This window comes from Bombyx mandarina, chromosome 02 (assembly GCF_030267445.1).
Source record: "Bombyx mandarina strain Sakado chromosome 02, ASM3026744v2".
In the NCBI taxonomy this organism is placed as follows: Eukaryota; Metazoa; Arthropoda; class Insecta; order Lepidoptera; family Bombycidae; genus Bombyx; species Bombyx mandarina.
In genome coordinates, this window is record NC_143209.1 from 923279 (window position 1) to 1044976 (window position 121698).

The 121698-nt window shown below is 38.9% G+C and overlaps 4 protein-coding genes across 17 annotated transcripts; 2 read left to right on the top strand and 2 right to left on the bottom strand.

Moving 5' to 3' along the window:
* Positions 1-1943: 1943 nt before the first annotated feature.
* Positions 1944-20854, top strand: Hmgcr (HMG coenzyme A reductase). Of its 2 annotated transcripts, none has more exons than XM_028186992.2 (2): positions 1944-2121; positions 16360-20854. In XM_028186992.2, the coding sequence occupies exon 2, from the start codon at positions 16377-16379 to the stop codon at positions 18894-18896; it is 2520 nt and encodes an 839-aa protein (XP_028042793.2). In that variant the 5' UTR covers positions 1944-2121; positions 16360-16376; the 3' UTR covers positions 18897-20854. The 2 variants fall into 2 exon arrangements, with proteins under 2 accessions (XP_028042793.2, XP_089588955.1); XM_089732829.1 differs by lacking the exon at positions 1944-2121 and adding an exon at positions 14211-14314.
* Positions 20855-22037: 1183 nt separating this feature from the next.
* sel (canopy family protein seele) lies at positions 22038-36651 on the bottom strand. Its single transcript, XM_089732889.1, has 7 exons — positions 36436-36651; positions 36274-36341; positions 32015-32114; positions 29855-30009; positions 28032-28124; positions 27177-27272; positions 22038-25976 (listed from the first exon to the last, which is right to left on the bottom strand). The coding sequence occupies exons 1-7, from the start codon at positions 36521-36523 to the stop codon at positions 25848-25850; spliced, it is 729 nt and encodes a 242-aa protein (XP_089589015.1). The 5' UTR covers positions 36524-36651; the 3' UTR covers positions 22038-25847.
* Positions 36652-37411: 760 nt separating this feature from the next.
* Positions 37412-79726, top strand: Sin3A (SIN3 transcription regulator family member A). 13 transcript variants are annotated; one of them, XM_089732705.1, is made up of 30 exons: positions 37412-37596; positions 48766-48878; positions 54049-54112; positions 54461-54600; positions 55285-55517; positions 56671-56794; positions 57198-57301; positions 57632-57714; positions 58236-58321; positions 59739-59867; positions 60166-60273; positions 60624-60722; positions 62515-62608; positions 63340-63514; positions 64794-64951; positions 65427-65543; positions 66020-66117; positions 68099-68215; positions 68357-68533; positions 69299-69403; positions 69848-70046; positions 71349-71516; positions 71948-72069; positions 72473-72572; positions 72810-72931; positions 73563-73728; positions 74484-74665; positions 75328-75468; positions 76734-76838; positions 77578-79726. In XM_089732705.1, exons 2-30 carry the CDS (start codon positions 48804-48806, stop codon positions 78013-78015), a joined length of 4029 nt encoding a protein of 1342 aa, XP_089588831.1. In that variant the 5' UTR covers positions 37412-37596; positions 48766-48803; the 3' UTR covers positions 78016-79726. The 13 variants fall into 13 exon arrangements, with proteins under 13 accessions (XP_089588831.1, XP_089588862.1, XP_089588869.1 ...); XM_089732736.1 differs by having other exon boundaries at positions 71975-72069; XM_089732743.1 differs by having other exon boundaries at positions 71978-72069.
* Positions 79727-81589: 1863 nt separating this feature from the next.
* LOC114252607 (RAS oncogene family member RabX1) lies at positions 81590-107329 on the bottom strand. Its single transcript, XM_028187159.2, has 6 exons — positions 107145-107329; positions 96250-96377; positions 91264-91406; positions 90512-90656; positions 89993-90104; positions 81590-88821 (listed from the first exon to the last, which is right to left on the bottom strand). The coding sequence occupies exons 1-6, from the start codon at positions 107185-107187 to the stop codon at positions 88715-88717; spliced, it is 678 nt and encodes a 225-aa protein (XP_028042960.1). The 5' UTR covers positions 107188-107329; the 3' UTR covers positions 81590-88714.
* Positions 107330-121698: the final 14369 nt, after the last annotated feature.

Here is a 121698-nt window from a genome sequence, read left to right on the forward strand (position 1 = left end):
AACATGATATAAGGCTAAATTCGATGAAATTTTATTTTATTATGGATCTATTATAAAGGTCTATCATTATAACATGAAATTAGATGCGTATATTAGATACTTTGAAAATAGTTCAGCTGAAATACGGTTTGAATATCAACTCTGTCCACTGTGTAAACATTTTAAGCCTTTACAGGAGGAATACAGGACAGAAGGATTAGGTATTTAATAGTTAATCGTGCCTCGAGCTGTTGTGTAAACTTCAACGCCCGAAATAACAAAGTTTTAGGCTACTGTGGAAGTATTACGTCAATAAAAGAGCATGGAAAAATCAATGCCCCTTTTAATGTGTTTCATTAGCACTATTAAAAAGAAACATGAAAACAGAACATGAACTAAAAGTTTTTCGACTTTAAAGTAAAACAGAAAATGCATTATCTTTAAATTAATTAAAAAAAGACAACTTTGATTAATCACATCAAATGTCACTGCTTATTCTTAATTTCAATGTCAATAGAACCAACAGCTCATTTTCAAAACTTATTTCGTTAATATTGTAGATATTTTATAACGACACACAGTCACAATGGCTCCGAAAAAGAAAAAGAAGAAGCGAGAAGAACGGATACGATGTGACGAAATTGAAATAGAGCGTTTTCACACGCAAGCCGATGATGTCTTCCGATATAACTGGTGGGAAGTGTTTTGCTTCCCATATATATTGTGTGCACGGTTTTGGGAATGCTGTGTATCGCTCTGTGCTGGAACAAACCAGTGCCTCGTGTATTGGATGATGATACAATGGCTCGTTTGTAAAATCACGAAGATCACCACACCGAATCCGATCATATTTCCTTACTATTTCTACCTATTCTGTCAAGTTATATTGCTGACGCTTGTATTCGTCATGTTATGGGTTTGGTTCGGTAAAACTATAGTTATACCATTTTTTGTGACTTTTTGGGAAGTTCTTACCGACACTGAACCGCAGGAGACTCGTAAAAACATTACAAGGTTGTCTTTCAGAAGGTATTGTTTTAGAAAAGGTGAAATATTCGATACTACACTAGACTCTGGGTCCATTCGTCATGGCTCAACTGTAGTAAATGTTTTTGTGTTATTTTTAAATATATTTATTAAATAAAATAACTTCGGTTTAATTTGTAAAAATGCGAATTTCTAATAGTTAGTATTACTTTACAATTAGCCAACGGACACTCACCACACATCGTATTGTAATGAAGTACACCTTAAGCATAACACAAGAAACCAAATTTATCGCAAATAAACACAAATGGGATGACTTTTTTTTTTTTTCCTACCTAAGCTGATAGCCTTGAGAGGCTATTTCAGCGTACCCTAGCTTGTGTAGGTGAGCTCGCGGGGCTCAAACCGGAGAATTGCTAACACCGCCCTAGCAAGAGCAGTGCTTCGCAGAATCTACCACCGGATCGGAAGCGCGACCCTCTGAGAAGATCCGGCGAGAAACTCAGTGGGCTGTGTCTGTGGGTTAATTCGCTCGTCGAGCCCTTCGTCGCAAGCGACGGGTTCGACGAGGACGGTGACCGGTGCTTGTATTGCCTAAAAGCACCGTTAATGGATCAGGAGGATCCGTGATGACGTGCTTTGGGCGACGTCGACGGTTTACCAATCGGTCTACAGGATCGGGTATGTAATTTCCAGCGGCTACGATGAGAGGGTTCTCATGTCGTGCCGCCTTCTCAAAGTGGCGCAGCGATGCCGACTGTAGATACTGACGGGGTCGAGCTCCAGGTCATCGTGGAGGTCCACGTTCCTCTGGAACCATGGTGCTCCGACGGCTATCCTGCAGAATCGGGATTGTATGGGATGACAATGCAGACGAAATGCTATGAAATAATAGCTACTAAAAACAAAAAAATTAGTAGGTTTTCATCACGGAAGAATCGATAAAAACCGGCAACATTTAAATATTTGAAATAGTTAGTTTCTTGTAGTTTTGCTCAGTCCACCCTGGCTGAAAATGTCGGGCGGTATGCTAGGTTGTCCGTAGTGTAAAGTTTTTCACGTACTACATTTTTTATTTGTCTTTTATTTATTAACCATCACTTCAACACATCCTGAAGATAATCGGTGTACAATTTTACTGCAATTATTTACCAGGTGAGCGATTTTTTTTAATATTTATAAATAATAAAAAAGTGAAATCACTCACGTAACAGATGATTTTTGAAGGTAAAAAGACACAGTTCACGAAAATGATCTTGGGCCTACTTTAAAAGTAATAAAGTTAAAAAAAGAAATTTCAGTATTAGCTAATTAAGTTACGATAAATCAAGATGGAATAGCAAAATCATTTCTATTATATTTATTCTGCAGTAATTTCAAAGGTAAAAACGTTTTTCTCTAAAAAAAATATTGAGTAAATTGCCGGATATACCATTTTACGGTCATTAAGTATATTGCTAAAGGTATTGTGTACTAGAATTAACAGTTGAAAAGTTCTTGATGTATATAAACAAAGCCAATAACTTCTTTTTGAATGACCCCGTTTATTGACACACTTTTCGATTGATAACATCGAATCTTTATGCTTTAAGAAACTAGTACCTATTAAGATTTTGTGAATCCAAGATCTTGTGCATTCCAAGTGTAGTAGTTGAAGTGTGATTATGGTATTTTCTTCGCTTTTCCGGAGTCTTAGATATAGGTATTTAAGTATAACTATTTTTACAGTTAGTATTTTTACAGTTAGTATTTTTACAGTTCTCACGTTTTTTACTGTCGTCATATTAATATGATTTCAGATTTTTCGATTAATTTAGTGTTTTCGTGGTTACAGAAGATTGATGTAATGACAGTAAAAATGCGAGATTAAACTGTGAAAAATAATCTAAATTGTATGAATTTTAATTATTATGGACCAAATTAGTTAAAAAAAACATGACAATGAGTTATGTAATAGGATGTAAGGTTTGTTATCATTGTTGTAATTACAAAAATTACAATTTAAAATGCCCTTCAATTATTGTTATTGAGGTGGAATAAAAACTAATTTTCATGATATTACAATCATTATCAATATCATTATAATTATCAATATTTTAATATTGGAGGAAAATAATGATATTTTATAATAATGAAATTAGCATCATACTGCTTTACATAGATTGAGAGTTGGTTTAAACTAGTGAAATCTACACTCTTTTTAAGCATCTATTGAAAACAGTCGTCAATGTCTTATTGAAACTTATATCCAAACTACAAACATATATTACTAGATATACATTGGTCGTAAGGTCTGGGTACTGCTCCAAGTAACTCTCCAAGCAATGTGGAGGTCCTGACACAAAGTCAATCTGTTGAAAGCTTACATGTAAATGTATTACAATGTCCGAAAAAAAGTGCCCTTTTTAATGATGGTTTTGAAATTGAATTTACTGATGGTGGGACCTTTTGTGAGTCCACACGGGTAGGTACCACCACCCTGCCTATTTCTGCCGTGAAGCAGTAATGTGTTTCGGTTTAAAGGGTGGGGCAGCCGTTGTAACTATATTTGAGACCTTAGAACTTATATCTCAAGGTGGGTGGCGCATTTACGTTGTAGATGTCTATGGGTTCCAGTAGCCAAGTGGACTGTTAGCTCGTCCACCCATCTAAGCAATAAAAAAAATACATGATCAATTTAACAGAATATAAACTCCCTGTTGAAGTTAATTATGACCTCTGAGAGCAATGAACATCAAGTTTTTGAATAACGTCTTCAAAAGCATCGGTGGCTACTACAATATGTGTTTATGGTAGGAAGCAACTTGGTTGTGCCCAAGGCATTGCTGTCGTCAATGAGCCACAGAAACCATTCATCACCAGATGAACCATATATTCCACTGTCTACAAAGCAAAAAAAAGGTTAACCTCATAAGCCAATGTGGTTATTATGAGAATAAGCCTTATCACCAAAATCGCCCAGCACAAATATCATTGATAAGCCAATCATTAAAATTTCTAAATAAATTAACATATCACGGAGTATTCATAGATATAAATAATTACAAGATATAACACAGAGGTAAATGTACTGTTTAATATTTTAGTTATAATTACCATCATACAGTAAGTAATAGTCATCATTATTATGAGCTATTTATAGTTCCTGTTGAGATAGCATAAATCATAAATGGTTATTTAAGTGTTGCTAATTAATCTGTCATACAAATTGTGTACAATGATTTCGCCTTTTCAATCATAATAACATTCATGTTTATTTTTTACTGTGTTGACTGAAGCCCGGAAATATTTATAGAATATCGACCAAACTGGCATCTTCCTTAATGAAATTTTGGTCTACATGTTGTTCAGACTATGTATTGTAAAGTTGTTAGAAAATTTGTTGGATGGTTAAATTTGAGGAAATTGGGTTCTGTAGGTGAGGGGCTATTTAAAAACACTTGCTTCATGGTTAATATAATTATATTGCAAATACTTTGTACACTATTACACCATTATAATATTTTATTTTTTATAAAACCCTAAGATGTTGCGCTGTTCTTGTCTAGATGAGAAATCATTGTTTTCACTGAAGAGAAGACGATCATCTGTTTTAAACATTGAAATAAGCATTCCAATATTCGAAAACTGTTACTTCACATGTGACAAGTGTTGCCTGCCATTACTTTCATATTCAAACTCCAACAATATTTCATTTGCTGGGTCACGTTGGATGCAGGTGGCAACCGACCGGCCGCACTGGACATCAGTTGGAGAGGCCTATGTTCAGCAGTGGACAGTAGACAGGCTGAGATGATAATGATGATGATGTATATACAATTTGTTTGGCAAATATCTTCAATAGTATGATTACTATCACTACAGATATCGTACTGTGAATGTCATTTCACACATTGAGAAAGATCGTCAAACTATATATATGGCTGGGCCACCCTTCAGACGGAAACCCGTGACGGTTCCAAGGCAGGCTCGTACATCATGCTTATAAGGGCTCACAATACCTCTCACTAGTAAGCTATCTTAAATGTAAGCAGTAGCTCATGTTCTGGTTTTACGAGCAGTTGTCTGTATGGTATCAATCTTCCTTGTGAAGGTAGGCTAGGATAGGAATCAGTTGAAGGGTTTTTACCTAATGGTAGGGTGTCTCGTGATTCCACACTGGTAGGTACCACCACGCTGTCTAAGTATACCATGAAGCAGTAATGCGTTTGGGTTTTAAGGGTGGGGCAGTCATACTGTAAAACTGAGACTTAGAACTGGTGTCTCAAAGTGTGTGGTGGCATTTAAGTTGTTGATGTCGATGGGATCCAGCAACTACTTAATAGCCGGGTGAGCCGTGAACTTCTTCACCCATGTAAGCAATATAAACTATATCCTCCTACTTCTATTACGGGTGGAAAATAGGAGTTTGGAAAATATAGTCATATACTCATATTAGTCTTTAAAAAGTAATCAGGTAACTAGAGATCCTCGACAGCTATCTTCGGTTTAAATTTAAGAAAGAAAAAAAAATATTTTAAATTTAAATTCCAATAAATTAGATTTCGGAGAAAATCTCAAATTAATGACATGTTTATAAAACGTATACATTAAATCGAAACCAGTGATGTTGTTATATTATCCAAAGAATACATATAATATTCAAACCATCAAAATTGTCGTCTATAGAAGGAATACGTCTGTACGTACCCTGATGTAATAATATCGAGCATTGCGACTACTGGTGTTCAGATCCCGTAGACAGATACAGCAGTTTTAAAGGAATAGAGAACCATTCAGCAATTTATGATAATTACCGGTGGTAGGTGCATAGGCGAATTGTAAGCCCGTACGCGTAGGCCTAACCTACCTAATCGCCTACCTAAATCTATAGCAAAGCAGTCATAATGCAGCCCGGTTTGATGGGTGGAAGAACCAATACACAACGTACTTACAGTAAAGTCAATTTATGGGTTAAAGCGGAGGGAATAGGCACGGCTCCTCACTGACTTAGCAATAGCCGAGCTCATGTATGATCAGCAATTGGGATTTTGAAAAAAAAATATTATAATTTTTTTTATTGTATTTTAAAACTCTTATTAATAATCTGGATATTTATCGCAAAAAACCAAAAAAAAAATTTTTTTCAATTAATTATAAAGAATTAAAAATTTATAGAATTTAAAAAAGATCACGTGACTTGTAAACGCGCCATAATGGCGGTTTATATATATGATACTATGGTGACCGATTGGTCACCATAGTTGTGACGTCATAATGTTATAGCTATTTATTATCAGTACAGCGTTTACGGCTAATACACATGACTAGACAATAATATTAAAAATTATTAATATATAATTATTATTGTTAAAAAACGAGTTGTTATGACGATTAGCTATGTGCGATAAAGGATTTATTAAGGCAAAGTCTGATATTATTAATCAAAATCAACACCAATATTTTCAACAGTATTGGCTGATACGGCATCAATGTTTAGTTCTTGAGAATTATCAATTTCCATATTTTCTGACGATTCACTTAAAATTTCTTGGATAATTTGTCGTCTCCGTCGTTTTTCTGCAGCTGATCTAAGAACCGTTGTAGTGCCTTGTCTTTTACGGTTAGGTTGACAGTCAAACTTGTGTGGTACCACATCAATTTTAATATTTGCTTTACCTTCCATCGTTGTAAATATAATTTTCCATATCATTTTTCAGCTGGAATAATAAAACAGAAATCATAAAAATTATTTAAATGTTATTTATTACGACAACAGAAAAACTACTATGACATAAAATTTAAAGAAAAAAATCTAGTCAAATACATAACCTTGAACGTTATAAAATTATAAATATATCAAATTAAATTCAATCCCAATCATTAGATAAAGATACATGAATTTTTAAGCACTTTAAATTATCTTTCATAACTTTTTTTTATTTTATTTTTATTCTATAGTTTTATGGTTTGGAGTCCAGTTAAAAAATATATTCACTGAACTCTACTTGAGTATAATAATAATTATTTGATTTGTATACTTTTTTTTGGTCAGGAGGAAATCGCCGGACTTCCGCCCTCCACTGGGGATGGAGGGCGGGTCATGTCAGATTCGAACTGACTAAAACCTTTTGTTGCTCAACAACCAACGTCCAAACCTCGCATGAGACAGAACTCATGAAGAGGCAGAGGGGGGTAAGTGAAGCGTTTAGTGCGGAGCACATCTCTCCCATCACCCTCCCCCTCGGGACGCCGGACCGGCGGTCGTCGGCGCCACGACCACCAGCCCTCTCGGCAAGCTATCCGAAGCTCGCCTAGATGGCGCCGGTTAGAGTGAGCTATCCTACGGGAATACCCCGCTGGACCAGAACCAGCGTGGGTCGAGGATAGCCGGCCTTCCATCACCCGGATGCTCTTGCGTATTTGTATACTTAGATAAATAATAATTAATAACAATGATGTTAAGAAATACTAACGTCGAAATGATCTTCACAACAAAAAAAAACGATTTTGTTTTAGGATTATCACAGTGCACTGCTTCCATTTATTTCGACTTTTGTTATCTTGGGAAACATTTAAAAACATTTTTTCAGGAGTTGCTTTTGTAGTATTCATGCATAATGGTACAAAACAAGAACGATAACTTTTGAAATTCGACATCTATCTTCTATCTATATATAAAAAAATGAATTCTGTTCGTTAGTGTCGCTAAAACTCGAGAACGGCTGGACCGATTTGGCTAATTTTGGTCTTGAATTATTTGTGGAAATCCAAAGAATGTTTAAATAATTTTGAATTATAGCGAAAAGAAATTTAAAAAAATTGTTTTGTTATAAAACTAATAGGTATATGATATGATCATTCCATTTATCACAAAATTGTTTTTTTTTTTCAAAAACCCATTTATTAGTGGCAGGTCTGGCAGGTTATAAAGGGTGGGCAAATTTGAGGAAGTAAATTGGCTGTTAAACGATGAAATGTCAAGAATTGAGCTGTCATTCTTTAACATTTGTATAGTTAAAAGTTGGAAAATTTTAACCATGGAACGCTACACTCTTGAACAAAAATTTTTTATTGTGAAATTTTACTATCAAAATGGTGAAAATTTTACTGTGTCACTTCGTAAAATTCGAGTAGCTTTTCCGCGTAATCAGGCTCCTTTTGAGACAGCTGTGCGTAATTTAATTGCTAAATTCGAGGCTCGCGGTACTATTGATGACAATAGACCAAAACAATACGCTCGTAGTGGCCTTAGTATTGCAAGCATAGCCGCTGTACAGCCAAGTGTTGATAATGAGCCTGGAACATCAACTCGTCGACGTTCGCAACAATTGGCCATCACCAGAGGCACTTTGTGCAACATTTTGCATCAAGATCTTCAACCTCACGCTTATAAAGTTCAACTCGTTCAAGAATTAAAGCCGGCCAACCATTGCTTGCGTCGAACGTTTGTGAATTGGCTGTTTGAAAAACTGAACGATAACAACGCATTTTTTTACAAAATCATGTTTAGTGATGAAGCTCATTTTCAATTAGGCGGTTATGTAAACAAACAAAATTGTCGCATATGAGGCTCACAAAATCCACAAACACTCCTCGAAAAACCATTACATCCAAAGAAAGTGACCGTATGGTGCGGTTTGTGGTAAGGCGGAATCATCAGCCCGTATTTTTTCGAAAATGAGCAACGAAACGCCGTCACCGTGAATTCTCTGCGCTACCAAACCATGATAACCGATTTTTTGTGGCCACAATTGGCTAATGTTGACATCAGTGACCCTTGGTTCCAACAGGACGGCGCCACAAGCCACACAGTCGGCCAAACAAATCAGTTATTGCATGAGAAATTTCCCGGTCGCGTAATTTCTCGATTTGGCGATGTCAATTGGCCACCTCGTTCATGTGATTTTTCGCCGCTGGATTATTTTCTCTGGGACCATTTGAAAGAGTGGGCTTACGTGAATAAACCATAAAAAACTGACGCACTGAAAGATGAAATTCGGCGCTCCATTGACGAGATAAGAGAAGCTTTGTTGCAAAATGTGGCTCAAAAATTTGTGAAAAGAACGGACGTGTGCCGAAGTTCTAGATGTGGACATTTGCCAGAAATCATATTCCATCATTAATTCCCATAATTCTAGTTTACATTGCTATCAATAAAACTGAATTTGTCAAAAAAAAGTGTGTTTTTAAGTCAATTTACTTCCTAACCTTAAATATGCCCACCCTGTACTTGACTTCTGCGTAGGCATAGATCTGAGTGCATCCGTCTCATGTTCTTCAACTGGTTTAGGGTAAATGTATCGAAAACGGGGTCAGAGAAAACTTGGAATAGTTTGATCAGATTTGGTTGCATCTTTGCTTTCGAGTTTCAGTTGTGAATGATGACAATCGGAGTACACGCTATGCACATAATCCAAACAGTGAGAACAGTTTTAACAGCGCCATGAAATTGTAATTCTCAGGCCTTATCAACAAGGTTGGATCGCTGTGGTGATCAGACAATACGCGCATATGACACCGACCATCCGTAGCGACTGCAATAACTCATTTGTAGTACCAGCATGCTCTCTGCAAATATCTCTTCCATTGAGAATTGTCTCCCCTCATTCCTCGGAGTACGAATTGTTTTATGTCAACATACCACCATTTCTGCCATGAAGCATTAGCGCGTGCCGGTTTGTGGGGTAGGTCTAGAAGCGTAGTCCAAATCTGCGTCATCATCTAAGTCGCCAAACTAAGTGAAAGTGTCAATAGTATTGTAAATTGTGAGCTGGACATTCACATTATGGTCTCTACGGATTGCAGAGACCACTTGTTGGGTCGCAAACTATTTTCGGTTGCCAATTTAGAGTAGTAAAGATGTCCCAAAAAGGACGTGGGCCGCGTATCCTCACTCATCAAGTCCAGACCTTGCAGACAATACCGACCAAACACTCAAGCTCGCTCGCTTTCAAATAATGATGTTAAGCGGAATCCACAGCTTTCACAACTTGAATACCGCCAAGCACTAAGACGTGATATCGATGTCTTGACTACGTTCGAATAATGGTTCTCCTACTACAAATAGGAGTGCAGAACTTGCGTTGCTAAAACTAAACAACTTGAAGCCATTAGCAGACAACATACAAGCGTGCGTACCGAAGCGTGCGAAAGTGTTTTTCGTAACATTGCATTCCTCTGTATTGGTGGTGCATTTTTATTATTATCATTTTTATAGTTTAGATGGGTTGACGAACTCAAGGCCGACCTGGTATTAAGTGGTAACTGGAGCCCATAGACATCTCTAACGTAAATTCCGCCACTCACCTTGAGATATCCGTACCAATATCTCAGTTTTTAGAGTACAATGGCTGCCCCTCCTATTGAACCGAAACGCATTACTGCTTCGCGGCTGAAATAGGCAGGGCAGTGTTACTTACTGCTTGGCCGTGGTTTATGGGTTTAATTCTCGATAGCATCTTGTATAATCAGCTCCCACAGAACAGGGGATTCTAGTTTGGGGCTATGTGACCACGTCTTACTTGCCCCAGATTGTGATTATTATTGTTCCATACACATTCATTATTGCTATCCCGAATCAGATCACAGATACCGTCATTACGACACCGAACAAAGAGGTGTACCGTTTATTTTTAAACCGCTCCATAGCGACGAATCTCCCGTAGTTTAATGTGACCACACGTTTTCCTGTAGGTATGCTTCATTATAAATATAGACAACAATCTTTATGCACGCGCGTACGTGGCTTCCTTCCCGTTTTGAATAACAATGCATGTTGTGTTGGGCTGCGTATTATTTACGTCATGTTATTAAGTGTGGATGTCGGTCGCGACACTCTCCGATACTAAAACGAATTGAATATTTTTACCGAAACACGTACACAAATGCGTCTTATTTCTTAATAGATCAGTTCGACCAATGAATGGCCTAAATGCAATAGGCTGCCAACTATGAATGAACGCGATCCGTAGGCACAAGATGTGAAAATGAAATCGTCACATCACAGATCTCTCGACCGCTTACAAACGCGTAAACGGAATTCCCTCCTTTTTTTTTTCTCCAACGTATGCTGATAGCCTTAAGAGGCTATTTCAGCTTCGCCTTGACATGTAGGTGAGCTCTCAGGGCTCAAACCGGGAGCGTTGCTAAGACTGGCCCTAGCAAGAGCAGTGCTTCGCAGAATCTACCACCGGATCGGAAAGGCGACCCACTGAGAAGATCTGGCGAGAAACTCAGTGGGCTGTGTCTGTGGGTTAATTTACTCGTCGAGCCCTTCGTCGCAAGCGTGGGTTCGGCGAAGACGGTAACCGATGCTTGTAGTACCTAAAAGCACCGTTAATGGATCGCGAGGATACGTAATGACGTGTGGCCCTACATATTAATTGACGGGCGCTACAAATGAATATAAGTAGCTTAATTAAACAAGTTCTTGATGTTGAGCAAAGACCTCTCCCAAGCTTGTTCAGCGTTCCCGATTTAAAATATGGTATATACATCATCATCATCATCTCAGCCTGTCTACTGTCTACTGCTGAACATAGGCCTCTCCAACTGATGTCCAGTGCGGCCGGTCGGTTGCCACCTGCATCCAACGTGACCCAGCAATTTTCACCAGGTCGTCTGTCCATCTGGTAGGTGGCCGTCCCACACTGCGTTTGCTAATACGTGGTCTCCACTCGAGGATCTTTCTGCCCCATCGGCCGTCCGATCTTCGCGCTATGTGACCTGCCCACACTTCAGCTTGCTAATCTTACGGGCTATGTGAGCGACATGTACATGGTATATACATATAATGTATTATTTTATTTACATCAAAATAAAGTTTAGCCAAGTAAAACTATGGTTACCCGGTCTTTGATGACTGGGTGAATCGTGGCGAAGGACGTCTCACCTTTCGTCTGGTGCAGGTGCTGACCGGGCACGGATGCTTCGGGAAGTACCTGCGCCGGATAGGGGCTGAGCCGACGACGAGGTGTCACCATTGTGGACACGACCTGGACACGGCGGAGCATACGCTCGCTGTCTGCCCCGCTTGGGAGGTGCAGCGCCGTGTCCTGGTCGCAAAGATAGGACCTGACTTGTCGCTGCCTGGCGTCGTGGCGTCGATGCTTGGCAGCGATGAGTCATGGAAGGCTATGCTCGACTTCTGCGAGTGCACCATCTCGCAGAAGGAGGCGGCGGGGCGAGTGAGGGAAAGCTCTCCTCACTACGCAGAAACCCGCCGCCGCCGAGCAGGGGGTCGGGACCGGGGTCGTATCCGTGACCTGGCCCCCTAAGAGCTAGGGGTCCCACCCGTTTTGTGCGGGGAGGGACCCAGACGTGGGGTGGCGTGCTCTGCACGCTCACCCGCAATAGGAAGCCGGGTGATGGTAGACCGCGTTCCCCCGACCGCTCTGGGGGAAGGTGTAACGCGGCGCCATCAAAGCGGGCTCTCGGCCCGCTGAACGAGGGAACCGGTGGTCGTGTCGCTGGCGGCCACCGGTCCGGCGTCCGTGGGACGGTGGGATGGATGTAATGTGCTCTGCGTCAACCCTGTCCCGCCGTTTCAATAGCCCCGACTGGGCTCCGGCCCGGTCCGAGGTAGGGCGCCGGTTGTGAGCGGCAGGAGTTTTTAGTGAGGTTCAACTCCCACATACCCCACCTGCCGCGCGGGTGGGGATCCGGCGATTTTCTCCTGTGGAAAAAAAAAAAAAAAAGTAAAACTATGGCACAAATTGTGTTGCCCTATTAAGAGAAACAACATTTAAAGCTATTGCTTGTCCACTTTTTATGCTTTTTATATTTCAATATTCAAAAATGCTTTATTATTCATAATGTTCCTTCTTCTAATGTTTCATTATTCAAAATTGCATTTATGTCATCTTTATAACATATTAACCGCTTTTAAGATAAATCGTATAGAGGTTACATACGTATAGATATTATATTTGTATCTGTAAGAACGATGACCCTTAAAATTTGAGCGCTATATTAAACCGGCAAAATATATATAAATACCCTTTCGAAAAACGATTAAATGAGGGTATACCATTAATAATTAATTAATAATTATTTATATATACAAATGTTCACGATTGACTTCCACGGTGAAGGAATAACATCGTGTAATAAAAATGAAACCCGCAAAATTATAATTTGCGTAATTACTGGTGGTAGGACCTCTTGTGAGTCCGCGCGGGTAGGTACCACCACCCCGCCTATTTCTACCGTGAAGCAGTAATGCGTTTCGGTTCGAAGGGTGGGATAGCCGTTGGAACTATACTGAGATCTTAGAACTTATATCTCGAGGTGGGTGGCGCATTTACGTTGTTAGATGTCTATGGGTTCCAGTAACCACTTAACACCAGGTGGGCTGTGAGCTCGTCCACACACCTAGGCAATAAAAATAAAATAAAAAAATTACTTCCCATTGACATTCAATACATTCCCATTATGTGTTTCTAATTCATTTCCTTTGTATATTTAATTAATTGAATTAGTATATTGTTCATTTTCTATTTGTATTGTTAAACTGTTTGTGTGCTGACTATTGTATTATTATTATTTTATGGATTTTTTCTGAAATAAAAATGTTAAAAAAAAAAAATTTGAGGAGATATCTTTCAGGCCTATGCGAATTACTCGTACTTACATCCATTATTGTCGAGCTTGCGTGGTGTCCTGTCAATTTTAGGTTGATGTTTATCTAACTGAGAGCCTGTTAATTAATAATTTATTTACATTGCCACGTGCTGAGCATATGTGACGAAAATGTACTTAGACGATCATTTAATGAATTCAAACAAATATTTGCACGACTCTTGGCGTTTACTAGGACCGGACGTCGGCCTTGAACCAAAATATGTGCTTACGTTTACATAAGAACCGGCTAATGATATAAATTAGGGTTTTTTTTATTGCTTAGGCGGCTGGACGAGCTCACGGCCCACCTGGTGCTATAAGTGGTTACCAGAGCCCATAGACATCTACAACGTAAATGCGCCACCCACCTTGAGATATGAATGCTCAGAATTCTCAATTATAGTTACAACGGCTGCCTTACCCTTCAAACCGAAACGCATTACCGCTTCACGACCGAAATAAGCAGGGTGGTGGTACCTATCCGTGTGGACTCACAAGAGGTCCTACCACCGTAATTACGCAAATTATAATTTTGCGGGTTTGATTTTTACTACACGATGTTATTCCTTCACCGTGGAAGTCAATCATGAACATTTGTTGAGTACGTATTTCATTAGAAAAATTGGTACTTACCAGCAGGATTCTAACACCGGTGCATCGCTACATACGAATGCACCGGACGACTTATCCTTCAGGCCACGACGACGACGGCATTGCGAGTAAAAGAGAAACCGTCCACTCAATCGTAAGTTATATGGTTCTAAGTTAGAGTGTGCCCTTCATAAGCCCAGTTAGATATTCGGCTTCTTGCGAAAGTCACATAGCTTCAACCGGTATTTTAGTTTGCAGTCAATGATATTTTGAATGAAAACCGGTCTTGTACTTATTGATATAGATTTTTACAATACTTCGATGAATGGGCCTCAAATTAATTTCGTTTGAGAGAAATGTCTGTGTCAATAACTTTGTTCATACTCTTATCCAAAAGTGAGTAATTGGTTTTCATATGACTGCTTACAACTAGATCTTCAAAATTTAAAAAATTAGCTCATTCAGCTACTCTGCGAAGGGATCGGAAACGCGACCCACTGAGAAGATCCGGCGAGAAACTCAGTAGGCTGTATCTATGGGTTAATTCGCTCGTCGAGCCCTTAAACACAGCCCACTGAGTTTCTCGCCGGATCTTCTCAGTGGGTCGCGTTTCCGATCCGCTGGTAGATTCTGCGAAGCACTGTTCTTGCTAGGTAAATGTTAGTAATACTCCGGTTTGAGCCCCGTGAGCTCACCTACTAGTTAAGGTTATGCTGAAATAGCCTCAAGGCTATCATCACAGGTAGAATTTTTTTTTTTACTAAAACTTCGCAAATCTGGGTTAATTTAGAACTAAACTATAGAAAGTTATGCTTCTAAGAAGTAAATAGAATTTATAAACGAAAAGAAATCGTCTATTTGTTGAATCTTGTTTCGATCTTCGTCACATGACTGTCTGTCGGGCGAGTTTTGAAAGCATTACGCCATTTTTTACGCCATTACTCCATTTGCACAGAAACACTAATGGTTAGTGCATATAGGGCCATTTCTTGGAGGAGACCTTGTATTGTATACAATAAACCCAATTCCCCCGGTTTCATTATAAGCAGTGAGACAGATTCTCCGAAGATAATCTTTATTTATCGATCTTATTAGATTATTATCTTTGGACGTTTACAACATCAAAGACCCTACGAAAAAAGAAAACCTTGAATACCATTCACGTACAGTACTTTCTTCGGTTTTCGCGAATTTCCGACATAATTAAAACTACTTTTACGATTTTTCCTTAACCACGAGAAGCGTAAAGTATCCGAAATATCGGAAACAATATAGAGACCAGAAAAAAACAAGAGATCACTCCTTTAAAATTAATTTTCATTACCCTTCATTACCAACCAGTCGAGTAACAACACCGGTATGTGATTGAAAAGCAAACTATTGTGGACACAGTTATATGGTCGTTCCGAAACGGTATAATTAATTCCGCACGTTCAATGTATACGGTTTCTATTTGACGTCACGTTGTTTCTCGAGAGTAAAAGTAGGTACGATAAGTGTATGATGAAGATTCGCACATGTGCGAACGATAACATGCGCTGTGAATGCTTAAAATGATAAACAGATAGCAGGAACTAATCGTGGGAAACTACTAATAAAAATGGTTTATTATTTGGTATTATTTTGTTTTTCGTTCTTATTTTAGTTTAAGGCAGACGATCAGTGTGCTTAGTGCCAGTTTTTTAACGTTCTCGTATTCTTCTCATAACTCAAATTTGTATGGAGTTTGCCTACGTTTGTCGCTAGGGGCGCTGTTCTAATTGCATACAAATTTGAGCTAACTTTTACGCTATCAAGAACGTTAAAAAACTCGCACCAAGCACATTGATGGTGAACTGTCACATTCACTTATTGACATCAGCAATATCCGGGGCCCAGCCAAGCTGCTTACCGTCTATCACAAGACTGGAAACAGCCCAAAGGGAATGTCTTTTCAATGATCAAAATTTTCAATGATGAAAAATGATCAAAAGAAACTTACTGACGAATGCAGTGGTTCCAGATTATCAGAACTTTACTTCTGTCGTAAGAAGGAGATGAGCGATCACTTCAAAACGATTCCTCAGAACACATCGCGCGGATCGTACGTTATAAAAATCGATAATTGACACTCTAAAACGTGTATCGCCGTCAATGATATTCGTCAGTTCATATGATATTTATTTAATAAAACAATAACAATAACCTCTTTCGTTTCAGATATCAGAAAGAAAAAAATGAAAGTGTGGGGAGCCCACGGGGAATTCTGCGCCAGACATCAATGGGAGGTCATCGTAGCCACCCTGGCTTTACTAGCCTGTGCAGCTAGTGTCGAGCGACATGGCCCAGGGAACAGATCTGAACACTGTGCGGGTTGGGCCCGAGCGTGTCCCGGCCTGGAAGCCGAGTATCAAGCAGCCGACGCGGTTATCATGACTTTTGTCCGCTGTGCCGCCCTGCTATATGCGTACTACCAAGTTCTCAACCTTCACAAAATAGCCTCGAAGTACCTCCTCATCATAGCCGGGGTGTTCTCAACGTTTGCCAGTTTTATATTCACGTCGGCACTCGCTAGCCTGTTCTGGAGCGAATTGGCTAGTATAAAGGATGCGCCGTTTCTCTTTCTGTTGGTGGCTGATGTCGCCAGAGGTGCTAGGATGGCGAAAGCAGGGTGGTCGGCCGGTGAAGACCAAGGGAAGAGGGTTGGGAGAGCCTTGTCGTTGTTGGGACCAACTGCAACTCTGGACACGCTGCTCGCCATATTATTAGTCGGCGTCGGAGCTTTATCCGGTGTTCCCCGTCTCGAGCATATGTGTACTTTTGCTTGCCTAGCCTTGTTGGTTGACTACATTGTGTTCATAACTTTCTACCCCGCTTGTTTGTCATTGGTAGCAGATTTCGCAACAAACAGAAAAGAAATAGCCCACGACAGTCCATTCTCGGAGGAGGACTTGAAACCCAACCCCGTGGTGCAGAGAGTCAAAATGATTATGGCCGCGGGCTTATTGTGCGTTCATTTGACGAGCAGGTGGCCTTGGTCTGCTAATCACGGCATAATTGAGGGACCAATTGATGCATCCATACCTGTTCCCCACGACAATATACTCCTCCATTCATACGTGAAGTGGTTCTCTGTGAGCGCAGACTACATCGTTATAGCGACGCTGCTCTGCGCTTTAATTATAAAATTCATTTTCTTTGAAGAGCAACGTAACTGGGTTTATGATATGGACGACATGACTGTTAAGGAAGTGATCAACGACACCGATTTGAGCCGTAAACCCAAGTTTTCTGTCGGTGACGATTCCAACTCTGAAGTGTCCACACAAACCGACGAGGCTGGGAATGTAGAGGACATGGAGTGGCCCACTTTGTCCCCAAGCTCCTCGGCCTCTAAATTGAACGCCAAAAAGAGGCCTATGGTCGAATGCTTGGAGCTATATCGATCTGGTGCTTGCACTTCTCTCAGCGACGAAGAAGTCATAATGCTAGTCGAGCAATCCCATATACCCATGCACAGATTGGAAGCTGTGCTGGAGGATCCCTTGCGCGGTGTGAGACTGCGCCGGCGAGTGATCGCGTCGAGATTTAACAACGAAACCGCAATAAAACAACTTCCCTACTTAAACTACGATTATAGTAAAGTCTTAAACGCGTGCTGTGAGAATGTGATTGGCTACATTGGAGTTCCCGTCGGATACGCCGGCCCGTTGGTGGTAGACGGGAAACCTTACATGATCCCGATGGCTACGACCGAGGGGGCTTTGGTGGCGTCAACAAACCGCGGAGCCAAAGCTATAGGCAGTAGGGGAGTGACGAGTGTCGTCGAAGATGTCGGCATGACCAGAGCGCCGGCTGTCAAATTGCCAAACGTAATGCGAGCCCACGAATGCCGACAATGGATCGACAATAAAGAGAACTACGCTCTGCTCAAAGAGGCGTTCGATTCGACTTCAAGATTCGCCCGGCTCCAAGAAATACACGTCGGAGTTGACGGAGCTACTCTGTATCTAAGGTTCAGAGCGACAACTGGCGACGCTATGGGAATGAACATGGTCTCGAAAGGCGCGGAAAACGCTTTAAAACTATTAAAAACCTTCTTCCGTGATATGGAAGTCATTAGTTTGTCAGGGAATTATTGTTCGGACAAAAAGGCAGCGGCGATAAACTGGATCAAAGGTAGAGGTAAAAGGGTTGTCTGCGAAACTGTCATATCCAGTGAAAATTTACGCACGATCTTCAAGACCGACGCTAAAACTCTGTCCCGATGCAACAAAATCAAGAATTTATCCGGTTCCGCATTAGCCGGGTCTATAGGCGGCAACAACGCGCACGCGGCCAACATGGTTACCGCTATCTTCATAGCTACCGGCCAAGATCCGGCTCAGAACGTCACTAGCAGCAACTGCTCCACAAATATGGAAGCTTACGGGGAAAACGGCGAAGATTTATACGTTACCTGCACCATGCCCTCCTTGGAAGTCGGCACAGTAGGTGGGGGGACAGTTTTGACGGGTCAGGGAGCGTGTCTAGAAATCTTAGGAGTCAAAGGAGCGGGTACGCGACCTGCCGAGAACTCCGCCAGGCTGGCGTCCCTAATATGCGCTACGGTTTTAGCTGGCGAGCTTAGTCTAATGGCGGCCTTGGTTAATTCGGATCTGGTGAAATCGCACATGCGCCACAACAGATCGACGCTTAACGTTCAAACTGCCAATGTCGAACCTTACACGGTGGCACTCAAAGTACCTCCATCATAACGACGAATCCGGTCGCGAGAGATTCCATGAGGCTTTACAATCTTCGACCGCACGTGAAACGGTTGCGTGCAGTAGAAAACAAGATGTGAGCAATATTGTGCTATCAACATACGATTGTCGGTTTTAATTATTAGGGAATTAGATCTACAATTCGAATTGCAAGGAGGCAGAATATTAACCAAAACATATTTTAAAATATTAGGGAATGTGACCAAAGCTTTTGTCGTGCGACAGGCAATAAAACAAATAATTTCCTTGCATAGCACAGGGATTTGTAAGAATAATCGATTTTTCATTAATTTTAAACAGTTTCATTAATGTTCACCGGTCAATTTCGTTCCGTTCATTTATGAACGATATTGTGAGACTATATGTGCTTTAGAAATTAAAATCATGAACACTTAACTGTCTGATGAAGGCGTAATAGGCCACTACCTCATTTGTCACCGTGCGGTGGTAGAAAACGCAACGTTGTTCCCTCAAAAGAACTGCGTGGGAGTTCTCTCTACTTACCTGCTACTGCTAACAATAAACATAAGTGTCATTAGTGTATTTGTCGAACTCAAGTGTACGGTTGGCATCACTGAATTCAATTCAAAGGTGAATGACCTAACGAGTGCTATACGTTCTAATAAAATTAAGGTATATTTTAATGTAAACGCTCGAATAAAAAGTTGGTTTTTCTATGTGATGATATCTTCTTATTTAAAACTTAATTATTTGGGCATGATATGAATAAAATGTGCTTATGAGATATATCTTTATAAACGTGTTGATTTGTTGTATTGGGTGGGATGTAGGTGTGGGTGTAGCATATAGACTAATTGTAACAAAATGTATAGATAACTTATTAGTGAAAATCGAAATATGGTTAAATTTTACAATATCGGGGGTGAAAAAGGCTATTTGATTAAGTGACATGTCGCCTAATACGCGATCTCTGTAATTAAAGTTCCGTTTTATTTGGTATTAGCATCAATAGTTCAATATTTTTATTGAACTTCATTCAAATAGTTGCAAAAAGTTTTTTGTTATATTTTTTCCAAATTTTAAACATAAAAAAGTTAAAAATATCGCTTAGACCAAATACCCTTGCACCCCTCAAATTATGATTGATACTAACAAAAAGCAAACGTGTGAATGCGCTCCAGACAAAAAATGCTCTCTTGACAAAATTTGTCTGAAATAAAAAAAATGTCAATTGTATTGAAGACAGTTATAAGGGTAGTTGTAACTTTCCCTTATGGAGGGTAGAGCTAAGGAGAACCGTCTCATATGGGAGAAGCTTGAAAAACTTGTCACACTTTCAGCACTAAAATTAAATAACAGTCCAAAAATCCTCCAGAATAGCGCTAGCATAGGCACAGGGTATGGTATGAATTGAGCAGTTGTTAACTGATTAAAGTATGTTGAGTTAGGAAATATATTTCTATTGAATATATATAATGACTAGAGTAGTTATTGACAGTGTAATATACAATACCTCACATGTTTACGTAGTCCAAACTAAGTTCGTCAATATAACCTAAAACTTTTGCTGTGGTAAAACGTGGAGACATCGATTGCATTTTCTTATCAGCTTTAAATAAAATACTTTTTTGTGATTTCGTAGCGCTTACAGTTCTTTCGTCCTTTTTTATTTCTCTATCTTATTCTAATAACCTTTTTTTAAATTTACCCGATTCCTACTGTAGCGCCACCCTTATTTAGCAGATTTTAGCGGACACTTGTCACACACAGAGATGGTTCTCCTTACCTCCACCCTCCATGAGCAATATGAATTTACTTAATCGTCTAAAGAAATCCACAGAGTACTTCGAATAACAGAGTAGCGTCCGGGATTAGACAGTAAGAAGTGTCTTTTTGTTTAGACCTAAAACTGAAAACCTGTGCCTAAACTGAGTAAAAATGTTCGAATATAAAGAAACTTTTCTAATAAAGTTATAGAAAAAGTGTAATCAGTTTTTTTATTATTCGAATCTAATCTTGAATTCATATCACTCGCTTGATTATAATCAAAATTACTTACAGCACTTTGTAGCTAAACATCAAAGTTGTCATGTTTGAGATATCAAAGATTTTTAATTAAGCTTTATGGATATCGACACAGCCTTGTACTGGTGGTAGGATCTTATGTGAATCCGCGCGGGTAGGTACCACCGCCCCGCATATTTCTCCCGTGAAGCAGTAATGCGTTTCGGTTTGAAGGGCGTGGCAGCCGTTGTAACTATACTGAGACCTTACAACTCATATCTCAAGGTGGATGACGCATTTGCGTTGTAGATGTCTATGGGCTCGAGTAACCACTTAACACCAGGTGGGCTGTGAGCTCGTCCACCCATCTAAGCAATAAAAAAAGCCTTTTTGAGGATGATGAGCGCACGAACATTCCTGATATTAAGTGATTACATGCCCATTATCAATGCCGCCAATATCCTTCAGACTCTTGTTATGACCCTGGAATTACTGATATCCATGAGCGAAGTTGATCACTCATCTTCAGGTGGACTGTCTTCTCGTCTGTAGTGCCAATAAAGAGTAGTTACCAAACTTCCTCGAAGCGTGCTGCTAAAAACACTGGCAGTCATGAACCTTGAATTCGCGAAAGTTTGATTTCTGTCTAAAAATTGTTTCTGTTTTGGACACATGAGTATGGGGCACAGCCGAACTGGCCCGTACCATCGATACTTCATACTAGATACATGGCTGTGTAAAAGTGGACCAGACTCCATGTCTCAAGCTGAGTGACTACTTTTTAACATTCATCCTGGTTTCCCCTCTGGCCCCAACTCCAATCATCATTCTTCTGCTCCTTTCCCACTCCCCTCTTATCCATATCGTCTTTCACGCAATCCCTCCATTTCTTCTTAGGTCTACTTCCTCTATATCCTTCCACATTCATAGTTAACACTCTCTTATCAACCTCATTGTCATTTCGTCTCATCACATGTCCATAACATCCCAAACGCGCACTTCTCAGCGTCTCTGTCACAAGTGCCACATTCAGACTTCCTCTAACATATTCATTCCGTATTCTATCCATTCTCGTTGCTCCACACATCCTTTCGCATCTCTGCTGCATGCAATCAATCGCCTTTCAAGGCGCCAATTCCAAATAGTAGATAAAATAAAACAACAAAATAAAAACCAATTATTTATATTTTATCAAATTTATCACACAACATAAATATAAAAGACATACATTTGTAATTTGCTTTCACGAGTCGCAAACAAAATAATGTTTTACGATAAAATAGCTTTACAAATCGTAAAATTAGTTTGAATGATACGTCATCGAAGTTCGCCGTTTTATAACAAATTTAATTACAAATATTTCGACGCTCATCATTTACGCGGGAATTTCAACACGGCTCTCTATTGAGTTACACATCACGCGTCATTAAGTACATTCCTGCCAAAAATACCAAAGAGTATCTATTTAAGAGGCCGCCCCAGAACAACTTGGCGTCGCTCGGTGGAGCAGGAGCTAGGGGTCTTGGGCATGACGTGGGAGGAGCTAGAACAGACTGCCCAAGACCGATATAAATGGAAAAATTTGATTCGAGCCCTACACCCCAGCAGAGGGTAATAGGAAAGAATGATAATGATGATCTATTACCGAATCGATATTCAAATTTGATGTTCCACAGACAACATAGTACTTCTTAAAAGGTTTGGTTACTTGAGTAGAAGCAAGGAGTACCAACTCAGTGTTTTAAAAGATGTCCGCTGAAAGGAAGCCAATTAAGGTGGCGCCACAGTAGCAAGTGGGAGGATTTTAAAAACAGCACCTTATACTACCACACTTAACTCTGTTTAAAACTGCTTTATTCGTATCATTCCCACTTCCTACACTAGCGCTATTTCGATGAAAAAATAACTTGCTGTGTTAATAGGCGGACACTTTTTCAACTTGCCCCCTATACAAAATGGTGCTCCTTACATTTACCCTCCATATTGGTTACGCAAAATCGTACCACAGATAAAATAAAATTATTATTTTTACATTACAAACATAATGCCAAAGCCCAGTTTTTTATAGGTTCAATGCGACCAATCAGACGATACGCGTCCTTGCCCTGTATAATGCCTAATGACTCCCTCGGTAGCCTGAATATATATGTATACATAAATATATTTTTCTTAGGGTCTCGATTTAGTCAAATAGATAATGTATACTAATCACAACCATTTTGATTTGAATGTTTGAGAGAACAGAGAACATGCCACTTTGTGTCTAAATTATTTTTAAAGTTTCATCTCGCGCTTATTGTCAGTGACCGCAGAAGCTGTATGGTTCCAAACCATTACTAGTCCTAAAAAAAAAACTATAATCTACCCAAAACAATCAATTTGGGAATGTAATTGCGAGTATCATCTAAAAAAAATTCAACACTAACCCAATGAGGGCGATATGCAAATAACGACTATGAACTTCACTAGACTGATGATAATTTTATCAAAGTTTGCTGATATAATTGACTTTACCATAATCAAGTAATCACAGATTCCGACTATACATTCACAACATGTAAATACAATGTGAATGCTCATTTATTTTTGTTAATTACAATATACATACATTACAATACATACTCAAAATGAAACAAGAATAAATTTTTGTGACACACATTCACCTGTATTTTTTTTTTCAATATACACATAGCAAACTAATTATAAATTTCATTTTTGTAAGTAGAATAAAAAACTCAATTTTTTGTATCAGATAAAATTAAATTTCATCTGATATAAGAAAATTTAACTGTAACACCAATTTTAGAGTGAAATATTAACTATTAAAATTTCAATTGTAAAAACCAAAGTAATTCCTTACGTAATTCACACACTGGGAACAAACTGACAACGGGAGGCGGCAGACAACAATTCTTATTTAGAAATGACGTCACTCGCTCAAACGCGACCAAATGTACCTTCACTCCGGATGACGTCATATGAGGGCAAAAGCTAACTATAGAGTACTTATACTCTAAAAAGAACAGTCATTAACCATAACATTATATCGAGCGGCGAAACGCAATTTGGTTTAAGCGACACTTTTGCAACTTTACAAGAGAGCCATTTAAAGTTTATAATAAATAAAAAAATCAAACAAAAAACCGTATTCAGCTATTTGAATGGAATAAACTTAATTGAAGTTCAATTAGAAAAATCGAACTGTTGATGTTAATGTATACTAATATTATAAAGAGGAAAGATTTGTTTGTATTGAATAGGCTCCGAAACTAGTGAACCGATTTGAAAAATTCTTTCACTGTTTGGAAGCTACACTATTCCCAAGTGACATAGTGACATAGACTATTTCCGAGAATCTTTTTTGAAAAAAATTAGGGATCCTTACTAAAACTCCAATAACGTAACCCAAGGTGTAAAAAAATCACCTATAATAAATATTCTTTACATAGCGTGTCCTGTGAAAACTATTGATGATAGAATAAAATAATGTACTACGACTTTGTAGAACGCATTATTATTTACAAAAAGTGTCGTGACAGCATATGTCTAACTATTATAGTTGTGCCGCAATAAGTTCTTTTATTTAAAAAAATAAAACAACTTCAAATATCGTTGAAATTTTTGTTAAAGACCCGAGCGGAGCCGGAGCGGTCTGCTAATATCAAATCAAAACGCACCTCTAATTATAAAGATAAATGGCACGTATTAAGCAAAATTTCGCTTAAGCCAAATTGTCTTTCACCCTTCAATATATAGTGATCGCTTCTAACAGATGAACTGATATGTGTAATTGATATGTGATGACAGTTTTAATTCAATTAACAAATAATTTAATTAATCACTAAGAAAACTATCTGAATACCTCAAAGACCTAAAACACGAAACTAATTCAAGGCACTGCGGAAGACACGTGTAGAGTAAGTACTACAATAATAATTAAATAAGTTTATTAATGATAATAAACTTCAAACATATTTCAGTTAAAATATATTTTTAGACAAACAATTATTTCGGTTAGCTCTGAATTATTTAAGCACAGAAGATTATTGGGTCTATCAAAACAAGTAAAAAAGCTTTGTCGAATATAATAACTAAGTGTGCTACAGAATTCAATTAGTTTTTAACTTCATGATCACTGAACGAAATTCAATTATTTATCCCGCGTAATTTGAATTCATTATGATTACATTTTTATGGATTAATCATGCAATTAACATTACATGGGCTATATGATGCGACTGCGGCCCGTGGGCATCTTCCCTGTAGTCTAACAGTGAACGGACGTACACAAGTCTGCTTAATATTTAATATCATCGAATTGCAAACCTTTGCATTTAGTACTGTCCACAGTCAATTATGTATGATACACTGTCTATAGTCAATTGTGTATGATACACTATCTATAGTCCATTATACATGATACATTGTCTACAGTCTACTGTCTACAGTTATTTTTTTCCACAGACCATATTGTTTTCGCTTTATTTGCAGATAAATAGTATTGTCTATTAACCATTGTCGCTATTTTATTAAAGTAAAATCAGCTGCTTCAGTTCAGAGTAAGTTCCAACTTCAATGAATGTTTAAATTTTATGCATGTCGGTACGTAGTATGTCAGACGTTGTAAAAATTACAACGTCTGACGTCAAAGCGTCCTAACGCCGCGACAAAGCGCTGCGTACTTATAGCGCTGGCGCTCTGTTTGACAGTACATTAACATAGTAGTACAGCACATCTCGGCGTCATAGCACAACGCTCTGACGCGCGCTAAGTACGCGTTCTGTTTGACGAAGCCTTTAATTATTTATCGACTTGAAAATTGCTTTGACTGTGGTTGGCACTACGGAGAGAGCTTGTAGAGACTCACGCTAGATGGCGCGCCAGTAGTTTTATTTAGTTAATGCAATGCTCCTATGATTTTGTTTATAAAGTATATTTTAACTGAAATGAGTGTAGTACCGGCGGCGTGCGGGGGTCCTAGAGTTCGTCCCTGATGTCGTCGCCGAAGTCGTCCGTATGTTGGTCGGTGTCGTCGTAGTCCTCGGACAGGTCGGGATGGGCGGGCGGCGGCACGCCCCCAAAGCCGTACGGGTCCGGCCCGTGGACCTGTGGGACACAGGCGACGCGTCACTATAGGGACAGGCCTGCGGCTCTCAACCGTTGTTTTTTTTTCTATCTATTCTAGTAACGTCGAGGGGTTATTCTAGATTCATCGAGCTAGTAGGTGAGCTCACGGGGCTCAAACCGGGACCCACTGACAAGATCGGGCGAGAAACTCAGTGGGCTGTGTCTGTGGGTTAATTCACTCGTCGAGCCCTTCGTCGCAAGCGACGGGTTTGATGAGGACGATGACCGGTACTTGGGGTACCTAAAAGCACCGTTAGTGGATCGGGAGGATCCGTAATGACGTGTTTTGAGCGACGTCGACTGCTTTCCATTCTGTCCGCATGATCGGGAATGTAGTTACCGGCGGCCATGATGAGAGGGTTCTCGTGTCGTGCCGCTTTATCGAAGTGGGGATAGCGTAAAAGTTAACTCAATTTTGTATGCAGTTGGAACAGCGCCCCTAGCGGCAAACGTACGCAAACGATCCCGTGCCATACAAATATGAGCTAACTTCTATGTTACCGTGAACGTTACAAAACTCGCAGTAAGCACACTGAAAGTGGCACCTGTGACAGAGAAGCTGAGAAGTACGCGTTTGGGATGGTATGGACATGTGATAATACGAAATGACAATGAGGTTGGTAAGAGAATGTTAACTATGAATGTGGAAGGATATAAAGGGAGAAGTAGACCTAAGAAGTAATGGATGGATTGCGTGAAAGACGATATGTGTAAGAGGGGAGTGAGCGAAGAAATGGTATATGATGGAGGAGTATGGAAGGAGAAAACCGGTTGCGCCTACAACAGGTTACTGGGAGAAGGGCAGGAGAATGATGATTGGAGTTGGCGCCAGGAGCAGTGGCGGATTTGCAGTCTCGGCCGCCCTAGGCCCCAAGCCATCAGACGCCCCATTCTCAGCATCCAACATTATAGACTACATAATAAAATTACTTTATTGCCAACTTTCATCTAAACAGATTTAGAAATTTAGTTTTATGCGGTACAGATTGCACCATGCAGTGCAGTCCGCCCGCCATACGTTATAATAAGTTTCCTAAATCTGCCCGCCCTAGGCCTGGGCCTTAGGGTAAATCTGCCACTGGGCAGGAGAATAATGAGTTCAAGTCGTCGATGGTCACGTGTACCACGTGCGCGCCGGTTGTGGTCCGGGGACACGTGTAGCGAGGAAATGCTACTCACCTTGACATACTCCTCCTCCATTTCTCTGGTCCAAGTCGTGTCCTCTTCAGTGGGTAACATCCACTCCTCGCAATACTTGGCGTGGTTGAAGCATATCTGTGAAATAGCAGAATCGTAAACACCTGATTTCATATTCTGATATCCATTACTAAGTGTGTATCGGTGTATTTCTTTAAAATGAAAATGCATCTTTATAGTGAAAAAAAAGTTTGTAAGAGATTTTTTTATTTAATTACACACACTATAGTGTAGTAGATTTGACACACACGCATATTATACTATTATAGTCTTTTGTTTATTACTTAAAGTCTGTGGTAAGATTGAGAATAGATTAATATTGTTTGTCTTTAATATTATTTGTCTATAGTGTAGTCTTGGCGAAATCTGTGATTATAGAACAATTATTATAGAAATTTCATAATAGAATCATAATAATGTACAAACTTATAATTAAAGTTAATTATTATAGTCGAATTTCGACTACTACGCGACACCTAGTAATTTTTGAAATTTTTTTTTTATTGCTTAGATGAGTGGACGTGCTCACAGCCCACCTGGTTTAAAGTGGTTAATGGAGCCCATAGACATCTACAACGTAAATGCGTCACTCATCTTGAGATTCAAGATCTAAGGTCTCAAGTATAATAGCACAATAAAAATGCTTGGTCTGCTATATTTATTAACCGTGTTACGTTGACAGACTCCGCTGTATAGACAGATATATACAGGGTGTTAAAAAAACAAAGTCCATTGCCGAACAAAACCATTAGGGCTACCCGCGTCTTAGAACACGAGCTCCCAGTGTCGACAACGTCACTCCTTACAGCGGTGACGTCATCACTAGTAGCGACTCACCTCGCGTTCCGCGTCCGGCATGACGTCATCGTCGGGTCGCTTCACGTACAAAGACGTGATCTCGTCCTCGTTGTCTTCAAACATACGTTCGCACTGGAACGTGAATGATAAACCTATTTAAAGACCATCATTGTCTATGGAGGGTGGAGGTAAGGAGAACCGTCTCTGTGCGTGAAAAAAGTGTCCGTTAAAATCTGCTAAATAAGGGTGGCGCTACAGTAGCAACCGGGTAAATTAAGAAACTTATTCTATAACTTTATTAGAAAAGTTTCTTTATATTGGAACATTTTTACTCAGTTTAGGCACAGGTTTTCGGTTTTATGTCTAAACAATACGACACTTCTCTTACTGTCGAGTCGCGGAAGCTACTCTGTTATTCGAAGTACTCTGTGGATTTCTTTAGACGAATCATGGAGGGTAGAGGTCTGTGTGTAAAAAGCGTCCATTAAAATCTGCTAAATAAGGGTGGCGCTACAGTCACAACCGGGTAAATTAAAAAAAAAGGCGCTAAAAGTTATTAGAATAAGATAGAGAAATAAAAATGGACGAAAGAACTGTAAGCGCTACGAAATCACAAAAAGTATTTTATTTAAAGCTGATAAGAAAATGCAATCGATGTCTCCACGTTTTACCACAGCAATAATTTTAGGTTATATTGACGAAATTAGTTTCGACTACGTAAACATGTGAGGTCTTATATATTACACTGTCACTAACTACTCTAGTCATTAAATATATTAAAGTTCCTAACTCAGCATACTTCAATCAGTTAACAACTGCTCAATTCTATCATACCCTGTGCCTATGCTAGCGCCATTCTGGAGGATTTTTGAACTGTTATTTAGTGCTAAAAGTGGGACACTTTTTCAAGTTTCTCCCATATGAGACGGTTCTCCTTACCTCTACCCTCCACATCAGTGTCAAAATCAAACAGATAATCCATATCAATGTAGGATTGATAAGAACGGAACGTATGAAAAGAGTGTGGAACGGAGCGTTAAGATGTGAGTGAGAGAAAGCTATGGAGGGTAGAGGTAAGTAAGGTAAGAGGTAGATAAGGTACATTCATTTCTAAATTATTATTATAACAAGATTTTGGAACAGAGAAAGTTTTTTTTTTTCGCTGCGTTCTCGAATTCTACATCTATATGCTATTTTTTTCCCTACCTAATCGCTGGCAGACTTAGTAGACTGGTAGACTATGATGAAGTCTTTAAGTCTAGATTAAATCAAACTGAAACATTGGGTCGAGTTATGCTTCCATTTTTTTTTGGTAGCCTATTCCTGCTACGCCCTAATGGGTAGGTGAGCTCACGGGCTCAACCTGAGAGGCTTTGCTAGCAAGAGCAGTGCTTCGCCGGATCGGAAACGCGACCCACTTCCCCACCCACAATATTCCGGCGAGAAACTCAGTGGGCTGTGTCCGTGTGTTAATTCACTGGTCGAGCCCTTCGTCGCAAGCGACAGGTTCGCCGAAGACTGTGACCGGTGCTTGTGGTACATAAAAGTACCGTTAGTGGATGGGGAGGATGACGTGTTTAGCGTGACGTCGACTGTTTACCATTCGGTCCAAAGGATCGTGTATGCCCTCAACCAGCTCGCGAGAGGTTTATTAGAACAATATTTTTATTTAAATTAGCTTTTCTGCTGTGCACATGAATACACAGCTAAGTTCTATAGTTTAGCGTTGTGTAGTTTAATAAGTGAACCTACACCACCTAACCTCATGGCGACCGTCAAAATAAAATAAAAGCCCCGGTAATGGATCGGGAAGATCCGTAATGACGTCGACTGTTTACATAGAGCTTTTTTATACAACTCACGTAATACTCCAAGCTTTTGTTCAGGTCGTCGTCGGTCACGAACTTGGTCTTCGAGAATTCAGGGTTCATGCCGCCCTCCTTGGTCATCAGCTGCATTATCGTCAATTTGCCGGTCGACTTGTAGTAAACGCGGACGTAGTCATCCATCTTTTTGCCTGTAACGCATCGATGACGTGTTCAATTGTCGACGAGTACAATCTTCTGCGCGAAAAGGAACGTACTTTTTTTTAAATGGGATTTTATGACCTGGTAACTAAGACCTTTAAGGTCATGTCTTATTTTAATTTATACTCTTACTTTTACGAGAAATGATAATATGGAGTGAAATGAAATGAAATGACGATGATTAATTTGAGACATTAATCAACTGGGATGAAATATAATCTCAGTAAAATGGTGGTCATTTACTAAGATTTTTTTTAGTGGACTTTTTGGGGGATCCCGAGAAGTTACGTCCAGCGGCTTTGGTTTAATTTTCTCACATTTCTGCACTTTCACAGATATTAAACAGTTAATAAACCACCGTTATTACACATTTAAACCTGAAGAAACACTAAATAGACAAAATAAAACAAATCGCACAGCTTCACTCCTCGCGTTCCCGCCAAAAAGTCTCCAAAGGAACGTAAGCATCAAGAGTTCGAGTGGAATTCAAATTTTGATACTTTTTAGTGAAAACGCGAGGAGCGAAATTGGATGAACGGCTTCTTTTTTTTTTATTGCCTAAATGGGTGAACGAGCTCACAGCCCATAGACATCTACAACGTAAATGCCGCCGCCCACCTTGAAATATAAGTTGAAAGGTCATAGTATAGTTACAACGGCTGCCCCGCCCTTTAAACCGAAATGCGTTACTGTTTCACGGCAGAAATAGACAGGGTGGTAGTAATAGTAGTTGTTTTGTTAGTTTAGTATTTCTTCAGGTTTAAATGTGTAATAACGGTGGTTAATCAACCGTTAAGAATCTGTGAAAGTGCACAAATGTTCGGAAATGATACAAAACCGCCGAAACTAGCTTAAATAATAATTCTGACTTTTTACATTCTTCATTCACTATTCAGTCTATTCTTCTATGGAATGCGCTCCCACTCAAACTAAGGTCGGCCACTACACGTGAAGCGTTTAAGACGAAGGTTCGAGAACTGTTTCTCAGAGAGTTAGCAGAGTCATCTAATTGATAATATTTGTTTATATATGTTTTTATATGTATATGTTTATGTATATGTATTTATTTAAGTACGAGTATTTGTATCTATAAATATTATGTATGTTATATATACACATATGTTTAAGTAATATCACCTTCACACTACACCTACCAAGCTTCATCTCTGCACTCCCCTAAGGTAGACTGTCAGAGAATGCCTATGGCATTAAGTCCGCCTTTATACTTTCTAGTATAAGAAGTTATAAATAAATAAAAAATAAATAAATACGCAGGATTCTTCAAAAAGTCAACTGAAAAAGTTTGAGTAAATAACTATTATACTATTTTACTGAGACTTCCGTTTCATCCAATACATTTAATTTCACTCCCAATTGATTAAAGTCTCAAATTAATCAACTTCAATTCATTTCCCTCAATTTTATTTTTCATGAAACAGAATATACAAAAGATTAGGTCGTATTGTGTGTATACCTTCGCCTTTCCAGTTTTAAAAATGGGACTAGTACTACTCAAATTTTGATAAATAAACAATGCGCTAGACATTCATATTATGTTGCAATTTTGTGTTTTAAAGTAAATTCATGATGACATTTGCGGTTTATTTGACATTCGGATGCGGCGCGATGGAAAATGATATAAATAAAATATTTAGCCATTACATTCTTGACGATTTTAGAGGCACGCAACGGCTATATATATATAAATACTAGCCGTACCCGTCCGCTTCGCTGAGCATTTAAAATTAACATTATTATTTCTCACCCCCACAAAGATTCTCACCATCAACGCCCCCGCAACTGGTGTAGGGAGTCCAACACTCATCTAAATATTAGCCTATCCATTAAGTTCATGTATTTTCTACATGGATACCAAGTTTCAAGTAAATCGGATGCAGGGTTCAGTAGTTATAACGGAACATCCGTAAAAACCACTGTAGATTTATAGATATAAATATAGATTGACATAATAAAAAATAAAAAGCGCAAACATACAAATCTCATCAATAAGTTCAGAAATGTAGACCGCAGATCGATGAGCGGGCACTTTCTGCTGCATTGTGTTGCCATCTTTGTCCATTCTGAAGTTGCCAACCTAAAAATAAAAAAAATTATAAATTTCGTATTAGATTCTACTGGCAACATCACTGGCGTTAATGTACAGAGGACTTTTTGGCGGGAGCACAAGTTAAGCGATTTGTCTTATTTTGTCTAGTGTTCTTCAGGTTTAAATGTATAATAACGGTGGTTTATTAACTGTTTAACATCTGTGAAAAAGCACAAATGTGGGAAAATGAAACAAAGCCGCTGGACGTAACTTCTCGGGATCCTCCAAAAAGTCCACTGAAATAATCTCAGTAAACGACCACCATTATACTGAGATTATATTTCATCCCATATCATCTCATTTGATTTCATTTTATCCCAGTTGATTAATGTCTCAAAACAATCATATTCATTTCATTTCACTCCATATTGTCATTTTTCATAAAAATATCCCCTCATCTCATTTCAATTCATTTCATTTCATGCTATGCCATTCAGCTTAATTTCATTTCATGCCATGCCATTCAGCTTCATTTCATTTCTTAATATCACATTTCCAAAAAAATATACATATATAAAAGATTAGGCTGTATGGTGCTATACCATCGCCTTTTCATTTGGAAAAATAAAACTATATCTATCTATCATAATGTACAGAGAGAAAATAAACTGTCCTTGAGGAGAAAGAGAGAGAAAAAACCGTTCCTAAGAAATGCTGTATGTCCCGCAATCGTGTAAACGTTTGTCTAATGATATTTATTTATTTATTTATTGCATATATGGGTGGACGACCTCACAGCCCACCTGATGCTAAGTGGTTACCGGAGCCCATAGACATCTATAACGTTAATGCACCACCCACCTTGCGATATAAGTTCTAAGGTCTCAAGTATAGTTACAACGGCTGCCCCACCCTTCAAACCGAAACGCATTACTGCTTCACGGCAAAAATAGGCAAAGTGGTGGTACCTACCCTTGGCGACTCACAAGAGGTCCTACCACCAGTAAGAAAGTAGTTACTAGCGGATTTTTTAACCCTACCACCTAATCATTATGAGCCTAAGAGGCTATACCAACTTCGCGCGGACCGGTAGGTGAGTTCTCGGAATCAACCTGAGTGAATTGCTAACACTAGCCCTAGCGTGAGCAGTGCTTCGCTGAATCTACTACCAACAGCGATCGACTGAGAAGACCCGGCGAGAAACTCAGTGGGCTTCGCTTCCATATTCAAGAAAACATTGAACACACAAAGAAAATCCAATTTCAGTAATCGATGTGCACAGATTTGAAAGCTAAAAATAACTATGCAGACACGAAGAACGTACAAACATCCTGTTACCATAGTAACACTTACAATACCAAACGAATCGCAATCTGATGTGCTACAAAAACGCCTCGATTTAATTAATTTATCGACATAAGCAACAGTTCCATCAAGACATCTGGAAGCTGCTAAAGGCTGAGCGTCACTGCCCATTCCTGTCTTTTGCTGCTGATTTGAATTGTCCTGGACATGTCAGTACCGATAGTGGCTAATTCACCTGTCAGAATGTAACACACGACAACGTTGTGCCAGAGAAATGCCACGAACCGGCATTTGCATAGGTGTTACAACATTAATTGTCTGATAACAAGTCGTGGATACTATTTCTAGAGAAGGATGCTTGCATATTCATATCTTGCTCGTCGAACTTACGACGAAGTCATTGAGGTGCGAACTAGCCCATAGACACAGCCCACTAAGTTTCTTGTCGGATCTTCTAGGGTGGTCGTGATTCCGATCCGGTGGTAGATTAAGCGAAGCACTGCTCTTGCCAGTGTTAGCAATACTCTCAGATTGAGACCGTGGGCTCAACCGGTCCGTCCATAGTTGCAATGGGCTTAAGAGTCTAGAGGGTCCCAACGATTAGATAGGCGAAAAAATCAACATCTTTACCATGGTGTCACGAAACATACATCAACATTAACAGTGCCAGTGGGCTCCATTCACTATTGATAGCCACTTCAAAGCACCCAAACGCAGGGGTCTGGTACTTTCCACAATGCAAGACAAAAGACGATATTTGACACTACCATGTTCACAACAAAATCATATTTAAGTTATTAAGTAACATTTGGTTTATCTCAAGATATAGGTTCACTTATCTGCGACGAAGGCACACGTAACGTTATGTTATCACCGATTTTATGGTAGCATTAACATAACCTTGCGATACACATGTGGCGATTACAATTTTTCTTTTAGTTCCCTGGATGAATTGCGTGAATCAAGACCTTGTCGTTTCGTCCAATACTATCCGGCTGTTAGTGGTTTTAGTCATACAAAATTTATCGCCGCTCCTAACTGGAGGAGGGTTGCTAAAGATACGACAACAATGGAAGATGCTATAGGAGGCCTTTACCAATAGACACACTAAACTGAGAGACATTCTCTAAAATATACAAAAATTAAATCAACAGTCCTAAAAGTTCAGGATAAAGGGGTCATTAACTGATTTGCAAGATACAGGGTGTGAAGGAATCCCCAGTTGGGAAAGCAAAAAGGCTTGATGGTAGCCTAAATACAATTTTGACAAATAATTTTAAAGAAATCTGTTAGCACACTTCACACAGCAATGAACAAAAAGCTAGGAGCTGGATGAGATAGCTCAAGGCGTGCCTTACGTGCAAGGCGTGATTTAGTGCCGCAGGTGGGCTCCCATCCCATTTTTCGAATAGCAATGCTTTACTCCCTTAAGGCACACAGTTAAGGTGGTACCGGTCCTTGCAGTTTCACAATATACCCCATCTACAGTAAAACCATTCCTTAGAGGATGGATAGAGAGGATAACTTCTTAGAGGATGATGTAGTTGCACAGCATCAACCCCAAACTAAATGTATTGATGAAGAGCATTTCGATCTTTTTGAAAATCCTAATGATGATATCAGCATGTGTGATATTTAATATGTGTGTTTATTGATATTTTGAGTTACACTTCTTCTTTCTTTCCTATTACACTCTGCTGGGGTGTAGAACTTTAATCAAATCCTTCCCTTTAGATCGGTCTTGGGCAGTCTGTTCTAGCCCCTACCACGTCGTGCCCAAGACGGTTAGCTCCTGCTCCACCAAGCGACCACAAGTTTTTCTGGGAAGGCCTCTCTTCCTTTTGCCAAACACTTTCCACGTCAGTGCTCTCTTGGATAGGTGCGTGAGTGCTTTCTCTATATGTGGGTATTCAGTATTCAGTTGGTACGGGTTGGTATGAGTGCAAAGATGAGGTATGATATGCCTGAATGGGAAAAGAGGATATGTTGCCAGAATCCTATTTAATCAGGTAAGATCAAAAAGAAGAAGACAGGAAACATAACCACATACATTCAATTAATACTAGAAATATAAACTCATTACACTTATTTATTAACCTCTGAAAATTAATGACCATTATGCAGGCACAGCATAAGTTACTACCACATATCCCACACAGGCATGTTGGATATATTTTTTTATCAGTATTAAAATTAAAATCACCTCAATAACAAAAGTATTATATAGTCCGCTGCTATATACTTGATAAATGTGTTAGTCAATATTCTAAATATGTTTGCTTGTCTTGAAACAAAAACAGTTGAAGTTTTGAGTAAAATTGAACACAAAGATAACATTACCTACATTAATATGTAGGACAATGTGGGAAATAACATGATCCAGTTAAGGCTCAATATATCTTCTAAATAAATATTACAGTATATTCTCTTGTGGTTTGTGTTTTAAGCCAACTGGTTGTTTATGGAACAGCGAGTGACACAAGTAACTCTTTATCCAAGGAAAATGCTATGTAGTTTATTATTTCTGGATTAAAATGTGAATATTGGGAAAAATAAAGCTCATAATTATTCATTACACTTCATTTTGAAACCACACTTTGTACTGGAGAGAGTTATGACTATTTTAGTGTGACTGTCAACATTTACTCGAAATAAAACAAGTTATAATTCTTTTTTTCGTAAAATTTTAATTGTCATGCTTAAGTTTATATGGTAAAGGAAAGATTCGTGTTAAAATTGGATAAGATTATTTGAAAAAATACAAGAAAAATGTTTAATGCTTAACAAATTAGCACCATTATCAAGATTAATTATCTTGAAAATGGTAAAAGAAAAGTTTTAGATTTATACTTTTATATGCAGATTTTTTTATATTTTTATTTTAAAGTTTAAAATTACTCACATCGACTCTTTTCCATTTATCTATGCTTTTTATCACCTGGTGAAGCTCCTCAAACGTCGTCCGACAAACTAGAAAAATTATATAATTCAAATCAAATAAATATTAAATTATCATATTATCTAAATAATAAAAAAAAAAACAGAAAACACGTAGTATACACACCCAAACATTTTAAATTTTTAGGGTCGATTCTTGCTGAAACAACACTGAATAAAATCACAAATGCAAAAATTAAACTGTTCAATCTCATTGTTGTATTAAAAGTTCTTGAATTCTTCTTGAAATTGTGACGAATTAACGATAAATGCGATGAAAATTACAGACGTGTGTTAAAATTAATCTTTTTTTTGACAATTACACGATCTTTCATATTATTGGCCAGTAGGAAAAAATCAGTCCGTCCGTATTGGTCGATGAAACTATTAAGCAATCAAATACAAATGAAACTTTTTCGGTATTGTTTGCCCATGGAAAGGGGCTATCATATTTTACTGCATTATCTTCTAATTTTTCCTCATTGAACTTAATTTGTCTTCAACATTGATTGAAGAAAACAATCAACGATGACAATATATTTGGTGATAAAGGTGTCAATCTACAGTTTTTGTAAAAATATTAATTTCCTAACATTAAAGCATACAGAATAGGTGCTTAACGTTGCGTCAATATTTTGAAGACTATAGTTTATTACATTTTGTAGATATTAGTAGGTATAAAGTATAGGTATGTAGTGGTTCTACGGCAATATACTTAAAAAAATGGCAATTAAAAATTTGCCTATTGATCACCTACTACATAAAATATATCATTCATACACAATATGTGTTTATATAAGTACTCAATATAAATTATTGTAGACGTATATTTACAAAACTATCGCTTTGCACAGGTCCGCGTGGGTGCAACAACCTGCACTAATGATTTTTTCAAAAACTTATATACCTACAATAGAACTGTTCAGACAATGACATAATTTAAATGGTACAACAGAATTGGTTGATTTTGTGTACGTTTTTTTTTCATTAGTAATAACGCGTTTACGTTTCTGAGTTCTCGATCGTCCGTTCTCCGGTTTTGCGTCCTCCCCGCGGCCCTCTGTCCTAGCCCCGGGCGTCAGCCGCCAACCCAAACCAACAAAAACCAACAGTTCGCATTCGGTCTCTATCGGCGTAGGACGTTTGCTCAACGTAATGTTAAATTATTCTATGCATTTGAAATTCTTTAAAATCTTAAAGATACCTTAAAAACGTTTGCTATTACGTCGAGAAGTGACGTTCCTGTGATTTATTCGTAGAAAACCGAGAAATTCGAGCATCCAAAGAGGTGAGTGACTGGTTGTCAGATTGCGTCTGCCATTCAAAGCTAATTGTCTATACCATTTATCTATTTTGTTTTGCTTTTTATCTCACATTTTATAGAAATATACCTACAAAGCACCCTTTGCAGACTAGTTATACGCATTGGCCCACACCTGTTCAGATACCATACGTTAACCTTTTGCCGCACGCATAATTAGACCAATGTAACTTCTATTTATGTAACGTTGCAAAGAATTCTTCTTATCACTTGAACGTGTTATGTGCAGTTAGAAAATCTCAATTTCATAATGGTAAATGGCGCGCTGTCCAGTTTCAGACGACCTGGCAACATCAAGCGCGCTAACTATAACAGAAATAAATATCTAGATGTTCTTGTTATTATCATGTAACCGGCATTTCCCTTTGTTTTCCGTGTGAAACCCTCCTTTGTCCTTCGGTAGGGAGCGCTCGATGCGCGAACGTAGAGGAATTTCGACTCTAGAAAAGCGCCATAATACATTGATGATATTGATATACATTAATAGGTTGGGCCATTCGCTCGCGTCGTCGTTCTTACAGCGCCTGTGTTTGTGCGTATCTACGTGGAGGACGTCAGTGTGTTCGTGGTGTAGTTTGTTTATACAGATAGCTACGGAATTCTCGTCTTTATCCCGTTGGCACGTAACATGAAAGTCGAGCGCAGGTCGGCGTCCTCGTCGCTGTTTGTCTATCGATCTCTGCGGTGGCCAATGGCACATGTCGGTACGGTCGTGCGCGGCCGCGCCTCGGTGAAAGCCGGCCGTTCGCTCGACATTTTACAATTTATGTATAAATTCTACATTAAATCAGCTTTTCAACACTATACCTAATGTCTTATCGTTTCATGAATTGTTACGTTACATGCATTGCAGTCACCACCCTTCCCTCTCCATATACAGAAAACCACATGATCTACATTATATTTTCAAATAAGAAAAATACGCGGGACTGTATGATGATAACATTATAAGATAGATAGTGTTTTGTGGAGCCTTGCTTGGAGCTCGAGCGTCACGGCGCTGCGGGGTGGGGGAGGAGAGGGAGGGCCTGAAATAGAAGCGCGGCTTGGAGCGTGCGACGTGGCAACGTCGCCTCTGCGACCGAGCTCAGTGTCGGTTCAAAATGGCGTCTGTGCGTGATCAATACTGTGATATTTGCGTTAAAAATGTGGTGTGTGTGGTCGCAGGACGGCATAAATGCTACCCTGGATCCTCAGGGTGTGCACCCCACACCCAGCCCGGGCTGTCACCCAGCTCACAGTACGTATTACAAACATATTGCGCCGACACTCATCGCTTCATGTATCTAGGTATGACTACCCATATGATTCGTATGGGCAGAGCGACTGTACTACAACCATGCAGTATATTGATAATACCTACACAGCGCAAGCCTTAAAGAAGCTCCTAAATATTTTATTATATTACGGTTATAAATGCCTAGACAAGCAAAAAATGTGTCATTACAACGAAACGAATTGCACCATGATGAGGCATGATGTTGATTACGTAATCCCAGAATAATTTATATTGGACCATGTGCTCGTATTGGAAAGGCAGATTTGAAAGTAGCAAATTGAGAACTTTATAGTGTTTCTTAAAATCTTTTAAATTTGGATTACACAGGTTTAAATATAAAACAAAATGGCGGCATACGTGTCCGTATTTAAGGCGTAGTAGATTAAAGTTGGCAACGTCGCATTTCGCGCGCGCCCTCGCGGTGATTGTAAGTAGGCATGTTGATTCGATAAGAAGTTCCAAGGCTAACAGTTTTCGTATTTCCAATGTTTACAACAATGGATAACTTGAATGCGTGATAATAAACGAATAAGTATGTATTCTTGACGTTAAGAATAATTTATTTAATGTCAGTAAAACATCGTCCTACGTATAATAAACACGTTAAAAGGTCAAATACTAGTGAGTATAAGTGAGTAAGTAGAGCAAGAGTATAAGTACTAAGTAGAGTATGAGTATACAAACTAAGATGATTCACTATTTATTAGTTTGTGATGGACTGCTTTTGTTCTTAACTGAGAGACTCTTAACATTCTTAATTTTGACCATAACCTGAACAATATAATATGCTTCTTCAATAAATTAGTTTCTTAATTGTAATCAATTAATTTACAAATATGTTTCGGAATAAAAACTTAAGGCTGAACCTTAAAAATTTTGGAAATCTTTTAACGTTACTGGGTTAGGTTTATCAAATGAAATAAATTAAATCCCTGTGATAGTTATTATCTTAGGCTGTTCACCCAATACCTTTGCCTTTAAAGTTAAGTTTAGGCAGTTAAATTAAAAAAAGAACTTCATAACAAACATTTGCTTACGCACCGCTTAAATTAAACTAATTATGGATTTCAATCGAAAAACAGACTACACAGTGGCTACCAGTAAATCGTTAAAGAGACTGTATTCGATTTTTTGAATCGATATTCGTTATTACGATGTACTTAGTAAGTCTGTCACCACTTCGATAAAGCGGCACGACACGAGAACCCTCTCATTGTGGCCGCCGGTAACTACATTCCCGATCTTGCGGAAAGAATGGAAAGCAGTCGACGTCGCCCCAAACACGTCATTTCGGATCCTCCCGATCCACTAACGGTGCTTTTAGGTACCTCAAGCACCGGTCACCGTTCTCGTTGAACCCGTCGCTTGCAACGAAGGGCTCGTCGAGTAAATTAACCCTCAGACACAGCCTACTGAGTTTCTCGTCGGATCTTCTCAGTGGGTCGCGTTTCCGATCCGGTGGTAGATTCTGCGAAGCACGGCTCTAGGGTTCGTGTTAGCAACGTCGTCAGGTTTGAGTCCCGCGAGCTCACTTACTAGTTAAGGTTACACTGAAATAGCCGTTCAAGGCTATCAGCTTAGGTATGAAAAAAAAAGTCTGTCACAATAAAGAATTTAAAAAAAAACAAATATCTAGTCAAGTTTCACTATAAATTAGATGGTCGGCTGATCTCATCTTCGTAATAACCAAAAGGTTTAGTGTGGGACATAATATGGAAAGAGCATTGGAGATACAATTCAAATAGGTCACTCATCACTTTTTATTATTATTATTCTCATTATCCTCTCGCAGGTCTGCTGGAAGAGATTTCTTAAAGAAATAAGCAGTGCCTTTGTACATAATTTTCCTATTACTCTGTACTATGTCTTGTTTTCTGTGTGTACATAAATAAATAAATAGGTTTTTTAGTCCTACCTACTCTGGTAACATAGGGGCTTATGCCAGCATAACCGGGGAAATAACAACAGATCGTGTACCTACTATGTACTGGTTTGTGTAGCGAAATTTAAATGCGTCTTTGCCATATTAAAAAAATAGTTCGCGCGGTCTTGCATGAAATCACGTTAATAACTTCCTTATTTCCAAACATAGTTTTTGTTTTCATCGGTTTTAGGTGTAAAAAGATTGTGTTTTTAGTCTCGTTACAAGCTTGAAGTATTGCGAAATTGTTATTTAATATGACCCTTTTCTTCGATGTTTTCTCCACCATTGTTCTTTATAACATAGCACTGGTTTTTTTTTGACAATTAATGCACAAATAGGGAGATATCCTTCAAGCGGGCTGATGAAACAGGGCCGGTTGCGTTACCACTCAATTCACGTATGTATTTTGATATTTGAGGTCATCAGCGCAAAAGTGGCCTAACCCACAATTTTTTTACATTCAAGCATATATGACGTATATTGGAGTTTATTTAAAATATAATAAATTTTTATGCAAGACCGGCCTATCCGTAGTTTCGTCCATAAATAACAGATAGCTTTGTAAACATTATTTTTGCGCGAATTGTTTTCTTGCTTACTCAAATTTAAATTCATGAAAATTCAAACCTAATTGCCTGTATACTAACTATGATAAGCTTAGGTCAATTTGCGCTGACGGCCTCATTTCTACCTTACTTAAATGCACCGATCTGGTCGGCTGTGCTGGTCGACCTATGTTCCGACTTTGAATCGAACAAGCCAAACTTCAGAGGAACTTCCGCTAGACCAGTGGTCGGCAACCTGCGGCTCTTTGACTCCTGGTCTGCTGCTTTTCCGCGATATTTCAAACACGAAATATTACTTATTATCTTTCCTCGTAAGAGACCAGTACACATTTTTCAAACACAAGGCTATAACAGCATAAGTTAAAAATAAGGCTTTGAATAAATGTTCAATTGTGCATTATCTATATTTGGCTCTTATAGTTGACAAGGTCGCCGACAACTGGCCTAGATCGATCTGAAAATTTCATCAGCCGTTACGGAATCTATGAGGAATATACACCGATTTATATATATCTATACTAATATATAAATCAAAAGTGGTTTTTACGGATAATCCGTTATAAATAATGAATCGTGCATCCGATTGATTTGAAGCTTGGTATCCATGTAGAAAATACATGTACTTAATGGATAGGCTAATATTTATATGAGTGTTGGACTCCCTGCACTAGTTGTGGGGATGAGAAATAATAATGTTTATTTTAAATGGCCAGCGAAACGGACGGTGCAGCTAGTTTTTAAATAAAGATAACGAAGAAAATGTCCGTGTGACATTTCGAGTTCACAGCATGTTGTTTTTATTTATTTATTTATACAGCAGGAATAGATTTGCTTTTCTGTTACGCATTTCACGTTTTGATGAGTTTAATACTCTTTATCACTCATTGTTATAACGTGAATGACGCCGGATGATGTCAGCTTTGGCTGAGAAGTTGCGACTCTGACATCTGCGCACCTCGTATGCAGTTCAATTATATACTACTCAATTAACCTATTTACTGGTGGTAGAACCTCTTGTGAGTCCGCGCGGGTAGGTGCCACCACTCTGCCTATTTCTGCCGTGAAACAGTAATGCGTTTCGGTTTGAAGGGTGGGGCAGCCGTTGTAACTATACTGAGACCTTAGAACTTATATCTCAAGGTGGATGGCGCATTTACGTTGTAGATGTCTACGGGCTCCAGTAACCACTTAACACCAGGTGGGCTGTGAGCTCGTCCACCCATCTAAGCAATAAAAATTCCTTCGCTCTGGTAGGTTCTACTCAGCGATCTTTCCTTTAGATTTTTTTTCTTAACCTAGGGTCCTTTCCTAAGGAGCTATTACAACTATGCGTGGTGAGCTCATGGGCTCAACCTGAGGAAATTGCTTATTTTGAGCACTGCTTCACTGAATCTACCATCACCGAATCTGAATCGCGACCCACACTGAGAAGATCCGTCGAGAAACTCAGTGGTTAATTGTAGATGTCACTTGTAAGATGCTGCCACCATTTTTTTTATTGCTTAGATGGGTGGACGAGCACACGGCCCACCTGTTGTTAAGCGGTTACCGGAGCCCTTAGACATCTACAACGTACCTTACGATATAAGTTTTCTCACAATAATTACAACATATTCTTATTTCATTGGCCGTGCTACATACTGAACAATACACCAAAACCACAAGAATAATGAAAGCACCATTGATCATTTAAAATGTTTACGTTGATAATAAAATGCGTTTAAATTGAATACTAAAACGTCGACTTAAAAAGCACAAGAAATTATTATTATACTTAAAAGTATACAAAAGTAGCTAATTTCGATTTGACTCTGTTCGGGTTGATTACTATTAAAGTTGTGATCAATCAATCGATAAATATTTCTTAGATTTCTATGTTTAAGTTGTCTAATAATAAGACGTCCGGTGCATTCGTATATAGCGATGCAACGGTGTTCGAATCCCGCAGGCGGGTACCAATTTTTCTAATGAAATACGTACTCAACAAATGTTCACCATTGACTTCCACGGTGAAGGAATAACATCGTGCAATAAAAATAAAAACCCGCAAAATTATAATTTGCGTAATTACTGGTGGTAGGACCTCTTGTGAGTCCGCACGGGTAGGTACCACCGCCCTGTCTATTTCTGCCGTGAAGCAGTAATGCGTTTCGGTTTGAAGGGTGGGGCAGCCGTTGTAACTATACTGAGACCTTACAACTTATATCTCAAGGTGGGTGGCGCATTTACGTTGTAGATGTCTATGGGCTCCAGTAACCACTTAACACCAGGTGGGCTGTGAGCTCGTCCACACATCTAAGCAATAAAAAAAATAAAAAAAAATTATAAAATAAAATGAGTCTTAAAAGTTGTTTGTCTGAAAAACGTTTGCTAACAAGATTTTGTTCTACTCTATTTTAAACAATTGCAATTGTGTTGAATATACCTTTCGGACCAAAATTATGTACTTACCTTTTATATGAGTAATTGGGGTACTAAAAAACTATAACGAACCTACATGGTTAACCTACATGGTAGTAATAAATTCGTTTTGATAATTGCACGCCTGATCATCTGCATAAACCGCGTGGTTCGTATTGAGATCTTTTTGAGCGCGACCAATAAACCTTAGAGCTTAGTGCCGAAGCTGATATTGTGGCTCAGTCCGTACCGCTCAACCCAAGCGAACCGGTTTCGGCAAGCGAGCTAATCCGCTCAAAACATGCCGCTCTCATAACCGTCCGCGGCTTAATAATTAATTAAGTTTATTAGTTTTATAAAGGTTTTATTAATTAGAAGATGTTTCAAATTCCTATTAACGATTACGGATGCAATTTTAACGATTGTTATCCTATCTAGTATATTAATACTAAGTTTTAAATCTAATTTCCTTTTGTATGTTGAGTCGCATGCGTGCAGAAAAGGCGGGAATCGGACGCGAAACGCCCGGTTGTGCTGTGCCTCTGCTCTCGGTCGCAACTGTTGTATAATTTTAGAGAAAGGAGGTTTGTTTTGGTCCACCACCTCCGCGGCAAGGAGTTTCGTGGCATTTCATATCGCGGCACGTCCGTTTCGCTCGCTATTATTCGGAGGCGACGTTGCCGCTCCGTCCCGCGGCTCCAGCTCGATTATTTGGCTCGACCAAGGCTAGTCGTGAACAGTAGAGGCGGTTCGAGAGCAGTCAGTCTACCGCGCAGCTTGGTGCGCGACGTTTGTCCGAGGGCTCCGCTAGCCGCCCTCGTCATCACTGAGCGCTTCGTATGTGCGACAGAGACAGCGTATAGAGTGAAAGAGATGGCGCAATGGCAGTGTCGCAACCTCGCCCACCTGACCGTGTTGATGCCGCGCTCAAAAAAGTTGCGCCGTAGCGCTATTTGGAAGCGCACGAATGTATCAAGTCGGAGCGTGCCGTGATATTTTATTGTTCCTGTTTCTTGAATTACAACTGTTCTTTTAAAACTCAATTAAATCTTGCGTTAAGAAAAAGAGAAGTCCTTCTTGTGTTCGTCAATAATCATAAGGTACGTATCATTGTTGAATTCTAGATACGGCACTGCTATTTTAGGCAGATTTTATCTCGTTTAGATAAACTGCGGTCACGTCTCACAATCTAGGTTAATTTTTGCTCTAATCAACGTTAAATTGAAACACAGCGGTTCGACAGATGTAATTATTGGTATTTTAGTCGCCATTTTATGCGACGGTGACGAATGCTACTGTACCGTCCTCGTTTCTAACATGCCGAACAAAACCGGACTTTACCACCTTACTCTAAAAGATGATTATCTTTTGAAACCTAAAACCAGATCCGCCAGTGTGAGTAATAATATTTTTTTAGTACATGGAATGAAGATCGTTTTATTGTATTCGAAAAAGGCGGGACTTTCGTATCGTGACGGATTAATAGATTCAAGACTTTTAAATGTTAAAAAAAATATTTCTTTAAATTTACACCAGTGAAAGAGTTTTTACTATATGCGCTTCTTGGTAGATGCACAAATAAGAGCCAGTTTTTATCAACTTACAGGATCGGTTTTTCAAAACCAGTGGGAGAGTTACGATTATGAGATTCGAAATCCAAACTCCTTTCATCACTTCCTTCCGTGTGTTTTAACTTAGGACGCGTAAATTTCAATTTTAGTTGCATACCTAATTAACAAAGAACATGGACAGACTATTACTAAGTACCACTTCACATATTACCTTCAGCTTACTAATAAATGACTTGCATAGAAATATTTTTTTCATAATATACCTAATAAGCGTTTACATCAAATATTTACGGCCAAAGATTTTGAACTTGTCAACCAAACTCGCTCGAGCGTGACTCTTACTGGGATGTGACGTCATCATTGTTTGACAGCCTACTGACGTTATTGACGTTTGAAAAACTATTGTCTCTCATCTCTCATGTCGCATTCATTTCCGATTTTACATTTAGTTTTTTGGTGTACATTACTGTGGAAGGATGTCTCGTCCGTCTTGATCTGAAAGTTCAGTATTTTTGGTTAAACAGATAGTGGTTATTAAGTATTAAAAAGGTTCTTCTTTGTTAAAGCAGGTAAATAAAAAAATTTACATTCAATTTACAATAGGAACTTTGAGCATAACATATTTTAATAGGTTAGTACCGAGTACATTTCTCAACCAAGTTGTTTGCGAATGGCAGTATTTGTCAAAAGAAAATTCACATTTCATTTGAAAAAGGATTATGTATAAATTCAGAATACCATAATCTTGTTTGTTTCAAAATTAAAACTCTATATCGCCTCGTGGTTTAAACATCTTGCTTTAGGATCACTAGTGTACTTAAAATTTATGCAATAATTAAATTATCCTTTAAAAAATTATTGGAACCTAAGTTTAAAGTAAGCATGGTGGTGAATATTGTTTACGATATAGGACCATGCAAACCTTCGATTTGGCGGCAGAATTGTATGATTGTGACGCCATGTGTTTTTAAATCAAAACACGTTAGCTTTTTTTTTTGGTATTTTTACGTATCTCATCCGCATTTATAAAAACAAGCTACAGAAGTAACCTCATGCTGTGTTTTTAGGTTAAGTTTTGTTTGCCATGCCTTTTTAGCTCTGGTTTATCAAAGCTAACTCCTATTAACTTCAAGCTCTCTGATTTTGCTGTTTTATTGTTAACTGTACACTCACAAGCTAGTTCAAGACCAGTGAATCCTTTAAAATACTTAAAATTATTCTTGCATACAGCTTTGTAAATACGTCCATTAAATTCTACAACATGAACATTGATTTTTAATTAATAAAATCTACTTTCAGCTCTTAACGTGTTCCTTGACATGATATTTGTGATTGATTCGTGTATTGAGGCCATTCGATATTTTGACAAAATATTGATTTATTATCACAAAATTATTAATGATTGTATACAAAACAGTTTAAAAAAAACTTGGATTTTGTTCCACACTAAATTTTTAGAATATATTTTTTTGGTAGAAATGATAAATACAGTATTCATTTGATTTGTTATAAAATATGTTTGCAGTGATTACATAAATGTGTACTACTGATGTTCATGATACAGCATATCTACTAATAATTGAATATAGGAAGTTTGAAAATATATAAACATAACATTACATAATAACTTTTTTAATCTGGTGATTCTTTTCAAGATATTGTGCCAAAAATAATAATAATAATAATAATAATATCAGTCCTTAATGAAGCATGTCCAAATTTTCAACTGAATCAGTCATCTTAATTGAAAATAATGTTGAAAGGTTTTATTGCACAGATACATGTCAAACTAAACTGTGGTAATCCCCAATTTCCCGCTGCTAACTTCCATAGGTTTGAGCAGCTGCGTACAAGGGGTATATTATTGTTGCATTCGACAATCATGATTCAATGACCCTGTGTTCTTGGGATCTGTCGATGTTACTACATTGAAAACTAGGAATTTCACGGTTCTTCTTGCAATTTGTATAATTTAACACTAGGGAATGCTTTGAGGAATCATTTGAGATGCATCTCTTCGAGATCATTTATGGGGGGTACCAAGTAGCTCTGAACCCCCTCAAAAATCTTAAGACTGCAATCAAAATGTTTTATAGTAATCTAGTAATGTCAATATAATATGTCAGTCACAAAGCTTGTTTATTTACATTTCTAAGTAATTGTAAACTTCACACATGATTATCAATTTATTCCCATATTATTTTATACTTGCAGCATTTTATTTTCATTACAAACTTCCATACTTCTTTGTAACAAAGGCATTAAGTGACATGAACTTGAACAAACTAAAATAAAAATAAATAAATTATTCTTGTTAATTTTAATTATTTTAAAGAAATTAAGACTGAATATAGATGTTATAATTAACTCATTCAGCTTCCCACTATAACCTCTTAGCACTTCTATTCCTAAGGCAGATGTTAGCAAATTCTCTCAGGCTGAACCCGGTAAGATATCCCACCAGTCAGCAAAACCAGAGAACCCCCTCTAAAACTACCGACAGAAAAGTACCCAAAAAACCTTCTTTGTTCGTAAAATAAAAAGTAATCGTTATTATTTTGCTTATAATTTGTAATTGTAATAACAGGTAACAATGGTGATGAGTGGTAAATCTCAACTGTTTTGTCATAAACCATTTTATTGGGACAATTTTGTGCTTTATTTTATCAGTGTTCGATGCTTATCTAGAGCAACCAAGCACTTAAATTAAAGATTTGTAAAGCACACTAAAGCTTAAAGCTTGGCTGTAGTGAAAAGCTGAATACACGAAATATATTTCCTTCTAACAAAAGTAGTACATTAGATAATTGAAATAATTAAACTCAAATGTACACATACAATGTTTGAACACATAAAAATAAAAGCAAGAAGGAGAAAAAATTACCCTGAAAAGAGAAGGATTGGACATAAGTAAAATAAAAAAAACAGTACAAAATAAAAGTTTTGGTGTACTGCACTGATTAGTGTAGGAGGTAATTAAAAATAGTGTAAATGTTTAATTTTGGTGATTTTTTTATTGCTTAGATGGGTGGACGATCTCACAGCCCACCTGGCGTTAAGTGGTTACCGGAGCCCATAGACATCTACAACGTAAATGCCGCCACCCATTTTGAGATATAAGTTCTAAAGTCTCAGTATAGTTACAACAGCTGCCCCACCCTTCAAACCGAAACGTATTACTGCTTCACGGCAGAAATAGGCAGGGCGGTGGTACCTACCCGTGCGGATTAACAAGAGGTCCTACCACCAATAATAATGATATCGTCTCTAGATGCCTTTTCCTATGAAAATGTACATTGTGATGCTCACCAGGTTAGAGCCCCGTGAGCTCGAAAATTGTAATGATTGATGATGATGAAAAATTGTGATGATTTAAACCGTTATGTTTCGTTTCAGGTGATCGGGTGATGGCCGAAGGCTGATCGTTCGTGAAGATGATGAAACGTACGGGCGTACCCCGGCTCGGTCCTGATGAACCGTCACCTTTGCAGGCCCAGAATGCAGCCCAGGTAAACTTAATCTGATAAATAGTATAAGTTTTTTAAAACCGTGATCGACAACAAGCAAACGGTTTTAAGGGTGCAGCCGCGTATGCCGATACCGACGTCGGAACGGAAGATTGGTCATTGAGGCTATTAACCTCGTCACCATGATGCCCAGGTTGGACTCTAGGTCTTTGTTAAAGAAATTGGTAGTGCTTCTTGTTAGTCTGCACGGGTAGGTACCACCACCCCGCCTATTTCTGCCGTGAAGCAGTAATGCGTTTCGGTTTGAAGGGCGGGACAGCCGTTGTAACTATACTGAGACCTTAGAACTTATATCTCAAGGTGGGTGGCGCATTTACGTTGTGGATGTCTATGGACTCCAGTAACCACTTTATACCAGATGAGCTGTCAGCTCGTCCGCCCATATAAGCAGTAAAAAAAAGGCATTTGGTATATAAGTATTTGTATGTTTTGGCACTGCATAACGTCGGCGCATACGATTGAGGAATAAGCTCCGGGTACTATGTACCTATGTTCAAACTTGCCTTATTCGCATTTTTTTCCCTACCTAAGCTAAATAGCTTTGAGAGGCTATGTCAGCGTGACCGGGCGAGTAGGTGAGCTCACGCGGCTCAAACCGGAAGTGTTGCTAACACTGGCCCTAGCAAGAGCAGTGCTTCGCAGAATTTACCACCGGATCGGAATCACGACCCACTGAGAAGATCTGGCGATAAACTCAGTGGGCTGTGTCTATGGGGCTATGTCACTGTCATTATTGATGACTATGAGCAACGGGGCCATTGTATAAGAGAAAAGCTCTTGAAAGTAGTAAAAAGGATGCAGATAACCTTCCTTCGTATTCTTGACATCTGTTATACAGCTTAGGCTTTATTCAACACAAAGTTTGAAGAGGCCAGTCTTCCCACGGATGGCATTCAATAACACGTAACCAATAAAAAAAAATCATTACGCAATTTATTCGTGGATTTAAATGACGTCTAAATTACTTAGGCTCTTACTTAGTCAATCTTTATAGCCATACAGTTTTAAAAAAACACAACGGTTTTAGTTGGTATTTGTTGGAGATATTGTCGAAAATAGACGTAAGGACGAAGTTTAAGAAAATAAGTTTAAATTCAGTAGAAACAGTGTAATATTATGTTACTTACCGGTCGGAAAGGCGTTGTATAAGATGGCGCCATTACCAAAGTGTGTAGTAAGTATATCATCGCTACATAGTATAAAACAAAGTCGCTTTCTCTGTGCCTATATCCTTATGTATGCTTAAATCTTTAAAACTACGCAACGGATTTTGAAGCGGTTTTTTTTAATAGATAGGGTGATTGAAGAGGAAGGTTTATATGTATAATAACATCCATTAAATAGGAGAGAAATCAATAATAAATTATAGTTTCCGAAGCGAAGTGAGGGCGAGTCGCTAGTTATTATATATTACCCTGAAGCCCTGGGGGAAGATTGCTTGCGAGTTTGTATACGCAGTTTTCCCGCGTGTCTCTCGCACTAGAGTTTAATAATAAAGCGATACGACAACAAAAACTAAAGCCGGTGACTAAGCGTTTTATTTTAAGGAACAAGATGTCGGAATATATTCTGTGATATGTACGTGAGATATTCTGTTTGCGAATAGGTTTTTTTTTAATTGCATATATGGGTGGACGAGCTCACAACCCATCTGGTGTTAAGTGGTTAAGGCTACAACGGCTGCCCCGCCCTTCAAACCGAAACGCATTACTGCTTCACGGCAGAAATAGGCAGAGTGGTGTTACCTACCCGCGCGGACTCAGAAGAGATCCTACCTGTGGAGCTTATACTATAGTGGTATTATATTCTATGGTTTCTGATAGTGTTAGGACTTGATTAAAGCCATTTTAACAATTTAAGCTCGCCAACGAGAGGGGAAAAGTTATTTCGTTTAAGCGACATTTTTACAAATGTACATGAGGGCCATTTAAATGATCTTCTATATATATATATAAAAATGAATTGCTGTTCGTTAGTCTCGCTAAAACTCGAGAACGGCTGGACCGATTTAACTAATTCTGGTCTTGAATTATTTGTGGAAGTCCAGTGAAGGTTTAAAAGGTAGGTAAATGAATGAAAATGCTCGGAATTTAATATAAATAACAATTTTGTTTTTCCTTTGATGTGTGCCCCGTCGGACGTATTCCTTTTATTTGTTTTAAGTTTATTTTACACAAACGTTTAGGTCTTTTATTTATCGATTGAGGCACTACGAAGTCTGCCGGGTCAGCTAGTACCAAATAAAACTCACATGCTTTTCAGCGCTCGATAATGTTATTTCCGACGTTTACAATACTTGAGATTATCATGTTTTCGTGGTCGCGAATTACGTCATTAAAATAGTAATATTATAATTGCGTTTTAGTTGTGTTGTTAGGTGCAAAAGAATATTAACATTTTGTTGTTTCGTTCGTTTTCTGTTTGTATTTCTGTCGTCCGCTTACTACGCTGTGTCACTTCCTTATGGATCCATCAGATCCAATAACCTTTGCCTTAGACGCCATCAGCTGTAACACTAGGAGCAGGCTTACGGACCCCGGTAACCGTACCCGTCGAAATCGACAAAGAGTTCGACGTGCAACCTAACCCATGCATCAGCTCGCTGAGTTTCTCGCCGGATCTTCTCAGCGGGTCGCGATTCCGATCCGGTAGTAGATTCATTCGCGTTGCAGCTGTTCTTGAGTTGTTAGGTCTCCTTCGGAGGCGCTCGGGCAGCTGTTAGCAAATCCCACCCCTCCTGGCAGAGCTTTTGCTCGCCCACCTGTCCTGGTGAAACTGGAAAGGCCTCAGGGCCATAAAAAAAAAACTGCTGTGGTTAATAATAGCCTTTGATTTGCGGACCAATCCGATGAACGCTGCAATAAATGTATCTTTTGTTTTATTTATATGTGTGAACAGTGAAATTTCCACGGTTAGCTGTGACTATCTGACGATTGGATCGTAATGCGTATTGTTGAGAGACGATTCGCGAAGCATTCAGAGTATTATTTAATTTGTGTGCGTTGAAAAAGAAAATTGACGTGTTTTTCACGGGTTTTCTTATTTGCACGATTTAAAAACTAGGAGCGAATTCTCCCTACCTATTGCTGGTAGTCTAAGAGGCTATTCCAGCAACGCACAGACGGGTAGGTGAGCTCACGGGTTCAACCTGAGAGACTGCCAACACTAGCCCTAGCAAGAGCAGTGCTTCGCTGAATCGATCGGAATCGTTAAAGTCGCCGTGGCCTAAAGGATAAGACGTCCGGTGCATATATGTTGAGCAATGCACCGATTGGCTTCCACGGTGAATAAATAACATCGTGTAATAAAAATCAAACCCGCAAAATTATAATTTTTGCGTAATTACTGATGGTAGGTAGGTATCTCTTGTGAGTCCGTGCGGGCACCACCACCCTGCCTATTTCCGCCGTGAAGCAGTAATGCGTTCGGTTTGAAGGGTAGGGCAGCCGTCGTAACTATACTTTTTTTTTTTTTTTTTTTCTTTCGTAACTATACTTGAGACTTTAGAACTTATATCTCAAGGTGAGTGGCGCATTTACGTTGTAGATGTCTATGGGCTCCAGTAACCACTTAACACCAGGCGGGCTGTGAGCTCGTCCACCCACCTAAGCAATAAAAAAAATCGTGATGAAGATCACGATTTTTTTCTCGTCTTCTGAAGAGAAGACTGAAAAACTCAGCGCTGAAGCTTGCTTTGCCGATAGCTCCAATAGTCGCCAATACATAGATTTCAGGGAACTATCTGGAACATTCGTCCAGTTAGGCATATTATTATTATAATGCCAATGGTCACTTAGAAGACATCTCGGTGCGGGGACAGGAGACTCGCTCCGGACCGCCTCATTCTATTGTTCCTATTGTATTTTCAATTGTGAATTTATATTATTATTATTATTATTATTATTAATACTTTATTTCAGTTTTTTTTAAACCATAACATTTTGTTAGTAATAATTACTTATAATCTATGTTAGTAACTTAAAAAAATCTAACACAAAACTATCATTATATACATTTTATACCATTATATATATATTTTTTTTCTCCTTCCAAGTGCCTACTGCAAAGGCTATTGATCAGCAGTCCCTCGATCTTGCTCGATATGATTCTCAAAAGACTGTTGCCACTGTCACGAACTCGACGCAATAACGATGCACTTCTCTTCCGCATTATTGCAAAGAAGTCATCGGTGTGAGATGTCGCAAACATTGTGGATGCACTACAAAAGCGCGGCAGTGACAACATCATCCTTTTTTTTTTTTTTTAACGCTGGGGAATCCATTTACGGATACCCGGTCGAGGAGGGTAACGGACCGGGTTATGTCGGACTCCGGCGCCTCCTGAGAGGAAGAAGGGGAGAAGAGAAGGGCCGAGGTCCTTCACCTCCCGCAATTTCTCACAGGAGACTACGCCTTGAAAAAGGCGCGCGAAGTACTTGCCCCGCAGAACGACTACCGACTAAACCCCATCGAGCCCCACCACTCCGACTCCACGAAACCCACGGTACCGCACAGTGCGCGCCGAAGGCTCGCCGTCGCCGGTACGTGACAACATCATCCTAAACGCATTATTATATTGAACACGCAGGGCATTGTAAGCTCTCCGCGTGTATGTGGTCCACAGACTATATATAATATGATGTTTGTGTTTGTTTAAAAGAGACAAAACGAGTAAGATTAGGACAAGCCATGACATTTTGTTTCGCCAGATCTTCCCAGAACCGTGGGGCTTTTGTTGGAACCGGCCTTAGAGACAATGCGTTTTGACTATCAATTCTAGGAGGCTTCAACGAATTTCTGGTGGAAATAAAAGGATTTACAAAAAAAAAAAATTATTGCACTGTCATCGGTCCTTGATCCGTGTGAAAATTTTCAAGTTAATTGGACTTCTTGAAATCTGTGAAAATGACATTCAAAAATTCTCTTTTTTTTTTGTTTTTTTATTGCCTTTGTAGGCAGACGAGCCTACGGCCCACCTGATGGTGAGTGGTTACCGTCGCTAATGGACGTCAGAAATGCCAGGGGCAGAGCCAAGCTGCTGCCTACCATTACATACCATTACCTACTACTATAACAAACAAAAATCCATTGATGTCAAGCCAAGAAAATCGTGTTAAAAAGAAAGACTTAATTTATGTTTTCCTTGTTTACAGCTACAACAAGCAGGCGCCAGTAGTCTTCATTCGCTGGCGCAACCACACAGCCAACCCATATTAAGTGAGTGATACCACCAAAATATTAGTCATTGATAGTACACGTAAATTAGTTATAGGATAAGCAATTCAAGCACTCAACAAAAATGTTTACGGGCGTCGGCCGCTAGATGGCTTCGTTTCGATTAGTTTCTCATTGCTCCTGTAGATTTATAATGAAGGATTTTGTAAATTTTCAGAAACAACTAATTATTATTGATAAGATTTAATCAATTTGTTTATAACAAATAAATACATACTTGTATGTTTTTTTTCCTGTGTTTAGTTATACAATAATTAAACGCCTTAACTGTAACTTTTTTTTTTAAAAAAAGAATGATCTCTTATAAGCTCCCGTGTTGTTTGTGTGCAGACTCGAACGCGCTGGTGTCAGTTGGGGGGTTCGGTAGGGGCTCCCGGGGGGCGGCCCCCGTGCTGGGCTACATGAAGCCAGGCGCGTTGCAGTACGCGCCCCCCAAACAACCGCCCCCGCAGATGACGCCCAGGATCAAGGTACGTAATACGACCCTTGACTTCCACCCAGGCTCACAAAAAAAAAAGCCTTTATTGCTGTTTTACTTACTAATTACTAACTTAATAAATCTATACTAATATTATAAAGCGGAAGAGTTTGTTTGTTTGAACGCGCTAATCTCAGGAACTACTGGTCCGATTTGAAAAATTCTTTCAGTGTTAAATAGCCCATTTATTGAGGAATTAAGGAGGCTATAGGCTGTATACGGTAAGACCAATACAAGTGGAGCACCAATAAAGAATGTTTCAAAATAGGGGTTTGAATAGCTTCCTTAACATTATATAATTCAAAAATATTTTCACTGTCTACGTATATGAATTGGGGGGTAAACTTCCACGTGGACGGAGTCGCGGGCAAAAGCTAGTTACTTAATAATAACTTAAAGTCCTACTTATAATTAAGTATTCCGTTCAGTGCTCGGTGTGGTTTTCAAAACAGATTGTTTCTCGACAAAGGCCCTCCTCTAAAGATTGCCAATATTCTCTATTTATGAATAAATAGTTGCATTAAAGATGTAAACCGTTGTATGGAGTTTGAACGTTTGCTTAAGTTTGCCGCTAGGGGCGCTGTTCCTACTGCATACAAATTAAAATACGCTCGTTTGCCTACAAGGACAATAAAAAAATGTAGATATGGCACTCAGTTTATTGTGTGTGGTGCAGGCCGTGCAGCCCCCGGTGCCGCCCGCGCAGCCCCCCGCGGCGCCCCCGCAGGCCGGCGGCGGCGTGGCGGCCCCCCCCGCAGGCGCGCAGTCCCCCGGCCCGCAGACGCAGTTCCAGCGGCTCAAGGTGGAGGACGCGCTCTCCTACCTCGACCAGGTCAAGTACAAGTTCAACACGCAGCCGCAGGTCTACAACGACTTCCTCGACATCATGAAGGAGTTTAAGAGTCAAACGTGAGTATGTTTGTTTATTGAAGCTAAACAGATACTAAAAAAAACGGTGCACGTGAATGAAGTGAAACTTCTTTTTCGATTTAAATCAGATTGCTCTTGTAATAGGGAATGCGGTGTATAAGAGATGCGACATCTTCAATATTTATATTATATATATTTTAAATTATAAATAGGAAAATAAATATATGAATTTTTTTTAAATATTGGACGCTACTCGTTGCTAACGCTCGCGCTGGCCTGTATAACATGTTTAACTACTCGCATGCGTTCGAGTGCCGCGCATTCACTCTCGCTCTGTCTCTTTCTATTCCATGGTAGCATTAAACGTTCAACGCAGCCATGTTGGAAGTCGCATTAGAAGTTTCACTTCAATAATATTTTTAAACAAATCCTTAGCTAAGTTTGCAAATTATTTCTTCTGTATTCTTCATAATGTAACCTTGTCGATTTTACCCCCAAATGACGTATACGCGGGTTTTTTTTTTTAAATCTATGCCGTGTATTTTCCTGTTGTATAGTTTCTTTAAATGACAAAAACGCCGAAATGATATTATCAGTTTCTTTTTAAATTTTTTTTATTGCTTAGATGGGTGGACGAGCTCACATCCCACCTGGTGTTAAGTGGTTACTGGAGCCCATAGACATCCACAACGTAAATGCGCCACCCACCTTGAGATACAAGTTCTAAGGTCTCAATTATAGTTGTGTTGAAACACTTCGCAAGACTGACAGAAATTGATGGATTTAATGTATAATAATTGAAATGTTAACGTCGCGTTTATTGATGGTATCGAGTTTATGCTGATATTATGTTATTTTACACTTAACACGTTAATGTTGTTTAGATATTTATTGATTTACATAACCAGACATGGTCTCGACAATATTTATGAAAATTTCTAACAGAGGCCAATATCATAGCCAATAGACACCACAGCGTTCATTCGCGGAATACCTCTCTGACTCTTATCCATTAGAACGAACTTACTCTTTCATTTCTATTTACATAATTTTCATGATGAAAACAATTACCGTTTGATTTTAAATGAAAAATCTTCATGGCTGCATTTTATAAATGTATCTGATATTAATTATTAGCAGTTGAATTGGCAACGTCACCAAAACTTATCTAATATTGTAGTTTTGTTTTCAGAATCGATACGCCGGGAGTCATCACCCGGGTATCGAACCTGTTCAAGGGGCATCCGGAGCTGATTGTGGGCTTCAACACTTTCCTACCTCCCGGGTACAAGATTGAAGTTCAGAGTAATGGCCAGGTTGGTGTTCTTTCTTTGTTCTTGACTGAAACAGACGGTTCAATTTGCTCAAAGCTTAAGTGGTCAGAAGTAATTGTGCATTGTACTCGCTAAGTCCAAGGTCAGTGATTAGAATTGCATTAGTTATCTTTTGTAATGTGGAATGAATGTTGTTTTACCATAGTGAATCTGCTATATTATTTCTCAACAACTGATGCTCTTCTAAAAGCCCTTACACTATAAAAATTCAAGTTATTCTATTTTGTACATTATTTTGTTGAGAAGAATGCCAGTTTCACCATGGCAATCAGTGTAACAGTTAAACGAAATCAGATTTCGTTTGCTGGCTCTCGTGACTGCTTAATAGCTGGTGGATGCTGTGTGGACATGTGGCAGCACATATATATATGTTTGTTGTTGCCAGGTGTCAGTATCGATGCCGTCGCCGACCGCCATTGGCAGCGGCGTCCTGCTGGGAGTACATCACACGCAGCAACCGCAGCTAGTTCACTTGTTACCTGTTCCGCAGTGAGTATATTTGATTATCTACTTGTCAAATTAATAAATCACCTAAAAGTCTCAAAATAATTCGTTCTTCAGTCATCGTTTGTCAAGGGCTTGATGAGTAAACTAACCCATAGACACAGCCCACTGAGTTTCTCGCCGGATCTTCTCAGTGGGATGCATTTCCGATCCGGTGGTAGATTCTGCGAAGCACTGCTCTTGCTGGGGCCAGTGTTAGCAATTTTGCCAGGTTTGAGCCCCGTGAGCTCACCTACTATGAGATTTGATGCTTTAAAGTTTGGTAGTTATGAAATATTTTGGTGTGAATGCTAATTGTTTGTATTGTGGCGACAGTGCAGAGGAGTGTCGTCCCGTCGGGCCGGCGCTGCAGCACCTGTCCCACGCCGCGCCCGACCCCGCCCTGCACCACGCCACCGGTCGGTACCAATGCACCTCACGTGCACACACACACAGAAATACACATCATTTGTTGAAACTTAAAATTTTATTTAAAATTAAAATTAACTTTAAAAGTTAAATTTACAAATTAATTTTAATTTAAAAATTAATGTACATTAAAAATTAAATTACATTTAATTAACAACTTAAAATTAAAATTAGATTGTCTTAAAATTACATTGTTAATTAACAAATTTAAAATTAATATTAAATTGTCTTAAAATTACATTATAAAATCCTTAAGTTTATATCAATAAATTTATGCTACTAAACAATACCAAATATAATCACCATCTGTTATACTCGCATTGTCTATAAAGAAACCATTGGATAATCCATTATAAACAATTCATTTTGTATGATGAAATTAATTACCGATTGATCATTAATGATAAAAACTTGCGGCTGCTCTATTAGAGTTCTGATAGCAACATTACACACACACGAACAAATAAAATGGAAGGCTGTTTGTCTGAATGTGAGTATCGTTGGTCCCCAGGTCCCCCGGTCACCCCGACGCCGACTGCTCCCCCCGGACAACCAGTCGAATTCAATCACGCCATTGAATATGTTAACAAGATAAAGGTTAGTTTGTATTTAAGCATTGCTCCAGAGCTTAATATCTCGTATCTTTAATGTAACTAGTGGTCCCGCAGTAGTCGAAATTCGACTATAATTAATTGAAATTATAAGCTTGTGCACTATTATGATTCTATTGTCAAAGACTAAATATTGGTAGTTTTCCAATGACAGCACAATCGAGCACTCTCAAGAGTACTGCTCTCGCGTGATACTCGCAATCGATACCGACTCAGTGACAGACAATTGACAAGTGTTTTTTCTTTAAGTTGGCATTGATCGAAATTTTGTTTATATTATCTTTAGTAATATTATTTAAAGTTGAAAAAAATTGTAAGGCTTTCGTTTCGTCGTAGTTTCTTAGAAATAATCAATGTTAATTAAAACTGTGCTAACTTAGCGCACTCTGCTGATGCATTTGAAAACTAATTCACGTTCCAATGAAGCTTCAGCATAATTCGGCATTGTGCGTCACTGAGTCGCATTATGCTCTGTAATTGGAAAACTACCATTATACTTCGAGATTTCACCAAGACTACACTTTAAACACATTAATAAAGACCAACAATATTAATCTATTGTCAATTTGACCACAGACTTTAAGGAATAACGAAAGTTTGACAATAAACAAATATTATTATGCCTGCGTTTGTGTGTCAAATACATGCTAGTATATGTAATGTTTTCTTTATTGATTTAATGTATCTTATGCATTATTAAAAAAAAAAAATTAGCATTGTGCACTTCTTCTCTATATTATCTATAAGTGTGGAAAATTTCACACTCCTCCGTCCGCGCAATTTTCGTAAAAAGGGATACAAAGTTTTTGCTTCACGTATTAATATATAGATTTTGTTTGTCAATGGAGGTAGTACATTTTTTTAGGTTATTAGGTTGGGTGTTTAACAAAAAACTAAGATAATTGTATTGATTGTGTAAGAGAGACATGACTTCTGACTTTTGCTTGAGAGTAGTAGCTATTGTATAGACTAGTAGTCGGTAACCCGCGTCTCGTAGACTCCTCGGCTACGACTCTTCCGTGTAATGTTTAGTTCAGGGACGGAGTATTACATAAAAATGTATGAAGGGCGGGGCAGCCGTTGTAACTATACTGAAGACCTTAGAACTTATATCTCAAGGTGGGTGGCGTATTTACGTTGTAGATGTCTATGGGTTCCAATAACCACTTAACACCAGGTGGGCTGTGAACTCGTCCATCCATCTAAGCAATAAAAAAATGTATGTTAAAAAAAGGCTCCTTGAATAAATTTCAATTGTGTATTATCTATATTGGTTCTTTTGGGTGACTATGTTGCCGACCTATAAATTATGCCATACTATAAATGAGTAACAGACAGGTGAATTTTAACAGACTGAAAATTACACGGCATAAAAATGACATGAACTCTTTTTGTCATGACAGTCCCGTTTTTCCCGTCAACCGGACAAGTACAAGCGTTTCCTGGAGATACTGCACGCGTACCAGCGCGGACACCGCGACCTCAAGGAGCCTCAAGCTAAACAACAAACGGAGCAAGAGGTTTACTCACAGGTATGAATTTATAAAGTTTGGTGCGTGCGATTTACCTAACCAGTGATTCATCAAGGAAGATCGCCTTTGGTCTGAGCAATTTTTTAATTATTAATCTGGTCTGCAATAATGAATGAATGAATGATTTATTTTATTTCAGACAACAACAAGTCCATATGTGTACATAGTATCATTGAAACATGCTTAAAATTAACAAAACCAATCAAATAAAAAAGATACATTTATTAAAAATAATTATCAGTTGAATACATTTCAACTATTTTGTCTTAATTCGTAATGTCTGTCACTCGTTCTGCAGGTGGCTAAACTATTTGAACATCAAGAGGATCTGCTGGCGGAGTTCGGCCAGTTCTTGCCGGACGCTAAGGCCGTTACCAAGCCAGAGCCTGCCCATGAACATCATCCTGTAAGTTGGCCAGTCCATATCCAATTAATGTAATTAGACTTAAGATCGGCAATCAATATCTAGGACAGCCTTTACCAAAGTGGGCGATATGCCCCCTTGTCGGTGTTGCAGGCCTAAAGGAGGGTGGTAAGTGACCCAGAAAAAAAAAAGTTTTTGGGGGATAACATCAAACGGGAAAATTTTCCACTGAACGGTTGACATGCTCAATAGAACTATGGTTCGGATGGAAGTCTATCTTAAACTGTTATTAGCGAGATTCAAGCTTCTGTCAAATATCTTGTTCTATGGCGACTAACTTAAGTTAAGCAATACATTAAGATTGTTTTAATCCAGCATTGTTTGTTTGTTAGCAGTTTTCTCCGGGTCAACCGCCGCGTGAGGTGGAGCCCGAGCGCTTTGCCCCCGCCGTGCAGCCAGAACCTGCTCCAATGCACTTACAGCACGCTCTAGTAAGTATTACCAAAGTGTACTTACAGTAGGCGCGCGAGTTCATGTCCATCCTGAGGAATGCGGTAGTGCTGTGACCTAGTTAATTATGGTAATGTCGATAATAACTACCGATTTAGTCAACAGCTGTGTCAATTTGGTTTAATGTAACTTAAGGTAATTTTGCAATTTATGAAATAAAATAAATGTGCTATTAATTACTTGTTTATTTGTAATGGAGAAAAATGTTTTTTAAATTCCAATTCAATCCCTGTCAAATGAAAAGACAACCGACAGATCAGTATGTATTTTTTTTCAGTAGATTGTTTTCTATCTGAACTTGTTGGAAGCGGGACTAGTCATAGTTAAATAACACAATAGCGTTAGCGTAAATTTTCGATATCGATAAGCGCGCGTCACAACCGTCACCACTTCGATAAAGCGGCACGACACGAGAACCCTCTCATCGTGGCCGCCGGTAACTACATTCCCGATCATGCGGACAGAATGGAAAGCAGTCGACGTCGCCCAAAACACGTCATCTCGGATCCTCCCGATCCACTAACGGTGCTTTTAGGTACTTCAAGCACCGGTCACCGTTCTCGTCGAACCCGTCGCTTGCGACGAAGGGCTCGACGAGTAAATTAACTCTCAGACACAGCCCGCTGAGTTTCTCGCCGGATCTTCTCAGTGGGTCGCGTTTCCGATCCGGTGGTAGATTCTGCGAAGCACGGCTCTTGCTAGGGTTCGTGTTAGCAACGTCATAAGGTTTGAGCCCCGTGAGCTCACCTACTAGCCACGGTTACGCTGAAATAGCCCCTAGGGCTTAGGTAGGAAGAAAAAAAAAAAAAACAACCGCCAAGGAGGGCACTCGACGTCAGACAAATGCGGGGAGGCGGGCGACGCGCGGGGGAGCAGTCCCCCGCGCGTCGCCTCTGGCCCCGATGGACATGAACTCGCGCGCATACTGTACTAAATGTATAACAACATAACCCTTTTCTAAAATATACACCCATATCTAATTTGATGATGATTTAGGATGAAGATTTATTTTGTTATTTTGACTGTGTTATCTTCATTTAAAAGTAACAATTCGCCAATTACTGACCAACAAATTATTTTCTAGAGAAAAAAAACATAATATCGTTGAAAGTTTCACTTAATATTTATTTTTTCTTTCTTTCCTATTACCCCTCTGCTGGAGTGTGTAGGCCTCGAATCAAATCCTTCCATTTGCGTCGGTCTTGGGTAATCTGTTCTAGCTCCTCCCACGTCATACCCAAGACGTCCAGTTCTTGCTCTACTGAGCGACGCCAAGTTGTTTAATGTTTATCAAATAAATAGTTTGTTATTTAATAATGTACTATCTAATTTAGCAACAGTTATTGTTCTTGGATTGTTGCGAATTGTAGACATAATTGAATGTGCAATTTCGAAAAGGGCACATGCCGCATATTTTGTCAAATACGTTCATATACATGTAGTTTTGAGGCTTACCTAGTACACCCATTTTATAATAATTTCCAGTAATTTTCAACTGCTAATTAACACTTAAATATATCTCAAAAGTTAATATTTTAATATTTACACTGGTTTAGAAAATAATCAGTTTTTTTCATTTCCTGAACATTTTACATTTTCAGAGATGTGCCCTTTTCGAATTTGCATATTCAATTATAGCTAGTTTCACGGCCTAATTTTCCTACGCTCGAACTCGGCACAATATTCAATTGCCAACAAATAACCACTTAGTCATCCATAGTTTTTATGATAATTTATAAATATTTTTAGTCGAACCCATAATGTTTCGCACAGGTTCCAAAGCATGTGACCACCCCGCCGGCTGTGGTACAGCACCCGCAGCATCACCATCTCAAGAGGTCTCCGAGTATCTCATCGACAGGTCAACGTAAGTTTCTTATGTTTCACATTGTTTCAGGTTGAGTTGATGATTAGTGTTTGTTTATTTGAAAATAGTAAATTTTTAACAATCAAACAGGGATTTATGATTATCAAAAAGCCATTTTTAAAAGTTTGTTGCATGAAATGTCCATGAATTGAGAGACCTGGTGGTTTGAACTCTTAATCTCAATTCCTACAAACCAATGCATATGCAACTTCACAGCATTAGGGCAGGACGGTGATATCTATCCTCACAACCTAACTATAAATGCTATTTATATTTATTTTTTATTGCTTAGATGGTTTTTACTTAGATAGTTCACAGCCCACCTGGTATCAAATAGTTACTGGAGCCCATAGACATCTACAACGTAAAATCGCCACCCACCTCGAGATATGAGTTCTAAGATCAAAGGTTCCAACGGCCCCATCCACGCTGGTACCTTCCCTACGCGGACTCATAACGGGTCCTATGACCAGTAAATGAAATCAAATCAAAAAATCTTTATTTGAACATCAATGAAAGTACATACTTGTTGAACGTCAAAAAGAACTACTGCCAATTCACAAAAAATTAGCCTCTTGTCCTGAGAAGAGCTGGCAAGAAACTCAGCAGGCATGTATTTTTTTTTTAAATATTCATTTTTTCAATGAGTATTATAACGTAACAATTATAGCAATATTGAATGATATATGTCCCAAATAACATGTTAAACTTAAAGATGACGTTCCCCACAGCGTCGTCAGCCCCGCCGCCCGCCAAGAAGCCGCGCGCGTCGTGCTTGTCGGGCGCCACGGTGCGCGACGTGTCGTACTCGGAGGCGGCCAAGCTGGCCACCATCCACGACTACAGCTTCTTCGAGCGGGCCAGGAAGGCGTTGCGCTCGCAGCAAGTCTACGATAACTTTTTAAGGTAACTACATTTATATATTACTAGATGATGACCGAGCTTAGCTCGTTTTTTTTTTTTTTTATAACGCCATCTTGTTGTTTCTTTAAAGCGGTTAGTTGCTCTCAATTAAGAAAAATAGTATTATTATTCGCCAATAGACGTCGTGAAGAGTTGATTATTGAAAACACGAATAAAACAACATTTTCTGAAAATAAATCGTAGCTAGATCGATTTATACTAAATTTTATGAAAATCGTTGGAGCCGTTTCCGAGATTCAGATTTTATATATATATGTAAGAATTGTTCATTTAAAGGTATAAGATAAGATATATGTAAGTGGGGGTAGGACCTATTGTGAGTCCGCACGAGTAGATACCACTACCCTGCCTATTTCTGCCGTGAATCAGTAATGCGTATCGGTTTGAAGGGTAGGGCAGCCGTTCTAACTATATTGAGACCTTAGAATCTCAAGGTGGATTGCGGCTTTTACGTTGTAGATGTGTACGGGCTCCGGTAACTACCTAACACCAGGTGGGCTGTGAGCTTTACCCACCCATCTATGCAATAAATAAATAAAAAATCTATTTTATCCAGCTGCTGCTGTTGATATGGTGATCATTTCTCAGGCACTTTAGTGTACAGAAATAATTGTATAAACGAAATGTGGATTAAATGAAAATTCTCATTAAGAAAATAGCTTACTCAAAATTAATACTTTTTCTATCAATTTCCCAAAGCATTCAATTACCACATATTCATAGATTTAATTTTATAATTCACTTTACATTTTTATATTAAAAATAAATCTTCGATTGATTAAAAAATAAAACATTTAAAAAGAAAACAACAATTTTGTTAGACCCACCAGTAGAAATCACTTATTGAAAGCTGACAAGTTGAAATAAATAAATTTAACATTTAAAAATACACACCAATGCCTTATCTATATGTGTTAATCTAACATAAAACATAACATACAACTCGTATGTAAACCGGTCACCGTCCGCGTCGATCCCGTCGCTTGCGACGAAGGGCTCGACGAGTAAATTAACCCTCAGACACAGCCCACTGAGTTTCTCGTCGGAGCTTCTCAGAGGGTCGCGTTTCCGATCCGGTGGTAGATTCTGTGAAGCACGGCTATTGCTAGGGCCAGTGTTAGCAACAATCCGGTTTGAGCCCCGTGAGCTCACCTACTAGTTAAGCGTTATGCTGAAATATCCTCTCAAGGCTATCAGCTTAGGTAGGAAAAGAAAAAAATCGTATTTAAAAAATTTGCGTTAATGTATTATTTCACCATAGATGCCTGCTCCTGTTCACGAACGAAATAATATCATCGTCGGAGTTATTGTCAGTGACGAGTCCGTTCCTGTGCCGCCACCCGGAGCTGCAGCGCTGGCTGCACGACTTCGTGGGCCCGCCCTCGCCGCCGCACACCCCCACCCACACCCCTAATACTGGTAACAACTATATAAATAATATTTATACTCACTCCTAATACTGGTATACCCACACCCCTAATACTGTTAACTATCTATCTATAATATCTGTACTGGTGGTGTAATCTTTGTACTGGTGGTAGGACCTCTTTGTAAGTCCGCGCGGGTAGGTACCACCACCCTGCCTATTTCTGCCGTGAAGCAGTGATGCGTTTCGGTTTGAAGGGTGGGGCAGGCATTGTAACTATACTGAGACCTTATAACTTATATCTCAGGATGGGTGGCGCATTTATGTTGTGGATGTCTATGGGTTTTAGTTATCACTTAACACCAGGTGGGCTGTGAGCTCGTCCACCCATCTAAGCAATAAAAAAATAATAAAATAAAACTATATATCGAGGGGTGAAAGGCTTTGTATTATTTTATGCTTACTATTAAACTTTTTGTCGAGCATAAAATCATTGTTTCCGATAAAAATGTCATGCTGTTTATACAGGCTACCCTTGGACCAACCCTATACCGGTGGAGCCTCGCCCTCGGTACGAGAGTGTCGGCGCCCTCGGGGCACAGATGCGGAATGATCGCCCCCAAGGAGACATGGCCATGGATATTGGTATGTGTATTGTGATTTACAATTATCAAGTATCTGTTGACTGAATAGTTTCATTAAACTGTATTGCATCTTTTATTTAATTCATCAGATAAACTCAGTCGTCAGATAAACTCGCTGTTCACATGATAAGTTGTTACTGAAATTGAATAAGTGAAAAAATCGTTGCACAAGAATATTGGTATATAGATGGCCTTCAAATATCTTTCATATAGCTATCTTTTCTATAAAGAAAACAAACACTGCCAGTGAAACAAAAGTATTTGGGTTTGTGGAGTTTTGGAAAGGAAAGGGAAGTCGTTTGATGTGGAAGGCGGAAGACCGCATTATGTGGAAGGCATTGGGGAAGGCCTATGTCCAGCATTGGGCAGAACAAGGATGATGATGATGATGAACTATAAATAAAATTGATTTTTTTTTCTGCATTTTCCTGATCGTTTCTTGCTTTCTAGTATTATCTAATTGGTTTTGTTGTGCAGATCTATCGACGTGCAAGCGTCTCGGCACGTCGTACTGCGCGTTACCTCGCGAGGCGGCCGCCAGGAAATGCTCGGGACGGACGCCGCTCTGTAAAGAAGTAAATATAGAATTACACTAGTTCTACTCTAGGCGGGAGATTCGTGAAATATAAACTAAAATAATGGAAAACACAAATACAATGTTTTCTATCTGTACTATGAATTCACGAGTGAACTAACCAGAAATGATATGAAAGTATATGTTTTTTTTTTTATTGCTTAGATGGGTGGCCGAGCTCACAGCCCACCTGGTGTTAAGTGGTTACTGGAGCCCATAGACATCCACAACGTAAATGCACCAACCCACCTTGAGATATAAGTTCTAAGGTCTCAAGTATAGTTACAACGGCTGCCCCACCCTTCAAACCGAAACGCATTGCTGCTTCACGGCAGAAATAGGCGGGGTGGTGGTACCCACCCGCGCGGACTCACAAGAGGTCCTACCGCCAGTATGTGGTTAGTTTATATCGCTCTGGAAGAGGAAGCGAGAGATATACCTAAGGTAGTTAAGGTAATATCTGTATAACTTAATAAAAGATTTTGACCTGTCAAAAACTTCCATTAAATTCTATACTTGAATGAACATATAGTAACCGGCAAACATCGTGAGCAAATGACCTTGACTGCGCAGAACCGAATTTTAGATCACTTTGGTGGTGAGGGTGAGGCGCGACGGCAGGGGACATCGTATCGAGCGCGTTATTGGTAGATCAGTCGAACCTTGCGTAAAGTACGCTTGCGTACAGTGAAAAATCTATCGTTATTAATCGTTAAGTTATATTTTATTATAATTGCTTGTTGACTTTGTTGCCATTGCTATTTGTTGAGTGTTTGTTGATTTTTTATAAAAAAATACACTATGCCGCGACAAACTGGTGGAGTATTCAAAAGAAAGGGTAGAAAAATTGTGTACGACGTATATTGCTTCATTATAAAACAGGGGAAGAATGATATTATGGAAAAAGTAAAACAGACTTCGGAAGCAACAAAAACATCAGTGAGTACTGTTAGGTGCATTATTAACGAAGCTAAAGGCTCTGGCTTGCTCATTGTGCTTGGGACTCCGGGTAAGAAAAGATCAGGGAAGAAGAAAGTTACCGGAATGGATAGTTTCGTTCAATCTGTAATAAAAAGGCTTCGAAAATTTTAAAGAAGATATACATTTTAATGGCTCGGAATGAAGTTTACGACGAATTATGAAAGAGCTAGGCTTCAGATGGAAAAAAAAAACAGAAAATAATCGGAAGCTGGTAATTGAAAAAAGTAACATTCGATTACTACGAATCGAATATCTTCAAAAAATAATTAATTATAGACAAAAAAGAAGATCGAACCGACCGAGTCGTAAACTACACCGATGAGCCCTATGTCGACTTAACACGATGATGGCGACTCGGGTGATGAAAACAGTGATGATGATAATGGTCAAGATTATGATAACGAAAAAAAAATTACAAATACCAGCTTCGCTTCAACTGAACGAAGACCTGGCAACAGCTCTAGTTTTGACTTAATAGAAGGAATATCTATTTTACCCCAAGATTAAATTATTACAATTATTAACCTATATTTTTTGTTGATGTTCTAATAAATATATAAATAAATACATATGTTGATTTTAATAATTTAATTGCATTATGACGCAGAGTAAATAATATTTTTGCACGTGAGTGTACCATGCGCAAACTTACCCCCACTACGTCAACAAATGCTCAAGAAGTTTGCCGGCTATTATACCAAATCTGTCGACTTAGGGAGCACATTAAGCACGTAAAGCACATTGGTGGGGTTGCAGGTTTGTTGTCATTCTCAAAATTCCTCAATCAGCAACATTTTCGAACCCTGGCACACCGATAAGGTGAATCCATGGGTTTTCAATGGCTAATCTAAGAGTCTTCAGCACTAAATATAATTGTTTTAACTCTGATATTGTTTTTATGTGCACTACTCAGTATTAATGCAATAAAGCGTGACTTCTTGATTTTTAGAAATTTTTATTGTAGACAAAAATTTATATATTACTTTACTGTTTGTATACAGGTACTTAATGATACATGGGTGTCGTTCCCGACATGGAGTGAAGACTCGACATTCGTAACATCAAGAAAAACCCAGTATGAAGAATACATTTACCGTTGTGAAGATGAGAGGTTTGAGGTTAGATATGTTTTTTTTTTGCTTTGCTTGTATGTATTAAAGTCCTAACAATTTTTGAAAAGAGTTCAAAAAACTTTTTTTTTTAAGTACGTGTGAAAACATAGCTGCTAACGCGATATTTAATTTCGATTATAATTACAGCTGGACGTGGTTATAGAAACAAACGCCGCCACCATCCGAGTGTTGGAGGGCGTGCAGAAGAAGTTGTCCCGCATGTCGGGCGAGGACGCGGCGCGGTACCGGCTGGACGACTGTCTCGGCGGACACTCGCCCACCGTGCACCAGAGGGCGCTGCGACGCATCTACGGCGACAAGGTGGTACGCGACGACGCGCTCCTAGCATGCCGCACACACCCGCATTCACACACCCGCACTGACACGCAAGCACTCACACGCACGCAGTCAAACAGCCGCACTTACACACCCGCACTCGAATACCCGCACTTACACATCCGTACTTATACACCCATACTTACACACCCGTACTCACATACCGCACTCTCACACCCGCACGCACTCACACACGCACGCACGCACTCACCCGCACTCTCTCACACGCACACATTAATCGCAGGATTTTTCTAATCGAAATACTGAGCTGACTTGATTACATTACATGTATTCTGAATATAGAAAGCTCTAGTTTCTTGCCATTTCTTCTCAGTAGTGAAACAAATTCGAAACATTTTAATTTAAAATTACTGTAATTACCAAACCCAAAGCCTCAGCGCACCAAACTTTTATATTAAAACGACTATATTAATTTATTAACTAAACACAAAACAACAAAAACAATGCCATTCAATTATGTCTGGTAAGCTTTACAGTTTCAAACCTTTATGCATCTGATGTGAAATTGAGTAGATTTATCTTAAAGTCTAGTGTACACTAGCGAATATATAAACTTATGGTCTAGAGTACATTGGTGCATGCTTTGTATTTATTTCAAGATTTTTGAAATATGTGTAGTTTTTCATAGATGCTTAACTAGGTAGATTCACAATCTTTTGGAAGGCATGTTTTTAGATTTATCCATATGTCTTTGAAAAAAATATTCAAATATTTTGTTATTATTGCCCATAGGCAGTGGACATCATTGCAGGCCTAAAGAAAAACCCCGTTGTGGCTGTACCTGTTGTACTGAGGAGGTTGAAAGCTAAAGAGGAAGAATGGAGAGAGGCTCAGAAGGTAATATTTTAATAGTCAGTTTGTCATTCAGTGGCCCCTCTCACGGCTCATCTGGCGTAAAGTGGTTTCTCGACCCCATAGGCATCACGACGTGAATGCCACAACCCATCTTGAGACATGAGGTTCTAGTCTCAATTGGATTGTATAATGGCTGTCACATCCTTCATATCAGAACGTCTGCTTCTCTGCAGAACTAGGTAGGATGGTATTAATTACCTGTGCAGGCTTACCATATTACTGCCACCAAGACAAGCAAATTGGCAAATCATAGTACTCTCTATGCAAGTAATCGCCTTTTAAGACACCCCGTGGGAGAGATAGGTGGTGCTTTTCCAAGGTTATGCGTCTATGGGCTCCAGTGACCACCTCACACTAGTTGAACCCATCAGTCTGTCTTCAGCAGACAAGACTAGAAGCATTGGTCTAATAATTTGTTTTCCGCAGGGCTTCAACAAACAGTGGCGCGAACAAAACGAAAAGTATTATTTGAAATCTCTCGACCATCAAGGGATCAACTTCAAGCAGAACGATCTGAAGGCGATGCGCTCGAAGACATTGTTCAACGAGGTAGAGAGCGCCTACGCGGCCCGCCGCCCGGGGCCGCACCTCGTGGTCGACTACAACATGCAGAGCCGACAGGAAGGTAATTGATTGTATTTTTTATTTTTTTAAGGGATTTTATGACCTGGTAACTAAGACCTTTAAGTCATGTCTTATTTATATTTTTATTTTTATGAAAATTAATGATATGGAGTGAAATGTAATTAAATGAAATGAGATGATATGGAATGAAATATAATATCTCAGTAAAATGTTGGTTATTTACTGAGATTTTTTCAGTGGAATTTTTGGAGGATCACGAGAAGTTACGTCCAGTGGCTTTGTTTTATTTTCCCACACTTGTGCACTTTCACAGATATCAAAAAGTTAATAAACCACAGTTATTACAGATTTAAACCTGAAGAAACACTAAATAGACAAAATAATTATTACTGGTTATTTTATTATTTTAAGGTTATTTTTAGGTTAAGTTATTACTGGTGGTAGGACCTCTTGTGAGTCCGCGCGGATGGGTACCACCGCCCTGCTTATTTCTGCCGTGAAGCAGTAATGCGTTTCGGTTTGAAGGGTGGGGTAGCCGTTGTAACTATACTGAGATTTTAGAACTTGTATCTCGGGGTGGGTGGCGCGTCTACGTTGTAGATGTCTATGGGCTCCAGTAACCACTTAACATCAGGTGGGCTGTGAGCTCGTCCACCCATCTACGCAATAAAAAAAAAAAAAAATAAAAAAAAATAATACAAATCACACAACTTCACTCTTCGCGTTCCCGCCAAAAAGTCTGGTACTTTTTGGCGGAAACGCGTTGTCGTGTGTTGTTGTCGAACGAGCTGTTGTCGACGTGCGCACTTGCGACTCGCAATACGTCCTACCACCAGTAAAAAGTGCTGCTGAGGGGTCACACTAGCGTTTTAAGTGTTTGATTATCAGAGCTCAGACGTCAAGCTGCCTGCTTGATTATACCCACAAAAGCGAACTTCAAACAACACTCGACTGTAACTGGTCTAGAAATATTTGTATAGGATTCAAAAATGTCACAAATTATATAAAGAAAGACAAATGATGAAAACACATGCGATGTGCCTTTAACAGAATGTTCTGTGTTGATACAGCATGCTGCCTTCCTACTGATGTCTTTCTTATATGCTGAATAAAACCATATTAGTTATCATATCGTTGCTATCAAACCAAAATCTGATATGTGTAAAAACATTTTCGTATAAAATTTTATATGAAGGTGAATTTTTTAGAACTATAATCAAATGAAAGCTGTAGATAAGTATTAAAGCTATATAGACCCATAACAGTTTTTTTTTATACGGTAGATAGGGCTGTGTAATTGTAGATATCAACATTTTTCAACATCAAATTCAATGTTTTTTAGCAATAAAAATAGTTCGGGACACCGCGGAGCTACTTATACATCACGCCAGGAGACAAACTGCTATACAGAAGGCTGAGAAACGGAGAATCAAACAGTTGTTAAGGCATTTCCTACCCGATCTCTTCTCGCATCCACGGCAGCCGCTATCTGATGATGAGAAGGACGAAGGTACTTTTATTTCAACTAATTTAACATAATGTTGCAGAAATAAGAGAAAGGCTAAGTTATCAATCATAGAAAAACGTAGAAAATAATTTAAGCTAATGTTGTATTGTGTTATTACAAAAGCGCTCTATTTGTATCATTCTTACATAATATGTCACATCATGCCCTATGTTCTATTATATCTTAGGTTTTAGGTCTTAAGCAAATAATTGCCCACAGCTTTGACTATTGGAATTTTTTGTTATTCGCCTCATCGCCAAACACTGCCAACATGAATCCTGCGATAGAGTTTGAAGATGAAGCCCAAAAACATCTCAGTACTGTTAACAATGTCCCAAGATGTTCATTCCTGTCTTTGCATGACGTTTTTAATTAATATACACTTAGACAACCACAATCGCAGATTCTGAAATGTGTAGATTTATTCTTATCAGTATCAAACACCATTTGTATTGTCCTAGAAGACAAGGAGGATGCACCGAGCCCGGAGTGTCCAATCGATCAACAGAGTCAAGAAAATGACAAGAATAATTTAAAACAGGAAATTAAACAAGAGGTATGTTCTTCTTACGAAAATTTGTAACTTTTTATAATTAAACTAGCCGTCCTTGCCCGCTTCGCTGGGCATTTAAAATTAACATTATTATTTATTGTCATTATTATTAAGGAGTCCAACACATATAAATATTAGCCTATCCATTAAGTACATGTATTTTCTACATGGATACCAAGTTTCAAGTCAATCGGATGCACGGTTCAGTAGTTATAACAGAACATCCGTAAAAACCACTAGATTTATATATTAGTATAGATGAAATGATGATAGAACATGCGATGTGCCTTTAACAGAATATTGAATGTTGATACAGCATGCTGCCTTCCTACTGATGTCAGTTTTGACCATACTAATATTTAGCAATATTGCACAAACAGAAATATAATTAATTTATTGGTTTCAGTCATCTGAATCTGATAACGCGTCAGACAAGAGCGGCAAGAACGGAAAGAATAACAAAGAGAATAAACCCAAAAATAATAATAATTTGGAGAGCAATAAAGGTGAGTTTTACATATCACATGGTAATATCATTTATTTATTTAGTCTACTTACAATTTAACATATTATATATGAAAAAATCATTATATTGGACTGTTTCTAATTTCAACATATTCTTTAGTTCTTATAGCTTTTACATATCCATTAATGCTGCATTAATAATGGATATGTAAAAGCTATAAGAACATAAATGGTTGTCTTTTTATTGTAGCTAATCTCTGAATCTGTTTTGTTTACAGAAAGTGTACTAACCCAGCCGACTAATGGAAAGAGGTTAAGCAATGATGATCAAATACTGAAATCTGACTTAAAGACTGAACCATTCGAAGTAGAAGATGATCTCAGGGATCACCCCCCTAATGTGAGTCCTCGTTTTTTTTAGAATTTAGAAGCAGAGGTTGGATCCTATCCATCTGACGAGCAATGCCAAGTCTCTGCCTACCAGAACCATTAAAATTAAATAGTAAATACAATGTATGTATTGTACACTGATATGGGGTACTTCAGTAGAAACAGATCAATGACCTTGCTGTAATTCGAGATATGCGTAAAATGTATTGTAAGGTATGAACGTGCAAATAACACAAGTGAACAATATATTGTTCTATATAACAATGCATATGTGGGTATATTTCAACCTGTAACATCAGCATGTATATCAATCAATGCTTAAATGGGTGGACGAGCTCACAGCCCACCTGGTGTTAAATGGTTACTGGAGCCCATAGACATCCACAACGTAAATGCGTCACCCACCCTGAGATATAAGTTCTAAGGTCTCAGTATAGTCACAACGGCTGCCTCACCCTTCAAACCGAAACGCATTACTGCTTCACGACAGAAATAGGCAGGGTGGTGGTACCTACCCGCGCGGACTCACAAGAGTATCCGACTGAGAAGAAGAACATCAGTGCCAAAATTTTAACAGTTTATTCATCCTTCGACAAAGACACGACTTATTAATTTTGTAAATATATGTATGTTGTATACAGGAGGGCAGGTTCGTGTGCACGTCCTCGTGGTACCTGTTCCTGCGCGTGCACGGCGCGCTGTGCCAGCGGCTGGCGGCCGCGCTCCGGGCCATGTGCGCCGCGCCGCCCGCCCGCCCGCGGCACGACCGCCCCCCCGCGCTCGCCCTGCGCCTCGCGCCCGCACACCGTTAGTACACTCACACACGTTGGCTGCTGAATGTTATAGGCTTTATATTAATTTGAATTGTTTATTTCTAAAGGATCATCCACAAGGTGGACAGACTTGGTTAAGTTATCTACGAAGTGTTCCCTTACTAAATGTACATGTACCGCCACAAGTAGAGAGAGATGGAGAAGTCTCTCAAAAGCCGCAACCAAACATTAAGACATACGTAACCACGACCACTCCGCCAGGAGTGTACGACTGAGAAGAATTTCTAAAGGCACAGACAAGTTCTCTAGTTGTCTACTATTTAACAATAACAGAACGCCATAGACAATACGTATAGCGCCGTCTACCTTCAAGGATGACTGCAATTACCATTGCATTTAATTTACGATTATTTCAAAAATAGATAACTTAAACATAATATAATGTATATGTATATATATATATATATATAAATGTAAATTTCAATGCACCTACCTTTATTTATTGTGCACTCTGCACTAACTTTGCGTGACTGGTAGAGAATACCACAGGCATTAAGTGCGCCACTGTAAATTTTACATGAAGTGCTACTATTTGCCAGAACCACATATTCGAAATACATTATGCTTTTACTTTGCATTAGTCTGTTACGTCATAATTAGAGATGAGCCAGAATTTCGTCGACCATTGACGCATCAGATCGAAATCTCAATACACTACACACCATTAGCAATACAATTATTGAATAAATTGAAAAAAATATATTTGAAAATTATGAATGTCTTCAACAGATTTGCCAGCGGACGTGTCGTCGCCAACGGAATACTACAACCTGTTGCTAGACCTGGTGAAGGGCGTCCTCGACGGCAACATGGAATCTTCCGCCTTCGAGGATGCGGCCCGAGAAATGCTCGGGATCAAGGCTTATCCGGCCTACACGCTCGACAAACTGGTGTCTATCGCTGTTAGGCAGGTTAGTATCTATGTATTGCTATATCAGACCTGACGGAAATACCCATCAGCACATCAAACATCTTGTTTGAATTACTCTTAGTATTGGATCATTTGGTAACGATAAGAGATAAATGATGAAAACACATGCGATGTGCCTTAAACAGAATATCCTGTGGTGATACAGCATGCTGCCTTCCTACTGATGTCTCTTATTGTTGTCAAGATTAACAAACTTACCACCTTTATGATGAGTAAAGAATATGTTTATGCTCAAACCTGATGACGTTGCTAACATGAACCTTAGCAAGAGCCGTGCTTCGTAGAATCTACCACCGGATCGGAAACGCGACCCACTGAGAAGATCCGACGAGAAACTCAGTGGGCTGTGTCTGTGGGTTAATTTATTCGTCGAGCCCCTCGACGAGAACGATCACTGGTCATTTTGTAAAATTATACATATACTGGTGGTAGGACCTCTTGTGAGTCCGCGCGGGTAGGTACCGCCGCCCTGCCTATTTCTGCCGTGAAGCAGTAATGCATTTCGATTTGAAGGGTGGGGCAGCCATTGTAACTATACTGAGACCTTAGAACTTCTACTAATACTATACTCAGCGGGCTGCGTCTGCGGGTTAAGTCTTACGTGCAGAATGTGTGTAGTATATATTGTATTGTCGTGTACAGCTGCAGCACTGCGCGTCGGAGCCGTGGTCGGTGCGCGCGGCCGAGCTGTGCGCGCGCGACATGCGGGCCGCGGCCGGGCCCTACGTGCGCCGCGCCCTCGCCGCGCTGCGCCCGCACCACGCCGCCTTCCTCGTGCGAACGGTCAGTACCGCGACAACCCTGGCGACTGTTACACATGCGCCTCAATAATAACTAACTAATTTATCACGTGCTTATGGATCCTTTAGATCCAATAACCCTTGCATTAGACGCCTTCAGCTCTAACACTAGGAGCCGACTGAGGGACCACAGTAACCGTGCAACCTAACCTAAACATCAGCCCTCTCTCCCAACTCTCTTCTACTCTGTAGTGCTCACTGAAGAAATGACTGTTTTCTAACGCAGTTTCTACTCAGGAGCACATTTACCCCAACCGTTGTCGGTTCTCTGGCTAATACAGCCAGCCACTGCAACTTCAGCTTACTAATCCGCCGATCTTAATCAGTTTTATTATGCTTTAGGGTTCCATTTAGAGAACGCGAGCTATGGCGTGTTTTGTACACCATAGTAGCTTAAGATACTTACTTAGATACTTAGCTCGCTGAGTTTCTCGCCGGATCTTCCCAGCGAGTCGCGATTCCGATCCGGTAGTAGATTTATTCGCGAAGCAGCTGTCCTCGAGGTCTAGGCGCCGGGCAGCTGTTAGCAAATTCCACCCGTCCTGACTGAGCCTTTGCTCGCCCACTTGTCCTGGTGAAACTGGAGAGGCCTCCGGGCCACCAGTTAAGGCATTACTGAATGCATCGTCTCTATATGAAGACAATTTATTGTTGAAGCCCAGCGAACAGAATTGACTTGATTAGCGAAAACACATCATTTGTACTAATTTCTTTTATAAAATAAACTCAATGTCAGTCACAGTTTCCTTTATGCCATTCGCAAAATAATTGAATCATCTAACTCCAATTTCGGCTTTTAGTATCTATAGTTAAGCATTGGTGATCATCCAACTTCAGGTTGGCCTTGAGCTCTCATAAGTTATCTAATTAGAATGCTTTGAAGGAAGTGATTACCATATCAACAGGAAATAACTTAAGAAATCCTTTCTTTTGGAACCATCTTTAAGTCTCTTTCAGCTGTAGGCAGTGCGGTAGGTAGCGGACTTGGCTCTGCCCCTGGCATTGCTGAAGTCCATGGGCGACGGTAACCACTCACCATCAGGTGGGCCGTATGCTCGTCTGTCTACAAGGGCAATAAAAAAAAAGCTGATATGCAAAACAATTGAAACATCAAACTCTTATTTTGACTTTTATTATCTATAGTTAAGCTTCAGTGACCATTCAACTTTAGGTTGGCTCCTTACCATTATCCAAATAGAATACCCCGTTTCAAGGAAATGATCAGTAATGCAGATTCTTTGTCAACAGTACGGTGGAGACGAGTGTAAAGTAACATTTGAGCTGCTAGAAAGTGCTGGAGAAGGAAGGACGTCCCCACACAACAATGACAACAGAATGTCACCGACAGCACAGGTAGGTTTTTATTTTTCAGACTATCTAAAGTAGATCAGAATGTTTAGCTATGTACAGTCCGCGCGCGAGCTCCGAGAAATTTTAAGGAATGTTGACGTAATGAGCTAGTGTCGAATTGGTCGATATTGCGCTATCGATACTAACACATCTTAAGCCTCCGTGCGAGTGTAAATTATAAAATAGTTTTATGAGGGTATTATGAACTTCAAATAAAAAAAGCAATTGGTCACATATGAATTTCATTTAATGAACTGATACTTATTGAACAAAACGAACGTGAAATCTTATTAATTACTCTCGCAATCAGATTAATCAGTAGTTGAAAAATTTGATGTTCTATCGTTACTCTCCTCGCGTACTTCAATAATAAATGATTCGACAACATCCTCCATTAAGCCATCCTTTTGCCAGTAATGTTCCTCTAATGCTAAGACATGTTTATAATGCTAGTGCTCGCCATTCCTTTTTCATCAAATTAAATAGCTATCTGTGTAAAGACTTATGAGTGTAAGACCATTTATATTAGAAAACACACGTAATTAACACTGCTATCGCAAAATTAAAAACAACGAGTCGGTAAGCGTGCTCTCACGTTAAGGTCGACACTAGTACTGGGAGAGTTGCGGGGTATGAAGCCACGGTCGGGCGGTAACCACTCACCATCAGGTGGGCCGTATGCTCGTCTGCCTACAAGGGCAATAAAAAAATTAACCTTAGTAAATAATAATGAAATCTACAGCGCACGAGTGGAGGTGTGGGCGGAGTGAAAAGTGTCGGCGAAGGCGAGGCGGTGTCCCGGTGCGCGGCCTGGTCCCTGTACGCCGAGAGGTTCGCCAGCAACAAGACCAGCGGCGTGACGGCGCGCGGCAAGCCCGTATTCCTGGCGCGCAACGCACGCGCACGCGGCCTGCACGCGCCCGCCAACACGTCGCGCTGGCCGCAGCCGCCGCGCCGCCCCGCCCCGCGCCGCAAGCCCGCCGCGCACGACGCCGCCGAGTGCACGCTCGCCGAGCTGCGCTGCCGGCTCGTGGCCTGCCGCCCCTTCCGCCTGCTGCAGCGCGGAGCCCTGGCCGCCGCGCGCGCCACGCACGAGCGCCTCAGCCGCCGCCGCCGCGACCGCTTCCGGGCCTGGCTGGACGCCAACCGACCGCATCTAGACGAGCGCCTCTCTATCTAACTTCCCTTATAGCGAGAGAGAGGGGTAGATCTCAGGGGTATTTTTATTCAGTGAAACTATGAATATCGAATTTTGTCTTAACACTAATCATACCAACACTTACTGGTATCTATTTGTACCGTAGCGGGTAGATAACGGTATATGTCAAGTATTACTCAAAATTAACAAAACAAAACAACAACAAAAAATTGTATTATAACTGTAGATTAATTGGTAAGCAAAAGTCATGAAGTCAGATGTGCAAAGGCAATAAGGTGATACGTGCATTTTCAATGCAAAATTTGAAAAGTTACGGTATGTTTAGTGTTAAACACAAACAATTTTCGATTTAAAACGATAATTGCATCAAGACGCGGGCGCACGCTACTCACACTCAAAACGGAAGTACCCGGAACATAGATTATACACTTGTCTGTCAAAAGATGAACATAGATACTAAAAACTATGTATATGGCCGCGAGAGTGACGTACAGGTCGGTTTGCTATACCGTGCATTTAGCTGCCCCGCGCGGGACTCTAGGAGAAAGGACTCTGCCTAAAACACACAGTTCTACAATTAGATTTTACGTCACATTAACCCAGTACTATTTGAATAAAATTAGCAATATATTGTTCTAGTTAAGTAGAAAGTCTATTTCATAGAAATTCAGACAATGTAAATACCCAAAAATGTTAACTATGTTAACGATGGCTGCCTTGTGTGGTGCAGTCCTTTCTCGACTTCAAATCGAATTTAAATAAACATCTAAATACCACAAATAAATAAGAATCCTTCCGTCTATTAGAATGTATGATGTATACATTTCTGATAAGTGTTTCACATAATAAAATTCCATAACAATGTACTAGTAAAGATCTGAGATTTAAATTTAAAGAATGATTCCTCTATTGAATTAGGTGCAAAGTTATTCCATGATTGCAGAGTGTTTTATAGATTATCACGTGTTTAGATTCAGCAAGGTGAACAACAGAGGATTGCCCTACGATCTTAACATCGTGTGGGCTGTAAATGTTATCAATTGTTGATTTCCTTTTTGTTGTTGAGATATCTGATGTAATAAAAAAGTATTAAAATGTTTTTCGTGGAATTGTCGAGGCAATCTATCTGAATAATAGAACAAACCTATTTTAGTTGAAACAAAGTGAAAAACCTTTTGTGTGCAAGGGCGGATCCAGCTTTGGCGCCAGGAGGGGGTCACATAGTCGTGGGCAAGTTAAGAACTTATAATTTAATTTTGATAACAATAGATAATAAATAAATCATGATGTTCTTCAATTAGTCCAAGTTAGTTCAAGTCCTGGAACTAGCTCAGGGGGGGTCATGACCCCCATGGCTCCCCCCCCCTGGATCCGCCGTTGTTTGTGTGTGCGTCTGTGTGTCAGCAAACAAAACGCGCCACTATCGGCAGCGGCATTGTGTTGTAAATTTGTACAAATTTTAAGAACTAATTTAGGTTTGTGTGTATGTATGTATTTATTTGTAACATATGAATGTCACGTCGGTTTTGTCGAATGGCGCGCGCGCGTGTGTGTCCGGTGAGATCTCTTTGTGTATGTGTATAAATGAAAGTACATAATTTGTATATATAGTTACGAGATTTAATTTTAATGTCAGTGATTCGTAGTTTTTAGTCGAAGCGATACTGTTAATTTGTAAAGAGAAAAAAAAAACAATGACTCTGTGAAAATAAATATTATTATATTTATAATAGTCTCGGGTTTCTGTTTTGGTTTGCTGTTAAAGTGATGTGAGGTGATTGTAACGGGTGTTTCGGAACTGGCGACTGTCGAAGCTTAGCGAGAGAGTCCGCACGGGTAGGTACCACCACCCTGCCTGTTTCTGCCGTGAAACAGTAATGCGTTTCGGTTTGAAGGGCGGGGCAGCCGTTGTAACTATACTGCGACCTTAGAACTTATATCTCAAGATGGGTGGCTCTGGTAACACCAGGTGGGCTATGAGCTCGTCCACCCATCTATCCGAGCTGGTGCTCAGTGGTTACTGTAGTCCATAGACATCATAACGCGACTGCCACCCAACTTGAGCTATGAGGTGGAAATCTTGAAATTTATTTTGTAACCGTTGTTATAGTCTTAAAAATTACTACCTAATACCACCAGGAATTGTGCCAACTTAAAAAATTATCTGATATGTTCGTATTTTTATGGACCATATTCCTGCGGGTATTGAGACCCAGGTAGGCAGATTAAACCCAGTCTCGGCCTAGGTGGTGGCATTCACGACGTGATGTCTATGGGCCTGTTTAACATCATATCTGACGAGTTCACTCGTCTGTGTATTTCTTTCACAATCTCGTAACGATTATAAAAAAAAAACCTACCTATGCTGATAGCCTTGAGAGGCTATATCAGCTTCTCCTTGAGGTGTAGGTGTGCTCACGGGACTCAAACCGAGACTGTTGCTAGCATTGACCCTAGCAAGAGCAGTGCTTCCCAGAATTTACCGCTGGACCAGTGGACTAAGAACTCAAAATGCCAACGGCTCATCAGGCTTTGCTTCCGGCCGAAGATCGTAGTAAGTGGAAGAGGTTGCTGCAGCGGCTCCTTCGAAGACACGATTTTCATTAGTGAGGGAACGACTTGAGGGTAATAACGCCATCTATTGGCCGACGTACGATACTCTAGCTAGGGATCGATTTGATGGTAATAACGCCATCTATTGGCCGACGTACGATACTCATTAGTGAGGGAACGACTTGATGGTAGTAACGCCATCTATTGGCCGATGTGGCAAACTTTGCGGGCTATAATATCAGTATGGAGAGTAGAGGCAAGGAGAACCGTCTCATATGGGAGAAACTTGAATCAGTGTCCCACTTTTAGCACTAAATAACAGTTCAAATATCCTCCAGAATCGCGCTAGCATAGGCACAGGGTATGATATGAATTGAGCAGTTTTTAACTGAATGAAGTATGCTGAGTTAGGGAATTTAATATATATAATGACTAGAGTAGTTAGTGACAGTGTAATATACAAGACCTCACATGTTTACATAGTCCAAACTAATTTCGTCAATATAACCTAAACTTATTGCTTTGATAAAACGATTGCATTTTCTTATCAGCTTTAAATAATTTTCTTATCAACTTTAAATAAAATACTTTTTGTGATTTTGTAGTGCTTACAGTTCTTTCGTCCTTTTCTATTTCTCTATCTTATTCTAATAACAATCAGCGCCTTTTTTTAAATTTACCCGGTTGCTACTGTAGCGCCACCCTTATTTAGCAGATTTTAACGGACACTTTTCACACACAGAGACTTCTTACCTCTCCTTACTTTTCCTTACTACCTTACCTTACTACTACTTACCTCTTACCCTCCATATCCGGTGCGAACGCTTTTCTGGGTTTTTTAAGTCTCCGAGAACAATATCAAGGCAAAGGTATCCAGCCCAGAACTCCTAGCCATTAGTAATCATATTGCAAGCAAGAACCATAAGTACTAATATAAATATATATTAAACCTTTGTCAGTGCGAGAAATTTAAATAAAGTTAGTACCTAAACAATAGTTTAAGTAAACGCCACTTCAGTAGGATACGAAAAAAAAAAACAAATTTCAGTTAAATTCAATACTTTTATTAAAATACGTGAGACGTAATATAAAATAACTATATTAAGTGCATTATTGTCGGTTGTACGTGCGTCTGTTTTATGGCGCCATTTTAATAATTATAATCGGATACATTAGTGACAATAAATTTTTCTACTAAACAAAATCACCACCCACTTTAATACGTGTCCTTCCATAGTGGTGGGGGGATTCAAAAATAGCCCCTTCTTACTCACTGGTATAAAAAATGTTCTATTAATTTTAGATATTTTTTTATTTCCTACATCGGTGGAAGAGCTCACGGCCTACCTGGTCTCAAGTGGTTAATGGAGCCCATAGACAATTACATCGTAAACGCCACCACCCATCTCGAGAAATGAATTTTAAGGTTTCAGTTTTAACAGTACAACGGCTGCCCCATCCTTCAAACCGAAACGCATTACTGCTTTACGGCAGAAATAGGCAGGGTGGTGGTACCTACCCGTGCGGACTTACAAGACGTCCTACCACCAGTATAAAAGAGAATTACATCAATATTTTATCGATGAGGACTCTTTGTGATCCTCTTTTGTGGTGGCAGTGGTAAGGAAACGCTGCTGTGAGGACTCAACTCCGGAGTTGGACGGTACTTACATAACGAGAGATGAAAGATTATTTGGTTTAAGCCATCTTTGTAATTAAAGGTCCGTTTTATTTGGCATAGTCGTACTCGCCCGCTTCGCTGAGCATTTAAAATTAATATTATTATTTATTTATCATTATTATTAGGGAGTCTCCAACACTCATATAAATAATAGCCTATCCATTAAGTTCATGTATTTTCTACATGGATACCAAGTTTCAAGTCAATCTGCTGCACGGTTCAGTAGTTATAATGGAACATCCGTAAAAACCACTGTAGATTTATATATTAATATAGATATAGATTAGCATCAATAGTTTGATGTTTTTAAATGACAGTTTACGCCATTCAAATATCTGAAGAAGTCTTTTTTTGTTATGATATTTTTTCCAAATCTTTAATTATAAATGACTCTCTTGTGAGGTTGTAAAAATGTCGCTTAAGCCAAATAGCTTTTCACTTCTCGATATATAATAGCGTTATCTACCCAAACAAACGCACGTTTTCTAGTTTCAGAATCACTAATAACTAAAACAAGGTTATATGAGTCGACTATTATCAAAGCCGAAAATGTGACTTTTGGACTTGGTAAATCAGAAAAACGAATTATTGACTTTGTATTTCATTGGCAGTCACAAAACTCTTCTGAACGACATCTTAGATAAATAACAGGCGAAGTATTAGCCTTTATTTAATGCAGGTTTTGAACCGTATTCTTTGAAGGAGACGATTATATTCAAATCAATCTGTATTGACATATCAATAACATTTTTTTGTCCAAATGCACAGATTGCCACCTTTGATAATAGACGACTCATATAAGGCCGTCAGCGCAAAAGAGGCTTAACCCACATTTTTTTTATAATGATGCTTATAATTATGTAGGTATACTGCAATTTATTTAAAATATAATAAGTTTTGATGCAAAATCTATCCATAGTTTCACCCTTAGATAACAGATGGCTTTGTAAACATTATTTTTGCGCGTATTGTTTTTTTGCCTACTCAAATTCAAATTCATGAAAACTTAAGGCTTCGTCAAACAGAACGCGTACTTAGCGCTGCGTTTTAACGTCGCGCTCTGGTCATGTCACACAAATTGACTAGATGAGTCCAACGCTCCTTGACGCAACGCATTCGCCAAATCATAGTGCCTTTCGATAGCAGTGTGAAAATTTAAAAGTATTCAGAAATCGAGTGATTTAGATGTGGCATTGTATAAGCATGGGTATTTTCTAACTATTTCTATAAATTTTTCGAGCATTATCTAGTATTTTAACATACATTCACTCGGAAAAACTAAAATTTGTAAAAATAAATAATAATAATAAAAACAACGCCTGACGTCAAATCGTCCTAACGCCGCGACAGAGCGTCACGTACTTATAGCGCTGGGGCTCTGTTTGACGGTATGTTACCGTATAGTACAACACATCTCGGCGTCATAATAGCGCGCCGTCAGTTTAGCGTTCTGACGCGCGCTAATAACGCGTTCTGTTTGACGAAGCCTTTAAACCTCATTGCTCCGTAATAACTATGGTAAGATGAGGCCACTTTTGCGCTGATGACGGCTTCATATTATGTATGAATCACGCGAAGACCCTGTAACGTTCCAGTTAAGGCAGTATTATCACTCGTCTCTATAGCGCTGTCATGGATACTGACAGTGACAAGGTGCTATCCCCAGAATGTCCTTCGACGAGACGTAAGGGAATGTCGTTGAAAGAAATCCAGTTTAGACAATCCCAATAGTGGCGAATATATAAAACTTTAATCGTAAACATGACCAAGCCCATTATAATATATAGGTATATTATATATACATATTATATCGATGGATGAAAGGCCGTTTGGTTCAAGCGACATTGTTGCAACTTTATAAAAGAGCCATTAAAGTTTAAAATTTGGAAAAAATATCATTAAAAAAAAAAACTATAGCTATTTGAATGGAGTAAGCTTAATTGAAGTTCAATTAGAAATGTCGAACTGTTGATGCTGATACCAAATAAAATGCACATTTATTTACAAAGATAAATGTCGGTTAAACCAAATAACCTTTCAACCTTCGATATATATATATGTATATACATATATATTTATATGTCGGTGTGTGTATGTCCTCAGTAGACTTTGAAACAGCTGATCAAATTTCGATGAAATTTTCGTATTGGCCCAAAAATTGATCCAGGGAAGTCCGGCTTCGGATCAGTCAAGTCTAAGATGGATCAGTCAGTCGCGCCATGTTTGACGTGTTGTATAACATCAATTAAATTCCAAATTACGTCAATATCTCGATTATTTTACAAATTTTATATAATTATCACAATTTATAACACATTTTAATCGGTAAGTACTATCTAATATTAAAAAAAATATATATAAATAACTAAATAAATAAATAAAAAATCTTATTTTAATTTATATTCTTTTTTTTATGAAAAATGATAATTTGGAGTGATATGAAATTAAATGAAATGAGATGAAATATAATCTCAGTAAAATGGTTATCGTTTACTGAAATTTTTTCAGTGGACTTTTTGGAGGATCTCGAGTGCTACGTCCAGCGGCTTTGTTTAATTTCCCCACATTTGTGCACTTTCACAGATACTAAACAGTTAATAAACCACCGTTATTACACATTTAAACCTGAAGAAACACTAAATAGACAAAATAAAACAAATCACACAACTTCACTCCTCGCGTTCCCGCCAAAAAGTCAATAATTAACTAAAGAAACTAGAAAATACAGATAAAAACTAATATCTTTAAATGACAATACTTTTTTTAACGCAACATTGTCATTAACATTATTTTAATTATAGACAAGGAACACAATGTCAGAATTAAAAATAAAATTCAAATTAAAAACAAAATGTCAACTTGAATTGTGAAAATTGAGCAAATTAAACTTCTTTCTGGAGCTTGAAGATACCTCAACATGTCTTCAATTTACGGAGGGTAGAAATAAAGAGCACCGGCTTAGTGTATTTAAAAGTGTCCGCTGAGAGAAAGTGTCAATTAAGGTGGCGCCACTGTAGCATGTGGAAGGATTTTAAAAACAGCGCCTTAAACTATTATAGTAACACATACTAAATTAAGACGGAAAAAAATACTTCCTACGTAAATAATAATCTATATATTAATACGTGAAGCAAAAACTTTGTATCCCTTTTTACGAAAATTACGCGGACGGAGGAGTATGAAATTTTCCACACACACAGAGAATATAGAGTAAGAGTGCAGAATGTTAATATTTTTTTTAAATAATGCATAAAAGATACATTAAATCAATAAAGAAAACATTACACACACTACATACCATGTATTTGACACACAACGCCTGCATACTATTTGTTTATTGTCAAACTTTTCATATTGCTTATAGTCAGTCTGTGGTCAAAATGAGAATAGATTAAATATTGTTTGCCTTTATTAATATTTGCCTAAAGTGTAGTCTTGGCGAAATCTGTGATATTATAGTTTGACAATAGAATCATAATAATGTTCAAACTTATAATTTCAATTTAATCATAGTCGAATTTCGACTACTGCGGGACACTAGTAAAAATAAATAGTTGATATTGTAAATACTGCATATGTTTTAACTACACAAGTCACGAAAATTATTATATTTCTCAATCAAGCACACTTGACTCTGTTTAAATCAAATCAAATTAAAAAAATTTAATTCAACATAAATGAAAGTACATACTTGTTGAACGTCAAAAGAACTACCGCCAATTCACAAGAACTAGCCTCCGTCCTGAGAAGAACTGGCAAGAAACTCAGCGGGTATGCCTTTTTTTTTTTTGGAAATATTAGATTTTTTTTTAATATTAGATTATTTTAAATATTCATTTTTACAATAAGTAATTATAACATAACAATTATTACAATATTGAAATGCCTGGAGCGAGCAACTCATTCCCACTTTGTGCAATCTTCTAGATAATCATTGACTTTATAGTAAGCTTTATTGCACAGATGTTCTTTAATACACTAATGTTTAAATAATAAAAAAATATGTTTAAAACTGCATATCGTTTCCACTTGCTACACTAGCGCTATTTCTGTGAGTCTACCAACAATAACTTTCTATTTACAGGCGGACACTTTTTCAGCTTGTCCCAAATACAAAATGGTGCTTTTAATCTCTACCCTGCATAGCAGTACCTCAATTGACCTCAGTAGTACCTCAAAGAGTAAGTTTAATAACCCTCGACTGAGTTGAGCTCGAGGCTATCCTTTGGAGGCCCCTCGGCTGTTAACAACTCCCTCTCATCCTGGCTGAGCTTTTGTTTGCCCACCTGTCCTGGTGAAATTGCTATGACATGTCCTTCTTCAAACGAGGCTTGTGGAGAGTATTAAGCGGTAGGCAGCGGCTTGGCTCTGCCCCAGGTATTGCTGAAGTCCATGGGCGACAGTAACCACTCAGCATCAGGTGGGCCGTATGCTCGTCTGCCTACAAGGGCAATAAAAAAAAACGTGTGGCACTCAGGGATTGCCGCGGTAAAGCTATTGCATAGCATTTTTTGTCAACTTATCTAATTATAATTAGACAATAATAATTTAATATTAAAGCAATAATAAAATAAGACCACGCTATATTTATAAACGTTAACAAAAGCAAAACATTAACTGTCCCCTTCACACTCATAAGCTAGATCGCGCGAGAGAGAGATGGGTAGACTTTTCGTGGTGCGCATGTTGTGCGACGTCACGCCACGCGCTTATTCACAAACACTACACAAGCGCAACGTGTGAATGTGTTGAACGTGAGCTACACGGTAGGCGGAGTGGGGGTGTTAGGTTTTTTTCGTTACGGAATTTCTTGATTCGGTCTCTGTTCTAAAAAGCCCGCCATAAAATCTATGCAATAGCTTAAAAACGCGAGGTTGTTTCGAGGTAGCCTCCAGAACACTTGTGCCCTCGACTGTACCTAGCGCGACCGATAATACCAGCGCAATTATTTCACTCACCAAAACCTCCTCAACTCTTGTAAACGCGCGTCGACAAAATTAATAAAAACAAATTCGCTTCGAAAACGTGCCGTCAAAGAAGTCCCACTTCTCTCACTTCTATCACGAATATCCATCATGAATATTGTCTAACAAATACTCTTTAAGAATAAATAGATCCGAGTAATTGATGCAGCAATGTAAATCAGTTTTATTTACATCTATATATACCGAAGGATAAAAGGATATTTGATTTAAGTGATATTTATCTTTGTAATTAAAGGTCCGTTTAATTTGGTATCAGCATCAATAGTTCGATATTTTTAATTGAATTTCAATTAAATTTACTCTATTCAAAATAGCTGAAGAAGTTTATTTTTGTTGTGTTATTTTATCCCAATTTTAAAACTTTAAATGGCCTCTCCTTTTTTATTGCTTAGATGCGTGAACGAGCTCACAGCCAACATGGTGTTAAGTGGTTACCGGAGCCCATAGACATTTACAGCGTAAATGCGCCACCCACCCCAGATATAAGTTATAAGGTCTCAGTATAGTTACAACGGCTGCCCCGCCCCTCAAACCGAAACGCATTACTGCTTCACGGCAGAAACAGGCAGGGTAGTGGTACCTACCCGCGCGGACTCACAAGACGCCCTACCACCAGTAATTACGCAAATTATAACTGCGGGTTTGATTTTTATCACACGATTTTATTCCAAGATTTTTTGTTGTGATAGTTTTTATAAATTTTTAAACTTTAAATGGCTCTCATGTAAAATTGTAAAAATGTCGTTTAAATCAAATAATCTTTCAACCCTCGAAATAACTAATTGAGTAACAATTATAATCGTAATGTTACGAGCCAATAGGCAATAATAATAGGTCACGACAATAATTATCAGACCCAAAACATATCGACGCTTGAAAGGCAAACGTGACTAAGCGACAATGAACTTTACAGTAGACTAATTTAAAGTTGAAATACCTGAAAAAAATTATATTTTAATGAATCTAGCTGTAGGATTGAAATGATTTTAATTAATAGTCCTAGAAATATCGAATATGGTTATTGCCTATCATTTATGTACAAAGCAGTTATTGTCGCTTAGTCACGTTTGCCTTTCAAGCGTCGATATACATGTGGGAAAAGACATTATTTAATTACTATTTTTATTACAAAATATATTTTATTAGTAATTTTACTGATTCAATTTACGAATACCCGACGACTTACCGTCAGACGGGTCGTTAAGTTGAATCAGTAGTTAAGCCGCTCCCAACGTATGACGTCACATGTGGTTAATAGTTTCGATTTATCATTAACCAATTTCACTGATTATAGACTTAACGGGCATACAAGCACATCGCTGTGACGGCTAGCACTCACTGATGCCCCTAGACATCAGCTGAAAACTTCAGACTTTTATCACTCTCTGACACTGAATTATTAATAATAACATTGTCAATATTGTCCGCAGTTTTGCTTCGATTCGTTGGTTGGGTATTAACAGAGCCGGATTACCCGTAATTTGGGGAATTTTTTTGAAGGCTAGCAACACATGTTTTTCTGGGGTTCCCCGTGCGCTATGCTGTCGATGCTCCAGGCCGGCAGCTCCACTTTGGCGGTGTGGGTCGCGCGGTCATCAGTTGTACTGGCTGCCAGCGAAACGAGGGTCATATAGTCTCGTCTTCCTCCACACCTTATCCCACTAGGTGGGGTCGACACAGAGAATTCTTCTCTTCCATTCTCTTCTATCAGCCGTCATCTCAACACTCACTCCTCTCTCTCTCTCATATCTTATATCTCTCATATTTTTACTGGTGGTAGGACCTCTTGTGAGTCCGCGCGGGTAGGTACCACCACCCTGCCTATTTCTGTCGTGAAGAAGTAACGCGTTTCGGTTTGAAAGGCGGAGCAACCGTTGTAACTACACTGAGACCTTAGAACTTGTATCTCAGGGTGGGTGGCGCGTTTGCGTTGTAGATGTCTATGGGCTCCAGTAACCACTTAACACCAGGAGGACTGTGAGCTCGTCCACCCAACTAAGCAATAAATAAATAAAATATCGTCATTCACACACTCCATCCATGTCTTCTTCGGTCGACCTCTTCCCCCTCTACCTTGCACTACCATTTCCATACGTCTCCTAGTCACATGCATCATGAATCATCATGTTATTGACATATACAATGACATACAGACGCGACAACGATAAGTTATTAGTCAGGCCGGGCTCGCTGGTGCTAAGTGGTTACCGAAAACCAGAGACGCGAGGTCAATGTCAAACATTTTTATTTATTGCTTTTACTGGTGGTAGGACCTTTTGTGAGTCCGCGCGGCTAGGTACCACCGCCCTGCCTATTTTTGCCGCGAAGCAGTAATGCGTTTCGGCTTGAAGGATGGAGGAGTGTTGTACTGCTATAAGTGAGACCTTACAACTCATGTCCCAAGGTGGGTGGCGGCTTTTACGTTGTAGATGTCTATGGGCTCCAGTAACCAGTAAACAACAGGTGGGCTGTGAGCTCGTCCACCCAGGGTCTAAGGTGTCAGTATAGTTACAACGGCTGCCTCACCCTTCAAACCGAAACGCATTACTGCTTCACGGCAGAAACCGGCGGTACCTACCCGCGCGGACTCACAAGAGGTCCTACCACCAGTAAGTAGTTGCCTTTGTTTGGGCAGCGGCTCGGGTGCACGGCATTGGTAACCAATCACCATCAGATACGCCCGTCTAAAGAAAAAAGTCATAGGACTAGGATCCAGAGCGGACTGGAACTAGGAGCCCGCGGTCAGCAGCCTCGCTAATCAAAAAGCCCATAGGTTTACCTGTTGGAATTTTCTCTTCTGTTGAATCATAGGACCGCAGCGAGGACACGAGGTTACTGGAGGACAGTTGCAGCAGTGATATCGCGGTGTTCTTAAATACTTTTTCGATGCCCTGAACAGTGAGTTAGCCTTAGGTTTGGGCGACTAAGAAATATACGGCAGAGCACATGGCTGTGCCCCGTGAGGTCCATGGGCAACGGTGACTGCTTACCAGCTTATATCGCCAGGCACACCTTAAAACATATCTTGTTACTGCTGGTAGCACCTCTTGTGAGTCCGCGCGGGTAGGTACTACCACCCTGCCTGTTTCTGCCGTGAAGCAGTAATGCGTTTCGGTTTGAAGGGTGGGGCAGCCGTTGTACTGTTAAAAGTGAGACCTTAGAACTTATATCTCAAGGTGGGTGGCGCATTTACGTCGTAGATGTCTATGGACTTCAGTGACCACTTAACACCAGGTGGGCTGTGAGCTCATTCACCCAACGAAGCAATAAAAAAAGTGTAGTATGTGAAATCGAGTACCTGATCGTGCAGCGCGGACGTTTCGCAGTAAGCGGCCCCGATGGTGGCGGCATACTGCGTCGCCTCATTGTAGGGGACCGCTCTCAGGGATTCCAGATCGCTTTTATTGCCGACAACGGACAACACCATCGCCTCTGGAACATTGCTGAAACAAAGACTGAAGGGCTGAAATTCGTCCAGGTCTAGAGCAAGGATGAGCAACACGCGACCAGCCAGGCTTTTCTAAAATTTTGAATTGATTTTATCGACTTTTCTCTCATCAATTCGTTTTTTTCTTCTTTTCTTGTGTGTGTTTTATCTTGCATAAATTTTTTTAATCTAATAGTTATTGTAAATAAAGTTTCGTGATTTATTATTAGCAGTTAGTTACAATATAGGTGAGACCCGGAAAAAAAAATTAAAATTTAAATTGGCCCATTGATTAAAAAGCTTGCTCACCCCTGGTCTTAGTGGATTAGACGCGAGGTCTGCTCGTATCGGTGTTCGAATCCCACACACAGGTACCAATTACCAAGTTGACAAATGACAGGTACCAATTACGTATAGGGGGAATAGGTCGACCGAAGAAGACATGAATGGAGTGTGTGAATGACGATATGAGAGAGAGAGAGGAGTGAGTGTTGAGATGACGGCTGATAGAGGAGAATGGAAGAGAAAAATTCGCTGTGCCGACCCCACCTAGTGGGATAAGCTGGAGACAAAGAACAAGAGTCTTGAACTCATAAATCGTGAACCAAAATAAAAGTCCTTACCTTTGTAGCTCTTTCACCCAGCCCTTGATGGCTGTGAAGCTTTGCATGCTTGTGATGTCGAAGACCAGGAGCGCCGCGTTGGCGTTTCTGTAGTACATAGGCGCCATTGACCTGAACCTCTCCTGACCAGCCGTGTCCCAGACCTGCGGAAGGGCGGCACTGTGCTCAGCGTCTTTTTGATGTGAAACATCTATAGCCGCACGTAAAACCGATTTCTGGCGTGGCGACAAGTGCCGTGGCGACGCGTCGCCATGCGCAATCGACTGTGCGATTCTCTCCCACTCGATCCGGCGTTAAGCCATCTCTCTCGCTACACTGAGCTCGGACACCTATAGTGTATACTCCGTAGTGTATACAGTGTTGTTTACTACAGTACACATAACCTGTGTTTTACTTGAAAACAAATTATTTTTTCGTAATATTTTATTTTATCACTAGTGACCCGCCCTCGCTTCGCTTCGGAAACATTAAAACACACATGAAACCAAAAATAAAAAATAAAAAAAGTAGCCTATGTTCATCAGGGACAATGTCGGCTTCTAATGGAAAAATAATTTTTCAAATCGGTCCAGTAGTTTCGGAGCCTATTCGAAACAAACAAACAAACAAATCTTTCCTCTTTATAATATTAGTATAGATTATGACATATTTAGTTCCTATCACAATCTGTTCTTTTCTGCATATTACTTTTACAAAATAATGTCGATGTTTCACATCTGCCAGGCGTCCCGTGACGGCTCACATTTTTATTTTATATTTTTTTTTATTGCCCTTGTACGAGCGTACGGCCCACCTGATGATGAGTGGTTACCGTCGGCCATGGACTTCAGCAATGCCAGGGGCAGAGCCAAGCCGCTGCCTACTGTAGAGTACTCTCCACAAGCCTCGTTTGAAGAAGGACATGTCATAGCGCTCGGGAAACACCGTGGAGGGGAGCTCATTCCAAAGCCGGATGGTACGTGGCAAAAAAGATCTCTGAAAACGCGTCTTGCTACCGTCAGCCCTAACTAATAAGATCGGACTCTAGCATGGATCGTATCGCGGCCGAAATAGAGACTACTTTTTTTGGTCCAAGGATAAAGCTGCTTTCAGACTACGCTATAATATAATAGCATAATGTATAGCTCATAGCACAACAATATCGCGCACCATACATTGGTATAGACACGTTCACACTGTACTATACTATATATGATTGGCTAAGTATACGCTGCTATACTATCTGGCGATATAGTATAGCGTAGTCTGAAAGCAGCTTTAGACGTAATAATAATAATTTACTGCATCGACGGATTTTCCTGACACACACAAACAAAACCAGTCACATACACACACGGCTACATTAACGTTATGTTACGCCGGTAAGAGTAATGCCATCTATCGCCGAATAGGCGAACGAATATCGAAGGATCTAGTAGCACTTAGAACGCTCGAGAAGTACACCGCCATCTATTGTCAGGTAGCGAAAACACACAATACTCGACTTGTGTGGAATATTCTCGACTATTCTAGGGATTTCGTCTCGACTATAAAAGCGTTGCAAGGATGGCACGCAGTCAGTCAGTAGCGAAACAGCGAACGGATCACCTGAAGCGAAGCGGAAGAAGAGAATTGCGAATTTTAAAGTGTTTTAAGTGTTTTAAGCTAATACAGTCTTAATTTAAAATTCCGTAGAATTTTTATTTATTCATCCCGAACCCCAGCGCGTAACAGTTAGTTTACGAACCGGGGACCGAAAGTCGGACGGGCGTTTCAAAAGTCTGTCGCCCTGACCTACCACTACACCAGCGGTTGTAGCGACGTCAATACATCTGATGGCGCATTTGCGTACCACCGGAACGACAATGAATTATCAATTATTTATGTTACAGTTCCGATAGCAATGTTATCAAAACGTTATTCGACTCATATATTAAAGCACAATAATTCGTGATAAGCGATAAATAATGACCAATACATTCGCTATTGTTATTAAATATCAAAATTTTAGTTACAAGACGGACCTTACAGAATTAATAGCATCGGTAGGCAGCGGCTTGGCTCTGCCCCTGGCATTGCTGAAGTCCATGGGCGACGGTAACCACTCACCATCAGGTGGGCCGTATGCTCGTCTGCCTACAAAGGCAATAAAAAAAAAATAAAAAAAATTATACATTTCCGATCCTGCGGAAAGAATGGAAAGCAGTCGACGTCGCCCAAAACACGTCATCTCGGATCCTCCCGATCCACTGACGGTGCTTTTAGGTACCTCAAGCACCGGTCACCGTTCTCGTCGAACCCGTCGCTTGCGACGAAGGGCTCCACGAGTAAATTAACCCTCAGACACAGCCCACTGAGTTTCTCGCCGGATCTTCTCAGTGGGTCGCGTTTCCGATCCGGTGGTAGATTCTGCGAATCACGGCTCTTGCTAGGGTTCGTGTTAGCAGCGTCGTCAGGTTTGAGCCCCGTGAGCTCACCTACTAGTTAAGGTTACGCTGGAATAGCCTCTCGAGGCTACCAGCTTAGGTAGGAAAAAAAAAACAGAATTAATCACTTAATGACTTTTCTTCCAGCCAACCACAAAAGGTTCTGCACACATAATAAAACAGAGAAAACAGTGCACAAATTTAGATAAACAATAATTATTTATATCTATACGTATAATTGTATTTTGGACTTATGTTTGTCATTGAACTGATTAGTGACGAAAAGTGGACAAAGGTCTGGCTTTGCATTCATCCATTAGTGGCGGTGATTACTTACTATCAGGCGGGCCGTATGCTTATCTCTTTACAAAGGCAATAAAATACTAGAAATGTTAGACAAATATTTGGTAAGTTTGTTTGATGACACTACAAATTGCCCTGGTGTTTTAAGTACCGATCTATGTACTATTTAATTTTCTCTGCATGGGTAGACAAGCTTACGGGTCCATGGACAACACGAATGAATACCGTCGCGCTTTTTTAGATTAAAAGACGAATAATAAGTACCGTAGATTGGGGGAATAGGAACTAGAAGTAGAATAGGGACAAATCGTGGTTGTCACAATGCTTTTGTAAGATTTAAATTTGTTGAATAGAAAAGGACTTTTATTTAGTGTTTAAGAATATTAAATAGTTCAATTTAGTCATCGGAGTTTTGTAACTGATTAAAGATATTGAAAAGTTAATTACCTAAAAGTAAGTCCCTACCCAACAACTAAACTCTTTGACGAAGCATGTTGCTGAGAACTCTATTTCTGTAATCTGACGAAGCGTGTTGCGGATAATTACATGTACTTTTAGGTTAGGAATATTATTCTTTTTTTATATAATAAATTTATCACTGAATTAGGACACAACTAAACAGTGCCACCCCGATCGAAAGACTATTTATTATCCCCATATGTGACCCGATTCACCCCAAAAGCCAAGGTGAATCAGATCAAGCTAATTTTGAAGTGTTTATGTATATTTATCAATGAACTATGTATAACAATGCATCGTATGTGAAAATTTTTACCTCCGGAACCATTTTAACCTCAATTTTAGTGGTATTGCCCTAAGAAAAACCGCTGAAAATTTGTGTTGGAATTGGAATGGGTCCCAATTCCCCCCAATCTACTGTACCTAGACCAACGACAGGCCAAAACCTTTGACAAGAGAACCTACTGTTACACCGGGTAAGAGTAACGCCATCTATCGCCGAATAGTCGAACGAATATCGAAGGATCTAGTAGCACCTAGAACGCTCGAGAAGTACAACGCCATCTATTGTAAGATAGCGGGAACTACTACTAGAGATGTGTGGAATATTCTCGATAATTCTAGGGACGAGGTATCGGCTATAAAAGCGTTGCAGGGATGGCACGCAGTCAATTAGTAATCGGAACTACTCGGAGCGAAACAGCGAACGGATCACCTGAAGCGAAGCGGAAGAAGCGAATTGAGAAATTTAAAGTGTTTGTTGAGTGTTTTTAGTGCTCTAAATGATAAATACAGTTTTATGTTGTACTTTGGTGGAACATTTTTATTTATCTCGAAACCCAGCGCGTAGCAGTATGTTTAGTGTTAAGCTAATATTATTAATACCTTACAAATGTTTTGGTTATACCTTCTGTTAATTTGGGGCCATCAGCGCAAAAGTGGCCTTACCCACAATTTTTTATATTCAAGCTTATATGACGTATATTGGAATTTATTTAAAACTAGCTGACCCGGCAGACTTCGTAGAGCCTCAATCGATAAATAAAAGACCTAAACTTTTGTATAAAATAAACTTAAAACAAACAAAAGGAATCCATCCGACGGGGGGCACATCAAAGGAAAATCAAAATTGTTATTTTTATTTCATTTCGAGCATTTCTATATTTACATCTACCTTTTAAACCTTTTCTGGACCTCCACAAATAATTCAAAACCAAAATTAGCCAAATCGGTCCAGCCGTTCTCGAGTTTTAGCGAGACTAACGAACAGCAATTTTTTTTTTTTATATAATATATAGATAGATAGATAGATATAATAAATTTTGATGCAAAACCGGCCTATCCATAGTTTCACCCCTACATAACAGATAGCTTTGTAAACATTATTTTTGCGGGTATTGTTTTTTTGCCTATTCAAATTCAAATTCATGAAAATTCAAACCTCCATACTAACTATTGTAAGCTTAGGCCACTTTTACGCTGACGGTCTCATTTGTAAGAAGACTAAAATTAATTATGGTGTGAATTTCGTGACAGTGGTTAAGCTGGAATCAGTGCGTAGCGTTAAATGTTGGTAGGACCTCTTGTGAGTCCGCACGGGTATGCACCACCACCCCGCCTATTTCTGCCGTGAAGCAGTAATGCGATTCGGTTTGAAGGGTGAGGCAGCCGTTGTAACTATACTGAGACCTTAGAACTTATATCTCAAGGTGGGTGGCGCATTTACATTGTAGATGTCTATGGGCTCCAGTAACCACTTAACACCAGGTGGGCTGTGAGCTCGTCCACCCATCTAAGCAATAAAAAAAAAAGTGCGTACCTGGAGTTTGACTCTTGCGTTTTCGACGCTGATGTTGCACGTGAAGAAAGACGCTCCGATGGTAGGTGAGACGTGCTTCGAGAACATCTTCCCGATGTAACGCACGACCAAACTCGTTTTGCCCACACCTGTAATTGAAACATCGGGAATTATCTAAAACTATTTATATACATTAGAAGATCCTCCATTCATTATCTATATCTTAATACGTGAAGCAAAAACTTTGTATCCCTTTTTACGAAAATTGCGCGGACGGAGGAGTATGAAATTTTCCACACTTATAGAGAATATAGAGAAGAAGTGCACAATGCTAATATTTTTTTAAAATAATGCATAAAAGATACATTAAATGAATAAAGAAAACATTACACACACTACATACCATGTATTTGACGCACACCGCATGCATACTATTTATTGTCAAACTTTTGTTCTTGACGTCTGTGGTCAAATTGAGAATACATTAAATATTGTTTGTCTTTGTTAATATTTTTTATACTGTAGTCTTGGCGAAATTTGCGATTATAGAAGTATAAAATACAACCATAATAGTGTACAAACTTACAATTCCAATTAATTATAGTCGAATTTCGACTACTGCGGGACCTCTAGTTCATTATAAATAGCTATAATATTTTTACTGTCCTAAGTTGACGTCGCCTAACACACGTCATCTCAGATCCTCCCGATCCGCTAACGGTGCTTTAAGGTACATCAAGCATCGGTCATCGTTCTCGTCGAACCCGTCGCTTGCGACGAAGGACTCGACGAGTGAATCAACCCATAGACAGCTCACTGAGTTTCTCGCCGGATCTTCTTAGTGGGTGGCGCTTCCGATCCGGTGGTAGATTCTGCGAAGCACTGCTCTTGCTTGGGACAGTGTTAGCAACACTCCCGGTTTGAGCCCCGTGAGCTCACTTACACGTCAAGGAGAAGCTGATATAGCCTCTCAGGGCTATCAGCATATACAGTATATATTATTATATACAGAACTAGCTGTACCCGTCCGCTTCGCTGGGCATTTAAAATTAACATTATTATTTTTCACCCCCACAAAGATTCTCATCATTAACGCCCCCGCAACTGGTGCAGGGAGTCCAACACTCATATAAATATTAGGCTATCCATTAAGTACATGTATTTTCTACATGGATACCAAGTTTCAAGTCAATCGGATGCATAGTTCAGTAGTTATAACGGAACATCCGTAAAAACCACTGTAGATTTATATATTAGTATAGATATATATGTCGTGGATAACGACTTTTAGTAATATTAAAACGGTGGTTTTGACTATTATTTTAAATGATTAAATGTTGTTTTGATAAATATCACAAAAATGTAGGGTAGACTCCGTAACGCCACAGCATAAAATGGCGGTACGTGGACAGAGTCGTGGCATTCCGTGTCAGACAGTCATTCCGTCCGTCTCAGTCAGTGAGTCTGACAGACAGACAGTCAGACAGACAGACTGACAGACAGTCAGTCAGTCAGTCAGTCAGTCGGTCTGTCGGTATGTGGAACGAAACTGTCGGTTTACCCTGTCATTGTGAAAGTTGTGTGTGTTGAGTTTCAATAATTATTATTCAAAAGCTTTTATTGACTTTTTATAAACTGAGTTCAACCAAATACGAGTGATGACGGAAATTACCGCTTAGCCATCCCTGGCGCGCGCTGATATATATACATATATATGCAGTTAGGAAACAGCTTCCGTTCGTTTGCCGCTCGGTTGAAATAGAACGGTAACAGTTCGCCGGGCGTCTTGCTCATTCGGTCGGAACGCTTCCTCGTACGCAACTCCGATAATTGAATTCACTGTCTGACCATATTATGGGCGGCTCCTACGTATAAAGCGTCATGTCAAATAATAGTACATTGTGCACCAAAGGGGAAAAGTAGGACATTTCCTCCCGCGTGTAAAATTGCCACCCGAGCCGAAGGCGATGTCCTCCTTTTTTCCCGTCGTGCACATACTATTTTTTCTCCTACCAGGCCGAAAGTTCGTGGAGTACCGAGTGGTCAAGGGGCGAAGCCCTGGCAGGGGATAGGGGGGGGGGGCAACCCATAAAAAACAATTTAACTGTTTTTTAATTTTTAAATAAACTACTACTAATTAAATAAGAATTGTTTGATGAACTGATGAATGACTCATCTTTGACTTGACTATTAAATTTTATTGCCTTTTGTTTATTTCACTTTTACACTAAGCACAATATTGAAAATTACTCGAGCACAACAATGGCGGAGAATTTTAGGTGCGTGAGAGCAGACGTAGACACTAACAGGTTCATTACGGATCCTCCCGATCCATTAACGGTGCTTTTAGGCACCACAAGCACCGGTCACCGTCCTCGTCGAACCCGTCGCTTGCGACGAAGGGCTCGACGAGCGAATTAACCCTTAGACACAGCCCACTGAGTTTCTCGCCGGATCTTCTCAGTGGGTCGCGTTTCCGATCCGGTGGTAGATTCTGCGAAGCACTGCTCTTGCTAGGGTCAGTGTTAGCAACTCTCCGGTTTGAGCCCCGTGAGCTCACCTACACACGTTAGGGTGAAGCTGAAATAGCCTCTCAAGGCTATCAGCATAGGTGGGAAAAAAAAAAAAAAAAAAAAGACACCAACGCGCATGCGCACTTGTACCCAGGGAGAAAAAGTTACACTTTCTTCCCTGTACAGCGGGAGGAAAAGATTGACTTTCGGCGTAGGTAGGAGAAAAATAATAGTTTAAAAAAACTAACAAAATACGCTTTTATAGAAAACGCAACTGAAATATAGAATATTTTTTTTAATAAATTTGAATTAAAAATAGTGTAAGAAAAAATGATTTTATTGTAATAAAGCGTGGGGTGCTTTTCAGGATATTATAAAAATAACCCTTCTACTCATATCTGTTCATAAAATATTTATAACTATATTGTGATACCATTGTTGTCTACCCTGCTCCAGTTAGGAGGGGCTGTCAACTATATCTCATCGTCCCATCTTGTTTTTTATTGTCCGTGTAGGCAGACGAGCATACAGCCCACCTGATGGTGAATGGTTACCGTCGCCCATGGACTTCAGCAATGCCAGAGCCAAGCCGCTACCTACCGAAAATCCAACCATCTCATCTATTGCTTCCACCATCTCTAGGGTACCATTCGGTAATGATCTTTCCTCCAAATTTTCCCGAGTACTTGAGAAATTGACTCTATTAGACTTTATTGGAGCCCATTTCCTTATTGGTTAAAGTTTAGCATCAACATTGTCGCGGAAGTCGAGTTATCGTGGTACATCTAAGTATCCAACTTAATCCCCGCGAGCTTTACTACTTCATATTAGACGTCGCGTTATCAGCTATTTATCATTATTACAAGACCGGCCACTGTAAGCGATACGTTATCGCTGTGATAGCCGTGTAGATCTGCTCTTGACACGATAAGCCAATACAGAAGCGACTTTATAAAAGTCAAAGATTAATGCTGTTCTTTTTCAAAGGGACACGAAACATAATCTAAAATTATTGTTCTTAGCAAATATTTGGACCGTTTATTTTGAAAGTGGTGTAAGTCCATTTTTTTTTTGTTTCGAGAAAATTAAAGGTTACTACTATATTTGTTGATTTAAAGATACAGGCAAATCATATGAGGTCTGGCTATGCCACCTACCTCTGTCAATTGGACTTACACCACGTTCATAATCGATGATTATGCAATTTTTCATTTACCGACCGATTTTAAGTTGTACAAAACATTGGTTTTTTTTTTTTTGAGAAATTAAACACGGACTATTTATATATAAAAAATTTACATTTAATTAAGCATGAATTACGTGATAGCTCATTTTTCTCAAAAATGGACTTACACCACTTTCAAAATAAACGGTCCATATATCGAAGGGTTTCCAAGGTTTCTGCAACATTACAGGAGAGACCTTGAAAGTTTAAAATTTCGAAAAAATATCATAACAAAAAAACTTTTTGCTAGCTATTTGAATCGGGTAAGCTTAATTGAATTAATTTAATTAAAAACATCGAACTGTTGATGCTGATACCAAATAAAACCTCGAACCCGTCGCTTGCGACGAAGGGCTCGACGAGTAAATTAACCCACAGACACAGCCCACTGAGTTTCTCGCCGGATCTTCTCAGTGGGTCGCGTCCCCGATCCGGTGGTAGATTCTGCAAAGTGCGGCTCTTGTTAGAGTTTGTGTTAGCAACAACGTCAGGTTTGAGCCCCGTGAGCTCACCTATTAGCCCGCTTCATATCAGCTAAGGGAGCGAAAAAAAAGAAAAAAAAAAAAAACTGTCCTAAATGGGTGGATGACTTCAAGGCTCACCAAGTAGTCAATGCTCAATCTCAACACGATTGCGTTCACATAAACTCATCAAGGCTCAACTTATACACAACCATCGTGCTAAGCAAGTTGGGTTTTAGTCAAACAAAATCTTTTCATCATTTCTACGCAGAGAACTGAATTAAGGGACATGTCTTAAAGGGTTTGGGGTCTGTAAATCTTGGGGTAAACCCAAAATTGATAATCCAATAGATTTTAACAGAATTTTTATTAATGAAGCGACAACGAATTGTGTTCTTTTGAGATCAATCAACGATTGTACTTAACTTTATTATCGTATTATTTAATTAATTTAAATCGTCAACTAACCTAGATCGAGTTTTATAGTAGACATGAGTAAAATGAACGCTAGGTTATAAATTACATTGCCAAAACAAATACATAGATACATACAAAGACACATAGATAAGAAATATATATCAAATAAAATAATATAATATAAATAATAATAAAAAAACATAGACCACGGAAACTTGTTGTTCAGGGCAGGGCCAATGGTAAAAGATCTCTTGGACGAAGCCTCATGCGCTGGACTTATTTGATCCTTACCATAGTCCCACTTAATGAGCGCGCCAAGCCTCAGTTCGCCAACTACGGAGAAGGCTTTAATAAACAAGGGTTCCACATGACCACTACTGCTCTGTCAAGAGTAACCGACTATGGTGATGAAACCACGGAATCAGCAACGTAATCTTTCGTATAAATAGCTGCTTTTTCCCTACCTAAGCTGATAGCCTTGAGAGGCTATTTCAGCTTCGCCCTAACACGTAGGTGAGCTCACGGGGCTCAAACCGGATGCTAACACGAACCCTAGCAAGAGCCGTGCTTCGCAGAATCTACAACCGGATCGGAAACGCGACCCACTGAGAAGATCCGGCGAGAAAGTCAGTGGGCTGTGTCTGTGGGTTAATTTACTCGTCGAGCCCTTCGTCGCAAGCGACGGGTTCGACGAGAACGATGACCGGTGCTTGAGGTACTTAAAAGCACCGTTAGTGGATCTGAATGACCCGAAATGACGTGTTTTGGGCGACGTCGACTGCTTTCCATTCTGTCCGCAGCATCGGGATATAAATAGCAAGGTGTAGCGGACGGCTCCTTGTTTATATTTTGGGTTTTGATGAGGATGATTTTACAATTAAAAAAACAAGATGCACATCTCTTAGTTTATTATTAGTTTACTGACTCTTCTCAGTCGGACACTCTTGTCAGAGTGGTCGTGGTTGCGCTGACGCTGTATGTGCAGTAGCACCTGTTAGGTCGCCCATGTTCCCGACGACCGCCCTCCAGGCAATGCGCTTCCAGGCCTGGCGGTTCGAAGCGTTCCGAGTACATTCGACCATAGTGGACTCAGTTGCCTTCTTTATTAGGTAAGTTTATTGACAACCATAGATAAAAAAAAATATATATTATGACAATTGTTGCTTTGCAATTAAACTTTTTACGGGCGTTCCGAATACCATGTTATCGTAGAAAATACACAATAAGGTGACAATCAAGTAATAGCCGAGCTTTTTTTTTTTAATTGCTTAGATGGATGGACGAGCTCACAGCCCACCTGGTGTTAAGTGGTTACTGAAGCCCATAGACATCTACAACGTAAATGCGCCACCCACCTCGAGATATAAGTTCTAAAATCTCAGTATAGTTACAACGGCTACCCCACCCTTCGAACCGAAACGCATTACTGCTTCACGGCGGAAATAGGCAGGGTGGTGGTACCTACCCATGCGGACTCCCAAGAGGTCCTACCACCAGTGATTACGCAAATTATAATTTTGCGGGTTTGATTTTTATTACACGATGTTATTCCTTCACCGTGGAAGTCAATCGTGAGCATTTGTTGAGTACGTATCTCATTAGAAAAATTGGTAACCGCCTGCGGGATTCGAACACCGGTGCATCATTACATACGAATGCACCGGACGTCTTATCCTTTAGGCCACGACGACTTCCGCATACACATTTTAGTTAATTTTTATGCTATCAAGAAAGTTAAAAAACTCGCACGAAGCACACTGGTCGAAACATTCATTTATCAACTCCACACAGAAACGAGCTCAACACTTTTTACTACCTTCTAATTAACTTAATTCTTTGTTTGTATGTAGCGGGATCTTCGAACGTCATTCACACCGACTTCAAGTCGTCCGAACATAAAAAGTTGAATACCTACACATCAAGGCCCAATGGCGATACAATGATTTTATAACTTGGTTCCAATAATTTAACCAGTATCAACATGATAAGAAGAGACGTGAAATTAATTAACAATTCGGTTCACTATTTAGGCATCTGCTGTTGGTTTTTAAATTTCATATACTATTAAAGTTTTCTAATTACATAATAATATACTAGTCTTACTCTACCATTTATAGCTGCAGATGGAGAGGGATTTTTGTAAGCTACAATTTAAAAAATATAGCCGTGAAAATACCAGAGTAATTACACGAAAACTTACGCAAATAAGTATCGTTTACCACCGATGTGGTGATGACCACGGGCGCTCTGTTAACTTACGGGCGACAACAAAGCTATTCAAACAACCATTGAACTCATTATGTCGGCTGGTTAGGTGACGCAATCGTGTTTAGAAATAATATCTTAACTTAATTAAACAGATATATGTAATGATATTAAATAATAATAAATCATTGAACTGTAACGAAGGCGCAAACCGGACACCGAGCCGACTCTGACATATTATCTTTTAATTTTTTTAATTCTACATATTCTAGTGAGCTCGAGGGATCATGCTAGATAGCCGTTGTAACTAAACTGAGACCTTAGAACTTATATCTCAAAGTGGGTGGCGGCATTTACGCTATACATGTCTATGGACTCCAGTAACCACTTAACACCAGGTGGGCTGTGAGCTCGTCCACCCATCTATGCAATAAAATAATAAAAAAAACCATAATATACGTACAATGACTCTCAAGTTATTCCGGTCCAATGACGTAATATTATCTGTCATGTTAAAAAAAAAAAACAAAAAATAGCAAAGATTATTAATATCTATCTTCCTAAACTTTAATTCAGGTTTATCATGAACGATCCAAATTCGATAGTAACGAAAACTAAAATATTCATTAAATTCAAATACTTAAATGTATTATAATTATGAAACTGGTTTTAGACGCGAATCAATCGACAGTTAGGTTATATTGAAAGCGAAACTGCTCGTTAAATATTTTGTAATGGCGTCAGTTACGATTACGTAATTCCGCTGTCAGAGGTCAGTTATTCCCCGTATCCGGTTTAGAGAGGGTGTGGGGGGGGTCATGTTTTATATTGAGACATCGACCTCATGTCTCAAGGCGGGTGACGGCTCTGCCAATGTCACTGACCTCGTCTAGCGATTTAGAAATTTAAATAATATACACATAAAAATCGAAAATATTTTTTTAAAGAAAAATTTACGGTAGCGCAAAGAAATGTAATGGTGATCTTAAAAAAATCGCTGACGAATTCGGTAAAAGTAGTTCTAATTAAAAAAAAAAAAAAACCACTGATCGCCCGTAATATTCCACCGACAAATTCTTGTTTAAATAACTTTTCTGGTAATTACCAACCTTATCATCGGTTTTCAAAACTTCCGTGGACACATCACTAACCTGCGATAGATTATTTTCCATCGACAACATTTACACACGGCTCACCCTACCCATCTTTTTGTATTGGCTTCTAGAATACGCTTTCCATATGTCATTCTCGGCAAACGAAAACGCGGATTAATGGAGGTAATTAAACTAATTCAGTGGGCACTGAAGTCGTCGTGGCCTAAGCGATAAGACGTCCGGTGCATTCGTGTTGAGCGATGCACCGGTGTTCGAATCTCAGGCGGGTACCGATTTTTCTAATGAAATACGCACTCAAAAAATGTTCACGACTGACTTCCACGGTGAAGGAATAACATCGTGTAATAAAAATCAAACCCGCAAAATTATAATTTGCGTAATTACTGGTGGTAGGACCTCTTGTGAGTCCGCGCGGATAGGTACCACCACCCCGCCTATTTCTGCCGTGAAGCAGTAATGCGTTTCGGTTTGAAGGGTTGAGCAGTCGTTGTAACTATACTGAGACCCTTAGAACTTATATCTCAAGGTGGGTGGCGCATTTACGTTGTAGATGTTTATGGGCTTCAGTAACCACTTAACACCAGATGGGCTGTGAGCTCGTCCACCCATCTAAGCTATAAAAAAAAACTTTGATTACGCGTTAATTACTTACTGAAGGAAGGCCACTACCAGCACGATCCTGAATTTTTTATAGCTAAAATAGGTTGAAGTGCCTATGGACATCAACAAGGTATATGCTGCCACCCACATAGAGGACACGAGTTCTAAGCCTCAGTTGTTACAGGACAATGAAACATTACCTAACAGAAATAGGCAGGGTGGTTGTACCTACCCGTACAGACTCACAAGACGTCCTACCACCTGGTGAAAGAATCTGCCCTGTCTGGTTATCTATATATGTATATTTATTCACACATGCATATTAAATTGTATTATATGTATGTATTGGCGTATATGGTACATGTATGTATATGTTTTCTTATTGCCCTTGTAAGCAGGCGTGCACACGGCCCAGCTGATGGTAAGTGGTTACCGTCGCCCATGGACTTCAGCAATGCCAGGGGCAGAGCCAAGCCGCTGCCTACCGCTTAACACTCTCCACAAGCCTCGTTTGAAGAAGGACATGTCATAGCGCTCAGGAAACACCGTGGAGGGGAGCTCATTCCATAACCGGATGGTACGTGGCAAAAAATACCTCTGGAAACGCACTGTGGATGACCGCAGTGGCTCCAGGTAGTATGAATGAAGTCTACTCCGGTGGCGGGCGGTGTGATGGTAAAAACGAGATCGTGAGATTATCTCAAACAATTCCTCAGAGCACTTCATCACCGTTTATTTATTTAATATTTAAGTACTGCATAGTAGCAACGGCCTTGGATTGATTTAAGATACTAAAGCTACAGAGTTCAAATAATTTAATGTTCACTAGTAAGTGGTTTCTTTTTGTTTTTTTTTTAACAAATTTGAATTTATTTTTGGTTATTAATTGCGGAATAAGTATTAAGAAGAAGTGATCATGTTTTCTTGATTTTTTCGTTCTTTTTGCTTTAGCTGTGACAAAGAAACATAATATTGTTTTTGACTGCATAGAACTAAAACAGACAAACAAACAAATAATAATTTTATGTGTAAAATTATTAATAATATAATAATATAAATAAAATAAAAATATGTGTAAAATTATTATTTAAATTGGTACAAAGGAAAAATACAACTATTCATTATATAAATAGATTAAGGGAACATAATAATTGTATATTTGTTTTACATGCATACATTTTACGTAATTATATTTAAAGTATTGATGTTATGTGTTGCGGTCTGCAGCAGGAACTGACATCAATATTTTCATAGATCAGATATGCTTTTTCTTTTCACAACACCTATGACTTTATGCACGTAAGTGAAAATACTTATTTTTCTAGTCATTATTACTGTAAAGTAGCATCTGTGCCTTGCACAATGAAAACGCTATTAAGGACAATGCTCCTTTTATTATATCTATATATATAAATGAAATTGGAGTTTCTGTTTGTTTGTTCTGGCTAATCTTTGGAAAGGCTGGACCGATTTTTACAAGACTTTCACTGATAGGTAGCTGATTATGTAAAGAATAACTGAGGCTACTTTTTTTAGAATAGCCTTTTTTAGACTATAATAAATATAATCATTTTCCTCAAAGCAAAGTGAGGTTTGGCCGCTAGTATGAAATAATTTGGCTTTGTAACACTTCTATAAAGTGATTGATGGATGACCTTTGACAGAACTTTGAAATTGATAAGAGTGAAATCACTTTTGAATGCTCTCTGTAATCTTGATTAGCCATCAACTCAAACATGGGACTCATTTTTAATTATTGTATTTATAACTGATCAAACTCACCGCATAGCTGATGTAAATCAGATATGTACAAGAGTCAATTTACATCACCATGCAAACACCATCCAGAAGCATAAGCTTAAAGCTTCAACTGCATTGTGCAATGTTTCTTGAAAGACAATTTCTTTTAAACAAATATTTACATATTTTTTCAATGATTTCAATGATCAGATTAAGTATATGAATCTCTGTAGAAATCAAATCATTCAATGTTCATCTTGAAAACATACAAACTATACAAGTTTAGTGTTGCATTTATTATTAGTAAAACCGCTTAGTGTGAATACGTTTTTCTATTTTCATAGTATTTCAAAAGATTCGAGATACAGTTACAGTGAGGAGAATAGAAAAGAAACAGCTAATATCAACAACAGAATCGAATTATTAATTATTACAAACGTATAAGTTATTTTTCAGCACCGGAAAATGCAGTAAAATTTCAGTAAAAGGCGTCATTGGTTTTTCAAGAACAAAAGTCGCAAGCCTCGCGATTCGTAATTGTTACGAAACATTCGATTCACTTAATAAAGTTAAACCTGTTATTGTTATATTACAAATGAATTATTAGTAATAGCACATTTTTTTCTATTTAAGTAAGTACCTTGTGATCCAAGTACAACTATTTTGGCTTCTATAACCTTCATTTTGTTAAATAATTACACTTTCGAATAACAATTGGTCACTTTTGAATAACTTTACATGTTTTTTGTAATACACAAAACTTTTTGTAAATAAACAAAAAAAAAACGCACTCACTACAGCGAAAATTCGACATACTGTCGGTGTTGCTGTATGTATTGGTCAAAATTTCCTTGTATAAGTTGCCCTTTGCTATACACATTTAGGTATTTTTAGTGTTGATGATTTTGTTCCTATCACAGATGAAAGGGTTCTCAAAAGTTTTTTTTTTTCAGTTCAGTTCAAACATCGTCAGGTTTGAGCTCCGTGAGCTCACCTACTTGTTAGAGTTACGCTAAAATGGCCTCTCAAGGCCTCGTAGCTCTCAAATATATTAAGTGTATAAACTATGCCATCAGCTTAGGTAAAAAAAAAGAAATGGGCTATTTCATAAAGAAGACAAGAATGTGTGATAAATGAAACTGATATAAACAGTGTTAATAACAACAAATACATGTGACTCAAAATAGAAATGACACAGTTTTGACGTGACAACGTCTTATAATTCGATGGAGCCGGCTACACGCACGAAAAAACATGACTCATGCGGCGTTACCTCGCTCTGGGGCGATCCATTTAAGGCATGAAGTGCAAGCGAGAGCGCGCAACAAGCGAAACAGAGGCACAATCAGCCTCCGTGTTCGGCAGCGTTCGACGTCTGTCTCTATCCTACTTGAGTGAGCGATGCATCCGCGTGGACAGCTGCTATACAATAATACATTTACATGTTTTCGTCAAGTATGAAGTTCAGTGAAAAGTGAATGTGGTATCAATTGTCCATACAAAATTTCTATTAACCAAATAAAATTAAAATTTTCTTTTGAAAAATGAAACCATTCCATCAGTATTTTCTTATGACGTTGTCACGTTCAACTATCGTCAGTAAACGGACTTTACAGACAACCGATTTTTATAATAATAATGTAACTGCATAAGCATCAAAAATACCGGGTGTTGGTTTACCGGGCTTTTAGCATATATAAATATTTTTTGACATTATCTTCTTTTAGCTAATTAATGCGTAATGTAATGATTTTAAGTAATAAGAACTTAATTTTACCATATTTTTTTTCGATAATTAAAGGGTAAAAACAAAACTGGTAACTCTAACACGGAATGTCAAATAATTATTTTTGTCGCTTACGACATCTATTGTGATTTATCTTAACTACATATAAATTGATTAGATACTAGGTGAAGTAGTTAAATGTAAATGAACTAGATGGCACTTAAGGTATTTTTTATTAGTGGCTGTTTCAACTTTGCTTGAAATAAAGTTAATTCGCTAAAAATTAAGGAAAGTATTAAAACTGTGATAATTGTAATTTGTATTAACATTAAAGGCTTAAACTGTTGAAATCTAATTTTAGGCACTATGTTTGTATCGACGATAGAGTACCACAAATTTTTATTTTTTTTGTTGCTTAGATAGGTGGACGAGCTCACAGCCTACTTGGTCTTAAGTAGTTAGTGGAGCCCATAGATATCTACGACGTAAAAGCGTCACCCACCTTGAGATATAAGTTCTACGGTCTCAAATATAGTTACAACGGCTGCCGCACCCTTCAAACCGAAACGCATTACTGCTTCACGGCAGAAATTGGCAGGGCGGTGGTACCTACCCGCGCGGACTCACAAGAGGTCCTACCACCGGTAAATTATTATAGTAGTGAGGATTCGTCGGAGTAAGCCCTCACAGCCTCAAGTTATGTGATTACCGAGACCCATAAATGTGAATTCCGTCAGTCATTTAGAGAAATGATGTTGAAGTTTTAACTGAATGACAATTGTCCTATCCTTACGGAAGGTATGACTCGCGGACTTCGCGGTGGATATAGAGAGGAAGTAGGTAGGTACATATGGGTGTTTATAACACTCCTTCATACGCGATTCTGCGGACCGAATGGTAAACAGTCGACGTCGCCCAAAACACGTAGTTTCGGATCCTCTCACCTAACAGTGCTTTTAGATACCACAAGCACCGGTCATCGTTCTTGTCGAACCCGTCGCTTGCGACGAAGGGCTCGGCGAGAGTAAATTAACCCACAGACACAGCCCACTGAGTTTCTCGCCGGATCTTCTCAGTGGGTCGCGCTTTCCGATCCGGTGGTAGATTCTGCGAAGCACTGCTCTTCCTAGTGCTACTGGTAGTAACGCTTTCAGGTTACAGCCCCGTGAGCTCACCTACTCACTTGGGCATTTATTTATGTCATTCCCCTGTCACTCTTCACCATAAAGCACCACCTGGAACTAAGATTGCGAAGGCCTATACCAATAATTATCTGAGGGTATACCAAACACCGCGTAAACTCAAAAATGTGTTTTTCTATCCCATTTATGCAGCGGATTCGAGATTTAATTATGGCGATGTAAATATTTTAGTGCCTTATTGACTTTGGCGGTTCATTTTATGGGCAGTTCCGTCGTGATCGATATTAGACGAGTCATAAATATAGACGTTAATATTTTATTGGGATATAAAAATGAGTACTATGTTTGACGTCAGTGTCTATTAATTTATAATCTATGAGTTTGTCTATTAACTGTTTAACTACTCTGTGCCGCGGCGGATACTCGAAGATTTGCGACTTTTTGGCGGGAACGCGAGGAGTGAAGTTCCGTGATTTGCTTTATTTTCTCTATTTAGTGTTTCTTCAACTTTAAATGTGTAATATCCGTGGTTTATTAACTGTTTAATATCTGTGAAAATGCACAAATATGGGAAAATGAAACAAAGCCGCTGGACGTAACTTCTCGGGATCCTCCAAAAAGTCAATTGAAAAAATCTTAGTAAATGACCACCATTTTACTGAGATTATATTATGTCATCCCATATCATCTCATCTCATTTTATCCCAGTTGCTTAATATCTCAAATTAACTATCTTCATTTCATTTCCCTCCTTAAAATAATTTTTCATAAAAATAAGAATATTAATTAAAATAAGACATGACTTAAAGATCTTAGTTATCAGGTCATAAAGCCCTTAAAAAAATCGAAGATTTGCTGTATTTTCTTGACAGACAAATCGTATTTTTTTTACACGCTTGCAATGGTTAGGATGTTTTATTTAACAATACTTTACTATATTTGAGCTCTTTATTACTATGAATATGAACAAACAAGTTGTATTGGGCGTTTTAAACGCCTAATTACCGTGCCCGATAGATATAATAATGTATAGGTACATTGAGATGGGTATAGAGTCGAATGAGTACAGACCAAGGTCTACTACTCTTTTGAGTACTAGATTGCTAGTTCGACCTGTCGCTTAGTGCGAGTTTTTGAACTTTCTCGATAGTATAAAAAACAGCGCCCCTAGCGGCGAACGTCGGCAAGCGTTCCACCTTTATACAAATTTGAGTTAACTTTTACGCTATCGAGAACGTTAAAACAACTCGCACTAAACACATTGGTCATCGAATATATAGCATTCATTCAAGTCTTTTGGGGCTACGTTTTGGTACTACGATTTGGTCTAGGTCTAAGTTTTCACTAAATCATCGAAAGAGCAACTGCTTTAAAAAGTTCCCTCACAGCCTGCTGTTTTTAGTAGTGTTGGAGCCTATGACATCCCTTTCTTATAACTTACACAAATATAATACTCATAATTATATGTACACCTAAAAGTTGTTACGCACACACAACCAATTTAACGAAAGAAAGAAAGAAATCAATTAAAGAAAGAAATTAAAGAATGAATCAATTAAAGAAAGAAAGAAATCAAATTATTATCACATAAATAATTTTCTTAGGGATGACATTGAAAATAAATGGATTTTTTAATTATTAGTTGAATTATGGATGAATGAATGGTGAATTATATAATATTATAACTATGCACTGCACTAAATTTCGCATGTCAAGTAATGACAAAGCATACACGCTGCTTTTAATTTATGTAATAACTCATTTTCACTATGCTTGGCGAATAAATGATTTCTTTCTTTCTTTCTTTCTTAACATGTAATATGCGATTAAAATAATCGGAAACAATTTCCGATGATTCGGAATCCAATGTTTTTTTCCATAATGGAATCAAAGAAATCAATTCAAAATGGCCGATTTGCGATGACATTTCGGCGCCATTAAATTATTTTCGGAAAAGAACATGAATCACTTAAGACACTTTGTCGTATTAACTTAAACTTTATAAACAAGCAGTTAAGAATCAATTTTGGTTGTTCGTGAGCGCATTGTAATTTCGCAGATTGTAAGTGGATGCGATTGGCCGCCATAAGTCAGATGGTGGAAGAACATTATACAGATTAAACTGGTATATTTATAGAGCTGTTCTGGACTCGATGTCGATAATAATTTTTTTTTTTCCTACCTATCCTGATAGCCTTGAGAGGCTCCCTAGCGTGTGTAGGTGAGCTCACGGGGCTCTAACCGGAGAGTTGCTAACACTGACGCTAGCAAGAGCAGTGCTTCGCAGAATCTACCACCGGATCGGAAGCGCGACCCACTGAGAAGATCCGGCGAGAAACTCAGTGGGCTGTGTCTGTGGGTTAAATAATTTAACTTGTGTCTGTTATTGTACTGATTATTGAGTAATTTAAATTAAATCTAGATGTAATTTTATTCGCCTAAATATGCAGCTAACAAGAGAAAAGCGGTTTGAAAGTACATACCACCTTTAAAATAGAAGTAACTTAATCAAAAAACTTGTTTTTTTCTGGTGAACGCTAAAAATGTAATTGAACATTTGTAATTTTTTTTTGATTTCCGTCTATACTTTGTTCTTTTCTAGATTAAAAGAGACTTGAGAAATAAACTGATAGAATACATATTTTTTAGTCATACAAAATATAAAAACCATTTTCTTAAAATTTAAGTCACTTCTAATCTAAAGGTGCGATATATTAAAATTTACATTATACAATCGAAATGTGCTGCCACTATTTATTGTATTTATTAATTAAGATACTTAGGAAGAATAGAAATTTAGTCCCGTAATTATTAAAACAGTTGACACTCAGCCCTGCAAACATTTTTGTGGATACGATATCTTGTTTTCACAAGACTTCGTATTTTGGCCGTACCTTTTTTTGGGTATGCTGTCAGACGAGCAAGAAGCCAAGAAGAATGTGCGGTCGTGCACCTTGACAGAGGCACGGGTTGGTCCTCGGGGAAAACCTTATATAAATACTAGCTGACTCGGCACACTTCGTAGTGCCTCAATCGATAGATAAAAGACCTAAACTTTTGTATAAAATAAACTTAAAACAAACAAAAGGAATCCGTCCGACGGGGACACATACATCAAAGGAAAAACAAAATTCTTATTTTTATTTAATTCCGAGCATTTTCATATTTATCTACCTTTTAAACCTTCCCTGGACTTCCACAAATAATTCAAGACTAAAACTAGCCAAATCGGTCCAGCCGTTCTCGAGTTTTAGCGAGACTAACGAACAGCACTTCATTTTTATATATAGAGAAGAAGAAGATAGATTATTATTAATATTATAATATAAATTATTATAAATTCAATAAATTTTAAAATACCTGCCCATCATGATATTTAAGAATTTACAATTTTATCATGACTTTTAGAAACGTTCCATTTTGATCTCTTGAGTTAGAACCACTAAAACATACTTTATTTTAACTAGATACATACTTTATTTTAACTACTCTATATCTGATCCAGCAATTTAAAACATTCACCCTCCGTACAAATCTCTGAATACGTAAAGAACTCGTTTACATATAAAATCTATTGTATTATCATACTAGACGCTAAACCTTCAGTGACATGACGCGATTTGTACCCAAAACCGGATTCATTTTTTCGGTATGTAGTTAGACTGAAATCTGGGAAAGTATGATTGTTGATGTCTTTGCTTTAAGAGAATGTCACAATTTACAATAAAAAAAAATTGGGGTATTTGGCGGGAACTCAACGAACGAAGTTGTGTGAATTGTTTTGATAATTTATTGTTTTTGCTGGTTTAAAAGTGTAATGGTGGCTTATTAAAGCGTTTAGAATCTGTGAAAGAGCACAAATGCGGGAAAATGAAACAATGTCGCTGAACCGGCTTATCGGGTTCCTCCAAAATTTTCGCTAAAGTTTCAGTATTTAACCACAATTTTATTAAGCCTTCATTTCATCCCATCTCATCTCAATAATTACGAGTCTCGAATAAATCAGCTTTATCTAATTTCCTTCCATATCATTTTTCACTTAACAGATTAAGACAATGTTGTACATATTTTAGAATTCCAGATTTTTATGAACTTGGACATTGGCAATAATTAAATCGCAAGAAACAAATTATGGCCAAATTACGCCTCCGCCTAAAAAATAAAGTTTCACGAATGCATCTGCCTACCACTGAATCGATTCTACATCAGACGATATCAGTTTTTAAGCTATTGCATAGCTTTTATCGCGGGCTTTGAGTGCGGCGACCGAATCAAGAAATTCCGTAACGAAAATAAAACCTAACACCTCCACTCCACCTACCATGTAGTTTATAAATACAGCGTGGTCTTATGTTATTATTGTTTTAATATTAAATTATTGTTGTCTAATTATAATTGCCTAAGTTGATAAAAAATGCTATGCTAATAGCTTTACCGCGGTAGTCCCCGAGTGCCACACGTGTTTTTTTTTTTTCATTTAACCCACGGCTTATGTGTAAAGGACTGTCAGCCTAAGTTTGACGAAAATGAATTAATGAAATCAATAAATAACCTTGTGATTCTGTTTAAATAAAATACAAAGGAACCTTCCAAATAATTTCAGTACTATATTCTTAACAAGGGTCTCCATTATACAACGGAAAGCGATGTATAACTCTAGCGTGTAATAAATGTGTGTAATTTAGTTAAGAGCATTCCGTGAACGAGCAAAGTGGTCGTAACAATAAAAACAGCGATAAATTGACGAAAGCGCCATCTATTAGACATGTACTCATATTATATTCATGAGCCTCGCCGGTAGATGACGCCACGCTTAAGCTAATTCGTTTTGAATTCTTCACATACATAATTATGATTTTGTAGCATGTTACATTTTAAGATAAATTGTTTATTATTGAAAATCTAACAGCCCATTAAAATTTAAATGATTTTATTATAATAGCCTTTTTTTTTTTTTTTTTTTATTGCTTAGATGGGTGGACGAGCTCACAGCTCACCTGGTGTTAAGTGGTTACTGGAGCCCATAGACATCTACAACGTAGACGCGCCACCCACCTTGAGATACAAGTTCTAAAGTCTCAGTATAGTTACAACGGCTGCCCCACCCTTCAAACCCAAACGCATTACTGCTTCACGGCAGAAATAGGCAGGGCGGTGGTACCTACCCGCGCGGACTCACAAGTGGTCCTACCACCATGGTGAATAAAGCCAAATGTGCATTCTAGAATATGAATCATTTGATAATAGTGTAAAGTGAGACTAAAATTATTTATTTTATTTATTTATTACACTTCATGTAAAATTTACATTGGCGGACTTAATGCCTAAGGCATTCTCTACCGGTCAACCAAAGGTAGTGCAGAGTAAATAGTGGTAGGTGCAATGAAATTTATATTAAGTTATTTACTAACATTAGGTATATATGTTATTTTGTCAGGATGTGTAGCTCTATTGTTATTTATTTATTTATTAAAGTAACCAGGACTCATCATATTAGTTCGATGCCCCAAATGAACACTACGCTTAATGCCCAAGGCATTCTCTACCGGTCAACCAAAGGTAGTGCAGAGTAAATAGTGGTAGGTGCAATGAAATTTATATTAAGTTATTTACTAACATTAGGTATATATGTTATTTTGTCAGGATGTGTAGCTCTATTGTTATTTATTTATTTATTTATTAAAGTAACCAGGACTCATCACATTAGTTCGATGCCCCCAATGAACACTACGCTAACTCCAAATTCGTAGGTTTACAGGAGGAGCGTTTAAACGAAAAAAGTTGATAAAATCTTTATTATTGCAGATGTATTTATGATTTTTTTGTGTAACTAGCTGATTTACTCTTGCTTCGAACCCCATCAATAATGATTTGTAATACTTTTAAAATAGTGAAGCGATTTGCGTGAAAAACGAAAATTTCAAAATTTTGAGTTAGAGCAGTGTTCATTGGAGGCATCGAGTTGATCTCTTAAAAGTATGATATTATATGATATCATGTAAGTAAATAATTAGAATACAGAAATGCATAAATTAAATACAAAAATAAAGAAATACATAAAATTACACAAATACATTAATACAAAGCATGTGTCTGTTGCGAGTGAAAGAAAAATATAAATATATATACATATTTTTAAGAGATTAATTATCTGGTAGTTAGATAGATCACGCTACACTTAATCTCCATGGATCCATCAAAATTAACTACATACCTATTAGCTGTTGACCTTGGAAAAATATTTTGAGTAATTTCTATCCAATGTTTGTTTAATAGGTAAGGCATTTGGTATATTCGTCTGGTATGCGATGTGCATGGATTCGATCTTGGAGTTACTACCAAATTCTTTTTTAAATGCACCATTGGCAAGTGGTACATAAAGACGTATCATTACCCTCTAGATGGCGGGAAACAGTAGCGTCTCCCGACTTCAAGACAAGAAGACGGCTAATAATCTAACACAGGTAATTATCGAATCACGTCTTTGTGATCGCAAATGTACCTATATTTTGATCGTATGCCTAAATATCCAATGCAAACAACAGACGACAAGGGGCCCACGAGTGGGCACTAATAATTATGATAAGTGACGGAAGTACTAGTTTGAGTGGATACAAGCCCACTGAGTTTCCCGCCGTATTTTCTCAGTGAGTCGCGTTTCCGATCCGGTGGTAGATTCTGCGAAGCACTGCTCTTGCTAGGGTTCGTGTTAGCAACGTCGTCAGGTTTGAGCCCCGTGAGCTCACCTACTAGTTAAGGTTACGCTGAAATAGCCTCTCTAGGCTCTCAGCTTATGTAGACATAAAAAAAGAAATTCTAGATGGCGCAAAACGGTAGCGTCTCCCGACTTCAAGGCAAGAAGACGGCTAATAATCTAGTACAGGTAATTATCGAATCACGTCTTTTTGATCGTATGTCTAAATATCCGATGTCGGTGAGCACTGTTACCAGAATGAAAACACGCGATTTTCCATATGGCGATCAACATATTAATGTCGTTATAATAACAACAAACAACAAATGACAAGGGGCCCACGAGTGGGCACTAATAAATATGTTTTAACTAAATGACGTAAGTATTAGTTTAAGTGGATACAAATTGCGACATTATTATTTCTAGTAAAAAGTGGACGTGCCCGTGGACTGCGACTAGTGCTATGAACTGACACATTCGCTTTGTATGTTTGAGACTCACAAATATAGTCTCGGGCGCTTTGAGCCACTGTGCGAGACATTACATGGATAACACAGCTCTACAAAAAAAAAATCGTTCTTTGTCCTAACGTTTATACTATTTTTTGGTTAATTATTCACAAAAACGAATATAAAATACCTTTTTTGGTATAAAGTTTGCGTTTGTGTTAGTTATAGTAATAATACTAATTTTTAAATTTTTTTATAAGTTTAAATTTGCCATGTATTTTTTTTCCCCGTCTAATTACGATCTAAAATATCGAAATTTTATGCTTTGCAATCAAAGTCAAATTTGGTGTTGACCCGTGTAGTCATTGTAATCTTGAAAAAAAACTTATTTCCGATCCTGCGGACCGAACGGTAAACAGTAGACGTCGCCCTGAGCATGTCATTTCGGATCCTCCCGATCCACTAACGGTGCTTTTAGGTACCTCAAGCATCGGTCATCGTTCTCACCGAACCCGTTATTTGCGTCAAATGGCTCGACGAGCAAATTAACCCAGAGATACAGCCCACTGAGTTTCTCGCCGGTAGTAGATTCTGCATAGTCTTTCTCTCGCTAGGGTTGATGTTAGCAAAATCCTGTGGTTAGAGCCCCGTGAGCTTACTTACTTGTTAGGTTACGCTGGCATAGCCTCTCAAGGCTACCAGCTAAGATTGGAAAATAAATTGAAAACAATTTTAATATATTACTTATGATCATTATTAACAATAAAAGAAAAATATATAAAATAATGTATTCGTTTTTAATCAAACAAATTAGGTATATTTGAAGTATGTTCTATAAATTGTCGATTTATTTAACTAAATTTATTTAAGAAAACTAATAAGAAGTCACTGGTGGTAGGACCTCTTGTGAGTCCGCGCGGATAGGTACCACCGCCCCGCCTATTTCTGCCGTGAAGCAGTAATGCGTTTCGGTTTGAAGGGTATGGCAGCCGTTGTAACTATACTGAGATCTTAGAACTTATATCTCAAGGTGGGTGGCGCATTTACGTTGTAGATGTCTATGTACTCCAGTAACCACTTAACACCAGGTGGGCTGTGAGCTCGTCCACCCACCTAGCAATAAATAAATAAAAAACTTCCCGCTTGAGCCCCGTAAGCTCAGCTACACGCTAGGGTAAAGCTGCAATAGCCTCTCAAGGCTTTCAGTATAGGTAGAAAAAAAAAACATCCGTTCCTGTGAAAGTATTATAGTAAGTTCCTACCTTAAATGCAGGCAATAAAGCTTATTATGACTTCTGAGCCCGGTACGTATCTTTCCACAGAACAAAATTATGCATTAAAATAGTGAGATAGCTGTTGTTACTGCACTGTGGATACTGACGTATAGTTTGTTAAGCATCGCAATTATCAGCATACGTATGCGGTTTGCACGTATTACTTATTAAAAAATTAAAACAATACTAGATTTAATTGTACTTTTAGAGAAACAGTAATATCCACAATAATCCAGTCGTACCACAAACGAGCAATCAGCGAGCGATCGCGCGACAATACCCCCGCCGCTGCCCCCCGCGTCCCGTCAACACCCACCCACCGCTCCTTGATTCCAAATTCAATTTGCACCAATCAACGAGCGCCGTCTTCCCGCCTTTTGCGTCGTCCGACAACGGACGTGACGAATTGTTTTCATTCTCATTTTGAAAAAAAAAAAACTTGTTTTTTTTTCTCTGTTTATCTGTGTTTCTGCTATGGCGTAGGAGAAATGAGATTTTAGTCTGTTCTTACTACACGTTAACTGTTTGAGCAATGATGTAATATTAACAGAATGTAGTTACGTGAACTGTTAGACAAAGTAATGTTTTGCTTTATTCTTTTTTTTTTTATTGCCTTGTAGGCAGACGAGCATTCGGCCCACCTGATGGTGAGTGGTTACCGTCACCCATGGACTTCAGCAATGCAGAGTCAAGCCGCTGCCTACGAAATTCCTTATATTCATCCTTTTAGATCACAATTATTTTGTCAATCGCTTTTTCTCATAGACAATAATAATGACCGGGAGGTACCTAACCAATCTCTTAACGGGACTTAGATATTTCTAAGTCCTGCGCTGCATAGATGTTTCTAAGTCCCGTTTACTGTATTATTATACATACTAGAGGTCCCGCAGTAGTCGAAATTCGACTATAATTAATTGGAATTGTAAGTTTTTACACTATTATGATTGTATTTTATACTTCTATAATCACAAATGTCGCCAATACTACACTATAAAAAATATTAACGAAGACAAACAATATTTAATCTATTCTCAATTTGACAACAGACGTCAAGAACAAAAGTTTGATAATAAATATTATGCATGCGTGTGTGCGTCAAATACATGGTATGTAGTGTGTGTAATGTTTTCTTTATTGATTTAATGTATCTTTTATGCATTACTTTAAAAAAATGTTAGCCTTGTGCACTTCTTCTCTATATTCTCTATAAGTGTGGGAAATTTCATACTCCTCCGTCCGCGCAATTTTCGTAAAAAAGGGATACAAAGTTTTTGCTTCACGTATTAATATATAGATATTATTATTGTACAGTGTGTGTATGGCATGGATCGCGTTGAAATTTATAACGATTTTCGTTGGCAAAATTCTCAAGAGTCGATTTCACGCTCCGCTAGCCCCGATGCTAGAAAGAAAGAATCGTTGGCAGGGTTTTGACATTGTTAACGACGTATAAGGCGGGCGTGTTCAATTCTATCTGGCACGTTTGTTGGCAATTCATTTAATTCCACCAATGACGAATCGTTCAGTCCTTTCTCTCCTAAACATAATTATAAAAAAAAAACACTACGTATTGAATGCTAAAATTTAACAGCTAAAATACGTGTTTACTATTGTTATTCATGCGTTTTACATGTGAACTAGTAGGTGAGCTCACGGGGCTCAAACCTGACGACGTTGCTGACACGAACCCTAGCAAGAGCCGTGCTTCGCAGAATCTACCATCGGATCGGAAACGCGACCCACTGAGAAGATCCGGCGTGAAACTCAGTGGGCTGTGTCTATACGCTAATCATTCCCGATCCTGCGGACAGAATGGAAAGCAGTCGACGTCGCCCAAAACACGTCATCTCGGATCCTCCCGATCCACTAACGGTGCTTCTAGGTACTTCAAGCACCGGTCACCGTTCTCGTCGAACCCGTCGCTTGCGACGAAGGGCTCGACGAGTAAATTAACTCCCAGACACAGCCCACTGAGTTTCTCGCCGGATCTTCTCAGTGGGTCGCGTTTCCGATCCGGTGGTAGATTCTGCGAAGCACGGCTCTTGCTAGGGTCCGTGTTAGCAACGTCATCAGGTTTGAGCCCCGTGAGCTCACCTACAAAAGTTAGGGTTACGCTGACATAGCCTCTCAAGGCTCTCAGCTTAGGTAGGAAAAAAAAAAAAAAAAAAAATATATACGCTAATTTACTCGACGGTGACCGGTGCTTGAGGTGCCTAAAAGCACCGTTAGTGGATCGGTAGGATCCGTAATGACTTGTTTGTGGCGACGTCGACTGCTTTCCATTCTGTCCGCAGGATCGGGAATGGTTACGACTGATCGTAACGCCCGTGAATCAGGAAAACTGTAAAGCACCTATTAGAAACTTTAGAAATAATTCAATGACAGTAACAAAGAAAAGTCGTAATTAATTCGTAAAATAAGTTTTAATTAGACTGTTCCTTTTGAAGTGAAAACTTCTTTAGAATCGTTGTGATTTCAAACCGGATGCAACGGAAAAAACGACAGGTAAGAGACACAAATACAAAAATGTGTAGGATGAAGCCAGCAAAGAGTGAGACAGAAATATACATACTATTTAATACAGCGCCATCTGTGAGATTTTTTAATACTAACGTATGTACGAAAGCTCTTGTAGTGAATTTTAATTTAGGATTATACGTGAAATTAAAATATCAATTCACAGAGGGCGCTACCTTACAATTATTTACGAATGACAAAATTTTACATATACTTAAGACGTTTAGGATAATTGTATTTTAATTTTGGAAGGTTTCACTTCTACCACGTGTGAATTGCACACATTTTGTTTTTTTTTATTTTGTTTATGACTCGTATATTGTATACACGTTGCCCGCAGAGGTGTAGACAACTTGGAACGTCTGATGGTCACTGGAAAAGTAGAAGGAAAACGTCCTAGAGCCGAAGTCCCAAACGTTGGTCCGACCAGATCTCCGAGCAAACCAGCGGACCACTTAGCGCTGCACTACACCAGGCAACTGACCGGAACCGATGGAGGCTGGCAGTCGACAAGCTGAAACGGAGTCACGATCCTCAGCAATGAGGGAGCGATGGAGAAGAAGAAGAATTGTTCTTTGAACTCTGTCGTTGTGTAGTACTTATAAAGCAGTAAGTAACAAAAAAAATATCGCTAATTCTAAAATGAGGAACCATTATAGCGGAAGGTAAATTATGTAATGTGATATATACATTTTTATTTGTATATTTTTATGGTTGTAATTAAATGTAATAATGCAGTATTATTACACGGCCATAGAATGTGACATGAATTCATTTTAATTGGGAAGGCTTTTGTATAATGACCGAAGCTATTATACCAAAGTAATTTGTTTGTGTTTGCATATTGGTTCATTGTGTTTGTTGTTTTTTTGTCTTTCCATCGATTTATATAAACATAACTAGCTGACTCGGCCGACTTCGTAGTGCCTCAATCGATAAATAAAATACCTAAGCTTTTGTATATCTAAAATAAACTTAAAACAAACAAAAGGAATCCGTCCGACGGGGGGCACGTCAAAGAAAAAACAAAATTGTTATTTTTGTTTAATTCCGAGCATTTTCATATTTATCTACCTTTTAAACCTTCCCTGGACTTGCACGAATAATTCAAGACCAAAATTAGCCAAATCGGTCCAGCCGTTCTCGAGTTTTAGCGAGACTAACGAACAGCAATTCATTTTTATATAATATATACCTAGATTACATGGTAACCTCTGGCTAAAAGACGTTCGCATGAAGCACAGCCCTAATATGAATAGATTTGTAAACAAACAAAGCGTATATATATCATTGGAAAACTGAAACGCAACAGAATAATGTAAATAGTATCTTACACCTCAAACAGAATACGCAATCGCTTCAATATCAATATTTGAACGCGACCACGCC

Bases quoted from the DNA above. Each gene is read 5' to 3' on its own strand.
- Sin3A (XM_089732705.1), top strand. From the start codon at position 48,804: ATGATGAAACGTACGGGCGTACCCCGGCTCGGTCCTGATGAACCGTCA. The intron at 60,274-60,623 runs GTAAGTTGGCCA...TTTGTTTGTTAG, and splicing joins CTGCCCATGAACATCATCCT to CAGTTTTCTCCGGGTCAACC. The intron at 64,952-65,426 runs GTAACAACTATA...CTGTTTATACAG, and splicing joins CACCCACACCCCTAATACTG to GCTACCCTTGGACCAACCCT.
- LOC114252607 (XM_028187159.2), bottom strand. From the start codon at position 107,187: ATGAAGGTTATAGAAGCCAAAATAGTTGTACTTGGATCACAAG. The intron at 90,657-91,263 runs GTAAGGACTTTT...TCTTTGTTTCAG, and splicing joins TGGGTGAAAGAGCTACAAAG to CAATGTTCCAGAGGCGATGG. The intron at 88,822-89,992 runs GTAAACCTATGG...TTTCGCTGGCAG, and splicing joins AGAAGAGAAAATTCCAACAG to CCAGTACAACTGATGACCGC.
- sel (XM_089732889.1), bottom strand. From the start codon at position 36,523: ATGAGATTGAACAGTTTAATTTTTGCATTTGTGATTTTATTCAGTGTT. The intron at 36,342-36,435 runs GTGTGTATACTA...TAATTTTTCTAG, and splicing joins TAAAAATTTAAAATGTTTGG to TTTGTCGGACGACGTTTGAG. The intron at 30,010-32,014 runs GTATGTTTGCGC...GATGCGTTACAG, and splicing joins TGAACTTATTGATGAGATTT to GCAAAAAGATGGATGACTAC.
- Hmgcr (XM_028186992.2), top strand. From the start codon at position 16,377: ATGAAAGTGTGGGGAGCCCACGGGGAATTCTGCGCCAGACATCAATGG.